At 48.8% G+C, this 144,179-nt stretch overlaps 1 protein-coding gene across 1 annotated transcript; it reads left to right on the forward strand.

The window, feature by feature from the left end:
• The first annotated feature begins 4,803 nt into the window (after positions 1–4,803).
• LOC142296911 (alpha-1,4-N-acetylglucosaminyltransferase-like) lies at positions 4,804–119,663 on the forward strand. The gene is made up of 2 exons (XM_075341024.1): positions 4,804–5,040; positions 118,759–119,663. Exons 1-2 carry the CDS (start codon positions 4,819–4,821, stop codon positions 119,347–119,349), a joined length of 813 nt encoding a protein of 270 aa, XP_075197139.1. The 5' UTR covers positions 4,804–4,818; the 3' UTR covers positions 119,350–119,663.
• The last annotated feature ends 24,516 nt before the right edge of the window (positions 119,664–144,179 follow it).

Raw genomic sequence — 144,179 nt, forward strand, 5'->3', positions numbered from 1 at the left:
AGTTCACCTGTGCCTGTGCTCCGGCCACCAGTGTGCTGAATGCCTGCAAAAAGCTGAAGGTGCCAAAAAGCTGCAGGCAGAGAAATATCAGTATTATTATTTTCAAACAGCGCCCCCCTCGGGGAGACAATAGATAGCACAATAGGTGGGTGCCAACTCTTGCATAGCCCTTTATCCTGGATCTGTGTGTGCCTACTTATTTTACTGCCTAAAGTCTATAACTACAATGTGCAAATTCCAATAAGGACAAGGAAAACCATAAAATGAACAGGTGTTTCCAAACTTTTCTCTAGTACTGTATGTGAAATGGTGTAAAGGTGTAAAAATAAAAAACGATAAGGTGAGAAGTAAAAACACTCATTCCATTAATGCCAATATTTTTATTATGATGGAGTCGTTCACTACATTAAAACACATTAATTGATTCATCATCATAAAAAAAAATCCTGTGTCTAATTAATTTAGTTAAATATGTTGGTATAAAAGACCTAAATGACCCCCTTATTAACCTCTTCACGACACATGACGTACTGGGTACATCAGGGCTCATGTCGGGGGAATCACAATCGGCTGATGCGGGCAGCCAGTGGTAAGTCCCGCACATGTCAGCTGATTTGAATAGTTGACATGTGCGACTATCAGGCACGCATGGATCCACAATCCACTCGCACCTGTTAACCCCTTAGATCAAGCTTTCAAAATGTTACAGCGCAAAGTAAATGCCTGCCCAGGTAAGCACAAACTCACGCGCCCCCATCGGAAGTCATGTGATGTGATTACGTGGAGCCGATGGTTGCCATGGTAGCACAGGGTCATGTGATGACTCCTGTAGCTATCATGATTCCCTTCCTCTTACTGCAGGCAGAGCACCATCTGTAATAGGAGAGCAGAATTTCAGCTGATCAGAGCTGTGCAGCTATGATCTAATGAAATTATCAAGCGATCAGACTGCTGATCCTTATAGCCCCCTAGAGAGACTAGTAAAAGGAAAAAAAAATTAAAAAGTTTTAACATTTTTTTAAAAAATGTAAAAACCTAAAAGTTCAAATCACCCCCCATTTGTCCCATTAAAAATTAAAGGGCTAAAAAAATAAAAAAATATATATACATATTTGGTAACGCCGTGTTTAGAAATGCCCAATCTATCAAAACAAAATCAATTAATTTCATCGGTAAACAGAGTAGCGGCAAAAAAGTCCAAACTCCAAAATTACATTTTTTGGTGGCCGTACATTTTGCTCAAAATGCAATAACAAGCGATCAAAATGTAGCGTCTGCACAATAATGGTACCATTAAAAACATCAGCTCGAGATGCAAAAAATATACCATCAATGAGCTCCAGATTCCAAAAAAAGAGAACTCTACTGGTTTTAAAAAATGGCGCAAAATGTGCACCACTTTTTTTGAACAAACTTGTGAACTTTTTTAACCCCTTAGATAAAAGTAAACCTACGGTATATATGTTTGGTGTCTATGAACTCGTACCAACCTGAGGCATCACACCGACACATCAGTGTCACCATATAGTAAACATGATGAATAAAATATCCCAAAAACAATTTTTTTGCAATTTTTCCGCACTTGGAATTTTTTTGCCATTTTCCAGTACATTATATGGTAAAACGCATGGTTTCATTTAAAAGCACAACTCGGTCTGCAAAAAGATAACTTTTTAAATGGCAAGATTGACAGAAAAATAAAAAAGTTAAGGCTCTTGGAAGAAGGTGTGCAAAAAAAAAAATTGGAAAAAATGAAAAATCACTCGGGGATGAACAGGTTAATGATATACAGTACATTAGACAAAATATATCCTAGATATGAATATAATTGAAGTGCAAAGGTTTTCTTCATAAGATCTGAACTCCTCTATTTAGGTTGAAAAAATGACATACTTCCTTCAAGATCAAAATTTCACCACCAGTTATACATTTTCTAGTGGTACATCATTTATAACCTACAATGCTATTTGTTAAGAGAAAAGCCCTTTTTTAAATGCTGGTATAGTATCTGTCATTACTACCTAGAAGATTCCACAGTCTGACTGCTCTTACTGTAAAGAATCCTTTCCCATTTAGCTGCCAGAACCCTCTTTCCTCCACATGTAATGAATGCTTCCTGGTCCTTAGAATTGCCTTTGGAAGGAATAAGTCATGTGTCAGTCCTATGTATTTGACGTGCCCACTGGGGCCGTGGGGCACTGGTTACCGGGTCAGTCCCATTCTGGGGTGGATGGATGTCGCGGCGGCAAGGCCCGGTTCCGTGACCCCAGCGGTGTAGTTTTAAATGGGGGATGCTATTTACAGCGGAGAAGATAGTCCGTGATGCCACCTGTGGTACTCGGCCAGAAATAGCCGACGCTGCGAGACAGGTCCCCTGTGGCAGATGGTGACGCAGCTGGGTTGGAATAGCTCTCCACAGGTAGAGCTGGGCCCCAGGGCTGTTAGGGGTTGTAGTCCTCACCAGTGATAAGGGGAGTCTATGGTGTGTAAAAGCAGGGTGCTGGGTTGGAGGCATAGGCGAATAACGGAGCAAAACAAGGATGCAGTCCAAGGTTTTTACTCATTGTTACGGGTTCCAGGTTAACATGACTAATCAGTGACCGCCTTTGGAGGGCTAGATTCCACTGTGATGGGCCCCAGACAATCCCGGATAGTTAGGAGGCCAAGACCAGTGCACCCTTCTATGTTCTTTCCATGGTCGCTTCCCTGCACTGGCCTCTCCCGCCTGCCCCCACCTACGCACACAGTGCCCTGAGCCAGTGTTTGTGGCTTGAAGCTCTGTCCCTTGTCTCTAAATGTTCACCTTCCAGGGGATTCATGTGCGGGGTTGGCTTCGGTACTTGCAGTATCCTTAGACTCCTGTTTTACTAGTTGAGCCTGTTGGTTGTTCTCCCCTAGCCTAGGGATCGGGTCCCCATTTGCGGCCAAGTCCCTCCACTCTGGTATGTCATATGTGGAACGAGACCATGGGTATATGGCGCACTTCCCGTGGGCTCTAGGACCCCTTCTCTCCTGTGCCTGGGTCGAGCTGCTCCAGTTCCAGACCACAGGTCTCCTCCGCTGCAACCTCTCGACTCCCTCACCTTCTACAGTGTCCTTCCACCAACTAAACCCCACCCCCAAGCTGGCTGTGTCAGAACCGTGGTCTAATGGGGTGCCGCTAGATAAAAGTGTCTGTGTATGTGTAAACTGACCTATGACCTCCTCCTTACCCTAAAATGGGATACCACACCTCTGGATGAAGTACATTGCTTCTGTGGTGAATGGAGCTTCAAGGGCGCGTATTGACCATACTTGTATGTATACATATAAATGTAATGTACTCTGAGACATCTCTTTTCTAAGCTAAACAAACCTGACTTTTTCATCCTCTCATCATATGAGAGGCTTTCCATCCCTTGTAATAATTTAGTTGTCACCTTTGAACTGATTCTTTCTGAATCCTGACTATCCTTTTTGAAAAAGTGGAAACTAAAACTGGGCCTCATATTCCAGATATGGCCTTACAAGTGATCTATAGAGGGGTAACAATACATTGGGATTACAAGATTTTATCTCTTTTTGTACATCTTGAAATCCTGTTTGCTTTTGCAGCTGCTTCTTGATGTTGAGTGCCGCTGCTCAGCTTATTTGTAACCAGAATACTTGAGTCCTTCTCCTGTTCTGTAGTCCCGAGTATATTTCCATCAAACGTATTTTTAGCAATAAGATTACTCCAGCCACGGTCTATATTTATCAACATTAAAGCTAATCTGCCATGTATTCGCCCATGTGGACATTTTGTACAGATCATTTTGTAGTATTACACTGTCAACTTCACTTTTTATTATTCTACATAGTTTTGTGTCATCAGCAAAGACTGACACTTTACTCTCAATCTCATCCACAAGGTCATTAATAAAGAGATAAAAAAATTGGTCCTAGAACAGATCCTTGTGGTCCCCAATTCTCACAGTACAGATCCTTGTGGTCACCAATTCTCACAGTACAGATCCTTGTGGTCACCAATTCTCACAGTACAGATCCTTGTGGTCCCCAGTTCTCACAGTATAGATCCTTGTGGTCCCTAATTCTCACAGGACAGATCCTTGTGGTCCCCAGTTCTCACAGTATAGATCCTTGTGGTCCCCAGTTCTCACAGTACAGATCATTGTGGTCCCCAATTCTCACAGTACAGATCCTTGTGGTCTCCAATTCTCACAGTATAGATCTTTGTGGTCCCCAATTATCACAGTACAGATCCTCCCCACTGCTGACCTTAAAGAGTGTACTGTTAACAACAACTTTTTGTTTCCTAAGAACAGACTCATTTCTGTAATATGTTCCATATTTCTAGATTGCTTTTTGTTTGCAAATTAAAAAGTCAAATTGGTGTTTTTAAAATAATTATTTGCTTTATTTTGATGTCATTTGTTTCATTCCTGTATGTGTTGTATGGTTTATTTTTTAACTGAGACATTTTTAATGACCTTATTTTGTCATTTCTTTTTGCTTTGCAGTCTGTCCACATACGCTTCAGTAATGATAAAATTATTGAGGGTAGTCGTGCTCTTGATTATAGTGCAATCCATCGGCATCTATTATGCTATCAATAAAAAGAATATCTCTCCGTATATGTCTTTTTTCTCTCGAGCTAAAATATTAGATAAAATTGAATCATTTCTTCAAATGAGTAAAGGATCCATTCCCTTACATGGTTGTTCAAATAAAACTGAACAGGACACCATCAATACACCATCCAGTTCAATTACTCTCAAGTCTCCATCTGAAGTATTAAAAAATGGTGATGGGATCATATTAGTGGAAACATCAGATAGAATGCAACCCCCTGCATTAGTGTTATGTGCCATAGAATCAGCAGCTCGTGTGTACAAGAACCGACCAGTGGCCTTCTTCATGAAAGGATTAAATAACACCAACATTGAAGAAACGGTGAGGAGACATTTCTCCGTGCTTTCATCCCTGAGGAACATTTACTTCTTTCCTCTGGTTTTCGAGGAAGTGTATGCTGACACACCACTGCATTCCTGGTATTTGAAGGTAAAGTGCTCGGCATCTAATTTTTACTAACAGTGATATAGTTAATGTGTCTAAATGTAAACTAGTCTACTACTGCATCTCTCTATGGTAAACCATGGGGGCACCCCACCTGTGCATGGAATATGTCAGTTGCCTCTTCTGAAGGTGTCTCTTCAGTGGCTCCATGGCTTGCGGTCAATATGGAATATCATTGGGCCTCATAGCAGTCCTAATCCCACCCCCCAAAAAAAAGAAAGATAATTAATATTCATTGGGGTCACAAAAATCATATGCCACAATGTTGCTCCCAAAGAAGCCCCCTTAGTATTCCCACCCACTAGGGTACCACTCTCATGGCCCCTATAAAGTATGATGCCATTATAATTGCTCCTCATATACAGGAAAGATATCCCCATTGTGAATTCATCCACAGTACCTTCAACAGGCACAGTATGCTGACCCTACCGTACACCCCTGCAAAGTAAATAACCCTCCCAGTCACTCAACACAGTATAACGGCTGGACCCAGCCCTTCACACAATATGATGGCCCCCACACAGTTCTCCATGCAGTATAAATGGTCTTCCACACAGTATAATAGCCCTCCGTACAGCAGTGGCCCTCCTTACAGTATAGTGGCCCTGCATATGGTTTAATTTCCCCTCACATAGTCCTTCAACCACTATAATGACCCCCACAGCACTACGAACAGTATAATAGCCCCACACATCCATCCAAATATTATAATGGCCTCCCTATGGCCATTCCCACAGTATAATTGGCCCATACACAGCCTTTAAACAGTATATGGTCTAGCCCTCTAAATAGTACAATTGCCCGCACATTGCCCCTACATACAGTATAATGACCCTCAAAGTAGTATGATGACCCCCCAAATAGTATAATGACCCTCCAAATAGCCCTCCAAAAGATAAGAAGCCCCTTAGTGTTCCCACACACTTATATACCCCTCTCATGGCCCCCATAAAGTATACAGTATTGGAGAGGTATTATACAGTACAAAGTATAATACACCCAGAGTGACCCCAGCTCAATATGATGGACTGACCCAGCCCTCCACACAATATGATGGCCACCACACAGCCCCCATACAGTATAATAGTTTTCCATACAGTATAACAGCTCTCCATACAGCATAGTGGCCTTTTGTACAGTATAGTGGCCCTTCATACAGTATGATGGCCAGTACTAGGCCTTTAAACAATATAATGACCTCTTACATCGCCCTCCAAACACTATAAGAGCCCCCACAGCAATACAAACAGTATAATTCACCCACACACAGCCCTACAAGCAGTATAATGGAACCCATATAGCCCTCCAAATAGTATAATGGCCCCCTACATAGCCCTCTGAATAGTATAGTGGCAATCCAAATAATATTTTGGCCCCCAAATAGTTTGATGACCCCCAAATAGCCCTTCAAATGGTATGATGTCCCCTTATATAAGCCTCCAAATAGTATAATATCCCTTACATAGTCCTCCAAATAATAAAATGGCCCCCACCTAGCCCTACAAATAGTATAATGGTCATCCAAATAGTATTATGGCCCCCCAAATAGTATGATTGTCCCCAAATAGCCAACTAAATAGTATGATGACTCCCCAAATAGCCCTTCCAGCGGTTTGATGACCCCCAAATGGTATGATGTCACCTTATATAAACCTTCAAATAGTATAATATCCCTTACATAGACCTCCAAATAATAAAATCGCCCCACCTAGCCCTACAAATTGTATAATGACCCTCCAAATAGTATTATTCCCCCCAATTAGCCCTCCAAATGGTATGATGGCCCCTTAAATAGCCCTCCAAATAGTTTCATTGCCCCCCATATAGTGCTCCAGTTTGATGGTCTCCACAATGCTCTCCAAACAATATGATGCCCCCCTACATAGCCCTCAAAACAGTATAATGGCCCCACTAAATACTCATTGAATTAAAAAACAAAAAAATCCCTTATCTCTTCTTCTTCCCCTGCTGCTATGGTCTCTACAGCCTGTAGTCTGAAGTGGTTTATATCTCAGCCCAGCCGGGATTTCTACCATTGTTTTCTGAGTTTTGCTTTCACTGTGTTAAATGTGCTGTAAAAATGGCAAAGTACAAAGTTTTCAAGCAGAGTCAGAGTAAAAGGATACCATCATTTTTATTTTAGTGAATTAAAAACATTCTAAATACAGTTCAAACAGTAATCCTGTCATTTTCATATGCATTTCAGACATATCTTTATGTTTAAAGGGAACCCATCACCAGGATTCTCGTATGTAAGCTAAAGCCAGTGCTATACTGGCACTATCAGGCTGATTCTATGCATACTGTACCTGTAGTGGTCAGCTAGGGTGTATATGTTTTGAAATCCAAGAAAGTAAAGTTTATAAAATTAGCTGCTTGTTGAGTGACAGTTGCACTGGAGCACATCATATATTCATAGTTATCCACTCCCCCTGTTAGAATTAGCATAAGCATTATACAAACGATTCACTTTGTCTGTGGAAGGACCTGTGTGAGGTCATACCCATGTGACCTGTTATCCAGCTTTGGTGGCTGAGGCCCCGCCCCTTCTGGTCACATGGGTATAACCTCACACAGGTCCTTCCACAGACAAAGTGATAGTTTCTATAATGTGTAGCACCCCGAGCCATCAGGAGCTACAGGGAACTGCATCCTGTCAGAGATGCAGAGCCTTCCCCCAGGGACTCAGAAGACCAGTGCCGGACACACCAAAGCATTCATACAATCCCTGTTTTCTCCCCCCCAAAACTGATGATGGGGTAGGGTTGGACCCAATGAATGGCCACATAGGGGTGGAACCGATCCAGTTCACTAGACGACAACCAGGGAGGAGGGTTCAGAGAGTCAGTAAGTGGAGGTGAAAGGAGACAGACATAATGGTACTGACGGGAGGGTGTAGCAGTGACCTGTCAGGCTCAGGCGTGTGGTTGCCAAGGCAGTACGGCGGAGTACTCTTGGAACCATAGCACAGACGGGGTGCAGAGCCCTAGGTCAGGTAAACGCTCCAGGCAGACCTGATAAACTCTGCACGGTGAGGGGACCATCCAGGACCATAAAGTCCAGGGCACAGTAGCGACGGGAGAGCCTGGGAACCAGAACAGAGATCTGACTCAACAGGGTTCAAGTTACCTGCCGTACGGACTAAGACTGAAGGACAACCAGGAGGGGACCCCCAGACGCTCCAAGCCACAGGGACACACCAACCAGTGACAGGTGTAGGGAAAGTAAGCCACCATGTCACCACATCGGCACTGGAACTAAGGGGACCAGTGGTGAGGACCAGCCTCCATCGGGTTGCAAGCAACATCTCTGTGAGTAAAGAACCAGTTACATTGCAATCCCTTGGGTGGCCTACCTTCTTTCCGTATTATTAACAGACATAAACAAAAACCACCATCATCTATCCCCTGGGGCCTGGCCCTACTTGCAGAGGGCCCCAAAAACCAGGCTGCCATTAATATCAGCCCCAGCGAGACTGTGCAGCAGCGACTCCACCTATATAGCTGCACCCGCAAGTGTCGTCATGACAAAAACTTTATTAATAATCTCTGTATATACTCCCATTTTAAAAGCGACCCGCAGGGTCACGGAACCGGGCACCGGCCATGACACCCGTGACACTTCCCAGTGAAACCAGGCCTGGGACTGAGTACCCCAAAGCCCTGAGTGCGAGAAATACTTATGCTAATTAAACAGGAGGAGTTTACTTTTTTAGATTTCGAAACCTAAACATCCGAGTTGAACACTAAGGGGTACTTTGCACGCTGCGACATCGCTACTGCGATATCGTCGGGGTCAAATCGAAAGTGACGCACATCCGGAGCCAGTAACGATGTCGCAACGTGTAAAGCCTAGATGCACCGATAAACGATCGCAAAAGCGTCGTAAATCGGTGATCTGTGTAGTGTCGGACATTTTCATAATGTCGCACCAATAGGAGATACGACGTTGTTCCTCGTTCCTGCGGCAGCACACATCGCTGTGTGTGAAGCCGCAGGAGCGAGGAACATCTCCTTACCTGCGTCCCGCCGCCAATGCGGATGGAAGGAGGTGGGTGGGATGTTTACGTCCCGCTCATCTCCGCCCCTCTGCTTCTATTGGCCGCCTGCCGTGTGACATCGCTCCCAACAGCTTTTTTTTTAAAAAAAATTGGTAGGATAAGCAACAGGGCATAACACGCCAAGACGTTTAATAAATTCAGTTCCCCTAGGGGGTAATGGTTCAGACACCATGTAGCAAAGCATCACAAGGTACTCCCAACAGCTTTTTTAAAAAAAAATTGTTAGGATTTGCAACAGGGCATAACATGCCAAAATGTTTAATAATTTCAGTTTCTAACACCGCCAAAAGGTCGCGGAAAGCCTCTGTTCCCACAAGCCGATATGGCAACATCTCAAGGGCTATCAATCGTGCAATGTGTGCAGTTACGGTTTCTGCCCTTGGGTGCGTAACAGGGTATTTTCGCTTCTTTTCAAAGGTCTGTTGTAAGGACAACTGAACAGAACGCTGGGACACCTAAAGCGGTTGCGGTCGTTAATGATTGAGTTTGGCCAACAACAGGTTGGGAGAAGGAGGCATCAGCGCCACCTTCTTGCACACCAGTTTGGGAAGCAGGCAGCCCAGGGGAAGTGTCAGTTGTTTCACTCTGGAACTCAGGATTTATTCCACTAGCTAACACCGAGGATTTAAAAAAATTCAGTTTCCCCAGGGGATAATGGTTCAGACACCATGGAGCACTGCATCAGTAGGTACTCCCAACAGCTTTTTTAAAAAAAAATTGATAGCATAGGCAACAGGGCATGACATGCCAAGAAGTTTAATAAATTCAGTTCTCCTAGAGTGCAGTGGTTCAGACACCATGTAGCAAAGCATCATAAGGTTCTCCCAACAGCTTATTTTAAAAAAAAATGGTAGGATAAGCAACAGGGCATAACATGCCAAGGAGCTAAAAAAAAATGATTTTGCAGGGGGCCATGTGTAATACACCGTGGAGCACAGCATCAATACAGAACACAAATAGAGACTGCCTGACCAATTGTTCTAGACAGTGTAGCCTCGACAGTGCTTGTGCCAGTGCATAATGTACAAAGGCTTGAAAAATTTTGCTCTGGGTGATTGGGCCAAACAATTACATCGCAGCAACATAACAAGTTAGATTAGCCATGCGGTGTCATTAGATGATAAAAGACAAAATAGTCTTGAATGAGAAACAATGGAACTTATTTGAACTTAAGAAATCCAAATTTTGGGGCTACACTTATTATTGGGTGTTGTTAACAGGCAGCCTGAGATACTCTCTGGCAAACCATCTATGGTTCATTTTGATCATCGTCAAACTGTCTGCACTTTCCGTGGATAGTCGTGTGCGACTATCTGTTATTATTGACACCGCTGAGCTGAAAACACGCTCAGACAACACACTCGCAGCAGGGCAAGCTAGCACTTCCAAAGCATATAACGTGAGGTCTGGCCAAGTGTTGAGCTTGGAAATCCAATAGTTAAAGGGAACAGTAGACTCTGAAAGCACGCTGATATGGTCACCTACATAGTCACTCACCATCTTACTTAACTGTTCCCTCCTTGTCATCGTTCCCCCAACCGTTATCTGATTCGCAGTTGACAGTTTGTGGAAAATGGACCAGTTTTGGCACATTAGTCCCCCGCCTGTGTTTCTCCTACTATGCGTAGCCCTCTTTTGTAATCCTGTTGCGTGAGATGACACGCTACCTCTGATTCCAGCATGATCTGAGGGTAATCGTTTCATCAACTGCTCCACTACAGCCCTCTTGACTGTTTCCGTAGTACAATCCTTATTTGCCTCCACAAGCAGCGAAGCAAATGTGTCTTTGTAGCGTGGGTCAAGGAAGGTACATAACCAGTATTTGTTGTCTGACAAAATGTGGGCTAGCCGACAGTCATGAGAAAGGCAGTGTGACATGAACTGTGACATGTGTCCCAGACTCCGAACTGGAAACCTTTGTGTGTCACTGCTAAGTATACATTCTGTCTCCCTAAACCTCCTCTCCTCCTCAGTCTCTCTCTCCTCCTCCTGCTCCTCCTCAGGCCATCCATGCTGGACACCCCTGAAGCTTGCGTTGTCAATCCCTTGGTTACCAACTTCAAAGCATTCCTGTTCTTCATCATCCTCCTCATCCTCATGATGCTGAGCAAAGGTGGCCTGAGCTTGTTGGCCGAGGTTGTGTGGATTACTAGCAACCATTGTGAAGTCTGGATCCACAGACAACTCGGGTGCATGAACACTTTGGTCAGTCAAACCATCCAGAGAGCGTTTCAATAAACAAATCAGTGGAATGGTAATGCTGATAACAACATCCTCACTGCTCACAATGTTGGTACAGTAATCAAAATTCTCCAAGACCTGACAAATATCTGCAATCCACACCCACTCGGCAGTACTAATGTCTGGCAACTGCGTCTGACGGGCATGTTCCAGCTGGAATTGGGATACTGCCTTCTACTGCTCATGGATCCTGGCCAACATTTGATAGGTTGAATTCCATCTCATAGGGAGGTCACATATTAGTCTGTGATGAGGCAAGTGTAAGCGCTGCTGCAGCACTGCCAGGCCAGCAAAAGAGGGAGATGACTTGCGGAAATGGCGGCTAATATGTCGTACCTTGGTAAGTAGGTCTGGTATCCCAGGGTATTTCTTCAGAAAGTGCTGAACTACTAAATTTACAACGTGGGCCATACAAGGAACGTGTACAAGCTTTACAAGCTTTAAAGCCGCCACCAGATTACGACCATTATCGCACACTACCATCCCTGGACGGAGGTCCAACAGCTCAAGCCATTCATCTGTCTCCTCAGTTATTGCTTTCAATAGCTCAGATGCCATGTGCGATTTGTCACCGATACAGATGAGCTTCAGTAGAGCATGTTGCCGCTTAGCCGAAGCAGTGCTGCAGAGATCCCAGCTGGGGAATGATGTCGATGGTTGTACACCAGTTGATGTTGAGGAGGATGCATAGGAGCCAGATGAAGAGTAGGAGGAGGAGGGAGTTGTTGCTGCATAGGAGGCTACTGAAACTGTGATTGAAGTGGGCCCCGCTATTCTGGGTGTGGAAACTATATGGGATGTTGCCGGCTCAGACTCTGTACCAGCCGCCACCAGGTTCACCCAGTATGCCGTCAGTGAGATGTAGCGTCCCTGTCCACTTCTGCTTGTCCACGTGTCTGTGGTTAGGTGGACCTTCCCTGTTATGGCGTTGGTGAGAGCCCATTTGATGTTTATGGACACGTGGTTGTGAAGCGCGGGGACGGCACAACGAGAAAAATAGTGGCGGCTAGGCACAGAGTACTGATGTTCTAACACCGCCAAAAGGTCGCGGAAAGCCTCTGTTCCCACAAGCCGATACAGCAACATCTCAAGGGCTACCAATCGTTCAATGTGTGCAGTTATGGTTTCTGCCCTTGGGTGCGTAATGGAGTATTTTCGCTTCTTTTCGAAGGTCTGTGGTAAGGATAAATGAATGGAACACTGGGATATCAAAGCTGATGTGGTCGTTGATGATTGAGTTTGGCCAACATCAGGTTGGGAAAAGGAGGCATCAGCGCCACTTTCTTGCACACTAGTTTGGGAAGCAGGCAGCCCAGGGGAAGTGGCAGAGTTTTGAGTCTGGAAATAATGTTTTTCACCTAGAGCTGTCAAACACCTAGTGGTGTGCTTGGATAACATATGGTTTCTCATGCTGGAGGTGCCCAAGCTAGAAGTATTTCTGCCTCTGCTAAGCTTGGTCTGACAGATTTGACAAATGGTAACCGTTTGGTCTGAAGGACTCCTACACAATCGCACCATGGACCCTTGGACTCTGAGATGGCATGGGTGGTGCATAGACCCTTGGACTCTGAGATGCCACAGGTAGTGCATGGACCCTTGGACTCTCAGATGCCACAGGTGGTGGTGTCATGTGCACAGTTGATTGACCTCTGGCAGTGGTCGAAACCATATGTCTTACAGTCTTTTTGCGAACTATGGCCACATGTTCCTCTGCACTGCTGCTTTCGCAATCCATGCCACCCGTCCATGTTGGATCAGTCAACTCATCATCGATCAGGTCATCTTCAAATTCCTGAAGGTCATTATCTTTGGGAATGGAGGTTTCAGGCTGACCTGAGGGCAACTGTATCTCATCATCCTCCAACACTTCCACCTGATTGCCCAACATGTCACGGCCAACAACATGGCTTTCTTCTGGCCTTGGGTGCTCAAGGATCTGTGCATCACTGCACACAATGGCCTCACCTGCGTTGGTGGTGTTGCGCGGTGAGAGGCAAGAAAGGTCAAAGGGTTTGGTAAACAGTTCCTCAGAGTAACCTGCTTTGGTGTCACATGTTTCCTTAAGCCCGCTTTACCGCTTCAATATATCTCACAATCCATCGTTAAAGTCAAGTTGTAAGTGACGCACATCCGGCATCGTTTGTTACATAGTTACATAGTTACTAAGGTTGAAAAAAGACCTAGGTCCATCTAGTTCAACCTTCCTCCACCAGTTCTACATTTGGTCACTAATTCATTTATAACCAACAATGTTGTGTGCACTGAGGAAATCATCCAGCCCTTTTTTGAAAGCTGTTATAGTATCTGCCATTACTACCTCTTGTGGTAGGGCATTCCACAGTCTGACTCCTCTAACTGTAAAGAACCCTTTCCTATTTAGCTGTCGGAATCGCTTTTCTTCCACTCGCAGTGAGTGCCCCCTGGTCCTTAGTATTGTCTTCGGAAGAAATAAGTCATGTGCCAGTCCTTTATATTGACCACACATATATTTATACATATAAATGAGATCTCCTCTGAGACGTCTTTTTTATAAGCTAAACATATCTAACTTTTTCAACCTGTCATCATATGGGAGGCCTTCCATTCCTTGTAGTAGTCTAGTTGCCTGCCTTTGAACTGACTCTAACATCTGAATGTCCTTTTTAAAATGTGGAGTCCAAAACTGGATCCCATATTCCAGATCTGGCCTTACAAGTGATTTATAGAGGGGTAATAATACGTTGGGATCGCGGGATCTAATCTCTCTTTTTATACACCCTAGAATCTTGTTTGCTTTTGCAGCTGCTGCTTGACATTGAGTGCTGCTGCTCAGCTTATTTGTAATGAGAATACCCAAGTCCTTCTCCTGTTCTGTAGTCCCGATTTTACTTCCATTTAATGTATACGCAGTTATAGGATTACTCCGTCCTAGGTGCATTACTTTACATTTATCAACATTAAATCTCATTTGCCAAGTATCTGCCCATTCTGACATCTTATCCAGATCTTTTTGTAATATTATACTATCAAGGTCAGTTTTTAATATCCTACATAGTTTGGTGTCATCAGCAAAGACTGACACTTTACTATCAATCCCATCCACAAGGTCATTAATAAAGAGATTAAAAAGAATTGGTCCTAGCACAGATCCCTGCGGCACCCCACTGCTGACTATGGCCCATTTAGAGAATGTTCCATTTATGACTACTCTTTGTTTCCTATCATTTAGCCAATTCCTTACCCAGTTGCATATAGTTTCCCCCAGTCCTTGCTTCTGGAGCTTTAGTATAAGCCTATTATGTGGTACAGTATCAAATGCCTTTGCAAAGTCCAAATAAATCACATCAGCTGCATTACCAATATCCAGGTTTGCACTTACCCCCTCATAGAACCCCAACAGGTTGGTTAGACACGACTTATCTTTCATGAATCCATGCTGTCTGTCAGTTATTATATTATTTTCTGCAACATATTTTTGCATGTCATCCCTTAAAATGCCTTCAAAAACTTTGCATACTACTGATGTCAGGCTTACTGGACGGTAGTTGCCTGGATCTACCCTCTTACCTTTCTTAAATATCGGTACCACATCAGCAATCCTCCAATCCTGAGGCACCAACCCTGTTACAAGCGAGTCTAAAAAGATGAGATACAGCGGTCTGTCAATTACGGAGCTCAATTCCCTCAATATTCGTGGATGAATGCCATCTGGCCCTGGGGATTTGTCAATGTTTAATTTACTCAGACGTAGGCGTACTTTTTCTTGTGTTAAATTAATTATATCGGGTGGTGAACTTTGATTTTTCACTTGCTGAATGATCCCTGGTACAGTCAGTTCCTTGGTGAACACAGATGAGAAATACCTATTTAATATCTCAGTCTTTTGTTTGTCCTCTATAACTAACTTGTTATTATATTTTAAGGGGCCAATACTATCCTTTGTTTTCCTTTTGGCATTAATGTATTTATAAAAGATTTTGGGATTTATTTTAATGTCATTGGCGATTTTTGTTTCAGTAGCTAGTTTTGCTTGTTTGATTTCTTTTTTGCATTGCCTATTGATATCTTTGTACTCCTGCAATGCTATTTCTGTTTTCTCAGCCTTCAAGATGTTAAACGCCCTTTGTTTTTGTTTTATTATACTTTGTACAGTCTTATTTATCCATAGTGGTTTCTTTTTATTCCGGGACGTTTTATTACCAGAGGGTATAAGTTTTTTACAGGACTCTAGCAATATATCCTTAAACTTTCCCCATTTATGTTCAGTATCCCCAGTTACCATGACTTTGTCCCAATCTACACATTTAAGCTCTTCCCTTAATTTGTTGAAATCAGCTTTCCTAAAATTCCAGGTTTTAGCATTTCCCCTTTGAAATGTTCTATTGAATATTACGTTGAAGCTTACCATATTATGATCGCTGGTGCCCAAGTGCTCCCGGACCTGTAGATCTGAAATTGTATCCGGTCTATTTGACAGGACCAAATCTAGCAAATTATCTCCCCTCGTCGGTTCATCTACCATCTGAGAGAGGAAATGGTCTTGAATGGTAGATAAGAATTTACAGCTTTTAGCACAACCAGAAGTTTCTATGTCCCACTGTATGTCTGGATAGTTGAAATCCCCCATAATAAGAACCCGATTATTATTATTAGCTGCCTTTTCAATTTTTTCCAGCATTTCACCCTCTATTTGTTCAAGGTATCTGCGTGTGACATCAAGGTTCAAGGTTTGGGAGGTATCTGCGTGTGACATCTACGTGCGATCATGATTGAACGCAAAACCGTTGATCGCAAACACATCCTATCTTTGTCTAGAATTGAACGTTTTGTTGCACGAACCTAGTCAATTGAAACGTGTGACATCCCTCATACGATTTTGATGTCTGATGCTATGTGCGCAGGTGTGCCTTCTGCACCGCAGCTTAAAAAAGGCCTGCTTCCGAGCGCAGCTGAAAAGCTGCGTTCTGAAGCGCCTTACAATGTCTGTCATTCACTAATCTCTGTCAGTCGGTCACTATCTCTGTCCCTGTCTCTCTGTCCACGTCAAGCTATCCCTCTTACCCCCTCTCTCATACTCACCGATCCCCGATCCCCGCGCGGCGCTGCACGGCATTCACACTGCTCCGGCGGCTTTTACTATGTTGAAAAAGCCGGCCGCCCATTAAACAATCTCGTATTCCCTGGTTTCCCCGCCCACCGGCGCCTATGATTGGTTGCAGTGAGACACGCCCCCACGCTGAGTGACAGGTGTCTCACTGCACCCAATCACAGCAGCCGGTGGGCGTGTCTATACTGTGAAGTGAAATAAATAATTAAATAATTAAAAAAAAACGGCGTGCGGTCCCCCCCAATTTTAAAACCAGCCAGATAAAGCCATACAGGTGAAGGCTGGTATTCTCAGGATGGGGAGCTCCACGTTATGGGGAGCCCCCCAGCCTAACAATATCAGCCAACAGCCGCCCAGAATTGCCGCATACATTAGATGCGACAGTTCTGGGACTGTACCCGGCTCTTCCCGATTTGCCCTGGTGCGTTGGCAAATCGGGGTAATAAGGAGTTATTGGCAACCCAAAGCTGCCAATAAGTCCTAGATTAATCATGTCAGGCGTCTCCACGAGAAACCTTCCATGATTAATCTGTAAGTGACAGTAAATAAACACACACACCCGAAAAAATCCTTTATTAGAAATAAAAAACACAAACATATACCCTGGTTAACCACTTTAATAAGCCCGAAAAAGCCCTCATGTCCGGCGTAATCCACGGACCTCCAGCGTCGCTTCCAGTTCTGCTGCATGGAGGTGACCGGAGCTGCTGAAGACACCGCCGCTTCTGTCTCCTCCACGCAGCAAATGAAGACAGCCGCGCGATCAGCTGAGCTGTCACTGAGGTTACCCGCTGTCACTGGATCCAGCGGTGGCCGCGGGTAACCTCAGTGACAGCTCAGCTGATCGCGCTACTCACCTCAGTTGCTGCGTGGAGCTGACAGGAGTGGCGGTGAGTAGCGCAATCAGCTGAGCTGTCACTGAGGTTACCCGCGGCCACCGCTGGATCCAGTGACAGCGGGTAACCTCAGTGACAGCTCAGCTGATCGCGCGGCTGTCTTCATTTGCTGCGTGGAGGAGACAGGAGCGGCTGTGTCTGCTGCTGCTCCGGTCACCTTCATGCAGCAGAGCTGGAAGCGACGCTGGACCATCCTGGATTACGCCGGACATGGAGGGCTTTTTTGGGCTTATTAAAGTGGTTAACCAGGGTATATGTTTGTGTTTTTTATTTCTAATAAAGGATTTTTTCGGGTGTGTGTGTTTATTTACTGTCACTTACAGATTAATCATGGAAGGTATCTCGGGGAAACGCCTGACATGATTAATCTAGGACTTATTGGCAGCTTTTTGCTGCCAATAACTCTTTATTACCCCGATGTGCCAACGCACCAGGGCAAATCGGGAAGAGCCGGGTACAGTCCCAGAACTGTCGCATCTAATGTATGCGGCAATTCTGGGGGGCTGTTGGCTGATATTGTTAGGCTGGGGGGCTCCCCATAATGTGGAGCTCCCCATCCTGAGAATACCAGCCTTCAGCCGTATGGCTTTATCTGGCTGGTTTTAAAATTGGGGGGGACCGCACGCCGTTTTTTTTAATTATTTAATTATTTATTTCACTTCACAGTATAGACACGCCCACCGGCTGCTGTGATTGGGTGCAGTGAGACACCTGTCACTCAGCGTGGGGGTGTGTCTCACTGCAAGCAATCATAGGCGCCGGTGGGCGGGGAAACCAGGGAATACGAGATTGTTTAATAGGCGGCCGGCTTTTTCAAAATAGTAAAAGCCACCGGAGCAGTGTGAATGCCGTGCAGCGCCGCGCGGGGATCGGGGATCGGTGAGTATATGAGAGAGGGCTGCTCAATTCAGTTACTCAGGAGTTTAGCGGTCACTGGTGAGTCCTTCACGGGTGACCGCTAATCAGGACGCGACACAGACAGAGCCGCAGCATGACAATGAAGTCGGGTTAAGTTAACCCGAGTTCATTCTGATCGTGCGAATCTTTCTGTGTGTGCTGTCATCTGCCATTCAGCTCTGCTACATGGCTGTCTGTGTCTGCTGTCAGCGGCCATGTAGCAGAGCTGAATGGCAGATGACATAGTAAAAACGCATCCCTACACATTACACACGCTTGGCAAGTCAATAAATATAAAAAAAAAAGGGTGCCCAATGCATACGTCACAGAACACATGATTTAAAGGATCGCACACAAAATTGATCAATTTAACAAAGACTACTAACGCTTGTGTGACAGCAAATGAACGACCTACGTGCAATCTCTTAAGATCCCGTATGCAACCTGGGCGTGTCACATCGCAAATGCGATTGTACAACTAATTGCAACGTGTAAAGCAGGCTTTAGAATACTGATGTTGTGAGGAAGGATGAACAGGCTGAGGATTCGATAGCCCAGCCTCTGGGCTACTCAAGTTTGTCTGTGTGGACCCTTGGGATTTGCTACTCGACAAGTAACTGGAGGCATTTTCTGCTAGCCAACTCGTTACCTGTTCGCACTGTTCAGGGCGCAAGAGTGCTTTCCGACATGGACAAGAAAATTGGGATAGGAAGGCAGAGGTAGATAAACCAGGAACCTTTTTCTTTGGCTCCATCACACTGCTTGGGCGACCACCACTGTCACTACCAACTCGTCCATGTCCCTTACCCCCTCTTTTTCCCATTTTTTTTGTTTGATTATTTGAAGGTGAATACTGTAATGTGACCTTTTCTACAGACAGTGGAACAATATTAATGCCGGGTTGTTAAACTTGTGTTAATAGTTTCTCACGATAGCGGTTTCTGTAAGTCTAAAAACCAAAAGGTACCTTTTTGAACAAACTACCACTTAGAGGAGTCGATAAAGATGTTGTGAATGTCTTTCAGGTCCAAAAGAAAACAAGGTTTGATAAACACTTTTATTTTATTATTGGTTTTTCGCACTCAGACTCTGTTTTAAAGAGCAAGCCACTATGTAGGTTCTGTAAGATATGAAGCCCCCAAAATTATACTAGGTGGCTGATAGGAAGGTACTGGCCTTGAGGCACAAGTAGTGCCACTGACACCAAGTATTAATAAAAAATTGGTAACACTAAGGGGTACTTTACACGCTGCGACATCGCTAGCAATTGCTAGCGATGTTGAGCGCGATAGTACCCGCCCCCGTCGCACATGCAATATGCGGTGATAGCTGCCGTAGCGAACATTATCGCTACGGCAGCTTCACACGCACATACCTGGTGGGTGACATCGCAGTGACTGCCGAACAATCCCTTCCTCAAGGGTGAGGTGCGTTCGGCGTCACCGCGACGTCACCGCGATGTCACTAAGCGGCCGGCCAATAGAAGCGGAGGGGCGGAGATGAGCGGGACATAACATCCCGCCCACCTCCTTCCTTGGGCATTGCCGGCGGGACGCAGGTAGGAGATGTTTGTCGTTCCGGCGGCTTCACACACAGCGATGTGTGGTGCTGCAGGAACAACAAACAACATCGTACTGGCAGCAGCAACGACATTATGGAATGGAGCGACGTGTCACCGATCAACGATTTTTTCACGTTCTTGCGATCGATGATCATCGCTCCTAGGGTTTACACGCTGCGATGTCGGTAACGGTGCCGGATGTGCGTCACTAACGACGTGACCCCGACGATATATCGTTACTGATGTCGCAACGTGTAAAGCCCGCCTAAGACTGTGTTTTAATAAGAGCAATCCACTATGTAGGTTCTGTAAGATATGAAGCCCCCAGAACTATGCAAGGTTGTTGCTAGGAAGGTACTGGCCTTGAGGCACAAGTACTGACCCTGACACCAAGTATTAATAAAAATTGGGTAACACTAAAGGGTACTTTGCACTCTGCGACATCACTAGCCGATGCTAGCAATGCCGAGAGCGATAGTACCCGCCCCCGTCGCACATGCGATATCTTGTGATAGCTGCCGTAGAGAACATTATCGCAGCTTCACACGCACTTACCTGCCCTGCGACGTCGCTCTGGCCGGCGACCCGCCTCCTTCCTAAGGGGGCGGGTCGTGCGGCGTCACAGTGACGTTACGTGGCAGTAGGCCAATAGAAGCGGAGGGGCGGAGATGAGCGGGATGTAAACATCCCGCCCACCTCCTTCCTTCCGCATAGCCAGTGGAGGCAGGTAAGGGGATGTTCCTCGCTCCTGTGGCTTCACACACAGCGATATGTTCTGCCGCAGGAACGAGGAACAACATCGTATCTCCTATTGGTGCGACATTATGAAAATGTCCGACGCTACACAGATCAGCAATTTACGACGCTTTTGCGATCATTTATCAGCGCATCTAGGCTTTACACGTTGCAACGTCATTACCGGCGCCGGATGTGCGTCACTTTTGATTTGACCCCGACGATATCGCAGTAGCCATGTCGCAACATGCAAAGTACCCCTAAGACTGTGTATTAGTTGCAGCAAGCCACTATGTAGGTTCTATAAGATCTGAAGCCCCCAAAACTATGCAAGGTTGTTGCTAGGAAGGTACTGGCCTTCAGACACAAGTATTGACCCTGACTCCAAGTATTAATACAAATTGGGTAACACTAAAGGGGGCTTTACACGCTATGATATCGTTAAAGTATCATCGTCGGGATTACAGTGTTTGTGACGCACATCCGGTGACGTTAACAACATCGCAGCATGTGACACGTACGAGCCACAGAGAGGTCGTCCTGAAACAAAAAAATCGTTAATTGCTTATTAGCGATGTTGTTCGTCGTTCCTGCGGCAGCACACATCGCTATGTGTGACACCGCAGGAGCGACAAACATCTCCTTACCTCCCTCCACCGGCAATGCGGAAGGAAGAAGGTGGGCGGGATGTTATGTCCCGCTAATCTCCGCCCCTTTGCTTCTATTGGCCGCTATGATGCCAAACGCACCTCCCCCTTGAGGGAGGTATTGTTCGGCGGTCACAGCGATGTCGCTGCACAGGTATGTGCGTGTGACGCTGCCGTAGCAATAATGTTCGCTATGGCAGCAATCACACAATATCGCACGTACGACGGGGGTGGGTGCTATCGCGCTCGACATCGCTAGCCGATACTAGCGATGTTGCAGCATGTAAAGCCCGCTTAAGACTATGTGCTAGTTGCAGCAAGCCACTATGTAGGTTCTGTAAGATATGAAGCCCCCAAAACTATGCAAGGTTGTTGCTAGGAAGGTACTGGCCTTGAGGCACAAGTAGTGCCACAGACACCAAGTATTAATAAAAATTGGGCAACACTAAAGGGTGCTTTACACGCTGCGACATCGCTAGCGATTGCTAGCAAGGTTGCGAGCGATAGCACCCGCCCCCGTCATTCGTGCGACGCGATCAATATCGCTATGGCAGCGTCACACGCACATACCTGTTCAGCGACGTTGCTGTTGTTACCGAACAATCTCTCCTTCAAGGGGGAGATGCAATCGGTGTCACAGCGACATCACAGCGATGTCACAGCGGCGTCACAAAATGGCCGTCCAATAGAAGAGGTGGGGGGGAGATGAGCGGTCGGAACATGCCGCCCACCTCCTTCCTTCCTTCTTTTCCGGTGGACGCAGGTAGGATGATGTTCGTCGTTTCGGCGGTGTCACACACAGCAATGTGTGGTGCCGCAGGAACGATGAACAACCACGCCGGATGTGCGTCACAAACACCGTGACCTCGACGATATATCGTTAGCAATGTCGGAGCGTGTAAAGCACCCTTAAGACTGTGTTTTAATAAGAGCAAGCCACTATGTAGGTTCTGTAAGATAGGAAGCCCCCAAAATTAGGCTAGTTTGGTGCTATGAAGGTATTTTGCTTCAGGCACAAGTTGTACCACTGACACCTAGTATTAATAAAAATTGGGTAACACTCAGACTGTGAAACGAGATGGTGGCTGACAGGCACTACACTACACTTGAACCCGTTGTTTTTACAATTTTGGGACTTTTTTTTTGCAAGTTGTAATACCTATTACTAGTATAACAGACACAAGGGATGTATCAGTGCTGAAATTGTTGATTATTAGTGGCAGATGTCAGGACAGCTTTAAATCTCTCCCTGCCTGTGAATAAGCTGTCCCTATATCACACACTGCAGTAACAGACCGTATGCACCACTAATAAGAGTATTTTTTTTTTTGTAGCTTTAAAACAGGAATGGCTGTCACCTAACTAAGCAATGCAGTAACACTGTCCCTCTACCTTGTTCTATGACTTACACAGCTGCTAGCACACAGTGGACACTGTCTTCAGCCCTTATAAGAACTATTTTGGATTCTGCAGCAGGAACACTATCTCATAGAACGCACTGCACTGTCCCTATATCTGTTTCTATGATTTACACAGCCACTAGCAGCTTATGATAAATATCTTCAGCCCTTATAAGGACTAATATAGTTGGCTGGAAAAACACTGTACCACACACAGTACAGTCTCGCTACACCGGTAGCTCAGGAATTAATGCGTTCGCACAAAATGGCGGCTGCCTTATATAGCCCCTATGACGCTGTGCGGCCAAGCCAATCACAGTAACACCACAACAAAGATGGCTGCGGCGTTACTGTGAGGGCAAGCAACGTCAGATGTGTACATTGGCTGTAAAAAGGCGCCAGGAAGTCCAGAAATGAAAATGAAAGCATCATAGTGAATACCATATTAGCCGTCGGATAGCGAATACCTTGAATACCCCATTATCCGTCGGATACCGAATAGTGGCAAATTCATTCATACATTCGCCCATCCCTAGTCTTAAACCATCTGCATTCAAATCATGAGTCAATTTTTAGGCATTCATGCGATATTGTGGGGCATATCAGTAACATTAAGCTGGATGCACCCTGACTGTGGAGCCCGGTCTGAAGGGGTTAATTCCTCCTTCCCATGCCCGAACCGTCCGCCCCCTTGTCCGTGTCCAATCCCAGTGTTTTCTCCTCCTCCTGTTTCCCATATAAAATCCCCCTTATTTCCTGGTTCGGTCTCTCCTCATCCGTGAGACCTGGAAGCTGCTGTCCCACCCTCCCTCCCTGTTGGTTTCAATGTTAAACTATTTAAGTCACAGCGGTCAGTTCTGGAATTGTGGTGTTCAAGCGAAGGCTGATTGCGCCGGGTGACCGGCCTGGCATTACGCCTCGTCTTGACAGCAGTATAAGTTGGTTGGATATTTGCACAAATTAATGTTGAAGCTGTGACCGACCTCAACCCAGCAAAAGTTGAGAGTTTTATATGTTTGCACTTGATTATCTCTCCAATAAAGTTTACTTGTTTTATTACAAACGTGTGTTTTGTTCGGGCATGGGGGGTTGGTTTGGTTGTGGGTCTCAACAGTCTAAACTACAGAGACCAGAGATGAAGACAGGTTTAAGTAGAAAAAATGATTCCTTTTATTTTAAGGAACTACCAAAATAATATAATAAAAGTCAGTTGGATACCAGCCAAGAATACGTACACTTCTTCTATTAGGTAAATGCCAAAAAGATATTATTCTGAGATATATATGTTGCACCCCTGAGGCTTCAGTCCCCACAGAATGTTGCACCCAATTTTGGGTGTAATGCTAAACCTGGATACTGAGGGAATCAGTCACAGTTTCACCACATTACACACACAAATACACACTAGGTTGCCCAGTTCCCACTGGGGACTGGGCTAGGGTAGGTTAATAAAGGGGTCGCCAACAGAGAGGCATTTATAGGGTGCCCTCAACAGGGGCTCCAGTCCCACTAGCTTAGGACCTGGGAGTGGGGAGTTGCAGCCAGCAGGGGGAGTCAGGATCTACCACAACAGTTAGAGAGTTCTCCAGCAGGAGAGCAACGGAGCAGTCGCACCTTACAGGTGCTCCGATGGGAAGGAGGAGAAGTTCACGATTGCCGTGGGGAGAGTGCATCTGCTCCCCTCGGAACCGATGTCACACATGGCGGCAGGACCCTAGGGAAGATCATACTGTAGCACCCAGGGATATGGGGTACTCGGTTTCGGGCAGTGTCTATATTGGGAATGTCACGATGGTGGCCGTTACCCGGTTCCGTGCCCTGGGCCCTTTTTGTAATGGGGATATTTACAGGGGATTTGTGAATAAGGTTATTCATGATGCCACTTGCGGTGTTGCGGCTAAATGTAGGGAGCCGCCACTGCAGTGTCTCTACTGGGGCTGATGGTATTGCAGCTAGTATGGTAGTCCCTCCGCAAGTAGGGTATTGCCCCATGGGGTGTATGGTGTGGTGGGCATCGGAAGAAGAAGTCCAGATGGTTATTCAGTGCAAGTGGTTTATTCACTTTTCGGGTGTAAATTGGTTGCCTGAGGCTGTCTGGTTTCGCCTCTAGGTCCCCGTCGTCTCAGTACCAGTCTGGTTTTCTGGTACCTTCTTCCCCTGCACCTGTCTGTGTAAGTGGGTCCCCGTGGTATGGAACACTGGGGGTCCCCGGTTTGTGGTTTGTCCACCTCTGTCCGCCTGACAGTAGCATGAACCCTGTGGGGTTGAAGTCTCTGGCACTGTCCCCGGCTCTCTTTGCTACTGAGTCTTTGGATTCTTTAGGGTCAGCAAGGTCCTTGATGGTCCCCTTTGCTGTACAGGTGTTAACAGGTCGGCTTGAAGCTCTTTCTTGTCCTAGAGTACCGGTCGGTGTGTAGTTCCAGGCAGTGTTTTTTTTGTAAAAAAATATTTGCTGGTACGCATCTCTCTGAGGCGAGGAGCGAGCGGGGGGTGCTTTCAGGCGCCGGCGGCTTAGATTGAGGAGGATTCACTTGCTTGCTTCAGACGCGCACTGCGCATGCGCAGTGCACATCTGAAACTGACAAAGAGAACCCGGAAGAGAAGTCTGCCGCAATGGTAAGTATAAAGGTGCGCAGGATAGAATGAGGGGCATGATACCACGGTAAGTATGCAGACGCCCATAGGGTAATGCGCCGCCCATGGGGCCAGTGGCTCTGTAATCTACATAGGAAATATGAAAGTAATAAAATGTTTTTTATTACTTTTATATTACACAATTTTAGAGCACATGTATGGGTAGGGAGCAGCTATTAGGTCAAATATGCGTCTGCTAATATGTCAGATCACATACTGACACTAGGGGTACAGGATAATGACAGTGGGGGTACAAGATAATGACACAGACACTGGGGTACAGGATAATAACACTGACACTGGAGGTACTGGATACTGACACTGTCACTGGGGTTACTGGATACTGACGCTGGATACTCGGTACAGGATAAGCCACATGGGGTACAGGATAATTAATCTGGACACTCGGTTCTTTTCCTCAGCACTCAGCTTTTCTATGTTCTGGGTGATGAGGAAAAGAGCCTCTTTCTCTCAGCTCAGCACCCAGCTTTCCCAATCCCATCCCATGCTCTGACTGCCGCTATCCCTCTTTCCCTAATCCCAACTGATATATGGTCACTGTGTGGACTTTAGCCATGTCACACAGCAGGGACTGGTGCACACACCGTGCACCCTTAAATCACACACACCCAGCACCCCCAAATCACACAGACCCTGCACCCTCATGCCCTGCATATCTCACACACCCAGCATCTTCATGCCCTGCACATCTCACACACACCCAGCACCCTCATGCCCTGCATATCACACACACACACAGACACACCCAGCACCCTCATGCCCTGCATATCTCACACACACCCAGCACCCTCATACCCTGCATATCTCACACACACCCAGCAACTTCATGCCCTGCATATCTCACACACACCCAGCACCTTCATGCCCTGCATATTTCATACACATCCAGCACCCCCATTCCCTGCATATCTTATATACACACACACACACACCCAGCACCCTCATGCCCTGCATATCTCACACACACCCAGCACCCCCATGCCTTGCATATCTCTCTCACACACACACCCAGCATCCTCATGCCCTGCATATCTCTCTCACACACACACACACACACCCAGCACTCCCATGCCCTGCATATCTTACACACACACACACCCAGCACCCCCATGCCCTGCATATCTCACACACACACACACCCAGCATCCTCATGCCCTGCATATCTCTCACACACACACACACACATGCCCTGCATATCTCTCACACACACACACACACACACACACACACACACACAGCATCCTTATGCCCTGCATATCTCACACACACACACACACACACACACACACACACACACACACACACACATCCTCATGCCCTGCATATCTCTCACACACACACACCCAGCACCCCCATGCCCTGCATATCACACACACACACCCAGCACCCCCATGTCCTGCATATCTCTCACACACCCAGCATCCTCATGCCCTGCATATCTCTCACACACACACACACACACACACACCCAGCACCCCCATGCCCTGCATTTCTCTCTCTCTCTCACACACACACACACACGCACACACACACCCAGCATCCTCATGCCCTGCATATCTCACACACACACACATACACACACCCAGCACCCCCATGCCCTGTATATCTCACACACACACACACACACAGCACCCCCATGCCCTGCATATCACACACACACACACACACACACACATACACACACACACACACACACAGCATCCTCATGCCCTGCATATCTCACACACACACACACACACACACACACACAGCACCCCCATGCCCAGTATATCTCACACACACACACACACACACACACACACAGCACCCCCATGCCCTGCATATCTCACACACACACACACACACACACACACACACACACACACACGCACACACATACACACATGCACACACATACACACCCAGCATCCTCATGCCCTGCATATCTCACACACACACCCAGCATCCTCATGCCCTGCATATCTCACACACACACACACACACATCCTCATGCCCTGCATATCTCACACACACACCCAGCATCCTCATGCCCTGCATATCTCACAGACTGGCTGTACCACAAATTACCCCTCTCTTAAAAACACACTGAAGCCCCATGTCCCACACAGTATCCCTTAACACTCCTCTGTCACAGTCTGCCCACCCCCATATACCACTCACCCTGCATCCCCCCCACCACCATCATCCCTAATTACCGTGCTCACATATTCCTCGGTCAGCAGCTCCTGCCCGGCTCCTCCTACACGGTCACATGGGCAAGACATCCCCGCAGGTCCTTCTTCTCGTGCATCTTCTTACTGTAGGAAGGAGCTTTCTGTTCTTCCCCTGCCGCGCTGCTGCTCATAATTTCTGTGTGCTCTCCTCCAGGTCAGGACCGCCCCCTCTGCCCCCCGTGTAGCTACTGGCGCTGTCATCTGACGGCTGCCTGCAGTGCAGTATTTTTATCACCTGCGGCGGCTGCCAGACGGTCTAAGGAGCCGCGGCCACAGGTCATGTTAATACACCCAGCGGGGGCCCCTGCAGGCCGCCGGGGACAGCTTAGATTGAACACAAGGTCAGGGCCTACAGGGGGTTTCCTGCTACCCTGGCAGCCAGACAGACGCTGTGTACGTGACATCATCGCAGGTCCTGCAGCTCCAGTAGCTGCTCTGCTTGTGCCTCCGCTCCACACATGGCTAATTTGCATAGTTTACAAATTATCCATGTGGACAGAGCCAGAGGGGCTTTCCCTCAGCGCTCTTCGGATTTTCCGGTACGCCGTACCGGCACGTACCGCCGCAAAAAAGCACTGGTTCCGGGAGTACTCCACCGGCAACCACCTCTCCTGGGTACCAGGTCACCGTCAACCCGAGTCAGGACATTGCTCAGTCACACCTTTACACTTCCACTGTCAACTCACACACTGACTGTGTGCGCTCCCTTTCACTGCATACTTCCTTCTCTGTTCTGACTACTGTCTTCCTGTGTCTCGACTACTCTCCACAGTCTGCCCCTCACACCTAGTCTGCAGTGGCTCCACCTCTAGGCGGCCATCCATGGTCCCACCCTAGCTAAGTACCATTGTATGGGGGATTGTTGGGGAAAACTTGGATTACCTGGGTTTTTGTTGGTACCGACACTGGGGTTCTGGGTACCTAAGGGGGTAGGCCCTGCATCCTGGTGGGGATGCTGAACCTTGTAGCACCCTGAGGGCTTCAGGGGCACTACAATACTCCATGTTGGTGTTTCACAATCTGCCTGGACGGGGAAAGTTTCAAGCTTCAAAGCGTCCTAGAGCACAGTGCCATATAGCATCCGGGGCCTTGGATCACTTGAGACCCTACAGCGGAACCGCGGCACAAGCTCGACTCGTGAAACCAAGGGTCCCCTCGTAGCTTCAAGCCAGGGGATCCACAGCACAGGCATTACAAGGAGGGAATCCACCAAACACCACACCGGACTGATCTCTAATGGGTTTGGGTTCGACGGAGCCCATCATAGAAAGTGACTGGTATTACCTGGGTGAGCGGCAGAGCACTAAAAGTGAGTAAACAACCTGAAACTGCAGCCACAAACTCTGACTCTGCATTACCGGCACTGCCGCTCCGCGTCAAGGCGCCCACCATCACTACTCCCTTCATCATCTTTCCCGGGGCCCGCTCCACCTGTGGGGAGCGATAACATCAATAGCTGCTACAACCATCTACCCCGGAGGACAGCGACAGCAGCGGCGACCCATTCCCTGGACGCATACCACAGGTGTCGTCAGGACAAACACCTCACTACTTCCCCCATTATCCTTCCCCCAGCCATCTTCTGTACGCATCGGGGCAACGGAGCCGGGTTAGGCCGCCCATGAGAAGTGACAATCGACGGCCTGACGATGAGTAGGTTAATCACCTACCACTGTGGGGCGCTACATATATGTTTATGTATTTCATCATTTTATATTAATCTAAGTCCGCATGAATCACAAAAGTTTTATGATCAGAAAGTCCCATGTCTGAGTGTCGCGGGCGGGGGGCCAGGCCTCAGCCGAGGGGATGCTCGGATCCGGGGCTTCTCTGTGGCTCGAGTGGGAACCGGACCTGGGCTTGAGCAGCGCTCCACCGCCCATGAGTGACAAGGGAGGTTTTATTTACATGGGAAGGTTGTCTGTGACGCCACCCATGGTGTGTGGTGAGGTACGGCACCACCACTGCACTTATGGGAGACCCAGGGAGGTGGCATGACAGCTTGTTGTTAACCCCTCCATGGGTAGGGATGGATGCCCCGGGGCCCAGTGTCTCTGTGCTGAGGAGTGATCGTGCAGGGACCGGCGCACCCGGCCAGGTGGATGTTACTCACAATAGGAAGAAGCACACAAGTCCAGTGGTAAACCAGAAATGATGGTGGCTGGCCTCCGCAGACGGTCATATCTGTGTCCTCATCCGGGTGTGGTAGTTGAGTCTTTCTCCTCTGCACTGTTTGTAGTAAATGGGTTTGCCTGGTGTGTAACACAGGTTCCCACTCCCGGTTATTTGGTTGGGAGCCGTGCCCGTCTGACGCTGACCCGTGGGATCTACAGGCCCTGGCGGTGGCCACTATCCCTTCTCTGTGGGTAGTTGTCTACTTTTCGGGACTTAAGGTGGGACAGGACCTATAATCCTGCCCTCAATCGGTGAATTAGCTGGGCCGCTGGTTTCGGTCCCGGCTTCAGGGTCCGAGTACCCTCTTTCCATGCGCACGGTTTCCGGTCGGTTCTCCGGTGGCTGCACCGGCGGGCCACTACCCTGGCCCGGTCCACTCTGGATTCCACAACCGTCTTCCCATCTCCTGCAGACTATGGCTACCGTCTGCCACCTAGCCAGAGGCACCAGGGCTCCTACCCTGGTACCGTTCAACTTGAACTCCTATGCTGGAGCTACACCTTGCTCCAGCCGACCTCCTCTCAACTTGAACTCCAAACTTATCTAATCTGATCTGATCTGATTTGCTTGTTTTTCCCCACCCTGGGCTGTCTAAACCCCCTAGGTGGGCGTGCCCCAACCACCTGGTCACGCCCACTGGTGTGCCTATCTTTCCCTAAAGGGGGGGGGGACTAGGGTTTCAGGTCGGTTGGTGTAACCCTTTGGGAACTGGTGTACTGTGGGGGCCTAAGTGTGCATGTACCTGGTTCTCCAGGGGGCTACATGAGTACACTTCAAATGTACTCCTAGCCCAACAGACTATGCATAAGGAAGTCAGATCCTGTCTCTCCCTTGGCTTCCCTCATAGCTACGTTTCACGCTAGCGTACGCTGTTCGGGGGTAGGAAGTGGTGGGAGTCCTCTCAACAGTTCATATTCATCAGGATTAGTTGAACTCAGAGCCTCCTATTCCTCAGGCGGTAGTGGTGGGACATCATCAAAGGCAGAATACATAGTCATCGTCTGGTCCACAAACTTGGATACCATCTTATTGATACATGGAGCTACGCAGCACATAGGTAAGGTCAATATAACAAAAACGTAAACAACTATTATTCCTATTTTGAAAGGCCATAACTGAAGTGGGACCTAGTTGTTTAACAATTCCTTTTAGGACGTCTTTAGTGTGATTTACAAAGCGTTTTTGTTTACTGTTATTATGGAGGATTGATTCTGTTGAATCTCCTGATAAGGATCTGGTTGGATCTGGAGTGGAGGAGAAAACTTGAGAACGTATGTTAGTCAAAGGTTTAGTTAATTAAACAACAAATATATTTAGAGTATCTGGGGACACTTCCAAATAGGATTTCATAGGGTTTCAACTTAGTGATCCCTGCTGGGGTGTGTCTGACACTGAACACTGGGTCAGACTGGCCCAATGGGGTACTGGGGAATCCCCGGTAGGCCCCGGACCCTAAGTGGGCCCCCATGCCTTATATAATGTGGGGCAGCTGTACAGGGCTGCGGGGTCATCTGTTTCTCAGAGCTGGCATTTATTTGTGGGCAGACTGGGCTTCAGGGATCGTATAAGTTCTGTATGATTGCTGAAGTTTCCGCAGTTGCAGAATGACCTTTAGTCACATCACAGTCATGTAACTCACCAAAGGTCCTAACGCTGCACTGTGTGACTCCCCAGGCCTGCACAGATGAGGTGTGCAGGACCTAAAGACCACGCCGCTATTCAAATGTATGCGTGTTTTTCAGGCATGCGTATGTGGCGCCCTGGACAAGCCAGGGGCCACAGAGAACAACACCAACACACCCCTCCCAGCAGGCACATCAAGGTCAGACACAAAACCCTTGTTGCCTTCCTCCAGGGGCTGATGTCCACACCAGGGGGTGGAGCCAGGCGGTTGGTCTCCACCCACCAAGGAGTTCACAGTCCTGGAGGAGGGAAAAACAGGCAGTCTAGTTTGGACAATGAAAGTGGAAGGAGGGAAAGTGTAGTAGTGGAGCAACTGACTGACAGAGTTCGGGTGTGTGGCCCGGACGGAGCAGCAAGGTTGGCAGATGGTGGTGACCGTCTGCAGGAGTGGCCGATTGGAGTCTACCGTAAGGACCGTGGACGAGCGGTGGCCCGGCGGTACCGGACCGGTACACAAAGAGAAGCCAGCACCAGTGACAGGGGCTTTTCGGACCCCGGCAAGGCTAGGAGTCGCCGTGAATTTGCCAAATCCGTTAGTGAAGGGGACCTCCTGGGTTTCCAAACAGTCAAGTCCCGACAGAAGGCAACCGTCCAACCGTGCAGGGGAGACACCGCCACCGCCAACCGTTTCCCAGGACCAGCGCCTGCGGGCAAAAGGGGCTCCTCCGGCCCATATCCAAGTCGGGGAGCGGGTTACCGGTGGGAACCCATCGAAACCAACAAAGGACTTAGGTGCAGGGAGAGACAGTCACCACTAACCTGCAGGGAGGAACAACCGCAGCCGTCTGGGGGACCCGTCCATCTAGCCGAGTCTTTTACCAAGAACTGTGTCCTGATTACTGGCTGAGTGAGTACCACCGTGCCGTGCGGCACAGCGCTGCCCCTGCGACCCTGCACCTCACCAGGCCCTGTAACCCGCCTGCCATCATTCCTACCTACCCCATCACCGGGCCCCGGGACAACAAAACCCCTACCCACGGAGGGGAGAACTAACAACCAAGCTGCTCTCTGTCACCGCTCCCGGGATCCCCGTCCAGAGCAGCGGTGGTGTCACCAAAATCACCACAACCGTGGGTGGCGTCACGGACAATATATCCAATCCCCACAATCAATTCCCTTTTCACTCATGGGTGAGGAACGCCGCTCGAGTCCCCGGGATCCGGCCCACCGCTCGAGCCACCACCGAGCAGCAGCAGCAGCAGCGGGACCCGAGCAGTGGGAGAGCGCAGCGTCACCTCCTCCGCCCGCGACAACTTGGCGTCACGAACAGGATCTTACCGCTCTGCTGTCTGGTAGAGGTGCGCCTTGTGACCGCCGGAGGTGTCCGGCTGAAAATGTTGCAAAGCCGCCATTTTGGGCGCGAAAAATTCCTGCTCGAGCGTCTCCTCGAGTAGTGGAGGCACGAAGGCCAAAACCCCGCCCCGATAGAGGAGGAGCCGGAAAGAGGCTAAGGGGGACGGAAGCAAGATGTCTGCGCCCGACGGAGCCGCTAGAGGAGCGGCGGACGCAGCCGTGGAAGCACCCGCAGATGGGAATGGGCCTGCCCAGGTCCCGGCCACGCTGGCGGGGGGCGCCGCGGCCCCAGCTCTCGCTCAGGTGATGCCATTCTCTTTGCCCTATGTGCCTGGAGCTGTCTGGCTACCGCAGTACGATGGGAAACCTGATGCTTTGCAGGTTTTCCGGAAAAAGCTTAGCCCGCTACTGGAACTGTACCCCCTGACTGATAAGCAACGTGCAGCGCTAGTGCTGGGGCAGCTAACCGGCGCGGCTGAGCAATAGGCGGAGACCTGGGCTGAGGGGGACCGGTCCTCTGTAGCCACCATCTTTGAAAAGCTGCAGACTGCCTTTGAGACCCGTCCCGAGGCAGAGTTGCGGATGCAGTTCTATCAATGCCGACAACGGCCCGCAGATAGCATTCGGGACTATGCCCTGCGCCTGCAAACCGCACTCCGCACCCTGAAGCGGGTGGACACCATCAACAGTGTGGACAGTAACAAGATGTTAAGTGAGCAGTTTGTGCAGGGGATGAGATCCTCAGAGGACCGCAAACAGCTTCGGCTGTGGGCCCTAGAACACCCTGACGCGGACTTTGCCGTATTAAAGGAATGGGCCATCAAGGCTCTACAACCTCCCACGTTAGAAGCTCCTGAACCAGCCCCGTGGCCAGTTGAGACTACTCCCGTCGTGGTGGCCCCTACCCCACCAGAACCTCCAGTGCCTGCAGCTCCGAGCGGGGCGATGGAAGAACTCGCTGCTTGAGTTCGCCGCATGGATGGGAACCTTGCTAAGATCCTTACCGCACTCCAGCCTCCAACCAGATCCCAGGCACCGGTGAAGATGCAACTCGCCGACAGCCCGGAGGACGTCCCCTGGATGCAGCGGAGAAGGGCCAATGACTCCCGGAATGGGCCTCCAATCTGTTATAGGTGCAGCAAACCCGGCCACTACTACCGACGGTGTCCGTTAAACAAGCAACCCCTGGGGCCACGGGCCAATCCTCAGGAGTAGAACCCCATGACCCCCCAGACTGGCGGGACCGGTACATCGGGGCCCGTCCCATAATCCCCGTGGCTGTGGACGGCATACCGAAGATGGCTCTCCTGGACACTGGATCACAGGTAACCACCATACCATACACATTGTATCAACGGTATTGGGGAACAGACGAGCTGGCTCCCCCAGATGCCAGCATAACACTGATCGCTGCTAATGGACTCCCATTGACCCAAGTGGGATACAAACAAGTGGCCATGACCGTGGGGCGAGCTGAACTGCAACACCAGGGTATGATTGTGATAATGAATGAACCTAGTGATCATAACCCGAAGATAGTGCTAGGAGTAGGGACCAATGTGATGGAACACTGTATGAGTGATGTGCTGACCCTACTGCAGCAGCTGGCTGCCACGGCGGCGGGGAGCCGACAGAGAGCTGTGCAGCGTGAGATCCGAGCCTTGATGTACCGCCAGCATGTGAACACGACAGGAGGAGAGATTGGTGGGGTGAGAGTGATGGATGTTGCCCCTTTGATTGTACCTCCCAGGAGCGAGATGATGATTTGGTGTAGGGCAGCAGTAGGGCCCCAGGGGCGTGACTACCCTGCCATGATAGAGCCCATGCCCTCCGAACACTGGCCCACAGTCATGGCCGCCCGAGGGGTGGTGGATGTAAAGAAGGGGAGAGTGCCTGTGAGAGTGCTGAACTGTGGAGAGGAAGAAGTCAGGCTTCCCCGGTACGCTATACTTGCCAAGTTGCTCACTCTGGATCCCCACACCATTCACGAGGCAGCTCCCCAAATCTCACCACCTGCTGCCAGCACTCCCCCGCCCCAAGGGGAGTTAGATGAGTGGCACCGACAGCTACACGTAGGCACTGACGATACACCTACACATCACAAAGAAGGGGTATACCGGGTGGTCCAGGAGTACGAGCAGGTTTTTAGCAAACATCCCCTAGACTTTGGGCAGATTAAAGGGGTTCAGCACCATATCCCCACCGGTGAACATCCCCCTATTAAGGAAAGGAACAGGCCTATTCCCCCTGCACACTACCAATGTGCCAAGGACATGTTGAGGAACATGAAGGAGGCAGGGGTTATCAGGGACAGCTGTAGTCCCTGGGCCGAAACGTTGGTGCTGGTTAAGAAGAAGGACGGCACCATGCGGATGTGTGTAGATTACCGGAAGATCAATCAGATAACGCATAAAGATGCTTACCCTCTGCCCCGTATTGAGGAGTCCTTGTCCGCGCTGAGAACCGCGAACTACTTCTCTACTCTTGACCTCACCAGCGGGTACTGGCAAGTGGCCGTGGCGCCCGAAGACCGAGAGAAAACTGCCTTTACCACCCCTATGGGGCTCTGTGAATTCAACAGTATGCCATTTGGGCTGTGCAACGCCCCTGGTACCTTCCAGCGGCTGATGGAGTGCTGTTTGGGGCACCTGAATTTCGAGACCGTCCTGTTGTACCTGGATGATGTGATTGTGTATTCACAGACATATGAAGCCCACCTGGAGCACCTAGCCGAGGTGTTCGCGTCCCTTGCTAAGTACGGGATGAAGTTGAAGCCCTCCAAGTGTCATCTGCTGAAACCCAGAGTGCAGTACCTTGGGCATGTGGTGGGAGCAGAAGGTGTCGCCCCCGACCACGAGAAGATCACTGCCATCCAAGACTGGCCGAGGCCAACCACAGTGAGGGAAGTAAGGCAGTTTCTGGGCCTGGTAGGGTACTACCGTTGCTTCATCAAGGGGTACACGAAGATGGCTGCCCCCATGCAAGACCTCCTCGTGGGACAGACCAAAGGTGGTTAACCCCTCGGAGCCCGCTGGTGTGGGAAGAGCGGCATGAGGAATCCTTCCGCCAGCTGAAAGCGGCCTTGACCGGAGAGGAGATCCTAGCGTACCCGGATTACAGCCACCCATTCATCCTCTACACCGATGCCAGCAATGTGGGCTTGGGGGCAGTCCTATCCCAGGTCCAAGACGGGAAGGAAAAAGTGATTGCTTATGCTAGCCGAAAACTCCGACCGACTGAAAGGAACCCTGAGAACTACAGCTCTTTCAAGCTTGAGCTCCTGGCGCTGGTGTGGGCTATCACCGAGCGGTTCCGCCATTACCTGGCGGCAGCGAAATTCACTGCTTTCACAGACAACAATCCACTGACCCACCTGGACACAGCCAAGCTGGGCGCGTTGGAACAGCGATGGGTGGCCAGGCTAGCCAACTATGATTTCACCATCAAATACAGGGCCGGCCGTGCCAACGTTAATGCTGATGCACTCTCTCGGATGCCCCACCTGTCGGAAGAAGGGTGCGAGGATGACGACCTCGAGGAGATAGAGTTGCCTGCATTTCACCAGCCGCCAACTGAGAAGGTGCATATCTACCAACAACGGGTGAACCTGGACCCACTGCCCAGTCAGAAGTGGCAGGAAGCTCAAGACCAGGCGCCCGCTGTCCACCTAGTCAAGACCCTGGTGGAGCAAGGCGCTACTGGGATAGACCCTGCCGCTCCGGCCGAAGCCCAACGCCTGTGGCGAGAACGGACCCGGCTGTACCTACACCAGGGAAAGTTGTACCGTGAGCTGATCAACCCGAAGACTCATGAGAAAATCCGCCAGTTGGTGATTCCCCAAGCTAATGTACCCACTGTCCTACAGGCATACCATGATGGTGCTGGACACTTCGGATGGAAGAAACTGGAGATGCTGTTGAGAGAGCGGTTCTATTGGAGTGGAATGCGGGAATCTGTGGAGGCCTGGTGCCGAGAGTGCGGCCCTTGCACGCTGAGGAGGAAGGATGAGGCCAGCCAGAAGGCGCCCCTACACCCGATCGTTACACATCAACCGCTGGAGCTGGTCGCCCTGGACCATGTAAAGCTCACCCCCAGCTGAAGTGGGTACACCTACGCTCTAACCATGGTAGACCACTATTCCAGGTTCATGGTGGTTGTCCCAGTCAAAGACCTAACTGGCCGTAAAGCCGCTAGGGCGTTACATAGTTACATAGTTACTTAGGTTGAAAAAAGACCTAGGTCCATCTAGTTCAACCTTCCTCCACCAGTTCTACATTTAGTCACTAAGTCATTTATAACATTTAGTCACTAAGTCATTTATAAGCGTTCCAAGCTTATTTCTGTCGACCACATGGATACCCTGAGAAGGTGCTTACTGACCAAGGCCCGGCCTTTGAGGCGGAGGTGTTCCATGAGTTTTGTCAGTTGTACGGCTGCAAGAAGATTCGGACCACACCTTACCATGCTCAAACCAACGGCATGTGTGAGAAGATGAACCACCTGGTCCTGGGCCTCCTCAAGACGTTGCCGCTAGAAGAGCGGAACCTATGGCCGGAGAAACTACCTGACTTGGTCGATATGTACAACAATATCCCTTCCAGCTCAACGAAATGCACCCCAGCCTACCTGATGAGGGCTCGCCCCGGCCGGCTACCGGTGGATCTGGATATAGGATTGGAGGCCCCAGAAGCACTCCCTTCGACAGCTGACTGGGAAACTCGGCGGAGGGTGCAATACCGACAGATTCAGGAATATGTTGAGAAGAACTTGAGTCGGAGTCGGGAACAACAGGAGCAGCGCTTCAATCAGAAGACGTCTGCTGGCCCTTTCCAGCCTGGAGATGTAGTGCTGAAGCGGAAGAGAAGGACCCACAAGCTGGACGATCATTGGGAACAAACCCCATATGTCATATAGCCCACAGGATGGAAAGATGGGAAGGCCTACCAGATCAGTCGTGACCAAGGGGGCACTTTGGCCACGGTTTCCCGGGACCATCTAAAGAGGTGCCCACCAGCATTGAGGACAGCGGCTGAAGTTCCAGTTCCTACCCCAGCGGAGAAGGCAAAAGATGTAATCCACACCGCAATGGGTGACTTCCCAGCGAACTGGCCTACACAAAACGGCGTGGTGATTCTTCCAGTGATACTGTTCCCACAACCTGTGGAGGAGGAAGTGATGGAAGTGGTCAACCGTGAGCCAGTGCCAGTGCCCAGGGATGAACCTGTGCCCAGCTCCCCTATGCCTCCGCCTACCCCACACGATAGCAGGGGGGAGGAACTGATTGTTTCCTCTCCCCGGCTGCCTGTCATCACTGACACCGGACCCCGGAGGTCCACCCGTCCCAACCTAGGTAGACCCCCACTTAGGTACAGGGAAACCACTATCTAGGGGGGGGAAACCTTGTGTGTGTTGAACATGTGTTAAAAGTTTAAAAATATGAATGATAAGCGAATAACATACCGAAGATTCATCTGATTGACTGCTTGATTGGACCGGTCGTTGCCAGCACCGTTGTCCCCGTGGGGACTGTCTACAGTTTGCATAAGGGACTCCTTATGGACAAGCCCGTGAACTTGCAGGGCAACCACAAACTAGTGGCTTGTAAATAAATATGTTTTGTTGGCTAACCGTTACCGCCTCCGGAGAGGCAGGTTGGAGGAAGTGCCCGCAGTGGAGCAGGCTGGGGCCCAGCCACCACCGGAACCGGTGGCGATCCTCTGGAGGGGAAGGACAGATCCCGCTCGGGTAACTTGGTGCAGGACTGGGGTCAAGGGGTGCCTGTTTTCTTAGGGGCAGCATCAGGGCCAGGTTGCTTGGGTGGGTGAGAGCGGAAGCCGTTTACCGTAACGTTTAAGTAAGAGTGCCTCCCGTTGGGGGAAGATGTTAGTATACTTGTATTGTTTTTCTTATCTTTTTCAGTTCGTGAAAAATAAAACCGGTTATGGACGGGCAGCCCGAGGACGGTCTGCATTTAACTAAGGGGGAATGTGGCGCCCTGGACAAGCCAGGGGCCACAGAGAACAACACCAACACACCCCACACTCCCAGCAGGCACATCAAGGTCAGACACAAAACCCTTGTTGCCTTCCTCCAGGGGCTGATGTCCACACCAGGGGGTGGAGCCAGGCGGTTGGTCTCCACCCACCAAGGAGTTCACAGTCCTGGAGGAGGGAAAAACAGGCAGTCTAGTTTGGACAGTGAAAGTGGAAAGAGGGAAAGTGTAGTAGTGGAGCAACTGACTGACAGAGTCCGGGTGTGTGGCCCGGACGGAGCAGCAAGGTTGGCAGACGGTGGTGACCGTCTGCAGGAGTGGCCGATTGGAGTCTACCGTAAGGACCGTGGACGGGCGGTGGCCCGGTGGTACCGGACCGGTACACAAAGAGAAGCCAGCACCAGTGGCAGGGGCTTTTCGGACCCCGGCAAGGCTAGGAGTCGCCGTGAATTTGCCGAATCCGTTAGTGAAGGGGACCTCCTGGGTTTCCAAACAGTCAAGTCCCGACAGAAAGCAACCGTCCAACCGTGCAGGGGAGACACCGCCACCGCCAAGGGCAACTGTTTCCCAGGGCCAGCGCCTGCGGGCAAAAGGGGCTCCTCCGGCCCATATCCAAGTCGGGGAGCGGGTTACCGGTGGGAACCCATCGAAACCAACAAAGGACTTAGGTGCAGGGAGAGACAGTCACCACTAACCTGCAGGGAGGAACAACCGCAGCCGTCTGGGGGACCCGTCCATCCAGCCGAGTCTTTTACCAAGAACTGTGTCCTGATTACTGGCTGAGTGAGTACCACCGTGCCGTGCGGCACAGCGCTGCCCCTGCGACCCTGCACCTCACCAGGCCCTGTAACCCGCCTGCCATCATTCCTACCTACCCCATCACCGGGCCCCGGGACAACAAACCCCCTACCCATTGAGGGGAGAACTAACAACCAAGCTGCTCTCTGTCACCGCTCCCGGGATCCCCGTCCAGAGCAGCGGTGGTGTCACCAAAATCACCACAACCGTGGGTGGCGTCACGGACAATATATCCAATCCTCACAATCAATTCCCTTTTCACTCACGGGCGAGGAACGCCGCTCGAGTCCCCGGGATCCGGCCCACCACTCGAGACACCACCGAGTAGCAGCAGCAGCCGGACCCGAGCAGTGGGAGAGCGCAGCGTCACCTCCTCCACCCGCGACACGTACATTTGAACAGTGCGGTGCCAGGACTGAGGAAGAGGAGCGCTGCTCAGCCCCACACCAACATCCGTCATCACCGGGGCTGCAAAGGAGGACGCAACAGGATTGAGACAGAGGAGCTCCGCAGGCCTGCACCGACATGCCGTCATCACCGTGCTGGGGCTGCAGAGGAAGAGGTTGCGACAGGACTGAGACAGAGGAGCTCCTCAGGCCTGCACTGACATGTGGTCATCACGGGGTCGGGTTTCAGTGATGAAGAGGAGGAGGATGCACAGGGACAGGTAAGCGTTCCAGAGGAGCCGAAGATGACAAGTACAATCATTTTACATGAGGGGCTGTGGTGGGGGAGGAGCGGTGTTATTTTACAAGGGGCATTAAGGGATGGTGGGGGATTTTATGGAGCATATTATGGGTCAGTGGGGGACATTATAGGGCAGTTGGGGACATTGTAAACCAAAGTAGGACATTATAGGGCAGTGGAAGATATGGGTCAGTGGAGGTTATTATGAAGCAAATTGGAACATTATAGGGCAGTGGGGGACATTATGGGTCAGTGGGGGACATTATGAAGCAAATTGGGACATTATAGGGCAGTTTGACTGATTGACCATTGTAAGTGGTCACATTACTGCTTCTTTGGCTGTTCTGTCAGCGAGGGCATTTCCTACTGCTTCCCTTGGGGTTCCCCCAATGTGGGCCTCAACCCTGATCACCATGACTCTGTCTGGCAATAGCGAAGCAGTTCTTCTATGACCTTATGGTGATGTACAGGAGTTCCATTGGCGGTGATCAAGCCTCTTATCTTCCATACAGAGTAGATGTTGGCTGCCATCTTGCAGGCTTCTTGTACAGACAGGGATGTGGGCAGCGACTGTTCTATCAGCACTTGTGCATCTTGTGCTACCTCCACCATATCCATGTGGAACCGTCCTTCTTGATCTGCATATCTTGATCCATCCATGAAGAGGGTTAAGTCAGAGTCTTCCAAGGGTGTATCTGTCACTGTATTGAATCCAGAGGTTTCCTGCCTCACGAGAGCAAGGCAATCATGTAGAGCTATGTCAGAGTCAACTATCTCTTCCACCAAGGTGTCAGTAGTGGGACAATCCCCCCTTGGAAGAGAGAGAAGTGTAGCAGGATTAAGGACTGCACACTAGGAGATGGTAAATACTGAAGCTATGTAGGATTCTGAGGCAAAGACATCTTCTCCACTGCTGACTTCCTATCTTCAGTGAGATGTTTTGTCTGATGGGATATACAGTGTCCTACGAACACAAATCTTTCAAGACAGGACTGCAGCTTCTCCTTTGAGGCTTTGCATCCGTTGTGTGCCAAGAACTGTAGCAATGCAATCAAGTTGTGTTGGGCTTCTTCTAAAGTGTCTGAGTATGGGTTCTCAGAGACCAGAGACAAAGGATTGTACCCAGGTTTGTATAGAAGGGCATCGGGTGAAAATTGTTGTCAGGAAGACTATTCACTAGAATCACATCCTCCTGGGGCTTCCATGTAACACAGATGAAAGCACCTTGTCTGGGACTTCCAGGGGCAGGAGGTGGGCTGACATCCTTGAATGAGGATAGTATTGGTGGGTTATCTTTAGAGGTTGTGGGTTTGGGATCTAGGCTAATTTGGAGGTTGGGTGTGGTTGTGAGGCCTTTAAGTCCCTGTCCCTCCTCTGTAGCCTCTGCTGCACCAGCAATAAACAGACCAGTGGCTTTGGTTCTAAGATGACTGAAAAAGAGGAACTGGGTGTTGGCTGAGGTAAAATGGCCACCAAAGAAGAAGTAGGTATTGACTGAGTCAAAATGGCCATCTACATTATGGACAGGCATAGTGGAATTGGTTTACGTGGACACGGTACTCCACAGACAGTACGTGTTTCACGCCAGTCAGCATTTTAAGTTAGACAGACTACACAAGTCCAACCCTCTGGGGGCAGCTTATAGGGTGGAGGGCATTGCCTTCTGATGGGCCTAGGAGAAGCCATTTTCACAGATGGTGCAATATACATGTATTTACTAGATTCAGAATTACACTTCTTCATTCCATCTAAATTTCTTCACTTCTCCTGATGTTCTATATTATGTTTCAGCATCCTGTAAAACCTTCATGTTCAATATCACATCTTTTATCCACCTCAATCTCTTCTTCTCACCTAATCTTCCTCCAGGGACAATCATTCCTGCTTCACTGAAGAGAGTTTTCCATATTTTCAACATGCTTGGCAAGTTCTTTTACGTATTAATTCTTTTGTGCTAAACTTACTTGGTGCCATCTAATTTGACCCCATTTCACAGGTCTTCAAATACAAAAACTAACACTTTTCTTTTTGCAATATTATGCAACATATTTCTCAGGCGCTCCCCTATTGCTTCTGCATCGGAACTGAGTAGGTTCACAGGATTATACAAACAACTAGATTTGATCTCAGTCAACAACAAACCCACCCGATTGGCTACAGTAATCAATACAATACATACATAAACGTTGAGTCTGAACACTTCAGAAAAGAATGTGTCACAAATAGAGATGAGCGAACCGGTCCCGGTTCGGCTCGAGGTCGGTTCGCCGAACGGACGTCCCGTTCGAGTTCGGTTCATCGAACGTTCGACGAACTGAACTCGAACCGCATAGGAAACAATGTCAGGCAATCACAAACACATAAAAACACCTAGAAAACACCCTCAAAGGTGTCCAAAAGGTGACAAACAACTCACAACACAACACAAACACATGGGAAAGTGACAAGGACATATACTCATGCGAAAACAAAAGAGCTGGACAAGGAAAAAGAGGAGGACACACAGATATATGAGTATATGCAAGGAAACATCGATGCCATTACTGTGCAACTTGAGCCCTGCTCATTTTAGGCTTCCAATCTGGATAAATTGCCTGAGATTGCCACGTACGCCTTGGGGATCTTGTCATGTCCTGCAGCCAGCGTTCTCTCGGAACCTGTCTTCAGTGCTGCTGGGGGTCTGCTGGCAGATAAGCACACGCGTCTGTCCACTGACAATGTGGACATGGCTCTCAGAGGACTTTTCTTCCCCTGGGTCAGCCAGGGGACGGGAAAGGCACACGTATTTTTGAGAGTGCTTCATGCAAAGCATCTTTTTCTTTTTCAAAAGGGGGGTCAACTGATGCCAGTCAAGTGGGGTGTGTGTGGCCCAATTAGTGGCAACGAGGGAGACTGTGGTTGGAGTCCCCTCGCTGTGTTTCTAAAAGAACCAAAATGAACAAATCATGGCTCTCAGAGGACTTTTCTTCCCCTGGGTCAACCAGGGGACGGGAAAGGCACGCGTATTTTTGAGAGTGCTTCATGCAAAGCATCTTTTTCATCTTGAAAATTGGGTCAACTGATGCCAGTCAAGTGGGGTGTGTGTGGCCCAATTAGTGGCAACGAGGAAGACTGTGGTTGGAGTCCCCTCGCTGTGTTTCTAAAAGAACCAAGATGAACAAGTCATGGCTCTCAGAGGACTTTTCTTCCCCTGGGTCAGCCAGGGGATGGGAAAGGCACGCGTATTTTTGAGAGTGCTTCATGCAAAGCATCTTTTTCTTTTTCAAAAGGGGGGGTCAACTGATGCCAGTCAAGTGGGGTGTGTGTGGCCCAATTAGTGGCAACGAGGGAGACTGTGGTTGGAGTCCCCTCGCTGTGTTTCTAAAAGAACCAAGATGAACAAGTCATGGCTCTCAGAGGACTTTTCTTCCCCTGGGTCAGCCAGGGGATGGGAAAGGCACGCGTATTTTTGAGAGTGCTTCATGCAAAGCATCTTTTTCATCTTGAAAATTGGGTCAACTGATGCCAGTCAAGTGGGGTGTGTGTGGCCCAATTAGTGGCAACGAGTTAGACTGTGGTTGGAGTCCCCTTGCTGTGTTTCTAAAAGAACCAAGATGAACAAGTCATGGCTCTCAGAGGACTTTTCTTCCCCTGGGTCAGCCAGGGGACGGGAAAGGCACGCGTATTTTTGAGAGTGCTTCATGCAAAGCATCTTTTTCTTTTTCAAAAGGGGGGGTCAACTGATGCCAGTCAAGTGGGGTGTGTGTGGCCCAATTAGTGGCAACGAGGGAGACTGTGGTTGGAGTCCCCTCGCTGTGTTTCTAAAAGAACCAAAATGAACAAATCATGGCTCTCAGAGGACTTTTCTTCCCCTGGGTCAGCCAGGGGACGGGAAAGGCACGCGTATTTTTGAGAGTGCTTCATGCAAAGCATCTTTTTCATCTTGAAAATTGGGTCAACTGATGCCAGTCAAGTGGGGTGTGTGTGGCCCAATTAGTGGCAACGAGGGAGACTGTGGTTGGAGTCCCCTCGCTGTGTTTCTAAAAGAACCAAGATGAACAAGTCATGGCTCTCAGAGGACTTTTCTTCCCCTGGGTCAGCCAGGGGACGGGAAAGGCACGCGTATTTTTGAGAGTGCTTCATGCAAAGCATCTTTTTCATCTTGAAAATTGGGTCAACTGATGCCAGTCAAGTGGGGGGGGGGTGTGGCCCAATTAGTGGCAACGAGGGAGACTGTGGTTGGAGTCCCCTCGCTGTGTTTCTAAAAGAACCAAGATGAACAAGTCATGGCTCTCAGAGGACTTTTCTTCCCCTGGGTCAGCCAGGGGATGGGAAAGGCACGCGTATTTTTGAGAGTGCTTCATGCAAAGCATCTTTTTCTTTTTCAAAAGGGGGGTCAACTGATGCCAGTCAAGTGGGGTGTGTGTGGCCCAATTAGTGGCAACAAGGGAGACTGTGGTTGGAGGCCCCTCGCTGTGTTTTACATGATTTTCGAAGGGCATGACATGCCTAAGAGGTTGAGTTTCATCATCTGCAACTTGTTGGCAACAGAAAGGCTGCCTTTACACCCTTTTGAGACCGAGGATTTTTGAGACCTTATGCCCATTGCAGTGCCCCAAGAGCCGATGGCCAGTCGTCACTCCTTCTCCAAGAAAGGCGTGCCCGCGCTACCACAGTAGGTCGCGCACAACCTCACCGCTTCCTTGAGAAACTCTGTGTGTGACAGGGTGCATTTCAACACAGATACTTGGACCAGTAAGCATGGACAGGGGAGTTACATGTTGCTGACTGGGCACTGGGTAACTATGGTGAGAGATGGAGAAGGGTTTGCTGTACAAGTCTTGCCGTCCCCACGACTTGTGTGTCAATCCTTCCTCTGTATGTACAAGTTCCTCCACTGCTTCTGCCTCCTCAACCTCGTGTGGGTCCTCCACCTCGGCCCAAACCCTGTGTGGTCAGGCCACCCTTCCTTGTAACTGCGCCTAAGGAATCCCACACACCTCCTTACTATGCTGGCAGCAGAGCTCAAGGCCATCAGGCGGTCAAATGTTTACTTTGAAATGTAGGGGAAATGTGAGACACCGCTGAGGAATTGTGGACGGTTAGCTCTGGAGAGTGAGACCGAGTTTCATCAATGGTTGTCTCCACTCAACCAGCAGTCAGGGAAGGTCGGGTGCGACAATGATACAAACCAGTCTGCGACCCTTCTTCAGGGCAATGTGTCACACGTGCCTTGTATGGCTCACGTGTTGAACCTGGTTGTCCAGCAATTTTTAAAACACTATCCCGGCCTACATGGCCTTCTGCAGAGGGCACGGTGTAACGCCTGCCTGGATCGACACACTCAGATGGGCTGTAAAGGATAGGCTAGAGGCAAGCCACTCACCAAGCTGGACACCCAAAACCCTGAAACCCTTTAACCCCTATACAGTAATTTGGAATTACACAGGGCCCAAGTTGATCAATACCTGTGGAAGGCTGCAGTTCCAGAGAATAGTAGTCATGCAGGGTCAAAAACATTAATTGAGGAAGAGGAACAGAATGGGATGGCCAGGACTTAATCAGAAAACAAGCAGAGGTGAAATGCGGATCGGCCAACGAGGTACATAAACAGCAAGGGTAACAGTAACAAGAGGTTCATAGCTTTGTCTGGCAGTGGTCTGCAGACAGGAGGGGCCTAAAAAAGGGTGTGGTGTCTTCCCATTGGGACCAGAGTAGAAATTGATTGAGTGGACTACGTTGATGACTTAACAGCCGTGTGCGGCAATGATGCAAACCTGTCTGCGGCCCATCGTCAGGGCAATGTGACACACGGGCCTTGTATGGCTCACGTGTTGAATCTGATTCTCCAGCAATTTTTAAAATACCATCCCGGCCTACATGGCCTTGTGCAGCGGGCACGCTGCTATGTGCTCACTTTCATCCTTCGCACCCAGCAGCTCAACAACTTTCATCGCTCCGGAAGTCTTAGGGTCTGGCGGTTAAACGCCGGAAATGCGATGTTCCGACACGCAGGAATTGGAATCTGCACATGTTGCAGCGTGTGTGGCAGCACCGCAGAGCCCTGCTGAAATACGGTATGACGTATACCCTGGGCTAACTTGATCCAGAGGTGGTGCAGATCACGCTGCTGGAGTGGTGTCAGATCAAGGACCTATGCACCCTTCTACAAAGTTTACAAATGTCGACGAAGATGTTTAGCACTGGCAATGCCATTCTCAGCGTGACAATTCTGGTCATCTATATGATGGAGCACACTGTAAGCATTATTTGGAGTCAGGTATTGGTCCAAGAGGAAGGTGAGGAAGTACAGGAGGAGTCATATGCAGAAGGGATAATAAGATCTACAAGGTCCATACGGTAAGCGGCACCTAGGCAGCAGTTATGGTGGGGGATAGGGATTAACAAGGGCGCATAGTATCAGCAAAAATTGTTGAGGAAGGTGCAGGAGCCATGAAGAAATGGAGGACGAACTTGCGATGGGCATGGAAGACTCAGCAGATGAGTGAGAGCTTGCTCACATTTCGGTTGTGCGAGGTTGGGGGGAGAGGGCAGAGGAAGGAGGCACGATTCTCACCTCTCTGCCACCAACACACCAAGGACTTGGTCCTCCTGGATGCACAAGACACATGAGCGTCTTCTTGCTGCACTACCTACAACATGACCCTCAGATTGTACGAATTCGAAGTAATGCTAACTACTGGGTTGCCACACTGTTAGATCCCCGGTACAAGACAAAATTTGGCGAAATAATTCCTGCCATAGAAAGGGACGCACGTGTACAGGAGTATCTTCAGAAGGTGGTACGCAATCTTCGATCTGCTTTTCCACTAAACACCAGTGCTGCACAGACTGAATCTCAACGCTTTGTCATGGATAGGAGGAAATGGTCTTTTACTTGTCCACATCTGAGGGACCGAGGGCTGGCTGCTGTGCTGAGTGCAGGGCACTGCGGCCGATGCCGCTGCCCCTGACTGCTGAGCCCCTCGCTTCGTCCCCCATGGTCACCTCTCCCTCCTTCCCATTGTGCAATGCCCCCCGCTGACCCCCCTTCCCTGCTGGGACCTCCTCCAGGGCATATAAACAGCTGCCGGAGTCCCTCCTTCCTCTTACCACATCTGCCCTCAGGGTGAGCATCGCCGATGGACCCCCTGGAAGCAGCGGTAAGAGAAAGGAGCGGACGGGAGGGAGCCGAATGGCTTGCCTCCCTTGTGGGCACCAGCTCCCTCCTGCCGGTTCCCAGCAGCGGTGGGCGCAGGTCTTCCAGACCCTCCCGTCCACCGCAGCGTCTAAGCCACACCACAGATTCCAGGCGCAGGGCGGCCCGGTCCAGAAGGTCCGGTCCGCTTTCACCTCCTGCTCCCGGCCCTAGCCCCTGATCCCCCCAACATCACGCCGGTCGCCATGGCCACCTCGCGCACCTCCCCCCGCCGGGATGACGCGGCCCCGTGTGACTCCCTGTGGCATACGGAGGTCGCGTCACATCCTGCTATCCATGTTCGCCGCGTCACTTCCTGTGATGCGGCGATCACATGATAACTCGTCACTTCCGGTTTCGGGTCCCGGACCGGAAGTGACGTCAGAATCCTGAAAAGCAACAGAATGCGGTGTTCGGCGCACATATTAGCTGTTTTTAACAGCTGACATGTGTGACTACAAGTTGCGGGTGGAATCGCTTCCACCTGCAACTTGTAACCCCTTACATCTCGCTGCCAAAGTCTGGCAGCGAGATGTATATGCGCAGGCATTACTATCACGTACCACCGCCCCCACCGAAAGTCACGTGCGTGATCACATGACTTTCGTTGGTTGCCATGGTAGCACAGGGTCATGTGATGACGCCTGTAGCTACCTTGAGTCACTTGCTCTCAGTGCCGGCATACTTCCGGCATTGAGGGTAAAGCAGTGTATCTGCAGGTCTCAGCTGTGTAGCTGAGATCTGCAGATAGTGCAGAGCGATCGAATTGTTGATCCATACAGCCCCCTAAAGGGACAAGTTTAAAAAAAAAAAAAAAATAAATAAATAAATAAAATAAAATAATAAAATAAAAAATAAATAAATAAAATTAAAAAAAAAATAAATAAATAAATATGTATACATATATACACATATTTGGTATCGCCAAGTTCAGAAAAGCTTGATCTATCAAAATATAAAATCAATTAAAGAATAATAATGCTATAATGCTAATAATTTTATTCACTTGGGTAGCGCTGTCCACGGCGCTTTGTATGCATTGTCCCTAATCTGATTGTTAAATTTCGTAGCAGCAAAAAAAAAAAAAAAAAAACCACCCAAAATTACGCTTTTGGTCACCACGTGTTTTGCGTAACATCCAATAACAGGCGATCAAAAGTAGCATCTGCGCAAAATGGTACCATTAAAAAATGTAAACTCGAGACGCAAAATAAGCAGTCATTGCGCCATAGATCCCAAAATGAGAACGCTACGGGTTTCGGAAAATGGCGCAAAACGTACGCCACTTTTATTGGGCGATCTTGTTAACACCATCAGGAGTAGCTCTGGTTAACCCCGCGTTTGTACAACATCAGGATGTAACGCAGCAGCGCCCGACTTACACAGGGACGTGTTCTACTGCTGTGTATCACAGCTGGGAACTCACCTAACACCAGATACAGTTAAAATAAATAAATAAATAAAAAATTCGCGCAAACGAATACGTTGATATCTGTTCCCTAATATCAGTGGACCAAAAAACAGTCAACAAAGAAAAGAGTCAATTCGCAAAATACTGCAATACCATTTTCAACTCCTATAAAACCCATTGGGGTTCTGCGTGGTGGAAGTACGACGAAGAATTTAGAAGATGCTTGGCATTCCAACCGTTGGGAAGTTAAGGCCACCGATTCGTGGCTTATGATGGCGCAAAAGTCCCACCAGTCGTTTCCAGGCCCACCAAACTTTTCCTCTCACCACGCTACACCTGGAGCTGCAAATGTCCGTAGACCAGGTCGCTGTTGGCTTTTCAATGAAGGCCATCGCAGGTTTCAAGGACTCCACAAATACAAGCGCGAATGCTCATCGTGCGGAGGCAATCACACCTCCTCCAAATGCGATAAGCAACCAGACTGGCATCACACTAAAAATGCACCACCAAGTCCCAAAGACTCCAGTGAACGTGCACGTGGTGGAGCCATTGCTAGAACGTTACCCCAATAAGGCTGCGGCCAACGCTATTAGGGACGGTTTCAACCACGGTTTCTTTATCCCCCTTTATGTTCTCCTCAGAACTAACCTTCGCCCCCAACCTCAAATCGGCCCGGGACCTCCCACAGGTCCTGGCGAACAAACTACTGAAGGAAGTGGCGTTAGGCCGACTAGCAGGCCCATTTATAGATTTACCATTCTTAAACCCTCGCGTTTCACCCCTAGGGATAGTGCCTAAGAAAGAAAAGGGTGAATTTCGCCTCATACACTACTTGTCCTTCCCGGCTGGGCGGTCAGTCAATGACGGCATCCCCACAGAGGACTCAGCAGTTTCCTACGCATTTTTGACAAAGCGGTCACACTGGTGCAAAAAGCAGGGTAAGGAGCACTAATGGCAAAATCGGACATAGCATCTGCTTTTCACCCGCTACTAGTGCACCCCGATTGTCCCACCTGCTAGGGCGCTATTTCAACAAAAAATTCTGTTACCACATGTGAATTACCATGGGTTGCTCCATATCCTGCTCACACTTCGAGCTCTTCAGCTCTTTCCTGGAATGGGTGGTTAAGTACGTGGCAAAGAATAAATTGGTCACCCATTATTTGGATGATTTCTTGTTCGTTTTCCCACACCAACTCTAAAGCATGCTCAACCGCGTTAAAATCTGTCCAGGTCATAGCGGTCAAGTTTGGTTTCCGCTGTTGGCCGAAAAAACAGTTGGTCCTGTGACCTGCCTTTTCATTTGAGAATCGAAATAGACTCAATTATCATGATGTTTCGGCTACCACTCGAAAAGGTTGAAAAAACCACATCGCTCATTGACGGGTTCTGCGCGGTTCGTAAGGTAACCCTGGCGCAAATGCAATCTCTATTAGGCTTGCTCGCCTTCGCCTTTAGAGTCATGCCCATGGGAAGGGGCTTTTCCCTGAGGCTCTGCCTGGCCACTAGGAGCATAACTGCCTCCCATCAAAGGATTTGCATCACCAGCGCTCTACGTGAGGAGCTCGGTGTATGGAGGTCCTTCATAGCTACTTACAATGGGCGTTCATGTTTCCAGGAACAGGAAGTTTCCAGCGCTGATATATCTATTTTCGGATGCTGCCGGGTCCACCGGATTCGGCCTTTACCTTGGTCCCAATTGGTGCGCTAATCGCTGGCCCAACACATGGCACCTGTCTGGGTGGACAAAAAAAAAAACAAAAAAAAAAAAACTTTACTCGAGCTGTTCCCTATAATAGTAGCTACAAGTCTTTGGGCAGAAAAGTTGGCGAACAATCGGACCCGCTTCAGGACTGACTACATAAGTGTCGTCCACGCCGTTAACCACCTCGCATCTTCCTCACCACCGGTGATCAGCTTGCTACGATACTTAGTTCTTAAGTGCCTTGAACATAATATCTGGGTCAGGGCCATCCACATACCGGGGATTGAAAATACTATCGCTGATGCCTTATTGCATTTGATTTTCAGAAGTTTCGAGCATTGCACCCAGAATCTGACAACAATGGCCAAAAGTGTCCACAGTCCCTCTGGACGGTCCCTGTGGACAGTTGATTCCGCTGGTTAAGGCATCCCATCAACGTGGCATTTGTATGGTAAGGCTGGGGACGAATGATTTCAATATAGTTCAACCGCTGCCTAGCCAGGTGTCCGCGGTTTTTCTTAGCAATTCCGTTGCTCGAGACATAACGCATCTACATACCAGTGGCTTGCCGGGCACAGTAGCGTAGTTGCGGGTTGCAGGAATAGCCTCTCACTTTCAGGTTCGTGGATGGACCGATGTCACCAAGGCCTTTCTGTTCAAACAGGCCGTTAAAGGCTGGAAGCGCTGGTGCACGGAGAACAGGAAGGCCAATTCATTCGCCATCCTTTCCGGCATAATAAACCAGCTAGGTGACGTTTGCACCAATGACAGCGAGGTCCTCTTGTTCTCGGCCGCCTTCTCGCTAGCATTCTTCGGAGCTTTGATGGTCAGCGAATTAGTTAGCAGGTCCCTAGGTCGCACCGGTGGTCTGTTACGCGACAATGTTATAGTTTGCAATGGTGGAGTACGGGTTCGCATAAGGCGCTCCAAAACAGATCAGCTCGGTAGAGGAGTTTGGTTCCCTATTTTCCCGTTTTCAGGTATCCTATGTCCCATCCTTACCTTGCAGCGACACTTAGAGTCTTGGGTTCCCAACAAATTCTTCTTGGAGCATACAGAGTGATCCCGCTCATGGCGACACAACTTTCGGCATTGCTCAAAATGTCTATTTCCTACCTGGACCTACAACCAGGAGATTATGGCATGCACTCCTTCCGCATCGACACGACAACCGAGGCAGCAAGGGCCAGCTTCATACCTATCCTTGCAGTCCTGTAGTTCCCTGCCACCAGTTGTCCACTGTTTGGCACGTTTATATATTACACACAAAAAAAAAAAAAAAAAATAAATAAATTGTTAACCGAAATGATATACATATATTTATTTATCTAAGCACCTTCAAACCTAAAGAAACATTAATACAATGATGTTTACTGACACGATGATGGAAAATGTTTTGCATACAAGAGAAGTAACCGTTTTTCTTTTAGATCTGTCGAGACCTAGCATCTGGATCCTAGGTCACTCACACATTCTGGGCAGCACGGCGGACTGAGTCGAGACCGGGTGGAAGCGTGCTGGGAGTTTGTGACCTCAAGTTTCACTGGAGAAGAGTTCGGGGCCTGGCCTGGTCCCAGGTCCTGCCCGTGGTAGTGAGCATATCCAGAGTAGCCACTGGCCTACTGGTGCTGGTCATTCACGGGTGGAAATGACCTGGTAAATGTGAGGATCCAGGATCTGCTTGCGGTCATGCAAGTGGTCCTAGATAAGTTCAGCAGCTTCTTTCCTAGATAAGTTCAGCAGCTTCTTTCCTAGATAAGTTCAGCAGCTTCTTTAGCAACGTAGTGGGGGTACGGTCCAGTATATTACCGAGATTGAGTTGTACAGGGGCAAGGAACATAGCAGCTGTGGAAAGGTCAAGGCAACACGTTAATATGCAGATCGCCAAATTTATAGGGTCAGGAAGAGGGATAGTGCCTGGACACGAGATGCTGGAATCAGAGGTCAGCCGTTTGGTGCTAGAGGATGGTTTTAGCCTTAATGATATAGGCCTAGACAATTTCCTGTCGGACAGTAAGGACGGGGTTGAGCGGGCCATAAGGGCCCTGTGTGGGGGTCGCAGCTCAGGCTTGGGCCTTCGCCACTCCGTGGCCGGTGGAAGAGGGATTTGGTGAGAGCCAACCTGCCACGGACGGCCGTAGGCATCGGGCCTCCTCCCTCAGGTTTAAGGCGGATTTGTGCCTGTGGTTAAAGCTGTGGCCAAAATAACAAGCAACCCCCTTTTATATCAACATTGAATGGTGTTACGTGGATACCTTCAATAAAGTACAAAAGAAAGATATTCCATGTGTGGTCTCATTCATTGCGCGGTGGGGAGGGGGAACCGGTTGGTGGGTCTCGGCAGTCTGCAGGGCACTGCGGCCGATGCCGCTGCCCCTGACTGCTGAGCCCCTCGCTTCGTCCCCCATGGTCACCTCTCCCTCCTTCCCATTGTGCAATGCCCCCCGCTGACCCCCCTTCCCTGCTGGGACCTCCTCCAGGGCATATAAACAGCTGCCGGAGTCCCTCCTTCCTCTTACCACATCTGCCCTCAGGGTGAGCATCGCCCGCCCTCCCTCCCTTAAGAAGGTTCTGTTACAAGTTCGGAAGTCAAAGCTGGTGGAAGAGGGATTTGGAGAACCTACCTGCCACGGACGGCCGTAGGCATCGGGCCTCCTCCCTCAGGTTTAAGGCGGTTTTGTGCCTACGGAAAAAGGTTATGGTTCAATTTCAAAGTCACAGCCGGTGGAAGAGGGATTTGGTGAGAGCCAACCTGCCACGGACGGCCGTAGGCATCGGGCCTCCTCCCTCAGGTTTAAGGCGGATTTGTGCCTGTGGTTAAAGCTGTGGCCAAAATAACAAGCAACCCCCTTTTATATCAACATTGAATGGTGTTACGTGGATACCTTCAATAAAGTACAAAAGAAAGATATTCCATGTGTGGTCTCATTCATTGCGCGGTGGGGAGGGGGAACCGGTTGGTGGGTCTCGGCAGTCATGGCATTGAGTACGGTGTCCCTGCAGAGTTGCACTTTTGGTCATATACAAAATGAGTTGAAAAAGGACAGATGCTGGTGGAAAGGGGAACAGGTGTGTTGGAAAGGGGAAAAAAGTTTTTGTCCGTGGGTTTGTTGGTTAAGCAAAAGTAACATTTGATGAAGAAACACCATCTGTTACGGTGGGACTAGCAGATTTGGATGAGGTGGTATATACTATGTTACCGCTATATAACGAAAATTAATAAGAAAAGAAAGAGAAAGGTATATATCCCCATCAGCAGTCAGTGTCCACCGTGCTCCCAGATGGAAAAGGAGAGGTTGGCAACTGGAAGGTTCGGTGGAGGATACAGAGCTGTGTGGCTATGAAACTAATAGTTGCCTGAACCGAGTTAGACGCCACTCGGATCTTGAGACTGGGAGCCCTGTTAGCGTCACAGGGTCCACACGCCCACCCAGCCCAGGAACTCCCTGTTAACATCACAGGGGCCATTCAGTACGCTGACCGTGTGCATTGGGGCCACACCTGTGGACAGCAGGCGCATCAGCAGCAGCAGGCCTGTTAATGCCACTGGGCTGCACAAGCAGGACTTGTAGGACAGGAGCTGGTCTTAACCGTTCTGCGTTACCAACTGTGGTGGCGGCCTGCATCGACGCCCTATCCCTGCCTACCTCTGGCCTAAAGCCGCAATGGGTTCAACACATGGAGGTGTGCTCTTTCGGAGCATAATAGAAGACTGCGCACCTCCTTGTTGTCTCCAGCCCCTTTTATAACCTGGGTCCGCCCCAAACCAGGGTGGACCACAATGCACCTCCTGGAGACAAAAGCAGAGTGATACGTCATGAGTGGCATAACTAGCGTCCTATTTGGAACCGCAACTTCAATGATGACCTCATGGCTGTCATGACCCAAACACCTCACCAGTCATCGTCTGACCATCAATAATGAGGTGACAAGTCATAGGGGCGGGCCTCTGCAAGCCATTTGGGAGTGGCCTGGCCACATCGTCAGGACACCTGATGCCCTGTGGTCTAAATGGGCACCCCACATCAGGGGCAGGGCCAAAGAGTTTATTACCGGACCTAGTTTCTGATGCAGTAAGTGTCTGACCATGGTCAGTTGCATGAAATACAGTCTCTGAAAAAAGACTATCAGCTTTAGCATGGTGTCTAGGCACAACACAGGACTTAGACCCGGCACGGAGTGCAAGTACCTGTGCAAACAGGCTTTTCGCACTAAGTGTGGGAACATGCGCTGTAGCCCGAAATGAAGACTTAGCCTCAGGAATGGCACAGTCAGGCTGAGCATACTCACTAGGCGAAACACTGGAGTTAGGCTGCGGCTGGGGTAAATCGGCACACGCATGCACACTAGCTGCCTCTCCACACTTAGACGTGGAGGAGAAAGCAGCCAGCTGGACAACCCGAGGCACAGGCCTAAATGGCAGCTGATGCCTGGGCGCAACTGAAACCGCAGCAGGCTGCTTGCGTTTAAGGCGTCACCGTTTTGTAACAACAAATACCATCCAAAAGAACAGGTGTACTTCTTCCCATGGATAATCTGATATGATCCCTTTTTTCATGGACACGACCATCGCTAACAAATGTAGATGAGGCCAAAACAGCAGCTGCTTCAATGGATCTGAAGTGCTCCATAAAGTGGTCTCTCCTCCACCCCAATTTCAAGATCCCAAATACTCCATTCCTCTGTGGTGTCAATCCAATCGCACTTGCTTCCTAACAGCTCTCAAGTTTCCACCAGCCCTGCTGAGTATGGGGTAACAGAGATGGTTGAGTTTGCATAGCTGTTCAGTCGCACTATAGCCTGGGAATCAGAGGTCTGCTCCAAAGCTGCAATGAGTACAGACAAGGAAGTTATTATTATTTTTATTATTATTGATTTATAGAGCACCATTGATTCCATGGTGCTGTACATGAGAAGGGGGTTACATACAGAATACATATACAAGTAACTATAGACAGACTGGTACAGAGGGAAGAGGGCCCTGCCCTTGCGGGATTACATTCTAAAGGATTTTTGGGAGGAGACAGTAGGAGTGGTGTAGGTTGAGCGTCAAGTACGTATGGTGGTGGTGTCATTGAAGGTTATAGTCATTTCTGAACAGATGAGTTTTCAGATTCAGTTTGAAGCTTGCGGGTGTAGCAGATAATCTGACGTGTTGAGGTAGCGAGTTCCATGAGACAGGGGAAATAATCTGCGCAGATGGCCAGAAGCTTTGTGACTGGGATCCAGGCCCCGATGAAGAAGGTGCTGAGCCTAATCTACACCCTCATTTCCAAAAAGTCAATCCTCCTGGTGGAGACAATGGGGAACATGATGAGGAGCACAGATACCTGATTGGAATGACAACTTTACTATTCAGTCAGGGCAGGAAGAGGTTTTCTCGGAGGACTCAGGACGAGGGAATGAAAACACACAGGGTTATTGATGAGGTTGGAGACCACACTTACTGTCAAACCAAAGTCAGCCAGTCGATGAGGTCAGCAGAGGAGGTGGAGGAGGATGCTACTGACGACGAGGTTACGTTGCGTCTTCCTGGCCAGAGACAAAGTACTGGAAGCACGTCAACAACTGAATCCTGGACCACAACTTTGACTCTGAGCAGAAGTCGTGTTGTCTATGCAGGTCGCATGGGCTGTAAGCCTTGCCTAGCCTGTGAATTTTTGGACATCGCAAAGGATCACCCAAGTCATGGAATCTGTAAGATTTGTCAACAATCTGTAAGTAGAGGGCAAAAACTCACACTTTTGAGTACTTTCTCCATGAAGTATCACATGGATATGAATTGACAGCGTAAAGGTGTATTGCTCAGCTTTAGCAACTGTCAACGCAATATGCTTATTTGCCGTTCATTGCATGCATTGTTGCAGACTACACACAAGGGGCTGCTGTTTTTTTGGATCTGCCTTTGGTCACTATAGCAATATAAAATTGCTCTTTGGGTGTGGACTTGGAGATGCTGTCTATGAACAGAAGGAAAAGCTAAAGGTGTGTGTTACAGCAAGGAGCCACCGCGGAAACAGTTTGTTCAATTGTGAGGGGAGTTGTGTTGTACTTTGATGATGAGCACTGTAACGTCAGTGAGCAGCATCCTGTGCCACAGACCAACATTCTTACGGTGCTGTCTATACTGTTTACCGTGAGAGGAGCGTAAAGTCTGTATTTCTGGCAACTGGACATCACAGTACCCGGGTACGGTAGGCTGTGCCCAGACAATAATGCGGGCACGCAACACTTTGTTTTATTAGCAAAACACATATCTGTTCTGGGTAGGCCGACTATATAGACAATAAGACTTGCTGCCTCTGCACTGTCAAATTGTCACGTACAGTTTAAATCATAGAGGGACAGCAACACATGTTTGCATTGACTGTTGCTTTTCAAGATTTCCATGACTGTGTTGCAGAGCTGTGTGGTTTGCATTCACACTGTTATCATCTGCATTATCTGTGAGGCTTCAGCTAACAAGGGTATTCAGGGGGGGTAATGTGTTTTGACTATGTTTAGGTAGATAACTTGGAAGCTCTTGTGATGCGCCACTGGTAAGTCGTGTTCGCACACACACACACACACGCACAAACACACAATTACTGCTACACAGAGGGATTAGCAGGTAGTAGGCAACAGAATAGATTGTTCAATTATTTAAATTGTATGCATGGTTCTTATTGTTTGTTTTGGTAAAGTTAAACAATCATTTATCAACCCAACTGCCTAGAGTCCTTTTCCTGTTGCCTGGTTTTGCTACATACTGGGTAGCCCACCCTGTACACAAGTTAAAATGAAGCATAAGTCGCAATGTGAATTTCACTGTGCTACAATGCGGCCTAGCGTGCCTGTGCAACCACCGCCTGCCCCATCAAGTGCATCTGCGTGCTCTTCATCCTCTGTGACTGTGGGGACAGCAGTCACACATGGTTTTTCACACTGAACTTCCACTCCTTTACCCGCAACAGTGAGTGTGATTGGCAGGTCATCACTTGTTTTGGAACTGGAAACAGAAGGTATTGTTGAGCTGTCAGACATCAAGACAACCATCATTGGATGCAGGCTACATTATATCCACGCCTGCACCTTTGTCACAGATTGGCTGGACTACCTGCAGTTAATAATTGCATTCCAGAAATGGAAAGGAGAGTAGAATGCACATGTGTTGTACCTTGCTTGGCAGCAAAGGAACACTAACTTAGTATTCCAAACAATTTTAGGATGGCTGAAAAAGAGTCAGCTCTTTGGGCAAATTAAATAGCGTGGCAAGATGGGTACAGTGGCCGTGTTCTGTGGGTACCAGGACAGTAAAAGAAGCCTCACTTTCTATCCCTCCTAATGATCAAATGCAGAAAGGAATTCCCTGAGTTTGCTATAAAATTAGCATAGCTAAATGTGCATGAGGGTAGAATGCAGAGGTGCTGCACATAGCTTGGCACCAGTGGGGCACTAATGGAATACAACAGACAGTTCTATGATGCCACTAAATGGCAGTATTTTTTGCTATCATTATAGCTTATTAAAAACAGAGCAGGAGGGTGTCATGCAGAGGTGCTAGAAATAGCTTGGCACCAGTGGGGCACTAATGGAATACAACAGCCAGTTCTATGATGCCACTAAATGGCAGTGTTTTTTGCTATCATTATAGCTTATTAAAAACAGAGCAGGAGGGTGTCATGCAGAGGTGCTAGAAATAGCTTGACACCAGTGGGGCACTAATGGAGTACAACAGCCACTTCTTGTATGCCACTAAGTTTACACAATTTTTGGTATTATAATGTATTAGTAACAATGAGTTTGAGGGTGCAATGCAGGCAGACGTGCTGCAAATATCTTTGCACTAGTGGGACTATACACAAGTCCAATAGCCACGTTTAGGATGCCACTAGGTACAATCAGTGTTTGCTAGTATAATGGCTTAGTTATAATGAGTTGGAGTGTGCAATGCAGGCAGACGTGCTGCAAATATCTTTGCACTAGTGGGACTATACAAAAGTCCAATAGCCACGTTTAGGATGCCCCTAGGTACACTCAGTGTTTGCTAGTATAATGGCTTAGTTATAATGAGTTGGACTGTGCAATGCAGGCAGACGTGCTGCAAATATCTTTGCACTAGTGGGACTATACAAAAGTCCAATAGCCACGTTTAGGATGCCACTAGGTACACTCAGTGTTTGCTAGTATAATGGCTTAGTTATAATGAGTTGGAGTGTGCAATGCAGGCAGACGTGCTGCAAATATCTTTGCACTAGTGGGACTATACAAAGGTCCAATAGCCACGTTTAGGATGCCACTAGGTACAATCAGTGTTTGCTAGTATAATGGCTTAGTTATAATGAGTTGGAGTGTGCAATGCAGGCAGACGTGCTGCAAATATCTTTGCACTAGTGGGACTATACAAAAGTCCAATAGCCACGTTTAGGATGCCACTAGGTACACTCAGTGTTTGCTAGTATAATGGCTTAGTTATAATGAGTTGGAGTGTGCAATGCAGGCAGACGTGCTGCAAATGTCTTTGTACTAGTGGGACTATACAAAAGTCCAATAGCCACGTTTAGGATGCCACTAGGTACACTCAGTGTTTGCTAGTATAATGGCTTAGTTATAATGAGTTGGAGTGTGCAATGCAGGCAGACGTGCTGCAAATATCTTTGCACTAGTGGGACTATACAAAAGTCCAATAGCCACGTTTAGGATGTCACTAGGTACACTCAGTGTTTGCTAGTATAATGGCTTAGTTATAATGAGTTGGAGTGTGCAATGCAGGCAGACGTGCTGCAAATATCTTTGCACTAGTGGGACTATACAAAAGTCCAATAGCCACGTTTAGGATGCCACTAGGTACACTCAGTGTTTGCTAGTATAATGGCTTAGTTATAATGAGTTGGAGAGTGCAATGCAGGCAGACGTGCTGCAAATATCTTTGCACTAGTGGGACTATACAAAAGTCCAATAGCCACGTTTAGGATGCCACTAAGTTCACTCAGTGTTTGCTAGTATAATGGCTTAGTTATAATGAGTTGGAGTGTGCAATGCAGGCAGACGTGCTGCAAATGTCTTTGCACTAGTGGGACTATACAAAAGTCCAATAGCCACGTTTAGGATGCCACTAGGTACACTCAGTGTTTGCTAGTATAATGGCTTAGTTATAATGAGTTGGAGTGTGCAATGCAGGCAGACGTGCTGCAAATATCTTTGCACTAGTGGGACTATACAAAAGTCCAATAGCCACGTTTAGGATGTCACTAGGTACACTCAGTGTTTGCTAGTATAATGGCTTAGTTATAATGAGTTGGAGTGTGCAATGCAGGCAGACGTGCTGCAAATATCTTTGCACTAGTGGGACTATACAAAAGTCCAATAGCCACGTTTAGGATGCCACTAGGTATATTCAGTGTTTGCTAGTATAATGGCTTAGTTATAATGAGTTGGAGTGTGCAATGCAGGCAGACGTGCTGCAAATATCTTTGCACTAGTGGGACTATACAAAAGTCCAATAGCCACGTTTAGGATGCCACTAGGTACACTCAGTGTTTGCTAGTATAATGGCTTAGTTATAATGAGTTGGAGTGTGCAGAGGACAGGAGGGTACAGTGCCAGGATTGTGGGGCTCTGGGTAGAGGAATGGAAACCTGCCTTTCTATTCCCTCCTAATGGGGAAATGCAGCGAGGAAATCCCTGACCTTAGCTACACAGACGCTGTCTCTGTTTTCAGGACCTGTCACCTATGGCTCTGACCCTGCCGGTACGAGCCCTTAAAAAGACTGATAGAAAGTGCTCTCCCTAAGCTGTCCAGCGCTGTGTATGGAGCGCATACAGCTGTATCGGCGATAGGACTCAGGACGGAGCTGCGCCAGTGATGTCTGACACCAAGGACGCAGAAGGCAGATAATGGTGTCCTGGAGGAAAATGTCCGGTTTTATAATGCAGGGACATGTGACATGGACATCCTATCACACATGCCGTTGCTTCTCTGGCTAAAAGTCCACTTAGCTGTGTGTGTGTCTGGGATTGGCTGCCATAATGGTCCTCCCCACTACACGCGCGCGCTTAGGGAAGGAAGACCATTATACAAACAGCAGTGAATTGAAGGCGCTGTTCCCGCACACTATACACTGAAATTTCATAATAGTGTGAGTCACAGAGTGACTTACACTATTACAGCGGAAAGCCAGCTAGGAATTAGCTGTTTTTTTGCTGCTAGAACCGTTCTCGAACGTTTCTAGAACTATCAAGCTTTTGCAAAAAGCTCGAGTTCTAGTTCGATCTAGAACAGGCCCCAAAATCACTCGAGCCTAGAACTGGAGAACCTCGAACCGCGAACCGCGCTCAACTCTAGTCACAAAGCCAGTATCCTGTGGGTGGCAGAGCACTCCTTTTACCTTCGCAATACATCAACCATCTAAACAATCTGCGGAGATTAAGATCTCAAAGTCTGTTTACACTGTAGATACCTCATAGAGACGATCCAAACCAAACTAATCAAGCATTTTTCCAATGCTATTTTCCACCTAGGGTCATCATGAGAGAATGCATTCCCATCCACCAGGATGCAGCCAGAGCGCAAACCATAAGCACGGTACCTGGCAGGTAAACACCAATCCCCCCCCCAGTCTCCTCTCTGTGGAAGACTAGGACCAGATCAGTTGTTGGACCCATCACCCTCTCAATGCAGCACCATCAACAATGTACTACCTCAGTGTAGTACCTCAGACAAGTAAAAGCAGTTCAACTCTTCAAACCAGCAGAGCTCAATCTCAAAAGCTTAGCACTTACTCTTGTTTGCTACGCAGCTGTTCACAGCAATAACTCAATAAATCAACACAGTTTACTTTCCTACTTTCACAGAACACATATTATGCAGATGTTTAAAGGATATTATGACCGATTTGAAACTAGGACTCTCTCAGAGAGATCAGTCATCAGGTGTCTGGACTCTGGCAGCTGACATCCCCCCACATGGAGACACATGAGGGTTTAAAGGTAAGATAAGAAGTTTTCTTACCTTTTGTTGAGTTGCGCAATATCCCCCCTCATGTGGTCCGTTTAGGAAATGGAAGCAATGTCAGGGTTGTCCTTCGTCCAGATATTTCGTCCTAGCCACACGTTGGGTGCCAACTGATAAGGGGGAATTTGGGGGTAATGCCTTCCAAATAGACATTCATGTTTTAAACTGCATTTCAAATCATGAGTCAATTGTCAGGCATGCATGCTATACTAAACTACAGAGACCAGAGATGAAGACGGGTCTAAGTAGAGAAAAAAAAATACTCCTTTATGTTAAGGAAGTACCGGAATAATATAATAAAAGTCAGCTGGATAGGAGCCAAGAATATGTACACTTCTGCTATTGGGTAAATGGCAAAAAGAGCTTATTCTGAGATATACATGTATATGTAGTTCATCATTTTATCTTAAGCTAAGTCAGCATGAATCACAAATGTCTTATGATCAGAAAGTCCCAGGTCTGAGTACAGTTGAAATGCCATTTTGAGTCTTGCTATTTTGGATATATTCACATAGCACCGAATACTGTCCTTAACAACACATCTTGTGTGCCTTGCCACTCTCTGCCCATGTCATGACGCGTCTAACATGGGCGGATCGCAGTGACGTCAGATGTCGAACTCTGTGATTGAGGTAGGGGAAGCAGGAGAAGAGAGCACCGGTATCTGCACAGCTATTCGTAAGAATCAATTTAAAAAAACTAGATATACTCTGCCTTATCACCCCTCAGGAAGAAGCAGTACGCAGAACGCATTTCGGGGACCCTAAGACCTCAGGTTGTTTGCACAAATGTCTTGTATCTTATCCTAGGTCTTATTTCTTTGTCTAGGGTTCCCTTTAAGGTTTTTTGTCTCCTCATGTAATTCCATCTGCAAGGTTCTCTTCTTTTACATCTTTGATAAAGTTGTGAAGTCTCTTGCCATCCAGTGAACACTTGGCTAAATCACTTTTTTTTTTCTAGTAGGTCAATAATATTGATACAGTGAGTGTTTATCAAAGATGTATTTACTAGCTGTAGTACCCGGAGTTGCCTGAGATAGCAACGGTCTCTCTTTCTCTCTCCCACTCTCTCTGTCTGTCTCCCTCTTTGTCTATCTGCCTGTGTCTGTCTGTCGCTCTGTCTGTCTTTGAATGTCTACATCTCTGTCTATCTGTCTGTGTCTGTCTGTCTCTCTCTGTCTGTGTATCTCTAGCTCTGTCTCTCTCTCATCGTGTTTGTCTCTGTCCCTATCTGCCTGTTTCTCTCTCTGTCTCTCTCTGTCTGTCGGTCTCTATGTCTGTCTATCTCTCTCTCTGTTTCTCTGTCTCTCTCTGTCTGTCTCTCACCCTGTCTGCCTCTCTCTGTCTATCTTTCTGTCTGTCTCTCTTTACCCATCTCTCTGTCGCTCTCCCTTTCTGCCTCTCTCTATATCTCTGTATGTCTGTCTCTATCTCTTGGTCTGTCTGTTTCTCTCTTTGTCTCTTTCTGCCTCTGTCTGATTCTCTCTCTGTCTGTCTCTATCCACCTTTGTCTCTCTCTGTCGCTGTCTCTGTCAATCTCTCTCTGTCTCTATCCCAGTCTGCCTCTCCCTGTCTGTATATCTGTCTCTGCCCATCTCTCTCTCTCCCTGTCTTTCTCTCTCTCTCTGTCTGTCTGTCTTTATCTCTCTGTCTATCTCTCTGTCTTGATTGTGTCACCCGGTCTCTGTCTGTTTCTCCCCTCTGTCTCCCTCTCTCTCTATACCTGTCTGTCTCTCTATGTATGTATGTATGTATGTATGTATGTATTGTGAGACTGTGACCGGGGTTATCTATGACGGCCGGTATGTCTCGCCCCGGTTGTGCTCACTCCATGATAGAAAGTAAATCCACTTTAGGGTTAATGCTGTTTCCCTACAGGCTGAAGGAAGGGTTAAATGGAAACAGGAACAAGGGGCAGGTGTGCCGGGGGTGAGGGAGTGATCACAACTCCCTGGGTTCTCTGCTGGAGAGACACATGTATATTGCTGTGGATTTTTGTTTGGACATTAAACACCGTGTGCTGTGAACCTATAAGCCTGGATCCCGTGTCTTCTGCTGCGCAGCCGACCGCGCTACCTCACATATGGTGGAGAATCGGCGGGCATGCCAGCCCGGTGAGGTGTATCTTCCTTTTCTGGTGATCCGGTAGCACATGTCCTGGATTCAAGCAGCTATACTACGGCCCAAACCCAGCGACGCCATGGAGGACATACTAAAGCATTTGGCTCAGGCTAATGCACAGCAGCAACAGACCAATGCACAGCAGCAACAGGCTAATGCACAGCTACAAGAGGCTAATGCACAGCAACAACAGGTGAATACCCACCTGCTCCGGGCGTTGGAGCACCAGCAGCAACAAGCTGATGCACAGCGGCAACAGCACCAGCAATCCTTGAAATTGCAGGAAAAAAGGCACCAAGAACAGATGGTTCTCCTGGCCAAGTCAATCCGTGCCGGACCGGCAGCAACAACCCCGGGACCGGGTGACGACGGCAGCGTCCGGAAAGCGGTGAGACAAGCGTTGCAAAAGATGACCCCGGGGGATGATGTGGAAGCGTTCCTGGCAGTGTTTGAGCGGGTGGCCGAGCGGGAAAAGCTGCCGACCCCCCAGTGGGCTGAGGTATTGTCGCCCTATCTGACGGGGGAACCCCAAAAAGCGTACCTGGACCTCTGTACCGAGGACGCCATTGACTATGTGACCCTGAAAGCCGAAATACTGGCTCGGTTGGGGGTGAATACCTATGTACGGGCTCAGCGGGTAAATCAGTGGTTCTATGAGGAAGCCAAACCCGTACGCTCCCAGGCCTATGACTTATTACATCTTGTAAAAAAGTGGTTGCAGCGTGACACTCTGAGCCCGGCGCAAATGGTGGAAAGGGTAGTAGTGGATCGTTTTGTGCGCACTTTACCCGTCACCGTTCAACGGTGGGTAGGACAGGGTGACCCGAGTACCCTGGACCAATTAGTGTCCCTGGTAGAGCGGCATGTGGCTACGCAGGACTTGATACGGGACACTGAGACTTTGCGTACTGCCCGTCGGTCCGGCCCCTCCAAGCCTAGGGCCAAGGACCCACCGCCGACACCGGTACAGGAGTCCGCTACCGTCCCGGCTGAGGCCGCGCCCGCCGTTCCTGAGGTCCGGAAGGCCATGTACCCTAAACGACAACTTGTCAAGGGGGTTTCCTTCCCTATTAGATGTTGGCAGTGCCAGCGGGTGGGACATATGGAAGCCCAGTGTCCACTGACCACGGAGCCCATGGATTGTGGGGTTACCCGGCGGGGTTCAATGTATGCTCAGGTGGTGTGTACCGCTGACCTGGTTCCCCCAGAGACTGAGCCCCACTTGTGCCAAATACAGGTGAATGGATGTCCGGTTACAGGATTGTTGGATTCCGGAAGCTTAGTGACCCTTGTGCGATCCACCTTGAGGGCTAAAGTAAAGGCCACAGGACGTACTGTGGGGGTGGTTTGCATACATGGGGACCGCCGAGACTATCCCACGGGGATTGTCACCATCACAGCACCTTGCGGTCAGGTGCAACATGAGGTGGGACTTCTTAACACTCTTCCTTATGACGTGATCCTAGGAAGGGATCTGCCCTATTTTTGGACTTTATGGAAGGGAATCCCTAGGTCCCCTCAGATATTGGTCAGTCCGGGGCCTGAGCCCTACAATCCTGAATCCGGGACGCCTGCCATAGGGGTCCCCATGATAGGGACAGAGTGTGAACCCGATAGGTCGCCCCTAGAGGTATTGGCAGGAGAGGCTGAGACGGTCGAGCCCATCCCGGACTTGGAGGCATCCCCGGATGCGTTTGGGACAGCCCAACTCCAGGACCCTACATTAATACATGCCCGGAATCGGGTGACAGTAATTGACGGGGTGGCACAGCTGCCCGGTGCCCAGGTAAGGTACCCCCATTTCGCTCTTAAGCAGGATTTACTCTACCGAGTAGATGAAATACGGGGCGTGGGGGTAGAGCAGTTGGTGGTGCCCCAGCCGTATCGCCAGCGGGTCCTCGACTTGGCTCATAAACACCTGATGAGTGGCCACCTAGGGGTCAAGGAAACGCAGGAGCGAATATTGCAAAGGTTCTATTGGCCCGGGGTCTTTGGGGAGGTTAAACGGTTCTGCGAAACCTGCCCGGAGTGTCAGCTTACCGCACCCCTGGCCCACTTTCGCAGTCCGTTGGTACCGTTACCATTATAGAAGTCCCTTTTGAACGGATAGGGATGGATCTGGTGGGGCCCCTCGTAAAGTCTGCTCGAGGGCACCAACACATCCTAGTGATCGTTGACTATGCCACCCGGTATCCAGAGGCGATACCTCTCAGACATACTGCGGCGAAGCTGATAGCTCGGGAGTTGTTTGCTGTGTTCTGCCGGGTGGGGTTGCCCAAGGAGATCCTTACGGATCAGGGGACCTCATTCATGTCTAAAGTGACCAAAGAACTATGCCGGCTACTCCAGATCAAGCAGTTGCGTATGTCTGTGTATCATCCTCAGACGGATGGGTTAGTAGAACGATTCAACAAAACCCTGAAAACCATGCTAAAAAGGGTGATCTCCAAAGACGGGAAAGACTGGGATATGATGCTTCCCTATTTGATGTTTGCCATACGAGAGGTGCCACAGGCATCCACGGGGTTTTCGCCTTTTGAATTGTTATACGGGCGACATCCCCGGGGATTGTTGGACCTGGCAAAGGAAACATGGGAGCAAGAGCCCACCCCCCATAAAAGTGTGATTGAACACATTTTAGGAATGCAGAACCGCATAAGCGCGATCATGCCAATTGTGAAGGAGCATTTACAGGAGGCTCAGGCCGCGCAAAGCGGCCGCTACAACAGACAAGCCACCGTGCGGACCTTTAAACCCGGGGATCGGGTGTTGGTATTAATCCCCACGGCGGAGAGTAAATTCCTGGCTCAGTGGCAAGGCCCCTACGAGATAAAGGAAAGAGTCGGGGTGGTTAACTATAAAGTATTGCAGCCCGGTAGGTGGAAACCTGAACAAATATACCATGTCAACCTGTTAAAACCTTGGCAGGAACGGGAAAGCCTGATGGCTGTTTTTTCCCCATCTCCCTCCTCTTCGGGTCGTTCACCTCCGGCTCCAGCGACCTCCGGAGAGGACGAACCGGAAGTAAGGATTGGAGAAGCCCTCACCAAGCAACAGAGGCGAGAGGCCAGACGGCTGGTTCAGCAGAACCCCGATGTCTTCTCCGAGCTGCCTGGTAGGACCAGTCTGATACGACATGAGATTGTCACGGCCCCACCTGAAGGTACGCCTGAAGTCATACCGGGTACCAGAGACTCGACGACAAGCCATATCGGAGGAAGTAAAGACAATGTTACGCCTGGGGGTCATCGAAAAATCCCGGGTGGATGAGCTGATTGATAGGCTGGGACAGGCGCGATATTTTACCACGCTCGACCTGACCAAGGGGTACTGGCAGGTGCCACTGACGGAGTCCGCCAAGGAGAAAACCGCTTTTGTTACGCCGGAGGGTCTCTTCCACTATGTTGTCTTGCCTTTTGGGTTACATGGCGCTCCGGCCACGTTCCAGAGGTTGATGGACTTAGTGCTGGAACCCCACCAGGCGTATGCATCAGCGTACCTTGATGACATCATTATTTACAGCTCCGATTGGCAGACCCACTTGGAACAGGTACAAGCGGTGGTGGATGCGCTTCGAACAGCCGGATTGACAGCCAATCCCAAGAAATGTGCGTTGGGACTCACGGAAGCCCGCTACTTGGGCTACGTGATAGGCCAAGGAGTGATTAAGCCCCAAATTAACAAGGTTGAGGCGATCCAGAAGTGGCCTAGACCCCTGACCACGAAACAGGTTAGGGCCTTCCTGGGTATCGTGGGGTACTACAGGAGGTTTATAAAGGATTTTGCGGGACTATCAGCCCCCTTGACGGACCTTCTCAAAGGCAAGAAGTCCGTCATGGTGCGCTGGACTCCGCAGGCCGAGGACTCCTTCCGGGCCCTGAAGGGGGTCCTGTGCGGACAGCCCGTTCTGGTACACCCTGATTTCCGGAAGGAGTTCATAGTGCAGACTGACGCCTCAGAGGTCGGCCTGGGGGCAGTGCTGTCTCAGGTGGTTCAGGGGGAGGAACACCCCGTCACCTTCTTAAGTAGGAAGCTCACCCCTCCCGAGCGGAATTATAGCGTAGTGGAGAAGGAGTGCCTGGCAATCAAGTGGGCCTTGGAGTCCCTACGCTATTACCTGTTGGGACGGCAGTTTCGCTTGGTGACGGATCACTCTCCACTGGTCTGGATGAGGTCCGCCAAGGAACGGAATGCCTGGGTTACCCGGTGGTTCCTTTCTCTGCAGAACTTCCAGTTTACGGTTGAACATCGGGCTGGTAGGTTGCAGGGCAACGCCGATGCCTTGTCCCGCGGCCCGTGTTTGATGGCGGAAGTTTAACCCCGCACGCTTGAACTGAGGGGGGGGTATGTGAGACTGTGACCGGGGTTATCTATGACGGCTGGTATGTCTCGCCCCGGTTGTGCTCACTCCATGATAGAAAGTAAATCCACTTTAGGGTTAATGCTGTTTCCCTACAGGCTGAAGGAAGGGTTAAATGGAAACAGGAACAAGGGGCAGGTGTGCCGGGGGTGAGGGAGTGATCACAACTCCCTGGGTTCTCTGCTGGAGAGACACATGTATATTGCTGTGGATTTTTGTTTGGACATTAAACACCGTGTGCTGTGAACCTATATGCCTGGATCCCGTGTCTTCTGCTGCGCAGCCGACCGCGCTACCTCACAGTATATATATATATATATATATATATATATATATATATATCTGTCTCTCTGTTTCTCTCTCTGTATCTGTCTCTATCTCTGTCTCTCACCCTGTCTGCCTCTCTCTCTGTCTTTCTATCTCTCTCTGTCTGTTTCTTTCTCTGTCTCTCTTTGTCTGTCTCTTTCTCTATCCGTCTCTCCACCGAAATCATATTAACTGACAAATAAGCTTCTTATACTAAGAATGTCCTTCATTGCCTATAGCAACCAATCAGAGCTCTCATTAATGACCTGTAGCTTCCACTTCCAGCTCCATTGACTTTAATGTAGGCAGGTTTTTGGAGAATAACTGTAAAGCACGGGGTTAAGTTTTCCCATCAAAACATAATCTATAACGTCACCTGAATCAAATGCCAAGGTCTTAGGAAGGGATTAAGAACATGGACCCAGAACTGCTCATGGTTCTGGGTGCACATTGCACCTGACAGGATCCCTTTAAATTGATGTCAGTAGCACAATGCCAATAGTCTACTAAGTGACATACGGGAAAACAGAAAAACAACCTTTGTGATAATGGGTGCAAGGAACCGCAATTTGGCCACCAAAAGTGTAAAGGCCACTTTACACACAGAGATAAATCTTTCGCAGATCTGTGGTTGCAGTGAAATCATGGACATATTGTTCCACTTGTACACAGCCACAAACATGGCACTGATTGTCCACAATTTCACTGCAACCACAGATCTGCCGCAGATTTATCTCTGTGTGTAAAGTGGTCTTAAGTCTACTAATACAAAGTGTTAAACTTATATCACTTTCTATACATTAGACAGTAGATAAGGGAATCTGAACATGACATACAGTATGTGAGAGACAGTACTAGAGAAACAGCCGATAGACCGTCTCATAAATGAATAGACTGAACCCATTACGTTTTTCAATATTAATTTTATTCATCTTGCATTTTTTCCAGCATTTTAATATCACTCTTTATTGATTTTCACATAGTCTGACCTGGTACATCTCTATGGCACATGCACCTTATCTGTACAGTCATATGAAAAAGTTTGGGCACCCCTAGTAATGTTAACCTTTTTTCTTTATAACAATTTTAGTGCTTCAGTAAGTCAGTAAAAAGTAGTTAGGAGTATTCAAATCAAGAAATTGATAAGGGTGCCCATACTTTTGCACCTGTCAAATTTTGTTTAAATGTAGATTGCACATTTTATGTTAGTACAATAAACCTCATTTCAATCCAGAAATATTACTGAGTCCATCAGTTATTAGATATATGAAACTGAAATAGCTGTTGCAAAACCAAAATTGTTAAAAAGAAAAAAAGATTAACATTAATAGGGGTGCCCAAACTTTTTCATATGACTGTATCTTCAGAGGAACGTGTCCGTATTATTTTTCTTTATGTGTTTTAGTCCAGGGAACCTATAATTCGAAAAAGTCCTTTTGATAATATACACATTCAATTCTAGTTTTTATATTTAATTTCTGCATTTAAAATTATTCTGAATGTATATGTAATTTTGTCCTACATTGTCTTAATTGAGCTGTTAGTTTATTCCACATGGTGCTACGTCACCTAGACGGCTCTGAAACAAGTTGACAATGAATCATTTATACATCATATCAATTGATCCCTGACTTCATCCCCACGGCAGCGCTGAGCTTTTAACCCTTTTCTTTTTACTGATCATATTGCCAATAAGAAATGTGATTCCCAATCAGGTGAGTGTTAAAACGGAGTTCATACAACTCATGGATGAGATAATATCAGCTTCATACCTACTTAGCTTTGGTTTCTAGATGTCAGGTAGACTAAATGGCTATGAGGTAGGATGAATCTTGTTGACAGAGCAGTAATTAATGCATATATTGAAGAGCATCCTGGCCAGTAGCACTCATTGAGTAGAAAGCGTGTCTGTTCGGCTAATAGGTGGCACTAGAGTTTGTCTCCTTCCTCTCTGGAGGGACAATTTGAATAATTCCCAGAGGGGCATTGCAGCTATAAGTCCCCTTACTGGCAGCCAGACTGGTTTGTCAGGTCTCCATAAGGAGAATAGTGTTCCCCGTGTTCGGCTAATGACACACTATGAATAAAATAGAGTGAGTGACTCACACAGACATCACACCTCTATTCATGAATTTGTCATGAAAAAGCTCTATGGTGCCCCCTTATCGTCAGGACAATTACAATTACAGAATTGACAGACAATAGGTAAATGAAGCCACTGCTGTTTCTGCTTTCACGATTATGGAGGTGCTCACAGTCAGAGTAATGTACAGTATATACCGTATTTTTTCGTTGTTTAAGACACACCGGATTATCAGACGCACCCCAAATTTAGAGATAAAAAAGGTAAACAAATAAAAATAAGGTCCGTCTTATACTCCAGTGTTGTCTTACCGGAGGGGGGCATCAGTAGTGATGAAGCGGGGTTACGGGAGGCAGAGGCTGTGCTGGCATCCGCAGCGGGTCAGTAGCATCAGCTGCGGTGGGTTAGTGGCGTCAGCTGCGGCGGGTCAGTGGCATCAGCTGCTGCAGATCAGTAGTGTCAGCAGCGGCGCGGGTCAGTAATGGCAGCAACGGCGGTGGGTCAATGGTGGAGCAGGCTGTTGCGTGAGTGTCCTAGTCTGTCCACGTAAAAGAAATAGAAAGAAAAGCACTCCTGTGTAAAAAAAAAAGTTTTACAAGTGATAATGATCAGGTAATTTTTTCACTCACTTAACTGAGTTATGCTGGCAGGCACAACTCTGATATAGTGTGAATTATTAGTATCCTGGTCCTCAATTCACCTCGGGATTGATGCAGGTCAGATCCCCACTGTCAGATGTTCCAGATGGTGATTGCGCTAGCAGGTAAAGCGGCTGCAGCTAACCCTGTACTAGCAACGCGTGGCTGGGTTAATCCAGGAAAGGACCGCCAGATCTTAGGATTAGAGATGAGCGGTGTTCGAATCGAACCGTTCGCCAATTTCAAATTCGAGTTGTTTTGGGCGATGTTCGAGTCGTTCGAAGAACTCGAACGATTTGCTTAACGTTCTACCGTTCCAGTTACCATTCGATAACAGTTCGATCACCAAAAGCGTAGCTAGTTACTAGCTGGCTTTTCACTGTAATACTGTCAGTCACTGTTAATAATGATATCAAAATTTAGGGTATAGTGTGCGGGGGGGACGGGGTTTAGATCAGTGCTGTTGAGTGCTGAAAGAATGACGATCGACATTTTTTTTTTCCTAACCGCGCGTAAAGTTGGGCGGACCAGGCTGTCAGCCAATCACAGACACACACACACAGCAAAGTGGATTTTTGCCAGACAAGCCAGGGCATGTTTCATTGGCTGTGCATGTCATATGTCTTTGCCCTATAAGACCCGGCCATTTTCCCCATCGCTGCCATTATCTCAGTGCTGCGAGTGTGTGTGAGTTACCGCTCCCACTGCTGCTGCTGTGGGCACTATACACTTATACAGTGCAATCTACACATTGGTTAGGGATTAGGGACTACTTGTAATTTCAGCCCTTTTCAGGGCTAGATTAGAGCAGTTCATAGCCATTTTTGCTAGGCAGGTCTGTGCCAGCGCTGTGCAAGGTTTTTTCACAGCATCTATCTAAATCAGCTCAGGCAATTCCTTGGGGCATGGTATCAGCGTGTGTGATAATCAGTGACGTACCACTGCTTTCCACAAACATAGCCCACTTCTTCATTTCTGCTAGACAATTTGTAACTGCAAAAAGTGTAGGCAATTGTTTGGGGCATAGTATCAGCGTGTGTGATACTCAGTGACGTACCACTGCTTTTCACAAACATAGCCCACTCTCCATTTCTGCTAGACAATTTGTAACTGCAAAAAGTGAAGGCTATTTCTTGGGGCATAGTATTAGCGTGTGTGATAGTCAGTGACGTACCACTGCTTTCCACAAAGATAGCCCAGTTCTCCATTTCTGCTAGACAATTTGTAACTGCAAAAAGTGCAGGCTATTCCTTGGGGCATAGTATCAGCGTGTGTGATAGCCAGTGACGTACCACTGCTTTCCTAAACATAGCCCAGTTCTCCATTTCTGCTAGACAAGTTTTAACTGGAGATAGTCAAGGCAATCCCTTGGGCATAGTATTAGTGTATGATAGTTAGTGGCGTAGCACTGCTGTCAAGAAAGCTACCCCACCTCTCCATCTGTAGTAGCCAATTTTTAACTGCAAGAAACAGTTGCCAATTTGTTCACATACAAAATGAGTGGCAAAAGGCCAGATGCTGGTGGAAAGGGGAACAGGCGTGTTAGAAAGGGAAAAAATGTTTGTGTCCGTGGGGTAGATGGTAAAGCAACAGTAACATCTGCTGAAGAAAGATCATCTTCCAGCCAAAATAAGATGTCTACTTTTTTGTGTAGACAATCTGATATGATCTCTTTCTTACGGACACGACCATCGCTACCAAATGTAGATGAGGCATAAATAGAGCAGGTGCTTGAGTGGATCTCAAGTGCTCCATCAAGTGACCTCTCCTCCACTTCAACTTCATCAACATCCCAAATACTCCAGTCCTCTGAGGTGTCACCCCAATCGCACTTGCTTCCTGCCAGCTCTTAAGGGTGGCTCTACACGATACAAGATCGCTAGCCGATGCTAGCGATGGCGAGCTTGATAGCACCCGCTCTTATCGTTATGCCGATTTGTGAAGATCACTGCTGTAGCGAACATTATCGCTATGGCAGCGTCACACGTACTTACCTGTTCGGCAACGTTGCTGTGACCGGCGAACCGCCTCCTTTCTAAGAAGGGCGGTTCGCTCGGCATCACAGCAACGTCACTAAGCGGCCACCCAATCAAAGCGGAGGGGCGGAGATGAGCGGGACAAACATCCCACCCACCTTCTTCCTTCCTCATTGCTGGCGTGTGGCATGTAAGGAGAGGTTTCTCGTTCCTGCGGCGTCACACGTAGCGATGTGTGCTACCACAGGGACGAGGATCAACTTCGCCCAAGCGACAGCAGCGATAATTGGGAGAGGACCCCCATGTCAACGAGGAGCGATTTTGGATGTTTTTGCAACGATCCAAAATCTCTCCTAGGAGTCACACACAACGAGATCGCTACAGCGGCCGGATGTGCGTCACAAAATCCGTGACCCCAACGAGATCGCTGTAGCAATCTTGTAGCGTGTAAAGTCCGCTTAAGTCTCCATCCACCCTGCTGAGTATGGGGTAACAGAGATGGTGGAGTCTGCAGAGCTCCTCAGTCACACTATAGCCTGGGAATCAGAGGTCTGCTCCAAAGCTGCAGTGAGTCCAGACAAGGAAATGATCTGCACTGATGCCCAGAAGCTTTGGGAGTCGGATCCAGGCCCAGATGAAGAAGGTTCTGAGCATAATGTAGACCCTTATTACCAAAATGTAACTCCTCTTGGTGGAGACAGTGAAGAACATGCTGATGACGATGAGACTCAGATATCTGATTGGAACGACAACTTGACTAATTGGTCAGGGCAGGAAGAGGTTGGCTCTGAGGACGAGGGGAGTGAGAACACACAGGGTGATGATGAGGTTGGAGATCCCACTTACTGTCAACCCACAGTCAGCCAGTCGATGAGGTCAGCAGAGGAGGGAAAGGAGGATGCTACTAATGACGAGGTTAGGTTGCACCTTCCTGGACAGAGACGGAGTACTGGAAGCATGTCAACAGCTGCATCCTCAGCCACAACTCTGCCTCTGAGCAGGTCGGGGTGGCTCTGCAGGTGGCATGGGCTTTACAAGCCCCGTTACATGGGACGATACATCGTACAATCGCATGACTGATCGCACCCGCCCCCATCGTTTGTGCGTCACAGGTAACTAGGCAATCTAATGGATGCGCCACTTCTGGGGCGGCTGCGGCCTGCTATTTTTAGGCTGGGTAGAGTCCAATAACCATGGACCTCCCTAGTCTGAGAATATCAGACCCCAGCTGTCTGCTTTACCTTGGCTGGTGATCCAATTTTGGGGGGACCCCTACGTGGTTTTTTTTTTAATTATTTATTTAATTTAAAATAACAGCGTGGGGTGCCCTCAGTTTTGGATTACCAGCCAAGGTGAGGCTTCCAACTGTGGTCTGCAGGCTGCAGCCGTCTGCTTTACCCTAGCTGGCTACAAAAATAGGGGGAACCCTACGTCATTTTTTTTTTCATTTTTTTGGCTAAATACAAAGCTAAGCACCCTTTAGTGCCACATGAAAGGCACCAAAGGGTGCAAAATTACAAAATGCAGGAGAGTGGGACATTATGTGTCTTTCTGCCATTATAATGACAGAAAATACTGATATGAAGTGTACAAGCACTGTAAAATCACCAGAGCGCTCTACGCTGTGAAAAGCTGTAGAAAATGGCACTGGAGTGAACATGTGACCGCCTCATGTAGGTTGAAGCTATGGATCCTGGGTAAATTTATGTATTTTCCCTCCTTCAGTTTTTTTGCAGTACGCAAAAAAAAACAGAAGGCACACGGATGACAAACAGATGACATACGGACCGTCTACGGAACAGAAACGGATGCCACACGGATGCACCCGTGAAAAAAAATGGACTGTTTTTTGCAGACCACAAAAATGGATCAGTCGTGTTAATGTAGCCTTATTCTGATCTGCCATTTATAAACAACAGGCAGAAATAAGTGAATTGCGCCTCCCAGCGTCAGAAAATCTCCGGGGTTTCAGGCGTAGCTGAGACCCTGGAGATCCTGATTCAGGACGGTTTTTCCGGTCCCCGCTCACGTGATCACAGGTATACACCGTACACCGATGATCACGTTACAGTAAATGACAGTGTCGGTAAAAAATTATTTATCTCCCATCTGGCATGAACAAACATGATAAATCTCCTCCCCGGTCCCCTCCGGTCCCCCGGTGTCGCCAAAGTGCCCCCCCTGATGCCCTCCCAGAAATTCAAGATGGCCGCGCGCACAGCAGCGCGCCGGCCGCATTCACCCTACTCCTCTGATTTCTGTCGCATGTGCCATGACACATGCGACAGAAAACTCCTCCCCAGGCCCTGCCAGGTCACCCCCTATAACCCCACCGGTGTTTCCCGGTGTCCCACGGTACCTGTGCAGCGTTGATCCCCCGCGGCCCTCTCCTTCACAATAGACGCTGCCGCATGCACAGAGCGGCTGTCAGCTCAGCTTCCTGTGTTCAGACACAGTGAGTGGTGGTTATGCATCTGTAAGCTAAATGGGCGGCACGGTGGCTCAATGGTTAGCACTGCAGTCTTGCAGCGCTGAAGTCCTGGGTTCAATTCTCACCAAGGACACCATCTGCAAGGAGTTTGTATGTTCTGCGTGGGTTTCCTCTGGGTACTCTTGTTTCCTTCCACACTCCAAAGTGAATTTAGAATGTGAGCCCCAATGAGGACAGTGTTGCCAATGTATGTAAAGCGCTGTAGAATTAATAGCGCTATATAAATGAAAAAATTATTATTATTACTGCAATGCCCTGCTCATGAGGTAAGGAACATAGTTGATCAGGAGAGCTATATACTGCATTTCCAAATGGAGGCATTTGATTTTATAGTTGCCCTGTTGAACGACTACCAAACATGAGAATCCGTTATACGCCACAAGAAAACACATCTAAATAGCGAGCTCTGTTGTTTAGTATTCATTCAGCTGGATAACTGGACTTAAAGGGGTATTCCATCTCCAAGATCCTATCCCCAATATATAGTAGGTGGAATAGCAATAAAATCAGCAAATACCGATATTTGGAAATGTAGAATAGTTCTCCTGATTAGGCATGCCCTTACCTCATGAGCAGGGCATTGCAGCTTTGGTAGCAACCGTTACGACATGGACTCTGCTGCTGTGGACCCGGGGAGAGTGGATGCAGATTCATTGCACCCACACTTCTCACATGGAGGGTATGCACTCCTAGAAAATGGGGGATACGTTGTCGTTTTTTCCTTACAATAAATTTGTGAAAGAGGGGATGTTTTGGGGAGTTTTCTTTCAAATACATTTTTTTTGTCGATTTTTTTTGTTAGTACAGACAGTTTGTGATGTCAGGTATCTGATAGACACCATGACATCACAAACTGCTGGGCTTGATGTCAGGTGACTTTACAACTAGTATCAACCCCATTTATTACCCCGTTTGCCACTGCACCAGGGAACGGGTGAGCTGTGGTGAAGCGCCAGGATTGGCGCATCTAGTGGATGCGCCACGTCTGGGGTGCCTGTGGCCTGCTATTTTTAGGCTGTGAAGGCCCAATAACTATGGACCTTCCCACACTGAGAATACCAGACCACAGCTGTCCGCTTTACCTTGGCTGGTGATCCAATTTGGGGGGTACCCTACTTTTTTTTTGTAATTATTATTATTTATAAAATAATTATAAAAAAAGAGCCTGGGGTGACCTCCACATTGGATCCCCAACCACGGTAAAGCTGCCAGCTGTGGTTTTCAGGCTACAGCCGTCTGCTTTACCCTAGCTGGCTATCAAAAATGGGGGGACCCAACATCATTTTTTTTTTAACTATTTTTTAAATAAAAAAAATTAATGGGCTTCCCTGTATTTTGATTGCCAGCCAAGGTAACGCCAGGCAGATGGGGGTGGCAACCCATAGCTGTCTGCTTTATATGCACTGAGAATCAAAAATACCGCGGAGCGCTTTGTCATTTTTTTTAAAGATTTATTTTTACAGCATTGTCATGTCAGGCAATCAAAATACAGGGAAGCCCTTTTTGTTTTTAGTTATTTAAATAAATAATTAAAAAAATATATATGGGCTCCCGCTGCATTTTTTGTATTGCTAGCGAAGGGTAATCCAAGCAGCTACTGGCTGCTAACCCCCACTGCTTGGTGTTACCTTCACTGGCAATGGAAAATCCAGGGAAGCATTTTTTATTTTTTTTGCCAAAAAACTACAAAAAAAATGACGTGGGCTTCGCCATATTTTTGTATGCTAGCCAGGTACAGCAGGCAGGTACGGCTGCCCCCAACCCCCAGCTGCCTATTTGTACCCGGCTGGGAACTTAAAATATAGGGAAGCCCTTTTTTTAATTAATTTTTATTTTATGAGTTTTATGAAATAAAAAAAAAAAAAAAAAAACAACGTAGGCTTCGCCCCATTTTTGTGTCCAGCCGGGTACAACTAGGCAGCTGGGGATTGGAATCCACAGCACAGGTTAGCCCGAGGTTTCTGGGCCCCTCTGCTGCGAATTGCAGTCCGAAGCCGCCCCAGAAAATGGCGCTCTCATAGAAGCGCCATCATCTGGCGCTGTACCCAACTCTTCCAACAGCCCTGGAGCCGGGTGGCTTGTTGGGTAATCATGAGTTAATACTAGCTTTGTTTTACTAGCCAGTATTAAGCCAGAGATTCTTAATGTCAGGCACGTTTGACCCGGCCATTAAGAATCTCCAATAAAGGGTTAAAAAAAAACACCACACAGAGAAAAAATACTTTAATAGAAATAAATACACAGACACATTAGAGACTCCATCTTTATTACCCCCTGTCACGCCTCCACGATCCTGCTCTTCTGTCTTCTTTCCCCTTCAACACATGCAGCTCTGCTCCATCAGACAGCACAGCTGCATGGGGGAAGACGCTGTGCTCCGTGCAGAAATCACTCTGTGAGAGTGACCACAGGCTCCTGGCTGTAAGTGGTGGCACGGGTTGCCATAGCAACGCTGCTCCGATCACGTGATTCCGGTGCCGCTGCGTGCTGGTAGCGGGACGTCCCCGTCACCGCTACCAAGCGTGTTGCTATGGCAACGGTGATCTCCGTGATTGACCGGCTGTGTCAGCCGGTCAGGAGCTGGCTTCTCTGGACGCTGGTAACTACGGTAAACATCTGGTAACCAAGAAGCCCTTTCCTTGGTTACCCGATGTTTACCGTAGTTACCAGCATCCGCCGCTCTCACGCTGCCAGTGCCAGCCCCCTGCACACATAGCCAGACTACACATCAGGTTAAATTAACCCGATGTGTACTCTGGCTAGGAGTGCAGGGAGCCAGCGCTAAGCGGTGTGCGCTGGTAACCAAGGTAAATATCGGGTTTGTTACCCGATATTTACCTTAGTTACCAAGCGCAGCATCGCTTCCACGCGTGCTGCTAGCTGGGGGCTGTGGTCACTGGTTGCTGGTGAGATCTGCCTGTGTAACAGCTCACCAGCAACCCGTGTAGTGACGCTCCAGCGATCCCTGCCAGGTCAGGTTGCTGGTGGGATCGCTGGAGCGACGCTTAGTGTGACGGTACCTTAAGGGAACGGGGAAGCAGAGCGGGGAGTCGAGCTAGAGCATGTCGCCAGTACACGGCGATACACAAACATTCACCGTGTAACAGAGAGATGCAATGACAGGTCCTACATGACGCGTCATAGTCATGTGACCAGTCTGTAGCCAATGAGATAACAGGCACGTGACTGATCACATGGCTATTTTTCACGTCACGATAGGTCCTGCATCACTGCTGGCAGTGCTGGTTACCAGGAGGTTTCAGCGATCATCGGATGGAATAGCGGTAGGAGACAGAGTGCAGGAGGGATCGCGGGGACCGGTAAGTGTTATGGCAATGTTTAGTAACTGTATGTGTACATTTATAATGTGTTTTTATGTGTTTGTGATTGCCTCCTATTGTTTCCTATGCGGTTCGAGTTCGGTTCGTCGAACGTTCGCCGAACCGAACTCGAACGAGACCTCTGTTCGGCGAACTGAACTCGAGCCGAACCACGGCCGGTTCGCTCATCTCTAGTGCTTAGCCTTGTATTTAGCCAAAAAAATGAAAAAAAATGACGTGGGGTTCCCCCTATTTTTGTAGCCAGCTAGGGTAAAGCAGACGGCTGCAGCCTGCAGACCACAGCTGGCAGCTTCACCTTGGCTGGTAATCCAAAACTGAGGGCACCCCACGCTGTTATTTTAAATTAAATAAATAATTTAAAAAAAAAAACGTGGGGTCCCCCCCCAAATTGGATCACCAGCCAAGGTAAAGCGGACAGCTGGGGTCTGATATTCTCAGACTAGGGAGGTTCATGGTTATTGAACTCTCCCCAGCCTAAAAATAGCAGGCCGCAGCCACCCCAGAAGTGGCGCATCCATTAGATGCGCCAATCCTGGTGCTTCGCCCAAGCTCATCCCGTGCCCTGGTGCGGTGGCAAACGGGGTAATATATGGGGTTAATACCAGATCTGTAATTTCCCCTGGCATCAAGCCCTGGGTTTAGTGATGTCACGCGTCTATCAGATACCCAACATCACCAACCCAGTCAGTAATAAAAGAAAATAGACGACAAACACATTTTTATTTGAAAAAACACTCCCCAACACATTCCCTCTTTCACCAATTTATTAGAAAGCAAAACAAATCCAGGTCTGCTGTAATCCAAGGGGTTCCCATGATGATCCACACTGTCCCAGTCAATGAAGAGCAGGATGTTCCCCATTGGCTGGGAGAGCAATGCAGTGACCTGAGCTAACATCAATAGGTCAGCCCAGGTCACTGCGGGGCATGACAAGTGCTGCTGTCAGCGAGTTACATTACCTGCGGTGACGATCTCCTGCACTGCTGATAGCAGACCTGTCACTGACTTCAATGACCGCCACCTTCACAGCCAAGTATTGCGAGCGGCCCGTGATGTCACCGCTAGTCACAGTCTTGGGTCTTGGGCAGCGAGAGGAGGAAATGTGACAAGCGGCAGCCACGGAGGACAGTGACAGCGCTGAGGTCAGGAGGGCGGGACTTCATCACCGCAGGTAAGCCGAGCGGGGCAGAGTGTGTGCAGAGTCCCAGGTGGGTGCAGCCAAGCGGCGTAATGTGTGCAGAGTGCCAGGTGGGTGGAGCCAAGCGGGGTAATGTGTGCAGAGTGTCAGGTGGGTAGAGCCAAGCGGGGTAATGTGTGCAGAGTGCCAGGTAAGCGGAGCCAAGCAGGGCCATGTGTGCAGAGTGCCAGGTGGGTGGAGCCAAGCGGGGTAATGTGTGCAGAGTGCCAGGTGGGCGGAGCCAAGCAGGGACATGTGTGCGGAGTGCCAGGTGGGCGGAGCCAAGTGGGGTAATGTGTGCAGATTCCAGGTGGGTGGAGCCAAGTGGGGTAATGTGTGCAGAGTCACAGGTGGGTGGAGCCAAGCCGGGTAATGTGTGCAAAATGCCAGGTGGGCGGAGCCAAGCGGGGTAATGTGTGCAGAGTCCCAGGTGGGTGGAGCCAAGCGGGGTAATGTGTGCAGAGTGCCAGGTGGGCGGAGCCAAGCGGGGTAATGTGTGCAGAGTGCCAGGTGGGCAAAGAAAAGCGGGGCCACGTGTGCGGAGTGCCAGGTGGGCGGAGCCAAGCGGGGTAATGTATGCAAAATGCCAGGTGGGCTGAGCCAAGCGGGGCCATATATGTGGAGTGCCAGATGGGCGGAGCCAAGCGGGGTAATGTGTGCAGAGTCCCAAGTGGGTGGAGCCAAACGGGGTAATGTGTGCAGAGTGCCAGGTGGGTGGAGCCAAGCAGGGTAATGTGTGCAGAGTGCCAGGTGGGTGGAGCCAAGCGGGGTAATGTGTGCAGAGTGCCAGGTGGGTGGAGCCAAGTGGGGTAATGTGTGCAGAGTTCCAGGTGGGTGGAGCCAAGCAGGGTAATGTGTGCAGAGTGCCAGGTGGGCGGTGAAAGCGGGGTAATGTGTGCGGAGTGCCAGGTGGGCGGAGCCAAGTGGGGTAATGTGTGCAGAGTCCCAGGTGGATGAGCCAAGCGGGGTAATGTGTGCAGAGTGCCAGGTGGGTGGAGCCAAGCGGGTATTGTGTGCAGAGTGCCAGGTGGGCAGAGCCAAGCGGGGTAATGTGTGCAGAGTGCCAGGTGGGCGGAGCCAAGCGGGGTAATATGTGCAGAGTGCCAGGTGGGTGGAGCCAAGTGGGGTAATGTGTGCAGAGTGCCAGGTGGGTGGAGCTTAGCGGGGCCATGTGTGCGGGCGGAGGAGTGCAAAGTGGGTGGAGCCTAGCGGGGCCATGTGCACTGAGGACGCCAGTGCCGGGGACTGCATGGCTGGGGACAGGTGAGTGTGAGTGTGTGTGTGTACATGCCGCGTGCAGGAGGGGGTGGAGCGAGCTGAGCGGGGAAGTGTCGGCTCCCTGCACACGTAACTAGGATAAATATCGGGTTACTAAACAAAGCACTTTGCTTGGATATCTGATATTTATCTTGGTTACCAGCTTACCGCAGGCTGCCAGCGATGGCTCCCTGCACACTGTAGCTGAAAAAAGCCCTGCTTTTGCTGATAGAACCGTTCTCGAACGTAAATCGAACAGCCGAACTTTTACCAAAAAGCTCGAGTTTGAGTTCTAACTAGAACACCCCCCAAAGTCACTTGAATCGCGAACTGGAGAACAACGAACCACGAACCGCACTCAACTCTAGTAATAACACCTACCACGTTACACACACACCCCCACCCCCTGTGAGGACACACCCGTCACCCGAAAGGGAGACCTGATGCCTCCCTCAGGGCCAGTAGGGCACACCAGGTGGGCGGAGTCAGGCGGAAAGACACGCCCACCGAGGAGACTATTGCCCTGAGGCAGGAAATACAAGAAGAACAGTTTTTGAGTTGACAGTGAGTGGTAGTGGAGCAGCTGTCAGGGACCCGGGTAGGAGCCTGGGACCCTTGAAACATCAGGCAGGCAGACGGTGGTGGCCGTCTGCAAGAGTACCAGTACAGCAACCGGCGGAACTGTAGGGACCGAGCTTGGGTTGAAGCCCGCCGGTCCTGAACCGGGGAGTCAACCGTGTACCGGAGCACCAGAAACTGGGTACTCAGACCCCGTCCTAGCTTAGAAGCCACTGAGTTTAGGCAAATTGACTGATTACTGGCTGGACCTCACGGGTTCATCCACACCGAAAGTCCCGAAATAAGGCAAAAGCCCACAGATTCCGGGTGAGTGCCACCGCCAAGGGCCAAACACCTGACGGGCCAGTGCCTGCGGGCAACAGAGGGCTCCTCCGGCAGCTCAAAGCCGGGGAGCGGGCTGCCACTGCCCAGGCAGGGGAGCCGAAAAACCACCAACACTGATCCCGGACGAGCCCGCCTTCACTCCAGCCGCAGCGGTGGTGCACCCCGTCACCACGATCCGTGAGTGGCGTCATGACTCGTTAGACGACCGTGCGGCCCTCCCCGGCTGCGCACCTCGTCCCACCTCACCACCACCCCACTGCCTCCCCTTAACAGAGTGACGTGGCCCCCGGTCCGGAGGCGCTCGTGCCACCGACAACCTGAGCCCGGACCTCGAGCGGCTCGGCCCGAGCTGCGGAGAAAGCGGCCGGGCCCCTCTCAGGGCGGTACACATTGACTCTTCTGGCGTCACGAACAGGATTCGGACAGTCCACTTACCTGTGGAAGTGCGCCTTAGAAGTTTCCGTCAGCGGCGTCCTACCGAACAAGTTGAAGTTCCGCCATCTTGGCGCAAAGTTTTCCCGCTCGAGTTGTCTTCCCCGAGCTGTGAAGGTGTGAAAGTGAAGCCCCGCCCCCGAGAGGAGAAGTGCAAAGAGAAAACCAAGGGGGGAGGCGGCGAGAAGGCTGCCTGATGTAACCGAGCACATAAAAAGGCAGGGACTCCAGGACCCTGCATCCGTTCCTGGACCCAGACTGTGCAGCATGGCGACTCCCATACAGCGTCCCGAGACCCCGGAGCCCGCACAAGGAACAGCGGCGTGTGTGAAGGCCAGAACGGAGGAGATGTGTCACCGCCTCCAGCACCAGGTAAGCTTCCTGGTGGAGCACTGGGCGGCGGAGATGGGGAAGATAGTGGCTGCCGTGCGGGCCCGTGAAAGGATGACGGTGTTGGCAGGGTGGGAAGGTGACTCACGTCCCTATGCTCTTGAGGGGTCGCCCATCGCGGCTGAGGGGCTCGGTCTGCTGCTGCCCGCCATACCGCCTCCTCAATTGCCCGCAGCCGTTGTCGCTGCTCCTTTACCCGTATCCCCACCCCTGACACCGGTGGCGGAGTCCGTCCCAGGCGCTCCTGGGGAGCTGCTTGGGGAGGCTGGCCCGGACCTGCTATGGAACCCGGCCGCGCTGTGCCCGTTGCCCGAGGGGACCCTTTGCTGGCCAATACCCGCCCATGAAGCGACGCCGGATGTCCCAGAAGTGACCGCACCCAAGAGTGCCCAGGCTCCAGCAACCCGCCTGGCCAAGAAGGCCCAGAAAGCAAGGCAAGCCGCTACAGGGTAGCGGGCCTCGGCTGAGGTTCCGCAGGGAGGCAGCTGCAAGGCAGCAGAGCCGGCCGCGACACAGCGGTGTTCCCTTGGAGAGTGCCAATTGTGGTTGGCACCGGGGAATGCCGACTGGGCCAAACCCCCACCGCAGTAGACCCCGGGCGTGCAAGTGCCCCGTACTGGGAGTGGCAGCCCAGCCAACTGAGCCAAGAGATTGTGGCCAGAGAAAAGAGGAGAGAGGAGGTGCTTGCCCGTACCATCGAGGGAAAGGAGCACCTGAGGAGCGCTGGATATTGGGTGCGGGGCCCCACCTACCAGGGCCAGGTCAGTGGATTTAACAAGGACAAAGGCTGGGGGTTCCTGTACAACCCCAAATTAGACGGAGAGATTTTCTTTTCCCGGCGGGATATGAATGCCCATCTCCCGTTCGGATGTATCCGCAGGTACGAGTGCATGTTTCCCGCAGCTGCCCGCCGGCGTCCGCAGCTATTTTTAGCTGCTAGATTACAGCGGAAGAGCTGTGGGAAACATGCGGACATTCATGCGGCTTACCTGTGGAGGTACCGGCCTCTATCTCCATAGCGGAGGGCCGGGACATCCGCAGGTAATTCCGCATGAATAATTGACATGCAATTATACATACGGATGCCTACATCTGCAGCATGTTCGGCAGCCGCACTTTCCGCAGCATGGACACAGCACTCCCCATGTCCTATAGGATAACATGGGGATTGACTGTACATGCTAAAACCTGCGGATTTATCTGAAAAATCCAGAAAAATCCGCAGGTTTTCCGTGGCAAAATCCGCACAAACAAGCTCCTGTGGGCACATAGCCTAAGAGAATTTTCTACACAGTGTGTGGAGGAAGGCATGAGGTGGCTGGCAGTATAGAATTGCAATCTGTTTCTTTTTTTATAGGGATAAACCTCTATATTTTTGGAGTTGCTTATCAAAGTAATATCCTAAATAGTTAATTTTTTTTGAATGGGTGGAAAAAGTGAATTTAAGATTAAAAGGATTTGTATTAAGGTAATCAATGAATTTTTCCACCTGTTCTGGACTACCTTTCCATATCATAAGTAAATTGTTGATGTACCTTGTATAAAAAACAATGTGATGATCTGCAAAGATGTTATTATGATTGTTGAAAATTTATACCTCCTCAAATATAGCCATCACAAGATTAGCTAAAGAGGAGGAAAATTTCCCCCCCATACTAACAGTAGTTATGCGTGAGCAAAAAATGCACAGCAGAGATGATAAATTCCTGAGTATTAAGCGGATAAGAGTTACGTCTCATGAGAAATCCTTGTATGCAGTCAATGGCCACATGATGTGGGATAGACGGGTAAAGACTGACAATGTCACAAGTTATCCATATGTAATCAGGTTGCCAGGTAATGGAGTCAAGATTGTAAAGAAGTTCTTTTGTGTCTCTCAAAAATCCAGGGAGTTCCTTAACCAGAGGCTGTCGAAAAAAATCGATCCATGACCCCAATTTTTCTCCTAAAGACCCAATTGTGATGGGGTATGCGACAGAGCAGTAAGGGATGCCAGGCCAAGGAACAATCCAAGAAGATTTAATGAGGCAGGGAGCATAAAACATCCAATATTAAAATGGTTCTTTAGAGTCCACACAAAGGAAATAGGTCCGGGGGCGCCAAGGAGAATGCAAAAGTCCTCAAAGTCCAATCGTCCATGTACGGGCGAAAAGGAGCTGGCCTTAGCACAGGTCCTCACCCTTCACTCAACAAAGCATAACTAAAAACTAAAACATGGGGCTGAATCTCCCACCCCTCCGTTGATCCACCCCCTAACATTTGCTACTGGTAGCTCCTAGTTAGAAAGAAGTTCCCAGACAGTCTCCAGAGATTGTGTACTAGGGAAGCCCCCTGCAGAGGAGAACAATGTATATGCAACCCCCCACCAAACCAAGGACAATATCTACTTCTGAAGCCTGATTGCAATATGATACAGGCTGGGGGGGATATAATGTTACAACCCCTTCCCCCTCTTCAATTTGTGTACGGACTAGTGACCTGAACAGGTCGCTTGTCAAGTACACGTAAACATGGTGGACCTGACTCGGGGCTCCTCCTGCCTGGACAATCCGTCTGCATTTTGAGTGTTGGCTCCAGGTTGTGTCCTCCTTCACTTAAACTCTGCTTCCTGCACCCACAAATTGGCATTGTATATCTCCCACATCATTGCCTAGGAGAATGTCTGCAGGCAGGCCCCTCATCACACCAATTATGCATTGTTTTGCCCCAAAGCAATAATCCAGGGTCACACTCGCTTTTGGAATATATCTCTGAGTACCTCCAGCCAATTCAATGGCAATTCCTGGTCCCTTTTGAATTGCTTCTGGTTGAATTACTCGGGGATCTACTATGGTGAGAAAAGCCCCAGTGTCACGAAAGCCAACAACCTTTTGGCCATCCAGCACAACCTCCTGTAGATGTTTATGCTGAAGATCAGAAGAACGGGCGACTGTGGCTCGCACTCCATAGACTCCTGGTAGGGAAGTCAACATATCAGAGTCACTTGGCAAATCATCACAGCCTGAATCCAGCTCTCCTGTTGAGGGTGTCTGTAGATAATGGACAGGCAAAGGTGGTCTGCAGCTGTTCTGCCTCCGAACACCTGGACAGTGAGCTTGCAGATGACCAGGCTGCCCACATTGATAACATCTGCGCTGCGTCTCACTCCGTCCAGTTTGCCTTCTGGAGAAGTAGGTAGGAGACCTTGGTGACTGATAGGGAGGTGCATGTGCAGGGGGTGGTTGTCGATTTGGAGGATGACTCCACTGGATAGATGGGCATGTGGCCCGCAGATGTCCGGGATGTCCACAGCTATAACATCTCCGCTCTTCTACTTTCTCTCCTCGTCGTATTCCAGAAAATGTGGTAGAAACAACTGGAGGCACGTACACACTGGTATCCACATGAGGTGGTGATCTAGGTCGAGGAACATTGGACACTGAAGGACAAGGAACCTCTGGTGTTGGGGAGCTGGTCATTGTTGCTCCCTCTGCTAGCAGCCTCTTCCACTGAGGCTTGATAGTGAGCACCTCATCAGCTAGAGCGGCAGCTTGTTCCACTGTCTCTGGTCTCCTCTCACGCACCCATTCCCGGATCTCAGTAGGGCACTTAGCATAAAACTGTTCTTTTAGGATGACCTGGATGAACGTCTCCCAAGTTAAGGCCCCCTCTCCCTCCAGCCAGCGATGGCATACTTGTTTCAGTCTGTAGGCATACATCTTGAAAGACACTTCCCCATCACAGGCTAACGTACGGAACTGAGTCCTATAAGTATCTGGGGTCACGGCATAATGTTCCAGAATGGTCTGTTTTATCTCCCCATACTCACAATTCCACTGAGGGTCCATAGCTCTATAGGCATCGGCAGCTCCACCCTCCAAGAGGCCCACCAGGTGTCTGACTCGTTCTCTTTCTGGGACTTCCATTAATCGGCACTGATGCTCAAAGTCCTGGAAGAAGCCCTCAATGTCACCTGCAGCTTCATTAAATGGCTTAAAGTCCTTGCGGGACACTCTGGAGAATTCCCTCATAGTTGGTGCTGTGGTTACAGTTTGTCTGGAGCCTCTAGCTGCTTCTACTGCAAATCTCCTCTCCAGCAATGCCCTCTCCTTAGCTCCGCGAATAGCCTCCCTCTTATCTTCTATGGTGGCCTCATCTCCAAGCAGTGCCATCTCCTCCTCATACCACACAATCCATTGACTTTTTTGGGTATTTACTAGTGATGAGCGAGCATGCTTGTAACTACTCGGTACTCGCACGAGTATCGCTGTACTCGGGCTGCTCGGCGGGGACCGAGTAATCTCGCGATAATCGTGCTGTACTCGTGGTCTTCATCCCTGCATGTTGGCGCTCTTTTGAGAGCCAGCCCTCATGCAGGGATTGGCTGGCAGACCACTGCAATGCCACAGCCCTGTTAGTTGTGGAATTGCAGTGATTGGCCGGCCTGCACAGCGTGACCGAGCCTTTATACCGGCCGGCGCGCTGTGCTCTGCTCACAGCTATCCAGAGAGTCAGTGCAGGGAGAGGGTCGCTGATTCAGGGAAAGCTTTGCGGCCCTTTATAGCTTTTTCAGTTGCAGGGCTGCAAACAGTGTAACCAAAAGTCCTTCTCAGGACTATTCTAGTTGTATACAGGCAGGCAGGGTATAGCCAGGTCGGAGGACAGTAGCAGAGTCCTTCTCAGGACTATTGTTGCTATATACAGGCAGGGTATAGCCAGGTCTGAATACAGTCTAGTGACCAGAAGAGTCCTTGTCAGGACTATTGTACCAGTATACAGGCAGGCAGGCAGGCAGGCAGGCAGGGTATATATAGCCATTCCTAGTGGTGACCGTATACCAGCCTTCATCATATCTGGGGCTGGTGTACACAGTCTAAAACAGTCCAGATAGTGTCTGACTTGTCTGTAATTGTCACTCCCCAAAAAAACCTGTTAGGTTCTTAGTGCGTCCGTGCTTGGTTTTTAAAACCGCACGTGTGTGCCTGTCGGTGGCAGCGTACAGGTGCACTTGTGTGCAATTTCCACAAACTTTGATATAACGCACAAGTAGTGAATACACGTCAGCACAGCATTGCAAAATGCGCAAGGGCATTGGCAAGGAACAAGGAAGTGGACGTGATGGTGGTGCAGGCAGAGGCCGAGGTCGTGGGCAAGCTCTAATTTCGCCACAACAAAGGGCCACATCTAGTCGCTCGCACGTCCTGTCCCAAATTCTTGGGGACCGCAGCAGTACACCGCTCTTGAACCAAGACCAGTGTCAACAGGTTGTTAGTTGGATAGCAGATAATGCTTCCAGTCAGATTGGCACCACCACAAACACTCTGTCTTCCACACGGTCAAGTGTCAGTAGCCGTGATACTGCACCGCACATTTCTGAACCTGATCCTCCTTCCTACCACCAGGCTGAGTACACGTCCTCCTCGGACATTAATGATCCCACACTTGGACACTCGGAAGAGCTGTTCACGTTTCCATTCACACATTCTGGCCTCTCGCCAGCTCATATTGAAGTGGGTCATGAGGAGATCGTCTGTACAGATGGCCAAATATTTGAGCAGCCACGTTCTCACGAAGTTGGCAACGTGTCTCATCAAGTGGTGGACGATGATGAGACACAATTGTCAGGAAGTCAGGAGGAGGAGCAGGGTGCGGAAGAGGAAGACGACGTGGTGGATGATCCAGTAATTGACCCAACCTGGCAGGAGGATATGCAGAGCGAGGACAGCAGTGCACAGGGGGAGGGAGGCGTAGCATCACAACAGGCAGTAAGAAGCAGGGTGGTGGCCCCAGGCAGAAGTCAGGCAACCGTTCCCCGGAACAACACGACGACACAAGGTGCCTGTACAAATGTTAGGTCTTCCCGAGTCTGGCAGTTTTTTAAGTTGGCTCCAGATGATTCTAAAAAGGCCATTTGCAACACCTGCCGTGCCAGCATCAGCAGGGGTACCAAAACTAGCAGCCTGACCATCACCAGCATGATCAGGCACATGTCAGCCAAGCACCCGACTTTGTGGGAAGTACAACAGAGTCGAGGAGCAGTGCTTGCTGATGTCACTGCTACGTCTTCGCTGGTTGTGCATGCGAGCCAATCCCCTGTCCATGCTGCCTGCGAACAAGCCTCCTCCACTCCTGCACCTGCAGTTGCCTACGCAGAAAGAACACCATCATCAAGCACGTCCTTGTCCCAGCGCAGCGTTCAGTTATCCATTCAACAAACCTTTGAACGCAGGCGCAAATACACTGCCAACACCCCACATGCCACAGTTCTAAATGCTAACATTTCGCGACTGCTTGCGCTGGAAATGTTGCCTTTTAGGCTGGTGGAGACAGAAGCATTCCGCGACCTGATGGCGGCAGCTGTCCCACGTTACTCGGTCCCCAGCCGCCACTATTTCTCCCGGTGTGCCGTCCCCGCGTTGCATAACCACGTGTCACAAAACATCACACGTGCCCTGAACAACGCTGTTTCACCCAAGGTCCACCTAACCACAGACCTGTGGACAAGTGCTTGTGGGCAAGGCCGCTACATCTCGTTGACGGCACACTGGGTTAATATTGTGGAAGCTGGGACCCAGTCTGAGCGAGGGACGGAACACGTCCTTCCCACACCAAGGTTTGCAGGCCCTACCTCAGTCAGTGTTTCACCCACACTCTACAGCTCAGGAATGTCCTCCTCCTGCGCATCCTCATCCACTGTACCCTCCACACCAGTCCCAAGCTGGAAGCACTGCAGCACTGCCTCGGCGAAGCGGCAACAGGCTGTGCTGAAGCTAATCTGCATCGGTGACAAACCCCACAATGCAGAAGAGGTGTGGACAGCTCTGAAACAGCAGGCAGATCACTGGCTCACACCTCTGAACCTAAAGCCAGGAAAGGTCGTGTGTGACAATGGCCGGAACCTGGTGGCGGCTTTGAGGCGAGGCCAGCTGACACATGTTCCATGCGTGGCCCATGTGCTCAACCTCGTGGTTCAGCGGTTTATAAAGTCATACCCAGAGCTGTCTGATCTGCTGGTAAAAGTTCGCCGCCTGTCTGCACATTTTCGAAAGTCACCTACTGCTTCAGCCGGCCTTGCCGGCTTTCAGCGCCGTTTGCATCTTCCGGCTCACAGACTGGTGTGTGATGTCCCCACGCGTTGGAATTCAACTCTGCACATGTTGGTCAGGATATGTGAGCAGAAGAGGGCAGTTGTTGAGTACCTGCATCACCTAAGCCGTCGGGAAATGGGTCAAACTCCACACATAACACCAGAGGAGTGGAGATGGATGTCAGACCTATGTACCATCCTCCAAAACTTTGAGGACTCCACCAAGATGGTGAGTGGTGATGACGCCATTATTAGCGTCACCATACCGCTACTCTGCCTTCTAAAACGGTCTCTGCTGAAAAACAAACATGATGCATTGCAGGCGGAGCGCGATGAGTTGCAGCAAGAAACAGTAGTGGGTGTGGGTGATAACACACAGCCCAGCCTCGTCTCATCACAACGTGCAGTGGAGGACTATGACGAGGAGGAGGATGAAGACATGGAGCAACTCTCCGGCCAAATTGAGGATATGACATGCACACCAGTCATATCCTCGGTTCAGCGTGGCTGGCCAGAGGACAGGGTAGATGAGGAGGAGGAGGAGGAGGAGGACAGCATGTTCAGTCATCTTGTTGGTCAGGCTACTGAAGTCCTGGCTGTTAAGAGTCTGGCGCACATGGCTGACTTTATGGTAAGCTGCCTGTCTCGTGACCCTCGCGTTAAGAACATCTTGGCCGACAATCATTACTGGTTGGTAACACTGTTAGACCCACGCTACAAGGAGAACTTTTTGTCTCTTATTCCCGTGGAGGAGAGGTCAACCAAAATGCAGCAGTTCCGGAAGGCCATAGTCACGGAAGTAGGCAAAGCATTCCCCTCACAAAACGCTAGCGGCATAGGTCAGGAATCAGTGGACAACCGAGGCGTACAGCCGAGAGAGGCACAAGTCCAATCCGCCAGAGGTAGGGGAACAGTCTTTAAGATGTGGGACAGTTTTCTCAGCCCCTCACGTACCACAGACCCTGAGGTGCGGGGTAGTGCCACAAGAAATCCTAAGTTTGCACAGATGCTGAAGGAGTACCTTGCAGATCGAACAACTGTACTCCGACATTCCTCTGTGCCTTACAATTATTGGGTATCCAAGCTGGACACGTGGCATGAATTGGCTCTCTACGCCTTGGAAGTCCTGGCCTGCCCTGCCGCTAGCGTTTTGTCAGAGCGTGTTTTTAGTGCCGCAGGTGGAATCATTACTGATAAACGCACCCGCCTGTCAACTGAAAATGCTGACAGGCTGACTCTGATCAAGATGAACAAGGGTTGGATTGGGCCAGACTTCACCACACCACCAGCAAATGAGAGCGGAATTTAAAGTTTGCCATGTACCTCCACTCACCCATGGGTACACACTTCTGGACTTTGGATAATCGCTGGACTGCTCCTCCTTCTCCTCATGCGCCACCATGATGACCGTTACAAATTGCAATACTTAGGCCTTTGTTTCAGTTATACCCCCAGTGGTAAATTTTTTCGCCCATTCTTTGCAGAATGGACATTACAACGACAGGAGACCCGCTCCTTTGCAATGGGAACAATGTTTTGAGGCCCTCATGCACGTCTCTACCCAGGGACAACGTGGAGCCTCCCAATTTTTGGCTGCCCTGCCAAAGGGCTATACTTGAATACACCCACTTCCTGACAATGGACACTTAATGTTTTGAGGCCCTCATGCACGTCTCTACCCAGGGACAACGTGGAGCCTCCCAATTTTTGGCTGCCCTGCCAAAGGGCTATACTATAATACACCCACTTCCTGACAATGGACACTTAACGTTTTGAGGCCCTCATGCACGTCTCTACCCAGGGACAACGTGGAGCCTCCCAATTTTTGGCTGCCCTGCCAAAGGGCTATACTATAATACACCCACTTCCTGACAATGGACACTTAATGTTTTGAGGCCCTCATGCACGTCTCTACCCAGGGACAATGTGGAGCCTCTCAATTTTTGGCTGCCCTGCCAAAGGGCTATACTATAATACACCCACTTCCTTACAATGGGCACTTCAAGTTTACAGGCCCTCATGCACGTCTCTATCCAGGGACAATGTGGAGCCTCTCAATTTTTGGCTGCCCTGCCAAAGGGCTATACTACAATAGACCCACTTCCTTACAATGGGCACTTCAGGTTTACAGGCCCTCATGCACGTCTCTATCCAGGGACAATGTGGAGCCTCTCAATTTTTGGCTGCCCTGCCAAAGGGCTATACTACAATAGACCCACTTCCTTCCAATGGGCACTTCAGGTTTACAGGCCCTCATGCACGTCTCTATCCAGGGACAATGTGGAGCCTCTCAATTTTTGGCTGCCCTGCCAAAGGGCTATACTACAATAGACCCACTTCCTTACAATGGGCACTTCAGGTTTACAGGCCCTCATGCACGTCTCTATCCAGGGACAATGTGGAGCCTCTCAATTTTTGGCTGCCCTGCCAAAGGGCTATACTATAATACACCCACTTCCTTACAATGGGCACTTCAAGTTTACAGGCCCTCATGCACGTCTCTATCCAGGGACAATGTGGAGCCTCCCAATTTTTGGCTGCCCTGCCAAAGGGCTATACTACAATAGACCCACTTCCTTCCAATGGGCACTTCAGGTTTACAGGCCCTCATGCACGTCTCTATCCAGGGACAATGTGGAGCCTCTCAATTTTTGGCTGCCCTGCCAAAGGGCTATACTATAATACACCCACTTCCTTACAATGGGCACTTCAGGTTTACAGGCCCTCATGCACGTCTCTATGCAGGGGCATTGGTGAACCTCACAATTTTGGACTGCCCTGGCAAAGGAAAATACTACAAAGACTCACTTCCTCAAAATGGGCACATTAGACTCAAGAGGCCTTCATGTACGTCTCTTCTCAGGGACATCGGAGTGCCACACAATGTTTTCACGTAAAATCTTTCATGTATTAATCTCAAAAAGTAACATACACCAGCTCTATCTCACTATTGGGTATGTGCCCTTAACATTTCTGCCATGAAAAATCATTTTGGGGTCATTTTGGAAGGTTTTCTGGTGAGTCCGTAAAAATGGCGTAAAACGCGGACAAAATTGTTCACAGCTGTGACTTTTGAGTGATAAATGCTTCAAGGGGTCTTCCCCATGCTGTTGCCATGTCATTTGAGCACTCTTCAGAGACTTTTGTGACATTTTTAGGGTTTCTCCATGCTGCCGGGGGGTCATTTCACAAAAATACTCGGGTCTCCCATAGGATAACATTGGGCTCGTTGCTCGGCCCGAGTACACGAGTATCTTGGGATGCTCGGCCCGAGCTTCGAGCACCCGAGCTTTTTAGTACTCGCTCATCACTAGTATTTACCTCCAGCTCTCGTCTTTCCTCCCTTTGCTGTGGAAATTGTTCCTCGGTGCCATCTTGCAGGCAAGCGTTTTCCAATGCCTCAATTAGTTGCTCCTTAGAGAGTCCTTTGTAACCGACTCCTAATTCACGGGCCATTGTTTGTAGGCTCACCACAGTCCAGTTCTTGTACTCTGAGGTTCTGATTCCAGATGTTAATGGGCCGTTGTCCTCCATTCTTTCTGCTCTGATCCCGCCGCTGCCACCAGTTTGTGACGGGGTATGCGACAGAGCAGTAAGGGACGCCAGGCCAAGGAACAATCCAAGAAGATTTAATGAGGCAGGGAGCATAAAACATCCAATATTAAAATGGTTCTTTAGAGTCCACACAAAGGAAATAGGTCCGGGGGCGCCAAGGAGAATGCAAAAGTCCTCAAAGTCCAATCGTCCATGTACGGGCGAAAAGGAGCTGGCCTTAGCACAGGTCCTCACCCTTCACTCAACAAAGCATAACTAAAAACTAAAACATGGGGCTGAATCTACCACCCCTCCTTAGATCCACCCCCTAACATTTGCTACTGGTATCTCCTAGTTAGAAAGAAGTTCCAGACAGTCTCCTGAGATTGTGTACAAGGGAAGCCCCCTGCAGAGGAGAACAATGTATATGCAACCCTCCACCAAACCAAGGACAATAGCTACTTCTGAAGCCTGATTGCAATATGATACAGGCTGGGGGGATATAATGTTACACCAATACCCGAAATAATTGGTCTGAAAGGGGGGGAGAAACCCCTTGTGTATTTTGGGGAGGGCATGATACTGTATTTTTCGGTCTATAAGACGCACTTTTTTCCCCCCAAATGTTGGGGGAAAGTGGGGGGTGGGTCTTATAGTCTGAATGTGGCTGCGGGGAATGAGGGTGCTGCGATGGAGCGGGTCATCGGTGGCATGAGCAGGCTGTAGCAGCCTGCCGTGACCACATGGGCTCGCTCATTTCATATGCACTCCCATCCTCCCACCCATCATCTCTCAGCGCTAAAGCTGGCGCTGACAAGTGGGTGGGATGATGGGCAGGGGGCATAATTAACAGCCGGCCTGCATGATCACCCCAGGCAACTACAGCCTGGAGTGATCATGTGCGGCTGTATTCACTGCCCTCGCGCGTTATCATCAGCGCGGGGGGCAGTAAATATGTATACTCACTCGTCACCGTTGTCTGCAGCATTGCGATGTCCTCCTGTCTGCCGACCAGCTGATCTGTGTAGAGAGCGGTGAACACAGCGATGACGTCATCGCTATGCACATCGCTAGTCTCCACACAGGTCAGCTGACAGGCAGACAGGAGGACGAGCGATGCTGCAGACAACGGTGACAGCTCCACACTCCAGCGGCGCTGCTGCGGGCACTGACAGGAGGAGAAGCGATGCTGCATGGAGCAAGGAAAGGTGAGTATAAACGTTTATTTCTTTTGTGTGCCACAGGATACAGGCCATATAGCAGGATGGGGGCACATACCAGGATGGGGTATATAGCAGGATGAGGCCATATACCAGGATGAATGGGGGTATATATCAGGATGGATGGGGATATAAAGCAGGATGGATTGGTGTATGTTGCGGGCGGGGTACAGACCACGGCAGGGGGGCTGCTCGTGACGCTTGGATCGGGGTCGTGGCGGTGGCTTGAGGGGAAGCTGGACCCAGGCCTGAGCACCCGTCCATTGCCCGCAACTGAAAAAGGGGGGTTATTTACAGGGGCGACTTTGTCAGTGACACCACCTGTGGGTTGCGGTGATTGTTGGTGACACCGCCGCTGCCTTGTTATGGGGTGCCCGGGGCTCATGGAGCAGGGCAGCAGGATGATGTGCCCTCCACGGGTAGGGGAGGTGTTGTCCCGGGGCCCAGTTGTCGGTGAGATAGAGTGATTGGGCACAGTCTGTGGGGATGGATCGGATGGTACCGGTGTACTCACTGTTTGGAATAAAGTCACACAGAGTCCAGATAGTAAACCAACTGCCGGTAACTGCTAGCCTCTGGAGGGGTGTGCTCGGGTCCCGCACACCAGTGGACAGAACAGGGACCCTTCCATCTGCACTTTAGGTTGCTGTCTTGTGTGTTGACTAGTCTGCATGAAACGGGGAAATCCACTCCCCGTGACTTTTCTGTGGGAGCTGTGGCCCGCGAAAACTGACCCTTGGGATTTTAGAAGGCACTTGCAAATGCCCTATCCCCCACGTTGGGCTTCCATCTCGCTCTATCTGGGATGTTAGTGGGACAAGACTTGGAATCTTGTTCCCTGCTGGTTAAATGGAAAGGTGCTTGCAGCTGTCCTCGCCCTAGGTTCCAGGTACCCCGACTGTGCATGTCCTCTGGACCGGATTCCTGCTGTCGGCACCGGCGGGCTACAACCCTGCCCCAGTCCACTTAAGCTCTCCCGCAACCGGATCTCTGTCACCTGTGGCCCTGCTCTGCCACCTAGTCAGCTCACGTAGTTCAGTAGTCCGCCCGACTACCACTTCACACCTCTCACTTCCACTGTCTCCTCTCAACTCCTTGACTCAACTTGACTGTTCCCTCCCCTTGACACCTCAGAACCCCTGGGTGGGTGTCACCATCTGCCTGGTCCTGCCCACTGCTGTGTCCTTATTGTCTTGGGGGGTGACTAAACTTTTGTGGCTGGTGTATGTACCTGTGTAGGGTTGTGTTGGGAGGCTAAGGAAGAGGGAATCCTGCATTTGGAAGATGGATGCAGTTTTCTGTGACAACCTGATTTTGTCATTGTGTCACAGGTATATAGCAGGATGGATGGGGGTATATATCAGGATGGATGGGGTATATATCAGGATGGATGGGGTATATATCAGGATGGATGGGGTATATAGCAGGATGGATGGGGGTATATAGCAGGATGGGGGTATATAGCAGGATAAGGACATATACATGATGGCGGTATATAGCAGGATGGGGGCTCTACCATGATGGCGGTATAGAGAAGGATGGGAATATATACCAGGATGGCGGTATATAGCAGGATGGGAATATATACCAGGATGGGGGACATATATACAAGGATGGGGATAATATACAAGGCAGGAGGATCATTACCAGGATGGGGTACCTTAGTAGAGAATTTGGGGACATTACTCCCATAACAGGGTCAGCAGCAGATCCTCGTCCCATAACACTGTTTCATGACCACATTTTTTGCTTAAAATTTTATTTTCCTATTTTCCTCCTCTAAAACCAGGGTGCGTCTTATGGTACGGTGCGTCTTATAGTCCAAAAAAATACGGTATATTGGAATTACAGGATGACCAACCTTTAGGTATTCTTATATCTTTTGTGTGAATACCCCTTTTGTAAGTTCCGCCTCCAAAAGTTTGTCTATTTTCTGTTTAAAGAGGTTAGTGGGATCTCCCCTCAGATGGATTTAAGTATTGTCATCATCTAAGATTTCTATATTCATTTTGAAATATAGTGAGGAGTCTAAAACCACGATCCCTCCCCCCTTATCAGCCTCTCTAATAACCAGGTTGGTGTTAGATTTGAGATTGTTTAAGGCTGTTTTCTCCTGGGGCTGAGGTTATCATGTCCCTCTTTATGGATGTTATCTAGGCGCACAAGATCTAGTTTAATTTTCTCTTGAAAAACATCCAGGATGGAAGGTCTGGATTGTAAAGGATAAAAAAACGGATTGGAGGTCCTGAATGGTTGTTCTGGTAGTTGATCATAAATTCTGGATTCCGATTCAAGAGTTCTCAGATCTGTGAGTTTCATTAACTCCTTGAATTCTGGAATGATGTTTGTCTCTGTAGTGTCATCATTAAAGGGAACCAAACATCAGGATTTTCGTGTATAAGGTGCAGCCAGTGCAGTACTGGCACTATCAGGCACAGTGTGTACATACCATTAGGGTGCAGCTCGGGTGTTTAGTCAGTGAAATCCAACTTTATAAAGTTTGAAATTTCGTGCACTTTTTGATTGACGTGTGCACCTCTCTGTTAATGTCCGGGCGTGTTATGCACGAGTTCCCCGCCCCCCCCACCAGCCTGTTCCTCCCTCTCTCCTGATGTCCGGGCGGGTTATGCACGTGTTCCCCGCCTCCCCGCGCCTCCTGTTCCTCCCTCCCTCCCTCTGGCTGTATGTAAATTTCTAATCTTCAGAAACATGGCGCCGGAGTGGGCCTCTGCGTATAGCGCTTATCTCCGGCGCCATGTTTCTGAAGCCCGCATTACACAGCTTGGTGTCTGAGAGGGCGGCGCATGCGCCCTCGCTCCTTCAGATCCCGTTGTGACCGCGGGAGCGCGCGCGATCACAACAGGACTGCAGAACAGCTGATCGGAGGACGCGATCAGCTGTAGCTACGATGACGTGCCGCCTCAGGACACCGGACCAGGACAGCAGCCTGCCAGCGACATCGGGGTCAGGTGAGGTAAGTTCACAATGGACTCACATGACCCCGTGATGGCAGTGCTGCGAGACCCGGTCACGGTAGTGATATCGGGCGGCACTGTCTTCACGGGGTCAGGTGAATGAAATTACTAGCACCTGTGATGTCATTGTCCCAGCAGGCACGCACACATAATACACACACTGCTGTGTGTGCGCCCCTGAGTTGACCTGGGCTCACCTTCTGAGTTACAGGTCACTGCAGGAAAGCACTCACAGCTGTGTGTGTGTGTGTGTATAATGTGTGTATGTATGTATGTGTGTGTGTGTATAGTGTGTGCATAGTGTGTGTGTATAGTGTGTGTGTATAGTGTGTGTGTGTGTATAGTGTGTGTATAGTGTGTATGGTGTGTGTGTATAGTGTGTGTGTGTGTATAGTGTGTGTGTGTATAGTGTGTGTGTGTGTATATAGCGTGTGTGTGTGTGTATATATAGTGTGTGTGTGTATATATAGTGTGTGTGTGTACAGTGTGTGTGTATATAGTGTGTGTGTGTGTGTGTATATAGTGTGTGTGTGTATAGTGTGTATATAGTGTGTGTGTGTGTATATAGTGTGTATATAGTGTGTATATAGTGTGTGTGTATATAGTGTGTGTGTGTGTATATAGTGTGTGTGTATATACAGTGTGTGTGTATGTGTGTGTATATATAGTGTGTGTGTGTATAGTGTGTGTGTATATAGTGTGTGTATATAGTGTGTGTGTATATAGTGTGCGTGTGTGTATATAGTGTGTGTATATAGTGTGTGTATAGTGTGTGTGTGTATAGTGTGTGTGTGTGTGTGTATATAGTGTGTGTGTGTGTGTATAGTGTGTGTGTGTGTGTGTGTATAGTGTGTGTATATATAATGTGTGTGTGTGTATAGTGTGTGTGTATAGTGTGTGTGTGTGTGTCTGTGTGTGTATGTGTGTATATAGTGTGTGTGTGTATATATAGTGTGTGTGTATAGTGTGTGTGTGTGTGTATAGTGTGTGTGTGTGCGCGCGCCTCTCTGCTGGGGCAATGACGTCACAGGTGGAAGTGAGAGGCTGCTCTCACAATCAATGGGGGACTTTTAGTTCTGCATTGAATGTGCCAGGGAGTATGGGATCAACCCCAGATTTGGATTTCGGCGGACCTGGATTATGGATGTCACAGGGAATTAAATTTGAAAAGATGGCGTCTATTGTGTTCTAATTTCTATTTTTATGTCTTTTCAGGGTCAACTTTGGAGAACATCGGGGGACATCTAAATGGATTACGGCGGACCTTTAGCATTTTAATAATTTTGTTAATAAATTGGTCAACGAGGGATGGCGTCGGGTTTTTTTTGTTCTAATAAAAAGTATTACTTTCAAATACAGGAATTCGTAATGGGGGTGTCTACTAGATACCCACCCATTACTAATACCAGTACTTGATGTCAGCTGGCAATTCACAGCTATTATCAACCCCATATATTACCCCGTTTGCCAACGCACCAGGGCAACGGAATGAGTTGGGGCGAAGCGCCAGTATTGGCACGTCTAATGGATGCGCCACTTCTGGGGCGGCTGCAGCCTGCTATTTTTAGGCTGGGGAGTGTCCAATAACAGTGGACCTCCCTAGTCTGAGAATATCAGACCCCAGCTGTCCGCTTTACCTTGGCTGGTGATCCAATTTGGGGGGGACCCCACGTTTTTTGTTTTAAATTATTTATTTAATGTAAAATAACAGCGTGGGGTGCCCTCTGTTTTGGATTACCAGCCAAGGTGAAGCTGGCAGCTGTGGTTTGCAGGCTGCAGCCGTCTGCTTTACCCTAGCTGGCTACAAAAATAGGGGGAACCCAACGTCATTTTTTTTTTATTATTTATTTTTTGGCTAAATACAAGGCTAGGCACCCTTTAGTGATGAAAGTCACTAAAGGGTGCCAGCTTAGAATATGCAGGGAGGTGGGACATTATATAGGTCTTTCTCATCTATCTATTCATCTATCCATCTTTCCCTCTAGCCATTATATATCTAATATCTATATTATTTATTGCAGTTCAGCATAAAAAAAACCCGCAGGGACCAACCTGCGGAAAAACCGCGGTAAAACTGCAGGAAAAGCGCATGCGTTTTTCCCGCGGTTTTGGTGCATTTTTTTACTGCAGGTGCGGTAATCTTCAACTCCCAGAAGTTTCTCAAGAAATTTTCTTGAGAAAAATCACTTTTCTAGTGCGCACATAGCCTAAAGATCTTACTTTACTTTTTTTTTTTTTTTTGGAATGGTTGCACAAGCCACCTTCCAACATACATATCGATGAAAAATTCATTATGCAACCGCAAGTAGCAGCAGCATAGGTGGCGAGGACGCGGCAGGCAGCGGGGATAGGTAAGCTCTATGAATCCTTCTCCTCCTCCTCATAATCCTCCTCCTCATCATCATTCTCCTCCTCCTCCTCATAATCCTCCTCCTCATAATCATGATGGAGGAGGAGGATAATGAGGAGGAGGAGGATAATGATGATGGAGAAGGAGGAGGATAATGATGATGGAGGAGGAGGATAATGATGGAGGAGGAGGATAAGGATGATGGAGAAGGAGGATAATGAGGAGGAGGATGATGATGATGGAGGAGAAGGAGGAGGATAATGAGGAGGAGGAGAATGATGATGATGGAGGAGGAGAAGTAGGAGGAGGTGGAGTATTCATAGAGCTTACCTATCCTCGCTGCCTGCCGAGTCCTCGCCACCTATGCTGCTGCTACTTGCGGTTGTATAATGAATTTTTCATCGATATGTATGTTGGAAGGTGGCTTGTGCAACCATTCCAAAAAAAACAAACAAAAGTAAAGTAAGATCTTTAGGCTATGTGTGCACTAGAAAAGTGATTTTTCTCAAGAAAATTTCTTGAGAAACTTCTGGGAGTTGAAGATTACCGCACCTGCGGTAAAAAAAAGCACCAAAACCGCAGGAAAAACGCATGCGCTTTTCCCGCAGTTTTTCCACAGGTTCGTCCCTGCGTTTTTTTTATGCTGAACTGCAATAAATAGAAGGATTTTTGTGTACTCACCGTAAAATCTCTTTCTCTGAGTCTTCATTGGGGGACACAGGACCATGGGTTATGCTGCTGTCACTAGGAGGCTGACACTAAGTAAACAGAAAAAGTTAGCTCCTCCCCAGCAGTATAACCCCTGAGCCGGAGGCGGGCTCAATCAGTTTAGTGCACAAGCAGTAGGAGGAGAACCAAACAATCCTGGATAAAACAAGGTAAAAACTATGACCAATAGTCGTGTGACCAGTGGCCTGGGGAAATGGCCACTGGGGTAACAGACAGGTAATATATAACAAATAACACAAGCAGGGTGGGTGCTGTGTCCCCCAATGAAGACTCAGAGAAAGAGATTTTACGGTGAGTACACAAAAATCCTTTTTTCTCTATCGTTTCATTGGGGGACACAGGACCATGGGACGTCCAAAAGCAGTCCCTGGGTGGGAAGAAAAACCATCACCGGAGATAGGAAGGCAACCGCTTCCCCCTGTCGGGCTTGCGCCCGACCTACAAGCACCTACGTTGTTACAGGTGTGCCACTGCCACCCGCAAACCTTACTCCAAGACTGGCCGCTGCCGAAGCTTGGGTGTGACCCTGGTAGAAACTAGTAAAGGTATGCCGACTAGATCGGGTGGCGGCCCAGGGGACCTGGTCGGTTGACGTCTGGAGTCCAATCGTCCAAAGGGTACCCCTTGCTCGGTAGACCGTGGCGGAAGTCCGCCCTTCATGCGATAGTCTTCACATATGGAGGAATGGATCCATGCGAAAATTCTGGCCCCTGGCGCCGGCATGCGCCCCTTGGGAACGGGTGGAGGGGTGGACTGACTGTCGGTGTAACCGAAAGGGGTGTCCTGCAGACATGTAAGACTGAGGGCTCGTACCAGTTCTGGAACGAACTAGGCCCCTTTTCGGCTGAGAGAGGAGACTAAAACCGAAAACCGAAGACTAAACACCTCTTCTGGAAGGAAACAGCGAGCTGCCTTGGACAGCAACGAAGAGTTCTGGCCGGGCCTCCCCTTGTCCTGCTGGAGGAGCCGGAAAAAAAGGGGGGAAAAAAACGACAAGAGGGCTGTCCGCCATGATGCCGTCTGTAACAACGAGATGGCCACGAGGAGCCCACCTATCAAAAACAGGTGGAAGCCGAGAAAAAAGGGGTACCTTGAACGAACCCATCACTGGAATAAGGACGCACGTTTTTAGTGAACGATAATACAGCCGAGCCAGATGGACGCTTCTCTGAGTGAAGGCTCTGATTGGAGGACGGGAAGTGAAAGGACTCCGAAAAACCGAAGCGAAACGGGCCGACACCTGGCCGATACAGGGACGCGCGAGAGGGCCGTATTCGGATCTGACTGGAAGAATGCCAGCAAGAAGGAGGGAAGATGTGGTCCTCACCCACCGGGGGAGATCTTTCCGAGTGGAAATAAATCCTGGAGGAAACTGAATTCCCGGCCCTCAACATTGTCTGTAATCCTTTTGTCAACAGACCTCACCAAGGCAGCACCCGGGATCCACTGGTGAGGCCATCGAACTTGGGACTTCTGAGTCCTGGTAGAAGAGAGGGGCTCCGACACGGAGAACTTGGCGGTCGGGAAGGAGCCCTGGGGCCTCCGTGAGGAGTTGAGTAGGCTATGCGAACTATGCCCGCCTGGGCCACTCCAGAGGCATCGTTGCCTTGGTCCATCCTGAGAACCCTCGAGACCATGGGAAGCCGCGGGAAGATGCAGGAGAGCCTGAACAGGCTACACGACCGGTCGAGGGCGTCGTCACCTAGTCCAGAGCAGGTGGTACACTCGAAGCACCATTGACTTGAAAGTTGGAACGGAAGAACAATAGGTCCACGACTGGAGGTCTTCCCTCGCCAGGGATCTGACTGGTGACTTCCCTGTTGAGGAGCCCTTTTCCTAAGGGAAGTCTTTCCAAACGTCCATGCTAGGGATGTACTGCCGAGATTAGCAAGTTAAGGGACCCGTCCCTGAGCAAGATCTTCTTGGCCTCTTCCCTTGCCATGACACTCTCTGCGTCTTCCTGGTGGATGATGCACGTCACCGCTGTGGCATGGTCCGACTGGAACCTGACTGGGCAACCCCGACCCAGAGAAGAAATTGTAACCGGGCTAACCGGATGGCTCTTGTTTCCGGAATGTTGAAAGGGAGACAACGCTCTAGGGCTGTCCCTCGGGACCGTGCCGAGGAATGGTGGGGTAGCATACCCTAGCACGGGAGACTGGTGACGGTTGATAATATCCTCCAGAGGAGGAAAGGGAAGCTTCCCAAGGGACGGTTTCGAAGACTGGTCCGCTATGAGGAGATTGGCGGATCACCCGCGAAGACGGAACCCTTTTTGTCTCCGATCTTCAGTGTGGTCCGCTGGAGAGTCAGGGATGAATTCTGGTAAGTGCACCGTCGCTATCACCGCCACAGACTGCCGAGGACTCGCATAGCCAAAACGGGAGCGGGTGGCAAGGGTACGCGGGACTCTGTGCCAGGAAGGAAACTATTCCTGCGTGAGGAGTAGCTACCCCTGAACGGGCTCGAAAAACCGTGCCTAAGGGATGATGGACCGAGCCGGGGTCTGGGAGGACTCCTTCCGGTATCTCAGCTACCCTAGTAGCGAAAAGTGAATATGACGGGCTAAACCTCAAGCGAGGATCCTTGAAGGGAGAACTCTGGGCCTCCCGGCCGTACTTGGGCGTAGAGAACCTAGCAGCTCTGTAGAGTAGGATGCGCAGGGACAGTGATCCCTGCAAGCGCTCTTATAAAAACTGGAACGGTCCACTGCCACGCAAGGCGGAGGGGCTGTTGGAGTGATAGAGGCTTCATGACGGGTGCGGCGTGAACGGGCTGGGACCTAGTGTGAGGGGACGATCCTGATGCATCTGGGTCGATGCAGGGAAAGGGATGTACCCTTCCCTTACGTAGTCTAGGGGAGAGAAGTACTCTACCCTGACGTAGCCAAGGGGGGCCACTGGCCTCGCCTATCTCCAGAGGGGCGTTCCCTAAAGTCGGAAGGGAAGTCAGTGACTTCCTAGATGTCGAATCTGCGTTCCTGATCCCGAGTCAGAGGTCTCGACGGGTGGACACACTGATGGTAGAGGCTCAGGCCGAGGAGCAGGCAGGCCCCAGGCTTGTGAAGAGAGGGTACTCACTGAAGATGATAACCAGTCCTGGGACGGCATAGGTGGAACGTGGTCCGCTGCGTATGGTGTCCGCTGATTCTCTGAGGGACGCCACGTTCGGGACGAGAAACCCGGAGGAACACTGGCGGGTCGACTACAGGGTGGGGTGCCCCTTCCTTTCGGAGCCCCTTTCTAGAAGGGGTAATGACAATAAAAGGACTTACCACTGGTAAAAATTGAGGCCTGGGATTATCCGTGATAACACAGTCACACGGCGAACTGGATTCCACTGAAAACCGCAGGGGCCTGCCATCTTCGTCTCTGCAAGGTGAACTGCCCCCTCTCTCTAGAGCCCTTTGGGGGAATGATAATGACAAAAAAGCACGACTTACCGCTGGTAAACGCCGTGTCTGGTAGATGTCTGTGATCAATCAAAGACTCCAGTGTAGCATGGCCATTCTCTCCGAAACCCCTTTGGAGAAGGGAATAATGACAATGACATGGCTTACCGCTGGTAAACGTCGTGTCTGGTAGTTGTCTGTGATCACGCGGTAACTCGGCGACCTCTGGATGTCCCCCGAGCACATCAAGGGTCCGCTCCAAACGTCTTAAAGGAGACCTGGGTGCACGGAGAGAAGAGGGGCTGTCCGTAGCCTTACGGCTTGACTCACCGTTTCTATCATGCTATTCGTCCTGCGCCAAAACATCCAGGTCCTGCTCGGAGACCAGCGGAGATGGAAAGCCTGGGCCAACACCCGAGAGGTCGTAAGACTACCGTAGGAAGGGCAGTCTGGACCTGGGGAATAAGGTGGAAAACTGGGGGGCCACGAAAGACGAGACCTGGCGGGTCCGCTTCTAGCCCAAGGAAAAAAGGTCCCTGGTATGGGACTCGTCTCCCCGAGGGAATTGCGCCGTTCTGTGGATGGTATGACCGAGCGTCGGCGGGGGACGCAGCGCATGCGCACGAACCCGAGGGACGTCAGCGAGGGAATATATGGCCTGAGACAGGGCGTTAACCAGCCGGCAGGGGCGAGATACAGGGGCGTGTGGTGCCAGGGGCTGCGGTAGCTGCCATTATGTGGGGGAAATTACCATTAAGGGAACCGCAGACTTGAACTACCGGTCCCAAATAACTAAAAACTCAGCTCTGAGAACTCTAAATACTAACCCTATTGGGATGTGTCCTGATGCAAAGCCCGAAAAAAGTAACTGAAGGGGTTAATATATAATGTACAAAACACAAGCCCTGATAAAAATCCCCACTGTATTTAATAATCATGTAAGACTTGGGTCTATTCTTCCCTGATATACGGACTGCTGCAGCGTCAGCAAACCGCATACCGGGAGTCTGCCATAATCCCTTTTTTTTTTTCTTTTTTTTTTTTAAAAATGAACGCTGAGGAGGCTGGAGGCGGGCCCAGGAGAGCGGGAAAAAGCATCCACCGCCCCCACTGTGATGCCTGGGGCTGAGCGGAGGGCGGAGACGAAGCGGCCGGCGGCCAATAGCGATGCGGCGGGGGGAGGGCCTGGGACGCCAGAGACAGGGCCGAAGCCGGGGCCTAAATTTTGAAGCAGCCGGCGCAGGGGAAGGTAGAGACCGGCGGTTCTACCTGCGGGAGCGGCGGCGCGGCAGCGATGTCCAGGCACCGGCCGAGCCCTGCATGTGTGGACTCCAGCGCCGGATGGGGACGCGGCCGGGGCGCTCGGAGAGTAGGCCCGGACCGGGGCCTATATTTTGTAACCGCCCGGGAGAAGGCAGGAGGGGGTGTCCTAACTGGTCGGCGGCGTCGCTTCTGCCAGTGTGCAGGCGTGGAGCTCTGCACCTGTGTCCGTGTGCTCCGCACACCGGAGGACTGGCTGTGGGCTGCAGGAGAAGCATGAGGCAGGCAGGCAGGCAGGGAGGTGGACGCTGGTGGGGGCAGAGAGCCCCTCTGTAGTGAAGCAGCGCTGCGGGCCCCATCATCAATCCAGACGCGCTGCGAGGTCCAGTCCCTGCTGTATGCCCCTTGCATCCTTTGGGGTGATACCGCAGGGTGAATAGGGGGTGCCCAGGAAGGATTAGCCCCGCGTGCCAACCCGGGAGTTGTACCGTGGAATTGGACGGGGGAGAGGGCCCGACGACTCAAGCCTCTGCGACCCAGGGGAGTGGTACCCACACGGGCTGCGAGAGCTGAGGTGAGAAACGATACCTGCAGAAAAAAAGAATTACCACAGATGAGAGCGACGAGCGTCGCCGAGAAAAAAATGAAAAAATATACGCAAAAAATCAAGTGGCTGAAGGGGGCCCAGTCGGCCCACATCAGCCTCCTACGACACTAAGCAAAAAAGTGATTGAGCCCGCCTCCGGCTCAGGGGTTATACTGCTGGGGAGGAGCTAACTTTTTCTGTTTACTTAGTGTCAGCCTCCTAGTGACAGCAGCATAACCCATGGTCCTGTGTCCCCCAATGAAACGATAGAGAAAATATAGATAATACGTAGATAATCGATAGACAGACAGATAATGGATAGGAGGGAAAGATGGATAGATGAATAGATAGATGAGAAAGACCTATATAATGTCCCACCCCCCTGCATATTCTAAGCTGGCACCCTTTAGTGACTTTCATGTGGCACTAAAGGGTGCCTAGCCTTGTAATTAGCCAAAAAGATAAATCAATATTAAAAAAAAATGACGTGGGGTCCCCCCTATCTTTTGTAGCCAGCTAGGGTAAAGCAGATAGCTGCAGCCTGCAGACCACAGCTGGCAGCTTTACCTTGGCTGGTAATCCAAAACAGAGGGCACCCCACGCTGTTATTTTACATTAAATAAATAATTTAAAACAAAAAACGTGGGGTCCCCCCCCAAATTGGATCACCAGCCAAGGTAAAGCGGACAGCTGGGGTCTGATATTCTCAGACTAGGGAGGTCCACTGTTATTGGACACTCCACAGCCTAAAAATTGCAGGCTGCAGCCGCCCCACAAGTGGCGCATTCATTAGACGTGCCAATACTGGCGCTTCGCCCCAACTCACACCCTGGTGCGGTGGCAAACGGGGTAATATATGGGGTTGATAACAGCTGTGAATTGCCAGCTGACATCAAGTCCTGGTATTAGTAATGGGTGGGTATCTAGTAGACACCCCCATTACGAATTCCTTTATTTGAAAGTAATACTTTTTATTGGAACAAAAAAAACCCCGACGCCATCCCTCGTTGACCAATTTATTAACAAAATTATTAAAATGCTAAAGGTCCGCCGTAATCCATTTAGATGTCCCCCGATGTTCTCCAAAGTTGACCCTGAAAAGACATAAAAATAGAAATTAGAACACAATAGACGCCATCTTTTCAAATTTAATTCCCTGTGACATCCATAATCCAGGTCAGCCGAAATCCAAATCTGGGGTTGATCCCATACTCCCTGGCACGTTCAATGCAGAACTAAAAGTCCCCCATTGATTGTGAGAGCAGCCTCTCACTTCCACCTGTGACGTCATTGCCCCAGCAGAGAGGCGCCCGCACACACACACTACACACACACACACACACACTGTATACACACACACACACACACACACACACACACTATATACACACACACTATATACACACACACACACACAATATACACACACACACTATATACACACACACACTATATACACACACACACTATACACACACACACACACACTATATACACACACACACACTCTATACACACACACTATATACACACACACACACTATATACACACACACTATATACACACACACACTATATACACACACACACTATATACACACACACTATATACACACACACTATATACACACACACTATATACACACACACTATATACACACACACACACACTATATACACACACACTACACACACACACACACTATATACACACACACACTATATACACACACACTATACACACACACACTATACACACACACTATACACAAACACTATACACACACACTATACACACACACACTGTATACACACACACTATATACACACACACTATATATACACACACACTATACACACACACACACACACTATATACACACAAACACTATATACACACACACACACACACTATACACACACACACACACACACTATATACACACACACTATATACACACACACACACTCACACACACTATACACACACATACTATATACACACACACACTATACACACACACTATATACACACACACTATATATATACACACACACACACTATACACAAACACACACACACACACTATACACACACACACTATATACACACACACACTATATACACACACACTATACACACACACACACTATACACACACACACTATACACAAACACTATACACACACTACACACATACACACACACACACACTGTATACACACACACACACACTATATACACACACACACACACTATATACACACACACTATACACACACACACACACACACACTATATACACACACACACACTATATACACACACACACACACTATACACACACACACACTATACACACACACTATATACACACACACACTATATACACACACACACTATACACACACACACACTATACACACACACAACACACACACACACACTACACACACACTACACACACACACACTATACACACACACTATACACACACACACTATACACACACACTATACACACACACACACACACTATACACACACACACACACACACACTATACACACACACATTATATACACACACACACACACTATACACACACACACACACTATACACACACACACACTATACACACACACATTATATACACACACACACACACTATACACACACACACTATACACACACACACACTATACACACACACACACACTATATATACACACACACTATATACACACACACACACACTATACACACACTATATATACACACAATCACACACACACATATATACACACACACACCATATACACACACACACTATATACACACACACATTTTATATACACACACATACATTATACGTGCACACACACACTATACACGCACGCGCGCACACACACTATGCGCACACACACACACACTATACACGCGCGCGCGCACACACACTATACATGCGCGCGCACACACACTATACACGCGCACACACACACTATACACACGTGCGCACACACACTATACACGCGCACACACACACTATACACACGTGCGCACACACACACTATCACACGTGCGCACACACACACTATACACACGTGCGCACACACACACTATACACACGTGCGCACACACACACTATACACACGTGCGCACACACTACACACACACATTATACACACGCGCACACACACACATTATACACGCGTGCGCGCACACACACTATACACGCGTGCGCGCACACACAAACTATACACGCGCACACACACACACACACACTATACACACACACTATACACACACACTATACACACACTACACACACACACTATACATACACTATTCACACACACACACACTATACACACACTATACACACACACACTATACACAAACACACACACTATACACACACACACTATACACACACACACTATACACACACACTATACACACACACTATATACACACACTATACACACACACTATACACACACACTATATACATGACAACACAAGGCCTACCCATTAAATTAAAGACACCACACTTGAATAAAGTAAATGGCATAAAATGGCCGTGACATTTATTAAGGGTTACATAATAAATAAATTAATTAATAAATAATTAAAACCAATATTTTATTAAAATTCTTCCATAACCATATACCATAAATAACCAGTCCGCCAGTAAAACTGGCGACTTTACCCAATACTTTCAAAAAGAAGTCCATAACCAACCAGTCCACCAGTAAAACTGGCGACTTTCCCACTAACAAATGTCACGACGAGAGCAGTTCATGAAGTAGTCTTTCTCCAGGGGGGGGGGGGTGGGTGTTCTTCTTGATCTTCAATTCTTCTGACAGCCAGCTGACGGAAGCAGCTACTTTTATAGTTAAAATTACCCGCACTTTCTGCCAGCTGATCCAATCAGCCGGCAGCAAAACAGGCGCGCAAAAACCAGACTAAACCTGTCAGAGCCAGAATACCTCAGAGCCACTGACTGAAAATTTGTTAACCCTTTCTGCACCTGAATAATGTTAACCAAATTCACAACCAAATAGTGAGGCCTGTGTTATCATGCGGTCGCTACGGCATACAAGATACCGTGCTCTGAACATGACAACACAAGGCCTACCCATTAAATTAAAGACACCACACTTGAATAAAGTAAATGGCATAAAATGGCCGTGACATTTATTAAGGGTTACATAATAAATAAATTAATTAATAAATAATTAAAACCAATATTTTATTAAAATTCTTCCATAACCATATACCATAAATAACCAGTCCGCCAGTAAAACTGGCGACTTTACCCAAACGCCAAGGACTAACAGTCCTTGGCCCACCCCCACTAACAAATATCACAGCCATTTCTCGATACAATTTTGGAGCCCTAAATTGAATATGTCCAATCCCACGTCTGACAGATGGACTAAATCATCCCTGTAAAGGCCACTCAGAAAACCTTCCAGATCAAGATGTCTGTAGGTTGACCCATTTATAACTGGTAAAAACCTTTCCATGGCACGGTTTACCCTTTTCCGAATCCGCTCCCGAAACCTCAGCCTGTCACAATGCCACTGCAAACGGGGAACGATTTCGGAAAAGACCAAACCCGCATCAGGAAACCATGACCTAATGATTGAAAGGTCTCTTCGCATGGCAGCAATCAGATCAAGAGTTTTCACTTTTCCAATATCATTCCCACCCAAGTGCAAAATGATTAAATTTGGAGAAGGCCACAATGTTTTTAAACAGCTCATCTCCTTCATCAGTCTGTCCCATCTCATACCTCTAACGCTGTACCACAAAATGTTAAAATGTTCAATATTAATGGCTAAATTCTCTCCATATGACCTTCCTGATGCTCTTCTCTTGGCCCAAAATATGTAAGAGTGTCCCACTATCCAAATGACAATGGGACCTACAAAAAAGAAAAAGAAATTTTATACTAACAACCTTGGACGGACATAAATTTTGTAACGCTTTGACTCCCATCTCCCAATCCCCATAATTTTACTAGCCGGTAACCCCCTTATGGCTGCTTCTGTAGCTGCCCCTATACGAAAAGAATGGGATGACAGTTTAAGATGCTCTAGATTCAGTTTAATCAAGGATTTTTTAAAAACTGAATTAAACTGAAACACTGTCACCGGACTCCCATCCTGATGGATAAGAAACGCCCCATCAAATGGAGGTCTAATCTGAAGCCAATTGTTAACATTGGAGACAGGACAAATAACTGAATTCTTTATCCGAAATAACCTAACGTTTGATCCCAAACCATCCTGATCAGACTTAGACCTACCAATACAAATCCTCAACGACTTATCAGTAACAAAAACATCTGAAAACATCAATCCTGACAACCGACTCCTACTAACAGAAACTAACTCACTAATCCTAAAAGCTCCAAAATATGCTAAAACGAATGCCACCCTAAACACCATTGACTCAAAGTCATTAACGCAAATATATGGCAACACATTCCACAATGAGAGCAATAACTTAAGAGAAATAGGTCTACGATTATCCGGCTTCCACGTCCTTTTCCTATAACCTTTCAATGCCTGTTGAACTGGGAAAAAACTCTTCAATGACAACAGACCATGCAATCTCAAGAAAAAAGACACACCTGAAAAAATATTAGAAACTGACCCCACCGCTAAATTCTTTCTCATCAAAAAATCCAGAAATTCAAGCGCTAAACCCACATTACTCTGAAAACAATCCACTTTATGAAAAACACAAAAATTCTGCCATTCTAACCATGCGGCCGAATACCTGGCCCATGTTGAATCAGCAATAGACCTCTTAATAGCCGAAACAACTAAGCCATCACTACAATCCATAAAGCTTCTGGGCACGGGCTCCCGAGAGAAATTGCCATCGGTTCCATACAAAAAAGTTCTTCCCGATCCTGCAGAGACAGAGCATTGTCCAACTTATTAACCCTGTCTGATTCCTGCTATCTGATACCAACAGCATCCTTCGATTTGACCACAACTTACCCCAGACCTCAACCAACCGCAAAACTGGAAATAAGGACATTCCCGTACTACTGACCGTCACAACAATAACCTTCCAATAATTGCGCCAAAACTCAAATACGAATTCACCTTGACAAAAAACCGTACCCACCCTGACCAAAAACAACTACAAAACGTAGGAAAGTTCAAAACTCCCGCCGAAAAAGTACCGCCACATAAACAAATCTTCCTTAAGCTGATGTGCCAAACTAATATAAGAACCCGAAGATGATAATCCCTTAGTATCAGCCTTCTGTCTGTCTAGGGAGCGCCTTAACCATCCCAGCATGTTTTGTAACCTCACTAGAGTCGCCGCCTTTAAAAATGGGCTCTTTACTGTTGTGTTGTTGCTGGTTATTCTGATTCTGTTTCTTAAAGCATTTGATGACGGCATGATTGCCCCCGCAAAAGGAGCACTCATGCCGAAATCTGCAGTTAGATGCAAACTTACAATTGGATTCATTGTAAGCGAAACAAAATCCTTTACTAACAGTAGAATTATTAATACTTTGTCTACCAAACTGGCTTCTCTGAGGAAGCATCAGATTCAGCCAAAGACCGATGTCTTTTTGACCCCACAGCATACTGCGATGGATGGCTAACTTCTGACGAAAACTCTCATCATAAGTCAGCCATGCCTGACCGCCGAAGCTGCGATAAGCTTCCAGTATGCTGTCAAGGTGCTGAAATAACCCCGAACAAACAGAAGGGTTCCTTTCCCCTAAAACAGAGGAAAAGATGCAAAATGCCTGCAGCCAGTTATGAAAAGATCTAAGGGGACCTTTCTTCCTATCATCCAACTCCGTCTTATCCTCTTTATTAACATTATCTCTGTTAGACGGAAGCAGAGAAAATAAATCAATAAATTCCCCCTTATAAATCTTTTCTTTAACTGGCTGCGACAGATGAAAACCCAGGGGAGACAAGTCACATGTCAATGCCTCTTTAAATAAATAACCAGGCAATGACATGGACTCCTGACTACCAATAGGGGCTGCACTACCCCCCCTAGGCGTCCCTCCCCCTGCTAACAATTGTCCTAACACCTTCCTAACTACAGACTCCATACTAACAGACAGAGGGTCGACACACGAGACAGACAAGGGAACATTGAACATCTCACCCCTCCTTCTGCTCTGCGATCCTCGGCCCTCCTCTGGAATTCCAGCTTCTGCAGCTGAGCCACGCTGATGATCCTGTTCTCTGACTCCAGCTGGCAGATCATCTTCTTCAGACGGGGAGTCAGACCAGGGGGCCCCCGTCGCTCTTCCGGCCTCCGGCACGCTCACACTTGCTGGTGCAGCCCTGCTCCTGCTAGGATTTTCAAATCCCTGGGTCAGCGCCGCGCTTTTACGACGGCGCTGACTAGATGATCCACTCTTCCTCTTCCTGGACACATGACCGGGTGCAGGAGGATGACGTGCTGAAGTCCCGGCAGACAAGATGGGCGGTGATAACTCCGCTCCGGCATTCCCCTCTTCTCTGGACGATGACGTCGGGGGGAGGAAGCTGCTGCGTCTCTGGGACCTCCTCCTTGCAGGGATTTCCTCAGTCAGCTCTGCCATCTCCTCAGGAGCGGTGAGTTGAATCACCGCAGCGTCGCCGTCCATTTCTTCCTCAGCTTCTGCTGGCCGCCTGGGCACCGCCAGGCATTGTTTAAGCCAGGCTTCTCCGCCGTCCTCGCTCGCCCTCTTCATGAACTCCTGTAGCAGGCTCTCCATCCGCTGTTCTTCTTGATCTTCAATTCTTCTGACAGCCAGCTGACGGAAGCAGCTACTTTTATAGTTAAAATTACCCGCACTTTCTGCCAGCTGATCCAATCAGCCGGCAGCAAAACAGGCGCGCAAAAACCAGACTAAACCTGTCAGAGCCAGAATACCTCAGAGCCACTGACTGAAAATTTGTTAACCCTTTCTGCACCTGAATAATGTTAACCAAATTCACAACCAAATAGTGAGGCCTGTGTTATCATGCGGTCGCTACGGCATACAAGATACCGTGCTCTGAACACACACACACACTATATACACACACACTATACACACACACACTATACACACACACACTATATACACAAACACTATATACACACACACACTATACACACATTTTATATACACACACATACATTATACGCGCACACACACTATACACGCACGCGCGCACACACTATACACGCGCGCACACACACTATACGCGCGTGCACACACACACTATACACGCGTGCGCGCACACACACTGTACACGCGAGCGCACAGACACTTTACACACGCACGCGTACACACACGCTATTATGCACACGCGCACACACACATTATACACGCGCGCGCACACACACAATACACGCGCGCACACTCACTATACACGCGCACGCACACTATACACGCGCGCGCACACTATACACGCGCACGCACACTATACACGCTCGCGCGCACACCCACTATACACGCGCGTGCGCACACACACTATACACGTGCGCACACACACACTATACACGTGCGTGCACACACACTATACACGTGCGTGCACACACACACTATACACGCGCGCACACACACACACTATACACGCGCGCACACACACACACACTATACACACACTATACACATGCGCGCACACACACACATTATACACACGCGCACACACACATTATACACGCGCGCGCACACACATTTAAACACGCACGCACACACATTATACACGCACGCGCACACACACACTATACACGCGCACACACTATACATGCGCGCGCGCGCACACTATACACGCGCGCACACTATACACGCGCGCGCGCACTATACACGCACGCACGCTATACACGCGCGCGCACACACACTATACACGCGCGCGCACACACACACACACACACATTATACACACGCGCGCGTGCGCACACTCACACTATACACACACTATACACGCGCACACACACTATACACGCACGCGCACACACTATACACGCGCGCGCGCACACACACACACACTATACACGCACGCGCACACACACACACTATAAACGCGCGCGCGTGCACACACACACTATACACGTGCGCACACATACACTATACACGCGTGCGCGCACACACACACTATACACGCGTGCGCACACACACTATACACGCGTGCGCACACACACACTATACACGCGTGCGCACACACACACTATACACGCGTGTGCACACACACACTATACACGCGTGCGCACACACACACTATACACGCGTGCGCACACACACACTATACACGCGTGCGCGCACACACACACTATACACGCGCGCACACACACACACTATACACGCGCACACACACATACACTATAAACGCGCACACACACACTATACACACGCGCGCACACACACACTATACACACGCACACACACACACTATACACACGCGCACACACACATTATACACACGTGCACACACACATTACACACACGCGCGCGCACACATTATATAAACGCACATTATGCACATACGCGCACGTGCACACACACACATTATATACACACACACATATATACATACACACATTATACACACATTATACACACAGCTGTGAGTGCTTTCCTGCAGTGACCTGGAACTCAGAAGGTGAGCCCAGGTCAACGCAGGGGCGCACACACAGCAGTGTGTGTATAATGTGTGCGTGCCTGCTGGGACAATGACATCACAGGTGCTAGTAATTTCATTCACCTGACTCCGTGAAGACAGTGCCGCCCGATATCACTACCGTGACCGGGTCTCGCAGCACTGCCATCACGGGGTCATGTGAGTCCAATGTGAACTTAGCTCACCTGACCCCCGATGTCGCTGGCAGGCTGCTGTCCTGGCCCGGTGTTCTGAGGCGGCACGTCATCCTAGCTACAGCTGATCGCGTCCTCCGATCAGCTGTTCTGCAGTCCTGTTGTGATCGCACGTGCTCCCGCGGTCACAACGGGATCTGAAGGAGCGAGGGCGCATGCGCCGCCCTCTCAGACACCAAGCTGTGTAATGCGGGCTTCAGAAACATGGCGCCGGAGATAAGCGCTATACGCAGAGGCCCACTCCGGCGCCATGTTTCTGAAGATTAGAAATTTACATACAGCCAGAGGGAAGGAGGGAGGAACAGGAGGCGCGGGGAGGCGGGGAACACGTGCATAACCGGCCCGGACATTAACAGAGAGGTGCACACGTCAATCAAAAAGTGCACGAAATTTCAAACTTTATAAAGTTGAATTTCACTGACTAAACACCCGAGCTGCACCCTAATGGTATGTACACACTGTGCCTGATAGTGCCATTACTGCACTGGCTGCACCTTATACACGAAAATCCTGATGTTTGGTTCCCTTTAGGGGTACATTGCACACTACGACATTGCAGCTGCGATGTCGGTGGGGGTTAAATTAAAAGTGACGCACTTCCGGCATCGCATGCGACATCGTAGTGTGTAAAGGCTCGATGATACGATTGACGAGCGCAAAAGCGTCATAATCGTATCATCGCTGCAGCGTCGGCGTAATCCTTAATTACGCTGACGCGACAGTCCGATGTTGTCCCTCGCTCCTGCGGCAGCACACATCGCTGTGTGTGAAGCCGCAGGAGCGAGGAACATCTCCTACCTGCGTCACCGCGGCTTCCGTAGAATATGCGGAAGGAAGGAGGTGGGCAGGATGTTTACATCCCACTCATCTCCGCCCCTCCGCTCCGATTGGCCGCCTGCCGTGTGACGTCGCAGTGACGCCGCACGACCCGCCCCCTTAACAAGGAGGCGGGTCGCCGGCCAGAGAGGCCGTCGCAGGGCAGGTGAGTGCATGTGAAGCTGGCGTAGCGATAATTTTCGCTACGCCAGCTATCACAATATATCGCCCCTGCGACGGGGGCGGGTACTATCACGTGCGACATCGCAGCATCGGCTTGCGATGTCGCAACGTGCAAAGCCCGCCTTAAACAAGCAATCAGTGTTCATATGTGATGCAAAGTCAATATCAAAATGGCATTTAAGAGTTAGATTTCTTGCAAATTTGTTAATGTCGAGTAGTGTTTTAAAAATATCAAATTTATTTGTGGGGCAAAAATTGAGACCTTTGTATAAGACCGAGATCTGATGTTGCGATATAATTTGAGCCGACAAATTCCAGACTGGACATGTTAAGTGGTTTCATATTACATGGCCTGTAAGCTACTGATTTGGAGTGCTATGTCAAGCTATGTGATGCAACATAGTATAAGGTTCTGGAGATATTCACACAACAAAGCACTCTGTACACACTATTATTTTTGGTAGATTGAGCTAATAGATTACACTGCCTATAAGCTATTGATTTGGAGTGCTATGCCAAACTACATGATGCAACGCAGTATAAAGCTGGGTTCACACTTAGCGACAACGACGTCGCTGCTACGTCACCATTTTCTGTGACGTAGCAGCGACGTCCCGTCGCTGTCACTGTGTGTGACATCCAGCAAAGACCTGGCCCCTGCTGTGAGGTCGCTGGTCGTTGCTGAATGTCCTGCTTCATTTTTTGCTCGTTGCTCTCTCGCTGTGAAGCACACATCGCTGTGTGTGATAGCGAGAGAGCGACGAACTGAAGCGAGCAGGATGCAGGGAGCCGGCGTCTGGCAGCCTGTGGTAAGCTGTAAACAAGATAAACATCGGGTAACCAAGGGAAGCCCTTTCCTTGGTTACCCGATATTTACTTTAGTTACAGCATTCGCCACTCTCACGCTGCCAGTGCCGGCTCCTGCTCCCTTCACACATAGCCAGACTACACATCGGGAAATAAGCAAAGGTTTGCTTATTACCCGATGTGTACTGTGGCTGAGTGCAGGGAGCCAGCGCTAAGCGGTGTGCGCTTGTAACCAAGGTAAATATCGGGTAACCAGAGAAGCACTTTGGTTGGTTACCCGATATTTACCTTAGTTACCAAACGCAGCATCGCTTCCACAGCGATGCGTGTCGTTATGATCGCTGATGCATCTGCTGTGTTTGACAGCTAAGCAGCGATCATAACAGTGACTTACAAGGTCGCTGTTGCGTCACAGAAAATGGTGACATAACAGCGATGTCGTTGTCGTTGTCGCTATGTGTGAACCAGCTTAAGGTTGCAGAGATATTCACACTGCAAGGCACACTGTAGAAAGTCTGTTTATGCTAGATTGAGCTAACAGATTACACCCCCTATAAGCTACTGTGTTGGAGTGCTATGCCAAGCTACATGATGCCATGCACTATGAGGTTGCAGAGATATTCACACAGCCAAGCACGCTGTACAGTACACACTATGATTTTTGGTAGATTGAGCTAACAGATTACACCACTTGGAAGCTGCTGTTTTGTTGCACTACATAAAACTGTGTGATGCAGCGCTGTATTGGATTTTAATTTGCATGCATCTATCACTGTCTCTCACTTCTACAGCGTCCTATCGCTACAATGTATTTATTTATGGACAATATGTGCCTATCACTGTCCCTCACTCCAACATCGTACTCTCCATATGATAGTCAACGCAAAATGGCGGCCTTTATACAGTTACGGGTTGCACCTACCAATCACAGAGATGACAATACTTAGCATGGCTGCGATGCCTCCGGAAGTGCTCACAACCTAAAATCTTGCTTATTGTCTGCTTTGCAACCTCTCAGCAAGTTTTATTCAAGTGACAAACCCAAACAGGAACCTGAAATACAAAAGATTGTGTTCAGGTGTGGTACATATACAACAGGTGTTCAGTATGGACATTTAAAGTTTGCTTATCCATACTCTTAATGTATCTATTTTGCTTTCAGATTGATCCAAAGAAACAGCCCTACTGGAAGAACAACAGTTCTAATGGCTGCAGACTAGTTCTGATATGGAAGTATGGTGGCGTATATCTGGATACGGACATGATCTCAACACGAGCCATTCCGATTAAAGACTTTCTAGCTGCAGAACACTCTAAATCTACTGGCAACAGTGCTTTTGGGTTTTCTACTCATCATTATTTTACTCGGCAATGTATGGAGGACTTTGTTGAGAAATATAATGGCACAGTATGGGGTCAGCAGGGGCCACGTCTCTTTACCCGGAATTTAAAAACATTTTGTGATTTACCCAAGTTTAATAGAACTGAAGATGCCATGTGTGGAAACTTTACTTACGTCAATCCCCAACGCTTCTACCCTATATTGTACACTTCTTGGAGAGAATATTACAAGGTTTGGGACAAAATGACAACTTTCAATGACTCCTATGCTTTACATCTCTGGAACTACATGAACAAATATGCAAAACTTACTATGGTGCCTGGTAGTAACACGTTAGTAGAATATCTCTACAAAGAATACTGTCCTTCTGTATATAATGCAATACTTAGGAATGAAACCACATCCCAATGAACATTACACGCTGTGACTATCTATTTTTGAATGTTTGCAATCAATCTTATATATTAATTTTGCACATACCATAAATTCTGGTTAGGCCAAACTCGCAAAACATCTTCAGTTAACATTTAAACACACTCATAAGGATCAATAACTAAATTTATAAAATTGCACCCAAAATGTTTTATTTCTCTATTACAGTGTCTATATTATTACATCCTCAAATGTCAATAAAGTATCAGATTAATGTAAATTTGAGTTTGTAAATTCGCAGATGTAATATAAACCTATTGTTACCAAATACTACAAAAATGTATAACTGCTGAAACATACAAATTAAAAGCTATGGACTTGTTCATAATTAAATATACCATATTTCTCCATTTTAAAAGACATAGTAGATTATAAGAAGCACCCCAAATTCAGAGCAAAAAAAGGTGAAAAAAATGGGGTCCATCTTGTAATCCGGTGGTGTCTTACCGGAGGAGGCAGTAGCGGTGGTGAAGGAGGCTGTGCTGGTGCAGTGGCGAAGGCTGGGGCTGCAGCGGAGGCTGAGGCTCCAGCAGAGACTTGAGCTGCGGCGGAGGCTAGTGCTACCGTGCTGGGGAAGCTGTTCTTGAACTCGGGCTGTGATGGTTGCTGCTGCTGCGGTGGAGGCTGGGGTTTGGGCTGCAGCACAGGCTGGTGCTGCCATGCTGGGACAGCTGTGCTGGGGCTCGGGCTGCGGTGGCTGCTGCTGCGGCAGCTGCGAATGGTGAGGTCTTCAAAGAAATGGCATCCGGAATCAGCACAGATTGAGCTCTAGGCTCAATGGCAAGACGAGATCTCATCTGCATAAGCGCCACCTCTGGGAGTCATTTTCCTGAAGTCCGCTGGAGGGAGATCAATGGGCCGGAGGTGGCACCTGTGCAGATGAAATCTTGAGCCGAGAGCTCCATCTGTGCATGTGCCGACTCTGGGCGGCATTATTTGAAGTCCTCACCGCCCGACCCGCAGCGCCAGTAAAGCCACTGGAGACCACACACAGACCCAGCACAGCCGCTGCAGCAGCCGGAGACCTCGCACAGCAGCTGCTGACACTGCACAGCTGCCCAAGCACCAGCCACCGCAATCCCTGCACAGCCACCCGCATCATTCCCCTGGCCCCTTGCGACCCCTTTCAAATTATAAGACGCACCAATCACTTTCCTCACAAATTGTTGAGAGGAAAAGTACGTTTTATAATCTGAAAAATACGGTAGTTTAAAAAGTTCTCCAAGTTTCAGTTTGCCATTTCTATTCCTTCATTAATTTTAAGACAACATGATATGCAGTTTTTATCAACTAAAGTCTAATAATAATGATGTGCATGACACTTTAAAATACACATGTAAATCCAGAACCACAGAAACCCATGGGTAAAAAACAAATATTCATACTTAATAAATAAAATCAATAAATTGTATTTAATCCAGAGAGGTCTCCTCAAAGGGACTGAAATCTATTTAGGTATTTTTAGAGGGGATAGATACAGTGACAATTGACAAATAAATAGAATGTATAAATATATTACAGCTTGCTCACAGTTAATACTGGATTATATGAATACATTCATAAATAGATAATAAGTAACTACATCAATTTCCTCACCAATTGGCAATAGATAATATATAAAAAAATGTAATTTAATTATAGATAAGATAGACATACCTTATATATCATACTTCAATTATTTTATATACAGGTATTTACTCACAGTGATGACAAGTACACAGTATAACACTTATAAACACAGTGGTTATGTTAGCACTTTTAATTTTATATATTTGCTCTCAGTGATGACAAGTACATAGTAAATGCTGATATACATAGTAGTTGAGTCAGCCCAATGTCATTCGTTATGTCACTAAGGTCTGCCACTAAATCCTCACAGTAGAATACTCCTGATCAGCCATATAATTAGTTTTCTAGAAGGTGTACATACCATATAGTTGTATGCTAGGTGATCCAGGTGTAAGGCAGACAGTCCCTCCACCTTAACACATGTTTCACCCAGCTTCTTCTGGAGACAAGTAAAATGAAAAGTGCTATTTTTTTAATATTTTTTTAAAATATGATTAAATAAAATTTATTGATTTTATTTCTTAACCATTTATCACTTTTCTTACCCATAGGTTTATGTACTAAACAAAGGGTTCTGGAATTAAACGCTATGTAGTTTGCAGCCTTTTCCAAGTATCTGATTTTTCTCTTTTGGGAATTTCCTTCTATGTAATATAGGCTTGATGTCAGCTCTGTGTATATCCCAGGATGCTGCATCACCACAGTTTTAATCCTTTAATCTCCGAGCTTGTTTTCACCTTCATGACTCGGCCATTATTTCCAAATTGTACCATAGTCACTTTATGATATAATAAATCTGGAATGCTTCAATGGATCACAGTGATTCTGAGACTGTTTTTTCGTGACTTCTCGTACTTCATCAAAGTAGTAAATTAGGACAATATTTTTTTCTGTTTATTTGTAAAAATATAGAAAATTTGGGAAAAATTTTGAAATATCTCAATTTTACACTTTGAGTCTTTATATATTAACCCAGAGAGTTATGTCACACAAAATAGTTAATAAATAATATTTCCCATATTCTCATTATGTGTACTTTACATCAGCTCCATTTTTGAAAAATGATTTTTTTTGTTAGAAGGGTTTAAAGTTTATCAGCAATTTCAAATTTTTCTCCAAAAATTTACAAAACCATTTTTTAGGGACCCCAACACATTTCAAGTGACTTTTAGAAACCTAGGTGAAATAAAATATCCAAAAGCTACATCATTCGAAAAACTGCACCCCTCAAAGTTCTCAAAACAACATCCAAAAAGTTTATTAACTCTTCAAGTGCTTCACAGTAACTAAAGCAATGTGGAAGGAAAAAATGAAAATTTAGATTTTTCCCATTAAAATGTTATGTTAGCCTCAAATTTTGCATTTTCACAAGAATAACAAGAGTAAATGCAAAATAGAATTTGTTGTGCATTTTATTCTGAGTGTGCCAATACCTCATATGTGGTGGAAATCTACTATCTACTCTTTGGGCACACGGCAGAACTCTGAAGGGAAGGAGCGCCATTTGAATTTTAGAGCACAAACTTGTCTGGATACTATGTCACATTTGAACAGCCCCTGATGTGCCTAAACAGTAAAAATCCCCCACATGGACACTAGACCCCTAAAGGAATTTATCTAGATGTTTGGTGAGCACCTTGAAGCCCCAGGTGCTTCACAGAATTTTAGACCATTGAGCCGTAAAAATAAATAAATAGATTTTTCCCACAAAAATGTTACTGTAGCCCCAAATATTTTATTTCACAAGGGCAAAAGGAGAAAATGCACCAAATAATTTGTAGTGCAATTCCTCCTGACTATGATGATACCTCATATGTGGTGGAAATCAACTGTCTTTGCCTGCAGCAGGGATCAGAAGGGAAGGAGCGTCATTTGAATTTTAGAGTGCAAAATTGTCTGGAATTGATAGCAAATGCCATGTCGAATGTGGAGAGCCCCTGATGTCCTAAATAGTGGACCTTCCCCACAAGTGGCCTCCATTGGAAGTTAGACCCCTCAAGGTAATTATCTAGATCAGGGGTCCTCAAATCATGGCCTGCGGGCCACATGTAGCCCCCTGAGGCCATTTATCCAACTCTGCCACATTTCCAGAATGGGCACCTCTTTCATTGGTGGTCAGTGGAGGAGCACAGGATGCATCCGCATCCTGTGCTCCTGGCAGGGGCGGACCGGCCATTTACTCAGGGGGTCAATTGTCCTCTGGGCCGGTCTATAAGCAGTAGTTTCAGGCCACCTGGCCATCTGCCTCATTGGTGTGAGTGGCTGCTCCGACCAGAAGCTCCCTGCCTGCAGTGACAGGAGGCCGGCAGCTACACACACTGCTTTATGGAAGTTGAATTCAGCCACACACATGGAGCCAACTTGGTGGCGGGGCCAGGGTCATGCAGGGCTGATTTGCCGGAGCTTCACTGCAAAGGAGCTGATTTCTGACTTCCTGTTCCTGCTCTCCGCTGAAGCCGGGCTCGAGTGCTTGTACAGACACTTGTTTGAGGGTAAATATACATACTTGGTTCTGTGTTTTTGTGCTTTGTTGTGCTGTAGCACCCACAGGGCAAGGGGTTAACTTCACTCGTCACCGGGCCGGTGATGTTGGGTCAAGGGGGATGTCACGCGTTGACCCCTTTGCCCGAGGTGTACAATAAAGAAGGGGGGTGATAATGGATGTTTGATTTCTTGTCGCCATCTGCGGTTTGCGGCCAGGGAATAGCCGCCGCTGTTGTCGCTGTCCTCCGGGGCTGATGGTTGTAGCAGCTGAGATGTTTCTGCTCCCCACAGGTGGAGCGGGCCCCAGGGAGGATGATAAAGTAGTAATGGCTGGCGCCGAAGCGCGGGGCGATGACGCCTGCAAAGACAGGCAGACACAGTCTCTGCGGGTTCAAGGTCTCTTTAGTATAAGCTTTATGGATCAAAAGTGTCCCGGGAATATTAATGTTGGCAAGGTGAACAGATATTCCCAAATTTTCAAATTTTATTACAATATAAAAAACACACCAAAGTGTAAAACACAAGAATGACCATATAGGTCATGCAAACATAATTGTTGTCAATTGACAGGATACATATGTGAAGGTATCAACAGGTTCACAAACACATGATAATATTGGAGCAAAAGGACTTAGCTTATAGACTATAGCTAGTTATTCTTTCCAACACCATGAATGTGAGGCATAGCAGTCCATACAAGTCCAAGCAGTTATATGCTGTTGCTCTTCAAATGTCCTTTATATCAGGGGTGAACCATCAGTCTTCATGACAATAATAAAGGAACTCCACCTCAGGGACTCTACCTACCTGTGTTTCCCCACACAGAAAGTGTGGTTCATCAGGAGGCTATGAGGTAAATACATTGTATCAAAAACATGGAGATACATACAGGGTGCAGAGTTTAAAAACAATACCACAATGGCATGAAGATAGAGGGGGAAAGTATAATATACATAGTACTTGCCCAGAATGATATGGAATTCAGATATGCAGGTCCATGGTGTCAGATGTAAGGATCCACGGTGGTGCAGATAATGCTGTGCAGATAACCACCACAGTCCAAATGAGCGTCATGGACCTGCATAACCACCTGGGGGTATAAGTAGCCCACATTATCCAGAACAGCTGAGGGCGATCAGAGGCAGTGCTCGTCGCCGTCAGAGTTCCGAGTGCGCATGCCCGAGGTGGCGCGCGCAGTGCGCACGCGCCGAACGGGAGCCCATGAGGATCAATATCTAATAATAAGAGGCGACCGCTACCACGCATGCGCGCGGTCTCCGAAGTGGCGTGCGCAGTATGCACGCGCCAAACGGAAGCCCATACAGATCAAGTCTAATAATAAGAGGCAACCGCCACCGCGCATGCGCGCGATCTCCATCAGTGCGGCGCCCATAACAAATAAGGAAAATCACAGTGGGTATAGGCACGCATGTGCAATAGCATAGAAATGGGACTTAGAAATATTCCCTATTACATGGTATACAATTAAATGCATAGGTGCCGCACTAGTGGACATATAGAAATAATGTATATAGTCAGAGAAGTGCAGCAAGGATATCATATAGTGTAAAAGGGACTTGGTAGGAACCATAAATATTACTTGGAGATACAGCATACATAACCAATATACTCATTCCATATTCCCAATAGCAAATCCCATTATAGGCAAGTAGTGTGTAATGAAAGATAAAAGTGAAAATAGTATCCATCAATATGGATAGACCCCCTGTACAAAAGGGGGGGTTTTCTTCCAGATATGGCATAAAGGATTTTCCAAGACAGTTTTTTCACCCTAACAAAGCTAAATGGGGAGGAAGCAATTGAAAGAAAGCTGTTCATTCAGCCCCCCCGGGGTAAGGGAGCCCATTTTAAATATCCATGCTGACTCTTTCTGCAACAAAAGCCTGCCAAAATCTCCACCCCTAGGGCTAGATTTAACCAGCTCTAGTACAGAGAAACAAATATGAGTTGCATCACACGATGAACCGCGTTGATGTGGCGGGAGATTGGTGTATCCCGTCTGTTCCGGATATCAGAAAGGTGTTCCCCCACTCTCCTCCGGAATTCTCTCAGGGTCTTGCCAACATAGTCCATAGGACATGTGCAAGATGCCCTATAGACAACTCCGGAGGTCCGGCAATTACTAAAATCGCGTAAATAGAAAGTTTTACCCGTAGCCGCACTCGTAACTTCCTTACATTGTTCCATTGATCCACAATACTTGCAATTACCACAGCGAAACATGCCAGAAATACGTCTCTCTAACCAAGTTCCTTCTGGTCTTGGTGCCTGATACATGCTATGTGTGAGTCTATCCCCCAGGGAGCGTCCCCGCCTATAAGTAATACACGGAGATTCTGTAATATGCTTAGATAGGTCGGGATCAGCCCTCAGAATCCCCCAGTGTTTTTTAATCACCGAGAAGACTCGATCGGACTGGGTGTCAAACGTGCCTATGATACGTGTGATATTAGAGTTGTTCTTACGTGTCCTGGGGGTCATGAGGGTATGCCTGTTGGTACTTTGAGCATAGGCATAGGATTGCTGTAAAATATGTCTAGGATAGCCACGATCTAGGAATCGATCAAAAAATCCTTTATGCCATATCTGGAAGAAAACCCCCCCTTTTGTACAGAGGGTCTATCCATATTGATGGATACTATTTTCACTTTTATCTTTCATTACATACTACTTGCCTATAATGGGATTTGCTATTGGCTATATGGAATGAGTATATTGGTTATGTATGCTGTATCTCCAAGTAATATTTATGGTTCCTACCAAGTCCCTATTACACTATATGATATCCTTGCTGCACTTCTCTGACTATATACATTATTTCTATATGTCCACTAGTGCGGCACCTATGCATTTAATTGTATACCATTGTCCTCCAGCGATCTTCACCACCGGTTATCCAGGATTAATTGTAATAGGGAATATTTCTAAGTCCCATTTCTATGGTATTGCGCATGCATGCCTATACCCACTGTGATTTTCCTTATCTGTTATGGGCGCCGCACTGATGGAGATCGCGCGCATGCGCGGTGGCGGTTGCCTCTTATTATTAGACTTGATCTGTATGGGCTTCCGTTTGGCGCGTGCGTACTGCGCGCACCACTTCGGAGACCGCGCGCATGCACGGTAGCGGTCGCCTCTTATTATTAGATATTGATCCTCATGGGCTCCCGTTCGGCGCGTGCGCACTGCGCGCGCCACCTCGGGCATGCGCACTCGGAACTCTGACGGCGACGAGCACTGCCTCTGATCGCCCTCAGCTGTTCTGGATAATGTGGGCTACTTATACCCCCAGGTGGTTATGCAGGTCCATGACGCTCATTTGGACTGTGGTGGTTATCTGCACAGCATTATCTGCACCACCGTGGATCCTTACATCTGACACCATGGACCTGCATATCTGAATTCCATATCATTCTGGGCAAGTACTATGTATATTATACTTTCCCCCTCTATCTTCATGCCATTGTGGTATTGTTTTTAAACTCTGCACCCTGTATGTATCTCCATGTTTTTGATACAATGTATTTACCTCATAGCCTCCTGATGAACCACACTTTTTGTGTGGGGAAACGCATCGAGGTGGAGTCCCTGAGGTGGAGTTCCTTTATTGTTGTCATGAAGGCTGATGGTTCACCCCTGATATAAAGGACATTTGAAGAGTAACAGCATATAACTGCTTGGACTTGTATGGACTGCTATGCCTCACATTCATGGTGTTGGAAAGAATAACTAGCTATAGTCTATAAGCTAAGTCCTTTTGCTCCAATATTATCATATGTTTGTGAACCTGTTGATACCCTCACATATGTATCCTGTCAATTGACAACAATTATGTGTGCATGACCTATATGGTCATTCCTGTGTTTTACACTTTGGGGTGTTTTTTATATTGTAATTCAAGGTCTCTTTACTCACAGTCCTAGTTTACCTGGGAGATGCCGGTCACTGCCGTTATAGGCCCCAGCGGATCCCGAGCAATTCGAGGTCACCGCCGGTGTTCCCACTGTGAGTCTTTTCTGGTCGGGGTCCCTCCAATCCCGATGTAGGTTGAATATGGAACAGGCTGTGGGTGTTTCCTGCACTCTCCTCATACCCTGGAATCCCGTGTAGCTGTTGAGAACCCAGGCCAAGCTATCTGCTCCAAGCCACGGGTCCTATGGCGCTCCAAGAAATGTGAGGTAAAAGAAGATTGGACCGAGGTCCCAGGTGTGTCTCTCACTTCAAGCTGTTCCCAGGGTTGACTAGCTATGTGTGTAGATGCTCCTTCCCTTTTCCCAAGTGGTGCCCGTCCCACCGGGTGGTTGTCCTAGTAACTGGGAAAGTCCTATGTCTCGTGATGGCCACCCCCTGTCTACCCCAGGTCATCCCCCCCGGTGGAAAAGCACCAAACTGTTTGTGGTGTGTGAATGTGAGAAACACCAGTGATTAACCTCTCCTTACCCAGGATGAGTACTACATCTTAAGGGAGATGCAGTACCCTATGACAACTGAAGCCTCAGGGGTGCCACAGTGCTACCTGTGTATGTGGCCTGACTGTTTGTGTATGTATGCATATATGAGGCCTGACTGTGTGTATGTATTTATGAGGCCTGGCCCTGTGTGTGTGTGTGTGTGTGTGTGTATGTGTGTGTGTATGTATACTTGATGCCTGGATGTGTGTGTGTGTTTCTGTGTGTATGTGTATTTATATTTGAGGCCTGGCTGTGTGTGCGTGTGTGTTTGTGTGTGTGTGTATGTAAGTATATATGAGGCCTGGCTGAGTGTGTGTGTGTGTGTGTGTGTGTCTGTGTGTGTATGTGTGTGTATATGAGGCTTGGGTGTGTGTTTGTGTGTATATGAGTCCTGGTTGTGTGTGTGTGTGTGTGTGTGTGTGTGAATGAGGCCTGGCTGTGTGTGTGTATATATACAGTATAAACCTGTCCATGTCTATGTGGAATCCTGCCTACAGTATATATGTGCATCTGTATATAAGCCAGGATATATGACCGCAGGTAATATCTCCCATAGCAAGAGATGTATAATTGACACACCCACCAGGACCGAGGGGCACTCGGAACCAGGCCGGTTCTGTCCTGGGAGGATGATGTCACGGCGGCAGGGCCCGACTCCGTGACTCTAGCGGTGTCGCTTTTTAAATTGGATGTTGGGGGATATTTACAGCGGATAAGTCGTGATGCCACCCATGGTATGCGGCAAGATATGGGCCGCCACTGCCGTTCAGTTCTCCTGTGGTCGGTGTGATGCAGCAGAGGTGGTTCAGCTCTCGACGGGTACAGCTTAACCCCAGGGCAGGAGATGGTGTACGGTGGGGGGACTTAACGTTGGGATGTGTGACGCCCTGGACTAGTCAGGTCGTCCCAGGTAGTCACACACAACACCACACCCCCCTCCCGATTAGGGAACATCAGTCAAACTAAAAACCTTGTCACCATCCTCCAGGTTTGATGTCCACACCAGGGGGCGGAGCCAGGCGGTTGGCTCCGCCCACCGAGGAGTTCACAGGCCTGGAGGCGGGAAAACACACACACAAGTTCAAGTTGACAGTGCAAAGTAGTCTAGAGGAGGTTGAGAGCAGTCAAGTTCATGGTCAGTCTTGTGTCCAGGCCTGCCAGGAGACTACCAGGTGGCTGGGTCGGAGCCCAGTCGCCATTGGCAAGGAGGCAGACTGTGGTGGCCGCCTGAAGGAGCTGAGATTACAGCCGGTGGAACCGTAGGGATCGGGGTCGGGCGGTGGCCCGCCGGTACCGAACCGGGGAACCGATTGGAAACCGAAGCACTAGGAGGGGTACTCAGACCCAGTACAAAGCCCTGAACTGACGGGGCTGAGTCAAATCAACTGATTGCGGACTGGACTTAAGGACCTATCCCACACAAGCCCCGTTAGAAGACAACAGCCATTCCATACAGGGTAAAGCCACCGCCAAGGCATAGAGACCCAAAGGGCCAGCATCTGCGGGCAAATGGGCTCCTACGGCATATACAAGTCAGGGAGCGGACTACTGGTGTCTAGGCATAGAAGTCAAGCATTTACACACAGAGGTGCAGGAGAAAGGCGGAAAGCACCAACCTATGCTGGGAGAAGCTGCAGCTGGCTGCTGGCCCAGTTCATCACTCCGTTTGGTTTACCAGAGACTCCAGTGTGTTGTGTCAGAGTGAGTACACCAGTGCCATCAGCACCGCACCGCAACACTTCACCCTGCACCCTGCACCCCAGCCCTCGCCAACCGGGCCCCGGGACCAACACCCCCCTACCCACGGAGGGGTCAACACCTAGCTGCGCCATTACACCGCTCCCGGGAGCCCCCATACCTTCACCGCAGCGGTGGTGTTTACAATCACCACAACCCGTGGGTGGCGTCATGAACTTACATCCCAAACCAAACCACCGCTGCCCCGGTCGTGGAACTTCTCACCCAAGCCCACGCTTGTAACACCAACTCCCTTGCAGAGCGACGTGACCCCCGGGTCCGTGAGAGGCTCAAGCCAACACCCGCAGTATGAGCACGGATCCGAGCGGCTCGGCGGTCGCAGCCGAGCCCGTGGGGCGGTACATATGCAGGACTGAAGCCGCAGGCAATGACTGAACAACACAGTGGTATGCAGTCACGAGTTCTTTACTTGTCAGTTCCAGGTTATCACAACTGGTCAAATGCTGCCCTCAGAGTGCTGAGTTTTGCTGTAATGGGATACTGCTGATCCTAGGTAGTTCAGAGGCCTAAGACCGGTGTCCCGTTCTGTATTCCTTTCCTGGTTGTCTTCCAGCGCTGGCCTCTCCCACCTGCCCCGCACCTCACATACAGTGCCCTGAGCCGGTGTCCGTGGACCCTATTTTGGGTGGCTTGTTAGTCCTATCCCTTGGCCCTATATGATCACTTTCCAGCAGATTAGTGTGCATTTGTGGCTTCGGCACATGAAGCTACTGTAGCCTCTGGCTTTGCTAGCTGAGTCTGGTTGTTCTCCACTAGTCTAGGAGCCAGTCCCCTTTGTGGCCAAGTCCCTCGACAATGGTACGACGGCTGTGGTTGCGAGCCCACGGGTAGATTTCTTACTTCCCATAGCTCTAAGACTCCTTCCTTTCCTCCTAAACTCATTCCCTGGTCCCTTGGATGAGCTCCTGCAGTTCCTGCCCTCAGGACCTCTCCCTTGCACTGACTGCTTCTGTCTGTGTCTCTCTGTCTCTCTGTAAAGGTGTCTCCTCTCACTAACTCCAGACTGGCTCGGGACTGTGCTCCCCCTAAGGAGCAACTCACCCTCACCACGGCCTAATGGAGTGTAACTATGAAGAGAGTGTGTGTGTGTGTATATGTGTGTGTGTATGTGTGTGTGTGTGTGTGTATGTGTGTGTGTGTGTGTGTGTGTTTGTAATAGTCTGTGGCCTCCTCCTTACCATGGAATGGGGTATCACACCTCTGGCTGAGGTGCAGTACCTCTGTGGTTACTGGACCCTCAGAGGCGCCACATAAACACCAGTCTTTGTGTATCATATGTAATGTATACAGCATACTATAGTATGGTGCTGGATATATATAGTATATAATGTAGAGTTGTGTGCATATATAGTGTAGAGATGTTTATAAAGTTTGGTCCTGTGTATATATTGTGGAATCCACACTATAGTATATACACTGGCACATCTCTACACTATGTAGTATATACACAGCTCCACACTATATTGTGTAAAGGGGGCTTTACGCGCAGCGGCATCGCTAGCGATGTTGCTCGTGAAAGCACCCGCCCCCGTCGTTTGTGCGTCATGGGCAAATCGCTGCCCGTGGCGCACAATATCGCTAACACCCGTCACACGTACTTACCTTAGTAGTGACGTCGCTGTGGGCGGAAAACAACTTCTTCGCTAAGGGGGAGGTTCGTGTGCGTCGTCACAGCGACGTCACACAGCGACCGACCAATAGAAGCGGTGGGGCGGAGAACAGCCGCATTAATAACATGCCCACCTCGTTGCCGGAGGACGTATGTAAGCTATTGCTCGTCGTTCCTGGGGTGTCACACGTAGCGATGTGTGCTGCCTCAGGAACGACGAACAACCTACGTCCACAACGACCAACGAGATTTTGAAAATGAACGACGTGTCAATGATCAACGATAAGGTGAGTTTTTTGATTGTTAACACTCGCTCGGAGCTTGTTCATGCAACAACGTCGCTAACGATGCCGGATGTGCGTCACGAATTCCATGATCCCGACGACATATCGTTTGATATGTCGTTGCGTGTAACGGGGCCTTAACACAGTATATATTGTTGAGCTGTGTATATGTGGTGTCCCTGAGGCTTCAGTCGCCACAGGGTATTGCATCTGTCTTAAGGTGCAGTATTTATCCATAGTAAGAGGAGGTTAACCACTGGTGTTCATAACTTACACAACATCCTGTGCTCATGGCTTACACAGCACAGCCAGACAGCAGTTACACAACATAGGTGGTCACCATAGCAATGTTTTTTTTCCCGGGCAGGGTGACTCATCAGGAAGCTGGGGGCTGACTGGGGAAGTTACAGAACACACAGGAAATCACTTCAGATCAGTCTGAGATGCAGGAGAAGCAAGGTCACTGAGGGGTGTGCTTCACAGCTCCCCTCAGAAAGACCGCTCGGGATGAGTGCTTCAGAGCTATCCCGGAGAAGGAGAAAAGGCAGGACATCATGGCCTCATAGGACCACGGTGGCGGAGGGTGTGCTTCAGAGCTCCCTCCATTAGGACCGGACAGACTGGAAAGGACTGGGCAGACTAAGAGAAACAGGAGATGATCGGGTGGAGCTGGTGAGACAGAGGAGAAAAATGGTAGCCGGAGGGTGAGCCCCAACAGCCCCTTCGGGACTGGCACCGTCAGGGTGCAGAGCCCCAGGGTAGAACATACTTCACGTTGGACTACCAGAATCTGCAGGAAAGGGGGACTTCATGTCCCATTGCCCACCACCAGAGAGATCCCGGGGCACAGAAGCATATAGAGATAGTCAAGATCACGGTCGGGCCTATAATTGTTTTGCACTGCCTGCGAACGTTATGGTAACTAAAGCCAAGAACTCTGGGGTCCCCAAGTAGCTTCACGCCATGGGGATCCACACTACAAGGCGCAAGGAGGAAGGTCTCACACGCTCCACAACACCGATGGTGACCTTTGATTTATCTGGGATCAGTTGGAGCCCAGCATGGCAGTGACTGGTACCCTGAGGGCAGCATCCTAAGAACTGTGAGTAAAAGACCCGGACCCGCAACTGCTTCCTCAGCCTCTTATTACCGGCGCCCTGCGCTTCAGTGCCAAAGGCCCTTCCCCCCGTTGTCACCTCCTCCATGGAGCTCGCGCCACCTGTAGGGAGCTGGACTATCTGAGCTGCGGTAACATCAGCCCCGGAAGAGAGCAACATCTACCAGTGGCGGCTAATCCCTGGCCAACAACACAACAACCCCAAAATACCACTGACCCATTGACGGGCACCCCTGCAGGACCCGTGGGGCGCTACATTTTGGTGCTGCGAGCAGGGTCATGTACCCATAACAATGGGTACTGTGCGCTAGAGTTGAGCGAGGTTCAAGGTTCGCCAATTTCATGTTCGAGTGATTTTGGGGGGTGCTCGAGATCGAACTCGAGCTTTACGACAGTTCGAGTTAGGTTCGAGAACGGTTCGATCACCATAATTGTGGCTTTTCACAGTAAGGCTATGTGCACATGTTGCTATCTGCATGCGTCCTGCGTCCCCAGCACAATTCCTCTCCCTTTCCTTCTCACCGATCACGGGCGTCTCGCTCCACGTCTGTCACAAATCTGCGGCGTCTTTTCCTCTTTAGAAAATGGTTGCCGCTTCATTAGTCAATTAGTTATTCCGTGCTTTCCCCGCCCACCGGCGCCTAAGATTGATTGCAGTCATGTCCCCAATCCCCAAGCTGAGTGACAGCTGTGTCACTGCAACCAATCACAGCCGCCGGCGGGCGGGTCTATATCATGCAGTAAAATAAATAAATAATTAAAAAAAAAACAAAAAAAATGCGGTTCCCCCATATTTGATATCAGCCAGAATAAAGCCGCATGGCTGGAGGCTAGAGTGGTACCTTGCTTAACGAGAACAATCCGTTCAGGGACTGTGCTTGTTAATCAAGTTACTCGTTCAACAGAGCAAGATTTCCCATAGGAAATCATTGCAATGCTGACAATTCGTTCCACAATGTGTTAAATGTCACATCCTGGTCCCCTATTCTATCATTCCACACATGCACACAAACATGTACAAACACACAGAAACTCACACAAACACACACACACAAACAAGCACACATGCACACGCACACATTATATGCTCACCTTACCTTCCGTTCCATCGCCGGTCTCCTGGGACTTGCTGTTCTCCGGTGTGAGCCGTGTATCAGGTAACCATAACGACGAGGGCGGAACTTCCTGCCAGAGCACTGACGTCAAAGGCAGAGCCGCTTGCCTCTGATTGGCCAGCGCGCTGCCTTTGACAAGCAGTGACAGGAACCAGGAAGTTCCTTCTTCGTTGCTATGGATGCCGATGCCTGGAGTGGAGCGAGGCGGAGCACTACAGGACCCAGGAGGCCGGCGATGAAACGGAAGGTACAGATATTATATGCTCACCTTACCTTCCGTTCCACCGCCGGCCTCATGGTACTTGTAGTTCGCCGCGATGTACCCGGGAACTACAAGAACCATGAGCGCGGCGGTGGAACGAAAGGTAAGATGAGCATAATACTGTATGTTTGTGAGTGCGTGTATGTTTGTGTGTGTTTGTGCGTACATGTGTGTGTTTGTGTGGACTGCAAGTGCGGGTCAGAGCGCGGTGGATGGATGGAACCAGAAGTGTGTGAGGTGAGGATTTTGCTCGTAAAGCAAAGCTTTCTTGTAAAGCGGGTTACATATTTACAGAAAGCTTTGCTTGTTAAGCGAAATTCTCGTTAAGTGGGTTACTCGTTAAGCGAGGTACCACTGTATTGTCAGGATGGAGAGCACCACGTTATCGGGAGCTCAACACCCTAACAATATCACCCAGCAGCCGCACGGAATAGCCGCATCCATTAGATGCGACAGTCCCGGGGGACTCTACCCAGCTCATCCCGAATTGCCCTGGTGCGGTGGCAATCGGGGTAATAAAGAGTTAATCATGCCAGGCGTCTCCCTGGGATACCTTCCATGATTAAACTGAAATCAAAGTAAATAAACACATACACCGAAAAATCCTTTATTTGGGATAAAAGACAAAAAAAACCCTGTTTCACCATTTTATTAAAATCCACAAATACCCCTCCAGGTCCGACGTAATCCACATGACACTGTCAGCTCTGCTACAGAACTAGAGTGCTCTGATCAGCTCCACGTAGCAATGAAGTGAATCACACGATCGGCAGAGACTTCAGCAATGCAGACTTCAAGATTACCAAATTACTGCCTATCTTTATCAATAGAGTCAGTAGCTGAGTGGATAGAGTGCTCACCTAAGAAGCATTAGGTCTTGGGTTCTAGTCCCGGTAAAGAACTTTTTTCTTTTTTTTCATTTTTCATTTTAAATTATATTTATAATATATTTATAATAAATTTATAATTATAATTTAATTATGCACTAAGGGGAGGAGCGGGACATCAACTGTGAGCCGCGGGACACACCTCTAAAATCGGAGCAGTTCATGGAATGAGGCTACATTGCTCTCTCCTCTCGCTCTTCTCTCTCTCTCTCTCCCTCTCTCTCTTTCTCTCTCTCACTCTCTCTCTCTCCTCCTCTCTCTCTTTTTCTTTCTTTCTCTTTCTCTTTTTCTCAGTCTCTCTTTTTCTCTTTTTCCCCCTCTTTCTCTCTCAAATTCAAATTCAAATATGCTTTATTGGCAGGACCAAAATACAATTAGTGTTGCCAAAGCAAGAGAAATACAGTAAGTGGGGTGGGAAGGGATCAGGGTTATGGGGAGTTGGGGGCACAATTTGGGCTCTGAAAGTCCATTTAGGGGCCTTATGTTCCGCTCAGCTTATGACATGTGGTGACATATTGGGCGGCGATCTCCACCATTGATTCCTCTTCCCCCAGTAGGATGCAGAGTTTCATCTCTTCGTCCATGGATGGAAAGTCCGGGGTATGAGTGGTAAGTTTCTGGAAATGGGAGGCCCTCACTGCTGAGTATTTGTCACAGTGCAGCAGGAAGTGTGCCTTGTCCTCCAGAGCCCCCTGCTGGCAGTGCTGGCACAGTTTGTTCTCCCGCGACTTGTATGTCTGTCGGTGCCACCCTCTTTCCACCTCTAGGCTGTTGGCACTCAGTCTGTACAGACTCAGGGTCTTCCTGTCTTTGGGGTGGCGTTACCTTTCCAGATATGGGGCCAGAGTGTAGTTCCTCTGCAGTGACCAGTAGATAGTGAGTTTCTGGGAGTTCTCTAATTCACTCTTCCAGTCGTCTATGTATTGCATCTTGCGGCTCTCTGAGATCTCTTTTATTTGGGCTTTTGTCAGGGTGTGTTGCTGACTTTGGCTGTACTGGCTGCCGGGGTTCCTGTCTTGCTCTGGGCTCTGGCTCAGCAGGGCTTTATGATGGTAGGAGCTGGGGTTGCTGTTCTGTATGTGCGCTTGGTGCGATAGCGCCCTCTTGTGTATACTGAGCTTAAGGGGAATCGGCCCTGCTCTGCCCGACAGGCAATGTTTGAGGTGCTGCGATGGACTTGGAGGAGATATTTACAGAACTCCATGTGGAAGACTTCGGTTGGGCTGGAATCCCACTTTGTGTGGTCTGGGTAGGTCACTGGCCCCATACCTTGCTGCCATACAGCTGTATAGGGGTGATGACGCTGTCAAATATCTTGAGCCAGACTCTCACAGGTGGTTTGAGGTGGTATAGTTGTCTTCTGATGGCGTAGAAGGTTCTGCACGCTTTTCCTTTCAGGGCTTCTGCTGCTTGCTTGAGGCTCCCGTTATTGCTTAGCTCCAGACCAAGGTAGGTATAGCTGCTGGTTTTCTCCAGCGTGGAGCCATTTAATGTGTAGGAGGGAGTGTTTATTTTATTCTTGTTCCTCTTCTGAAACACCATGACTTTGGTCTTCTTTTGGTTGATCGGAGGCGCCCATGTGGTGCTGAATGTTTCCAGTACTGCCAGGCTATCTTGGAGGCCTCTTTCAGTTGGGGAGAGCAGCAGGAGGTCGTCTGCGTACAGCAGGATCTTCACCTCTCGGTCATGCAGACTGAGGCCAGGAGTGGGGGAGAACTCTAGAGCTGCTGCTAGTCCATTTATATAGATGTTCAATAGGGTTGGGCTCAGGCTGAAGCCCTGTCTGACCCCACGGCCCTGTCGGAAGAAGGCCGTCCTCTTCCCGTTCACCTTCACGCTGCACCGGTTCTCAGTGTATGAGCTCTTGATCACGTCGTAGGTTCTGCCACCTATTCCGCTCTCCAGAAGTTTCAGGAACAGGCCTGGATGCCACACTGAGTCAAATGCCTTTTTGAAGTCCACGAAACATGCAAATATTTTCCCCTGTTTTTTGCCGTGGACGTGGGTATGAGGCTTTGCAGGGTGTAGATGTGATCGGTGGTGCGGTGGTTTGGCATGAAACCAGCTTGGCTTCTGTTGAGGATGTCACCCTGGGTGAGGAAGGCGATAATCCTTTTATTAATGATGATGTTAAACAGTTTTCCCAGAATGCTGTTGACACAGATCCCTCTGTAGTTTGCTGGATCATATCGGTCTCCATTCTTGTAGATGGGCGTTATCAGACCTTGATTCCAGCTTTGAGGGAAGTAGCCGGCACTCTCTCTCTCCTCTCTCTCTTTTCTCTCTCTCTCCTCACTCTCCTCTCTCTCTCCTCTCTCTCTTCTCTCTCTTCTCTCTCTCTCTTTTTCCCTCTCTCTCTCTTTTTCTCTCTCTCTCTCTTTTTCTCTCTCTCTTTTTCTCAGTCTCTCTTTCTCTTTTTTTCCCCTCTCTCTCTCTCCACTCTCTTCTCTCTCCTCTCTCTCTTCTCTTCTCTATCTCTTCTTTCCTCTTCTCTCTCTATTCTCTCTCCTCTCTCTTCTCTGTGTCTCTCTCCCCCTCTCTCTTCTCTCTCTCTCCTCTCTCTCTTCTCTCTCCTCTCCCTCTCCTCTCTCTCTCTCTTCTCTCCTTTTCTCTCTCTTTTCTCCCTCCCTCTCTCTCTTCTCTTTTCTCTCTATTTTCTCTCTTTTCTCTTTCTTTTCTCTCTCTCTCTTTTCTCTCTCTCTCTTTTCTCTCTCCTCTCTCTCTCTTCTCTCTCTCTCAGACCTGGCGATGATCAGCTGATGCGGTCACCTGACGGAATCAGCTGACACTATAAGTCGATCGGTGAGGCCGGTTTTTTACCGCCTGGCCGGCTAAGTTATCAACTGATGCCGTCAGACAGGAGTCTGCACAGAAGTGTGTAGTTTGTTTTGGGTTTTTTTGCACTGATTTAACAGCTGATTGTCTAAAAGCCGTTTATACAATCAGCTGCTGTGTCGTGTGATTCAGGCCCTTGAACCTGACACATCATCTGATCGCTTTGCCTTCCAGCAAACCGATCAGATGATATTGGATCCGGATTGGACGGCGCGGGACCCTTGACCCAGGATTACTGCGGAGGGGGGTTCTTTATTTCAATAAAGATGGAGTCACTAATTGTGTTGTGTTTTATTTATAATAAAAATATTTTTCTGTGTGTTGTGGGTTTTTTTATCAGTACTAGAAAATCATGGTGGCCATGTCTAATATTGGCGTGACACTATGAATTTCAGGCTTAGGGCCAGTTGATAATATACAGCTAGCCCCAACCTCATTATTACCCAGCGAGCCACCCGTCACCAAGGCAGCTGGAAGAGTTGAATACAGCGCCAGAAGATGGCGCTTCTATAAAAGCTCCATTTTCTGGGGCGGCTGCGGACTGCAATTCGCAGCAAAGGGGCTCAGAAAGCTCAGGCCAACCTGTGCAGTGGATTCCAATCCCCAGCTGCCTAGTTGTACCTGGCTGGACACAAAAATATGGCGAAGCCCACGTCATTTGTTTTTTAATTATTTCATGAAATAAGTGAACTAATTAAAAAAAACTGGCTTCCCTATATTTTTGGTTCCCAGCCGGGTACAAATAGGCAGCTGGGGGTTGGGGGTAGCCCGTAGGTGCCTGCTGTACCTGGCTAGCATACAAAAATATGGCGAAGCCCACATCATTTGTTTTCTAATTATTTCATGAAATTCATTAAATAATTAATAAAAAAAAGGGCTTCCCTATATTTTTGGTTCCCAGCCGGGTACAAATAGGCAGCTGGGGGTTGGGGGCAGCCCATAGATGCCTGCTGTACCTGGCTAGCATACAAAAATATGGCGATGCCCACGTCATTTTTTTAGTGGGCAAAAAACTCCTGCATGCAGTCCTGGATGGAGTATGCTGAGGCTTGTAGTTCTAAAGCTGCTGTCTGTCTGTATGGAGGAGAGCAGACAGCAACTGCAGAACGACAAGGCTCAGCATGCTCCATTCACTAGTGTATGCAGGAGAGCAGACAGCAGCTGCAGAACTACAAGGTTCAGCATACTCCATCCAGGACTAGGTAAAAAAAGTTTGCCCAGCTCACCTATGTAATGGAAGCCAAATCCTGGACTGTGCACGGAAGAAAAATTGGAGAGCCAATTCACATAGTAAGGAAGGAGTTCAAGGGTTTTCACCAGCACAAAAATCCAGGAATCTTGTTCTTTAAAATGAAAATTCTTTATTCACTCATATTAAAAAGTCCATGCTATGGTAATCAAGCCCATGTCAGAGAGGACGCGTTTCGAACATCCAGTTCTTATTCAGAATAAGAACTGGATGTTCGAAACGCGTCCTCTCTGACATGGGCTTGATTACCATAGCATGGACTTTTTAATATGAGTGAATAAAGAATTTTCATTTTAAAGAACAAGATTCCTGGATTTTTGTGCTGGTGAAAACCCTTGAACTCCTTCCATCCAGGACTGTATGCAGGAGTTTTTTGCCCACCAAAAAAATGACGTGGGCTTCGCCATATTTTTGAATGCTAGCCAGGTACAGCAGGCACCTACAGGCTGCCCCCAACCCCCAGCTGCCTATTTGTACCCGGTTGGGAACCAAAAATATAGGGAAGCCCGTTTTTTTTAATTATTTCACGAATTTCATGAAATAATTAAAAAACAAATGACGTGGGCTTCGCCATATTTTTGTGTCCAGCCAGGTACAACTAGGCAGCTGGGAATTGGAATCTGCAGCACAGGTTGGCCCGAGCTTTCTGGGCCCCTCTGCTGCGAATTGCAATCCGCAGCCGCCCCAGGAAATGTCGCTTTCATAGAAGTGCCATCATCTGGCGCTGTATCCAATTCTTCCAGCTGCTCTGGTGACGATGGCTTGCTGGGTAATAATGAGTTAATACTAGCTTTGTTTTACTAGCTAGTATTAAGCCAGAGATTTTTAATGTCAGGCAAGTTTGACCTGGCCATTAAGAATTTCCAATAAACCATGTCATGTCTGTAATCACAGTATATCCAGAGTTTTATCTAGGGGGCGGGGGGCTGCCAGGGCATCTGCCCTGGGCGCAACTGTCAGGGGGGGTGCTGTTGGGCTGACTGATGCGGCGGTGTGGAAGTCTGCCGGGGTGGGAGCCGGCTATTCTCTGAGCGTGGCTGTTACACTGACAGCCGCACTCATAGAAAGTTTAACGCGCGGCTCCCACTGCTCAATTGTCCTTGTATCTGTCAGACGCGAGGACATTTGAAGCGGTGATCCCTGGTGCTAACTCCCGGGTCAGCGCAATGGCTTTCATTTGATCAGGTCAGCTGATCAGACCGCTGACTCGGAAATCAGGGCCGCAGTGGGGAATCGGCAGAGAAATGCTGATAAGTGCTCCACTGTGGAGCTGAAGACACGGAGGAGGAACAGTGTGAGGTGAGAGGGAAGTATTTATGAAACAGTATAGGGGACAGAGGGTGGGCAATGGGAACTGTGGACACACTTTGGGGGGACAGAGGGTGGGGATGGGGCATAATCTATATACACAGTATGGGGGGAATGGGAACCATCTCTGGACACACTTTGGGGGGACAGAGGGGGGAGGGGGCAAAATTTATATACACAGTATGGGGGGGTGGGGAATAAGAACCATCTGTGGACACACTTTGGGGGGACAGAGGGTGGGGAGGGGGCAAAATCTATATACACAGTATGGGTGGGGGAGGGAGGGGGAGGGGGATGGAGGGAGATGGGGTGAGGGGGAGGGAGGGAGAGGGAACTATCTGTGGACAGATTATGGTGGGAAGAGTGGATGGGGAGGGGGAAGTATCTTTGGACACAGTATGGGGAGATAGGATGAGATTTCATACATGGGAACAGAGAGGGTGCGGGGTGATGCATGGGGACAGAGAGGGTGAGGGGTGATTGCATGAGGACAGAGAGGATGAGAGGTGATGCATGGGGATAGAGAGTGAGGGGTGATGTATGGGGACAGAGAGGGTGAGGGGTGATTGCATGGGGACAGAGAGGATGAGAGGTGATGCATGGGGACAGAGAGTGAGGAGTGATGCATTGGGACAGAGGATGAGAGGTGATGCATGGGGACAGAGGATGAGAGGTGACGGATAGGGACAGAGAGGATGAGGGGTGATGCATGGGGACAGAGAGGATGAGGGGTGATGCATGGGGACAGAGAGGATGAGGGGTGATGCATGGGGACAGAGAGGATGAGGGGTAATGCATGGGGACAGAGGATGAGGGGCGATGCATGGAACAGAGAGGATGAGGGGTGATGCATGGGGATAGAGAGAATGTGGAGCGAACTGGAAAGAAATTTTAAGGACACAGAATAAAGAGTGACATGGTATGAGGAGCAAGTGGGCAGGATGGGGACTGAGGGGGAAAAGTATATGGACACACAGGAAGTAGTGAGGAGACAGTAAGGGATGAGAAGAATGTGAGGGGCACAGAATACAGACTGAGTAGTGGAGGGGGGCGGTATGGAGAGGGGGCAGAATGGGATGACAGTGTTTGGTTATAGCAAGGAGGGGGAGTGTGATGAAGGCACAGTATAAAGACTGGGCAGTATAAGGGGACACAGTGTAAAGGACACAGTAAACAGTAGGCTCAGTATGGAAAGAGAGGGCAATGTGGAGGGCATGTACAATAAGAGGGACAGTGTGGGTCATATTTTGTGCAGAGAATACTGTGAGGGGCCATTATTTATTCTGTGGCACAGTGTGGGGCAGATATTTTATTAGTAGTAGAAGTATCATAATCATTCTGCCACTTTTAGGGGTATCGTGTTGGGATGTTCTGCAGAAGACCGGAGAAGATGGAAATCTGCAGAGACGAGATGTGTATGTGAAAAGTCATCATGGCGTCAGGACAAGGTGAAGAATAGAAAGAAACGACTCAGAGACAACGTAATCTATAAGGTACCTGAATGTAAATATTTATTTGTTATACTGACTATGTCTCATCATTAAGCCTCGGGCCCACTTGCGCATTGCTTCTGATGTGAGCACAATGGGACCCCCACTGATCAGCTGTTCTTGGTGCAGGTGGTCGGAAATGCTTTTTTCTGGATCTGCTCCATCCTCTGTGTCCGCGGCCGGGTACTGAACATCCACATCATTGATTTTAACAGGAACCTGCTGCCAATATCAGAAGATGAAGCAGATCCAGAACTGAGCACTTCCGGCCACCTGCCACTACGGGCAGCTAGAGTGGGGAATTGGCGGGGTTGCCAGGTGCCGGACCCTGACCAATCAGACATTGGTGACCTATCCTAAGGAAAGGTCATTAATGTTTAAGTAGTGGACAATCTCTTTAATATAGTCTTGTGCCGTCTGACAAGTTAAGGGTTACTATGTTTTTATTTATCTTGTTAGAAGCATTAAAGGGGTTGTCCAAGTTTGTGATGAGTCTGCAGTCACTCCTTGTGTCACTCTGTGACTGCAGACTTCTGAATTCTCACAGTGCGTACACTGCACGCTGCCAGGATTCTCTGGTGCCGGCAGTGACAGTGGGAGATTATGAAGCTGCAGGTATGTGATTTACATAGATGTGGTCATGTGCTGAACAGACATGCTCAATGAAAATGAATTGACTGAGGCCGGACACATCAAATCAGAATGTGGCCAGAAGTGTACAAATCTCATACTTGTGCTCACATGATCGTCCACTCTCTCCACTGACACCGGAGAACCCTAAAAGTGTGCAGAGCATGCATATTAAGAATTAAGAAGCCTGAAGTCACGAATAGTCACTGCATTTTTTAATCTCAAATCTGGACAACTCCTTTAATTACAAAATTAAGCCGTGTAGTATCCTCAGTTCTAACAGTGTGTAATATACCCACTGTCACAATTCAGCTCTGCTTGCTGGTTCCAGCAGTCATCACATGGCCGCTCCCCTCATATGTGATTTTCATACTTGCATGTGACAACTGGCTTTTGTTCCTACGTTTCTCATTGAACATTGAGAGAATTATTAAGTGAAGCTCGTCATCACGTGACTGTAAAGGGGGCTTTACACGCTACGATATCGTTAATGTTTTATCGTCGGGGTCATGTTGTTAGTGACGCACATCCGGCGTCATTATCGGTATTGCAGCGTGTAACACTTACCAGTGACCTTAAATGTCCTCTAAAGTGGTGAAAATCGTTCACCATGTAGAGGTCCTCCTAAAACTAAAAATTGTTAATGGTTGTTTATAGATGTTGTTTCTCGTTCCTGCGGCAGCACACATCGCTGTGTGTGACACCGCAAAAACGAGGAACCTCACCTTACCTGCACCCCGCCCGCAATGAGGAAGGAAGAAGGTGGGCGGGAAGTTCGTCCCGCTTATCTCCGCCACTCCGCTTTGATTGACCGGCTGCTTAGTGACGTCGTGGTGACGTCGCCGTGACGCCGAACGCACCTCCCCCTTGAGGGAGGGATTGTTCGGCAGTCACAGCAACGCCGCCGACCAGGTAAGTGCGTATGATGCTGCCGTAGCAATAATGTTCACAGCGGCAGCGATCACACGATATCGCATGCACGACGGGGGCGGGTGCTTTTGCGTACGATATCGCTAGCAATTGCTAGAAATATCATAGTGTGTAAAGCCCGCTTAAGTGTGCAAATCATATATGAGTGATTGGTCACATGATGACCACCCAAATTGCTTGGGGGGGGTGCTAAACTGAATTCTTGCCTCAGGTGCTGGAAAGCCTAGATACACCTCTGAATAAAAGGTTAAAAATAAGACACCACACAGAGAAAAATACTTTAATAGAAATAAATACACAGACACACTTAGAGACTCCATGTTTATTACTCCCTCTTATCCCTCCACGATCCATGGGCTTCTGTCTTCTTTCTCCTTCAACCCATGCAGCTCTGCTACATCAGACAGCACTGCATGGGAGGAAGACGTTGCTGCTCCCGTGCAGTCTAATCACTCAGTGAGTGAGCAGAGCCTGCGGGTTGTAAGCGGTGACGTCACCGCTGCCACCATTACAATAGTAATCTGACAGGCGGGTTACTATAGCAACGGTGATCTCCAATCACCTTATTCCCGGTGCCGCTATTCAACGGCTGTGGTATCCAGTCCATGCATGTGGGCTGACTCTGTAAAGAGCACCAACATGCAGGAACGGGGAGCCAAGCATATGCCCAAGCATCTTGCCGGTACACGGAGATGCTCAAACGAGCACCTCGTAGTGGAGAGATGCACTGACAGGACCTAGCATGACGTCTAGCCATGTGACCAGTCTGTAGCCAATGAGATAATAGACATTTGTCTGGTCACATGCTAT

The sequence above is a fragment of the Anomaloglossus baeobatrachus genome, chromosome 3, assembly GCF_048569485.1.
Source record: "Anomaloglossus baeobatrachus isolate aAnoBae1 chromosome 3, aAnoBae1.hap1, whole genome shotgun sequence".
Taxonomy (NCBI): Eukaryota; Metazoa; Chordata; class Amphibia; order Anura; family Aromobatidae; genus Anomaloglossus; species Anomaloglossus baeobatrachus.

What these genes read in the sequence shown, in the direction of transcription:
- LOC142296911 (XM_075341024.1), top strand. Translation starts at nt 4,819, where the DNA reads ATGCAACCCCCTGCATTAGTGTTATGTGCCATAGAATCAGCAGCTCGT. An exon ending in TGCATTCCTGGTATTTGAAG is followed by an intron (nt 5,041 to 118,758) that starts GTAAAGTGCTCG and finishes TTTTGCTTTCAG; the next exon opens with ATTGATCCAAAGAAACAGCC.